We start from the raw sequence: 144,179 nt of genomic DNA, 5'->3' as shown, positions 1-144,179 counted from the left end.
CAATCATCGTTTATATTAAAAGACATGAGAAACAAAAACAGCGGAAGGAAAAACGGCTATGAAGGGTATAAACTCATTAAAGAGACAGACAACAAAATCACTATTAATAATATCTTGGGCCTCTTCCAATTCTCTCACTACTCTGTTAATATACAATACGTTTTAAAAATAATGTTGTAAAATTAATGAATATCTATTAATAGTTTATGCACAATTTCTTTTTACATGTACAATGTACAGTACTTTAATGTACAGTGTCCTTTTGCTATTTTAATAGTTTATTAAACAAACCATTAATTAATAATAAAATTTATTGATAGAGGTAATATATTAAAATTACTCTTATTAAGGAATTAATAATATGATTTGCAATATTTAAAATGAAAGAAATTAAAACAAATTCAAAAAGTAGAAATAAATATGTAAGGTTTATTTTAACTAACCTGTTTTTGCTTATGTTAAAATCTGCCCTCTACTCCTACAGCTTCGTCTTCTGCCAGAATATGTAAATGATAGGAGTTTTAAACAGAGTAATAAGAATTTAAGTTAAGAAGATGGACTAGTATTTGCAGCATCCTTAGAACAGACTTCTCTGCGTTACAGCCGAAGTGAGCGTATATTTCTGAACTGGTGAGTTCTTTACTTTGGTATCGCTTAATAAATAATTAGTCACGAAATTTTAACCAGCCAGGAGCTAAGATGGAATTTAATTTGTGTTTGCATATAATTCGATTTTACGTGTTGCTGTTTTCTTCGCGACCAGCAGAAATAAAGCAGTTTATTGGATATTATTGCTTGATTTTACATTACTATTGCGTTCATTTTAATCTTCTGATTCTGTAGCAGAAGCCGGGACGAAAATTTATTTGGCAGGCTTGAAGATTATATTAGTGTAAGTAAATCGAAATTTAATCTTATAAATAAAATTTACTACTTTTAATCTAATTATTAGAACAAATAAGTTGTGTTTTGAATTAGTATATTTTTTTCGGTTTGAAATTTTACTCCCATTAAAAAAAAATATAATTATTAATTTACATTTTTTCACGCTAAATGAAGCCTGGCTGGTTATATAAGTGTTTCGCTGTTAAATAATAGTTGTTTTAATACGACACCTAGAACTTGTATAAAAATGGGACTGCGTATTAAAAGCATCTAATGAATTTTAGAGGGAAATCAGCGTTCTCGTTTCTGCCCATGTGCCGCCGGGATATTAATACTCTGAAATAATCATAATGGTAACTTATTTTTTTTAAAAAAGAGTAAAACCAAAGGTACTTTTTACGAACTACTAATTTCAATATTTACAGTAAGTCGTGCATAAAAGGGCTGGAATCATAGACTTGCAGTTACATATACTACAACAATAATTAAAGTGAAATATAAATAATAATTCATTTTTATGAAATAGTAACAAAAAATCGCAAAAGATCATCACAAACAAGTCTCATTTCAAAAGACAGTTTGAAAACCCAAGAAAAACAATACAGTGGGCTCTCCTAACCTTAACTTTAATGCTTTATGTTTCCAACGAGTCTAGTATGTAGCAGTTTCTATAGCCGGGGGGAAAGTTCGTCCAGGTCGGCAGCTTAAACGAAGGTTTGCAGGTCAAAATAAATATTGATTGAAGGTAGGGGAAAGGCATGGTATGCTATGCGTCTTCTGATGGTGTTTCTGTCCGTCAAGATTATACGCTGTAATAAAAGCGATATACGTATATTCGGTTACTTTATTTTGCAAAAGCGAATGTTTTTCTACTTATGTAAATGTTTTAATGAATGTTTTTCTTGTCATTTATCTAATACCTTTAAATTTTAAAAAAGGAAGTTTAGATCATCTATAATAGCCACACATACATAAAAACATATGATTTAAAATTAAGTGTGGGGGAGGGAAGAGAAGATATTTGTCTGATGCTTCCACTCTTGTATTTTATTATCTTTCTTCTGACTAAGATTTTTCAGTTAAAAAATGAAATGTTTTACCATCATAAACGAGTACTTACATCCCTAATCCAAATTTTCCTGATTCCTTTCAATTAAATTCTGTTTTTCTTAATAATATTCCAAATATCCTAAGCCCCCCAAAATTAATTTTTTTTAAATGGGTAAACCTTCTTTATGTAAAAATCATTCAGTTTTAATAAAATACAATTTCCTTTTAAAGTTATGACGCCACGCCGTCAGTCATATACGTACGTAGATAAATAACGATCCAAACAAATTGGAGACAATACATATAAAAGTTAATGAAATTATGTTATTAAGTAATAGCATGGAATCAAATTTACATATCACGGAAAGTAAACTATCTTAAATCATTAAAATTACTGATTTCAATCATAATAACATGACGAGTGTTTTGAATAAAAGAGAAATATAAATCTACGTTTTCAACTTCAATTCTGTACAGCAGTGCAACGGGAAGAATGTATGATACAAAAATTACCGCGGTGCTAGAGATGTAACTTTCTATCATTTATAAAAATTTAAATTACATCCTATCTGCTTAAAAATGGCATAAAATGTATGCTAAGGTTTCAGTATTTTAATTAAAATGTGTATTTTTATTTTCGAATTTCTTGGAAAATTAGCATTCTTTTAGGTAGGTAAAAACAAATGATACATAGCCATACTTAAACACTTAACTCTTCCTTATTAACGTTTTTATTTATATACAAGTGCAGAATTTAATATCCATATCAGTGATTCTCTATATCTATTTATCTATATCCTATATATATATATATATAATCGAAATAGAAAATGAAAAGCTAACAAGTAATGTGACGTAAGACCTATTTGGTCTTAAAATTTTTTTGCGCAAAATGCTGCAAAATTATGAAATAATAGGAAGACATATTGTAGCGAGCTCGCTAAAAAGTTACCAGGAGCTGTAGCTCCATGAAATAGTTCAACGCAGTATTACTAAAATATTAACATAGGGTTCTCGCCTCGAATTAACTCCATGTTATGCTATAAAATGTCATGTAATTGCCATATGTTCCACGGAGGATGCGGCTATCGCCCAGAAGCCTGATACAAATATCTCATGTACCTAAGTCCTTTAAAAATCAATTCCTCTCACACGGTTCTTACTTGACGTTAATGACGCAGGTATTTACGTATGATTATCAACTAAAATGAGGATGCAAACTTCAAGACCCTCTGCTTTAATCAACGTGTCACTAGTTTCAAGTGTTGGCGTAAATACTTAAAATAAGAAGAATCATAAAAGAAATCCTGCTCTAAAATCTTCAGTGACACAGTGTGAAACTAAATTCAAAGCAATACTCAAGCCACCCAGTTCAAGAAATTAATCACGTAATTAAGCAAGTATCACAGCGAAGAAAACTATGAAATGATTTCAGTTTTAAAAATCTGCATTTAAAATTTTCGATTGAAAGTTATTTGAACCTAACTTCACTCTAAGGAGTGTCTTCGAGTATACATAGTCACAAACGTAAGAAGCCGTGTGCATCAGAAAAAATTTGAGCGGAAGCTTCTATTGAAACTAGAACTCTGCAGAGAGTTTCGGATGAGAATGAAGTTAAAATATCTCGTCACCGGCGGCTCACCAGGGGCCGAGTTGTAAACTGGCTGAGCACTGGTAGTTCGACCATGGTTCGTTTCCTCACAAAAGGGCTGGTTGCACCGACGTTTTTGTTTTTTTTTCCTGTGTATAACGTGGATACAAGCCAGTTTTCGTTAGAAAGTCCTCCAAGAAAGCTATCCCTTCCTTTAGGCAGATAGCCCTAGCGTGCTTTGCCATAACCAAATAAACTAAACCAACCCTCGTAACCGGCACACATTTATCCGACAATATCAAAATAATGGCAATTTTGAATGTCTGTATTCAAATCCGAAATTTAGGACTATGAGATTAAAATATATGCAATGAACTAATAATCTGATGATTTATGTGTGGAAAGTATTTGTGTTATTTATATTTATAACCGCCTAGTGTAACAAGTCTTATCCAACCAACGAATTATTCGGAATGTAAAGATGAAGTACCTATCCGGTTTTATGCGTCGATGCATGAGCTTGAAGGCAGTGGTTACGGCTTTCAGGAACATTTCATGTTTGAAAGACCCCATATTTACTTTGTCTTCTGCCTGAAAAGATGTAAAGATATTAATTTACGTAGCTGTTGGTGTAAATTGCAGCCTATGTTCATTTTCGTAGGTGGCGAGTCGAGTGACAAAGATTCTTTTGCTCTAAAACGCACTCAGCGCTCGTGTTCGGAATCTTGGATTTAGTAACATGCTAGAAAATAATTAGTGAAGAAGGGGTGTAGAGTTATAAAGATGTAGGCAATTAATGTTTCCATCATATTTGCTCAAGATGTCGACGAAATAACCAAACATGCACTGTGAAAGAAGGAAGATAATTAGGAGGAGGAGGGGGAAAGAAGATGACGACGACACTCAGAATAAGAGAGTTGAAGGAAGCTGACGAAGTATTGCAGACTTTCATAAGATTTTCTGAGCAAAGTTCATCTATATCAATACATGATGTTATGAGGTTTCACTGAATCACGGCGAATTAAAAAAATTCCGAAGACATTTTTATAAGCAGGCAGATATTAAAACTTATATATCATGACACTCAGAAATTCGTAACTTTCATGTGATTAATATACATGGTAATTTTAAAATGCTGCTTAATTTTATTTTTTGAAATATAAAAGTATCTGTGTGAATTTTATTTTAAATATCTGTACGATTTTTGATATTATTGATTTAAAATTGGTCGATAGATCGAAAAATACGATTAACGGACTTCACATGATGCAACTTCTACAGATGCCATTACGAAATATGAACAGGCAAGTTCAGTAAATATATATTCAATTATTCGGGAAAATCTCTTATCTGGAATGCAGGAGGTCCCATTGCTGTGGCTTAAGAGAGATTCAGCTGTGTTTTCGCTTAAACTTGAAGAAACAGTTTCTTGAAAGGAAAAACCGGCTTCGAATTCACTACGGAGTTCGATTGGGGTGGGGAAGACATCAGCATGTGAAGAGAGCCTTTGAACAGCATGACGAACTAAGTTGTACAGAAAAGAAGCAAATAAATGTTTACATTAGCAAATTTTCAAATACTTTAACGTTCAGTAATGGATACAAAAGGCATCAGATAAACAGAATAGATAACTATAATATTGCAAACGCTGACATTTCAAAATTTGAGTCAATAAATACCTGCAGGCAACACTAATTTTTTCAACTTACATTTAGATCCTGAAGTATGCGGTAACGAGAAATATTTTGAGATATATTATTATTTATTGCAATGCTGTCCTTTCGCAATATGAATACAATATGCTTCCATGCATTTTGCATTCGTATTGCTACAGGATTTTCAGTTAAGCTATAGTTTCAATGCTAGAGGTAAATTTTATCAAAAAATTCTGAAATTATTTGATGAAACTTTATGATTCTAATTTAATTTAACAGACCTCAGTAAAATGAAAATAAACTGAAACATCTGGTCTTCATGCATAAAGCAATAAAAAACGGATATTTTTTCAATGTCCTTATTTGTAGATTTCAGTTGAAAATATCATGATTTGCGCAATGTGGCTGACTCATCATTTCCTTTCTGCATTTGATGAAATCATCCACAAAAATAGAACAGACAAAAGCGTTGTCACGGAGATGAAAGGAAAAACATAATCTTATTTTTAATTTAATAAAAGATCTGTAATAACAATTATTTCAATAAAATTGTGATCTTAACATATCTGACTTCCTAATGTAAATTACAATCATAATTAAATAATAATAAAATTGTGCCGGCAAAACTTGTCGCATTAATTAAAGGCTGTAATAAAAGTAATGATAACAGTAATTATTATAAGTTGATAATAAAACCGAAACTAGATATAATAATAGCGAAGAATGTTTGAAATCATTTGCTCATTTTATCGATAGTTTTTTTCCAAAGTCTGAGGTGTTTTCGCGGTCTCTTCTGCTTCCGTATGTTTCAGTTATATAACAAATTAAACAATCAAATGCTTGATATTTAAGTAATCTTGTACTAAGAAGGAATCTGTGTGACGCATATGTTGACAATTTGACTCGTACTTTTTGTGTCTAAGATTATGTATATGCAAGATTTTTATGTTCTTTTCATAAGAAATTTCTTCTCAGATTTAACTAAATAAATATTACATAATCTGATAATATTTTATTTCTTTTCATCTGTTAGAGAATTAGAGAATTAGTGAAGGTTATATTAAACAATAAATAAGCAAAATTCTTCAAGTGTTACAGAATTTTCAGAAAATTAACAACAGGGTACAGCGAGTCGAAAAAAATGGGACAGTACTGTATATTCCGTTCTAGTTAGCCGATCGATAAGCGTTAAATTGTATATTTTCCAGTTTCGAAAGTGCAGCCTTAGCATATATATTAGATTTACATATAGCATTACCCTAACATAAAGTACTTTTAGTCAAAATCGAACTTTTTCTGAAATAGCATCCCGGTTTTTTCCCATAATTCGATTCTAGGTCTCAAAGAATGCACAAATATCAACTTTTGTAAAAATTCTGCGATCCATTTAGGAGATAAAGGCTTTTTACTTTAAATTTAATCTGGCACCAAAAATAATTCTCTTGGCTAGCTTATAATTTATGTTAACCCTGTTCTTTTATTTCCCTGTTCTTTTTTTTTTTTTTTTTTGTTTTTTGTTTTTATGTATATACATGTATAAGTATTTCTTTAAAGAATGAGCACGTACTAAAATCATTTAGAAAATTACTAGAAATTTTTAAGTTAAATATTTTAAAAACAGTTAAGATGCCGTAAAAATATTTAAAAGATTTTTTTTTATTTGATTCATTTGCAAAGAGAATTTGATACTTCCGATCATCTGCCTTAGCAATGATTTAGAATTTGCATCTAATATGTAATTAAAACACGTCTGAAATATATGCCTGAAATATGCTCAATATGCCTGAGAAGTAGATTTTCATTAGCTAAATAGCTCTCAAGATACTAAAATAGCTCTCACAGTTCCTGGAATATTTTTTAACTATATTTGAAATATTGGCGAATTCATAACTATTAATGTAGCCTTTTTGTATTATTTAAAATAATGTAAACTTTGTACAATGAAAGCGATCAACGAATATATGAAAATCTCACCGCAGTCAACCTACTAAGACATATGAAAGTGGCTGGTTTTTCCCAGAAAAATAATTAAAAGAAATTAGCTTGCAATCGGACAATTTCATGTGAACAACTCGAAAACGAATTAACTATTAAAAGTGATTTTAAATTTAAAACTCTAAAAATATAATTAAATCATTCAGACACTTCGGATCTCTTCTAAAGTAAAAATTATATAACTAAATTTTTACTGCTCCTGAGCGAAATTAATACGTAACTTTAAAATAATTCCAATTTTAAAAGCTCCCGCATTTGTTTCTGTATTTTTTTTTTCTCAGTGTAGAATAATATAAATAGAAGAACAGTAAAATATTACAAAAATATATATTACCGCCTAAACAAAATTAAAAGAGGCTTGCAGTATATATGTAGTCGCAGAGTTTTATCGCCACTTTTAGATTTCATTTCGAATGCAGACGCAAAACGTTTGCTGCAAAATTTTATTCAGGAGATAAATTAATAATTTAATTTTTTAAATGATTAACTTTTTTATACTGAGGAGCAAAGCACTTTTATAATTCTGGAGATCAGGACTGGCGCTAAAGTTTTCGGCGCTCATTATTTTCGGCACTTTTTTTTTTAATTCACAAATTATTTATTTATTTTTACTTTCTTTCCACGTGACGGATTTCGGAAGATATTCAAGAATTAAAATTATATTTAAAACAATTTAAAAATTTTTGCGGGAGTTTTACTAATTCTTCTACGTCTAATAAAGCACATACAGAGTCTTCATCTGGTAAACATGCAAGATTTAAGGGATAATTTATGAATGGTTATACGTATAAAATTTTCGATTATCGGTTTCGTTTTAAAATTTATCATTACCTACCACCGGCCGAGGAGTAAATTCGCTGGACACTGGTAGTTTGGACTCTATTCGATTCCAGACAAACAGGTTGGCTGCATGGGCGTTTTCGTGGCATTCCTCATGTGTAACATACATACGAGACATTTTCCCTTAAAAGCTCTCCATGAAGGCAGCCCTCCTCTCAGGCAAATAACCTTTGCTATAATCCAATGAATCAAACTAACCAAAATGAGTATTCACTGTCTTCAGTATCAACACATACAGTCAAAAATATCTTTAATAGAATCGATAAATTGCAGAATATTAAACTGTTAAGTCCTTTAACTGGGTAATGCCGTAAGTTTCATCTCCACTAATTTACATTATTAACTTTGTAAAATTTCATTTTGGCTGCCTAGTAAAATAAAGTAATAAATGCGGCAGTTTTGTTGAAATATTTTAGAAGAATTTCTCAAGGAGAATAATTAACACCTCTTTGAGATGTCAACAATTGAGTTGAATATCAATGATGATCAGGTTCTGTGACTGCGCAGAAGATCAAATCATTTGCAATTCAGAATATTCTTTAGACGAAGATACTTCATAAAATAAAGCTGGAAGAATAATCCTCATAGTTCTTTATTGTTTGGTTAGTTTTTTTATCATAATTCCTTCACATAATTCAAAAATTAATGAATATTTATCTTTTAATAATGGTATGGTGTGGGTAACGCGAATACGAGCACTATGTTTTACGTAACAGTTTTGGTTTGGTTTATTTGATTAAGGCAAAGCACGCAAGGGCTATCTACCTAAAGGGATGGATGCCTTCGTATAGGACTTTCTAAGGGAAACTGGCTCGTATGCGCGTTACAGATGGGAAAACAACAGAACATCCATGCAGCCAATCCGTTCGCGTGGAATCGAGCCCATATCGGAACTACTAATGCTCAGCGACTTTACCTCTCGGCCGCTGATAGGCCAGATTTACTTAATGATTTTTTTTATGTATTTAGGAAGATATCATGCGCGTTCTGCTGTCTTCATTAGTATCAATGAAAATACTTAGCACATTTTCCTTTTAAAATAAAATTATTAATTTTTTGTGTGTATAAGTGACAGCGTATTTGAAGTATTTTTAGTAATTAGTAATCTATGATGAAAAGCAAAACTTAAATATATTTTGTTTACGTTTTCCCCTTTCTTCACGTTCGTACGGGGTTCGTGTATTTGGAGTGAAAAACGACGACATTTGATGAAGTATCGAAACACACTTTATTAGCCAGTATTGTCAGGACAGCTCCAAAACACGTTTTACAGTAGTCGATGAACTACTATAAACACGCTGACACGATCAGCGACACAGCCTTCAGATTATCAGGCTATCACGGTGGAGACAGCTTCCTACAAAGCACCCGACTCTGTTTTCCGGAGTACAGCTACCGATTCTGCTTGGTAGTTCTCGGAACTCCACGTACTCTCGAGACTCTCCACGCTACAACTCGCGATGCGCTAGACGACGCACAGAGCACAGCTCCCGACTCTTTGGTTTAGTCGTTCCCGGAGATCAAAACGCTCTCTCGACGATGCACTAACCTCGATACACTAACAGACTCCTTCGATGCACTCGACGACCTACTCGGCACTCGCTGCCCGGCTGTCAACTCGATCGACTCCGCAAGGATTGACTCGCTAGACGAGACACCAACTCGATACTGACTAATTCGCACTCTAGATGAGGCACACACACAGACACTCGCCCTCTCGACGAGGCACTCTGACTGCGGACGAGCAGGGTTTATATAGCTTTCGGCTTGTGTTCGAGAACATTCTGGGCTAAACCGGTAAGAATTCGTTCCAGAAGGTTCTCCACTCGTCCATGGCATATCGCCGATTTTGTCGCCATATGTCGTCAAGTGTGGCAACCCTGTCTTCCCTTGCCATTTTATTGCAACCCTAAAACTGCTTTGCAGGGAAGCTATCTCACCGCGCCTGTACATTTCGTAACAATATTTAGATGAAAGCAGGGCAACGTAACAAACTTGCTCATTTAAAGCATATGTGGGTAAAATGCAGATGACGTCTTAACCGAAGAAAGTAACGGGGACAGTGGACGTTCAAATACTTTTTTTTAATTATTGTCATAGAATTATGAAATTTTGTATGCATGTATATTTTACTAAAATTATATCAAATATCTTTGAAAAATTTCTGGATCATTGCAATTTAATTTTTTTCCGAATTCCTTTTGAATTTTTTAAATTTTTCAAAATGCTCCATGCGACTTAATTTTTTTCTGTTTCTTGTTATTTTTGCTTTATTTTTATTAAAAATGCATTGCAAACACAACTTAGTATCAATTAGTGAATTGCATAAAATGTTAGTTTTTAATTAATATTTCTTTCACATATACCTGAATTTTGGACAAAATTTCCCCCTTTAATACACTGTAATTGGACTTTTATCCCCTTAAAGAATTCGCATTGAAAAATGCATACTAATTTTTGTTACATGTATAAATGGGAATCTAAATTACAAATTACAGTCATTTTGAACATAAAATAAAGCGCATGGAGCATTTTGAAGATGTAATAATCGCGAAAATTTCATTATGAGAAAAATACATTTTAAGAATATTTTTACGCTTACCTATAATATTTACTTCTTAACATGTCCTAATATATGATTTTATTTAATATAAAATATTTTAACATTATTTTACGTATGCATAAATAATGTTATTACTAATAAAATCGTAGGAGGGTAAGAAATACTTAATATTATTTTAAAAATTTTCTCGAACACTTTCAGTAAATTCATACAAATACTTTTTTTTAAACTAAGAATCACTTTAAAAACGTCCTGCACCATATATTTCCCCTTCCTCATTTACATTTTCATTATGTTTACCTACCTACCTTACATAGTTTTTTTGGTAATTCTTCTTTTCTTGCATCCAGTCGAACCCCTCTTTTTGCTTTGATGTATACGACGCTTATCTTGCCTCTGTCCAATAGATATTGAACATGAATTTATATCTTTATGTTCCATACCTAAAGTATTTAAACGCTCAAATTTGAAGTCATTAATTGCTGTGACAACAGCTATTTTGAGTCTGTTTTCAATAAAAATGTTTCCTTCGGGCAGTTCTTCCAAATGTCGCTATGTGAACTCTCGTTAGTGTTTTGTATTTTTTCAAATATGGATCATGCTGAAAGCTGATTACTGGCTAGTCATTGATACACTGGCAATATTTTGGATAAAACATTTACTGTTGATTTGTTTTTCATCATTGAATGAGATTTAGGATTCATATTTTTAGCAATGCTACACTTTCAAAAAAAATGATATGACATCTGTTGGACATTTATAATGTCTGAGTAACTCATCCGTGAAACAAACTTGCATAAATTGCAGTCTTCATAACTTTACACATTTATATCTTACTAACAGTAAAAATAGTGTAGCGGAAATTAAAATAATGTTTCTCAAATGTTTGTTTACCTTTTTATTGACATTTAAATGTCACAAAAAAGGTAAACAAGCGTATTCAAACACTTATAACTTCTTTAAAAATAATTTTACTTAAAAGCGCTTTTTTGTAGACGATAGAGTTAAAACCGAAGAATATTAGCATATGAAATTTTTATTTCCCAATTTTTGGTCGATTTTTGCTAAAATCATCGTCCACTGTCCCCTTAAAGCATATGGGAGTAAAATGCAGATGACGTCTTAACCGAAGAAAGTAACATTTCTACTTTCATATTTAATCAGTCATCATTTTCCCTTAAATAACATTCTTAAAATTTTGAATGCAGTTGCAACATCGCAAAAATTGTTACGCTGACTTTTTTCGATTAAATATTTAAAATATTATGCTCAAGTTTGATTTCAGTTTGTTAAATTTCATTGAATATAAAATACGGGAGGAAAAATAAATCCAACTGAAAGGATTTGGTTTGGTTTATTTGGGTACGACAAAACACTCGGGGCTACTTGCCTAAGGGAAGAGATGCCTTTGGGCGAGAAACTTTCTAAAAGAAACTGGCTCGTATACACGTTACGTTGCACATGAGGAAAAGCACGAAAATGCCCATGCAACCCGTTTGCTGGAATTCGAACCCCAGACCGAGCTATCAGAACTGAGCGAATTTACCACTCCGATAATGGGCTACCAAGTGCAAGGAACCTGAACTGAGCAAAGTGGAATAATACTCAGATTTGGCCGCTTATGCTTACACCATGCTTGAAATCATCAAACATTTTTAATATCTAAATTTATATATATCTCCAAAATTTTGGAATAAAAAATTGTAATTTTTAAGAATATGTCTAAAATATTTACTTTAAGACTGTTTGCAAATTTCTATGGGATGTAATTAAAATTTTTTTAATTAAAAAAATTGTGAAAAATCTGTTTTCTAACTACATAAGAAAGAATGTCTGCATTTTATTTGGAATGAAACTAAATTTCGGATTACGAAAGACTAAATCAAATAAGTTTCATTTAAGAAGTGATATCACTCAATATATAAAATATTCAATTAACACTGTAGAGCTAAATCTTTGAGTGCTACTATTAAAAAAAAAACTATTCGTGTATTTTTACAAAACTTGGCATTTTGCCATAATTTGAGGCGCAGAATCTAAACTAAGGAAAAAAAGCTGTATGTTGTTTCAGAAAAAAATCTGATTTTGAGTCGAAATACGTTTGTTAGAACAGTCCTATATAAAAATCTAATATGCATATATTAAATAGAGCTTTCGAAACTTGAAAAACACAAGTTAAATTTTGTCCATCGGCCAATTAAGCGAGGGATGTAGAACAGCCACCCCCTTTTTTTTTCTTGAACTCATACACACACATACTTCATAGGGTATTAATTTTCCATTGCGTTCTTTATCGACATCTAACAACTTTTATAACTGAAACTCAACTAAAGATACAAAATCTTTACAGTAAAATAAGAATCTAATATTGCACCTAAATTTTTCTCACCAATACATGACTTAATGCAGGCCTATTTAAAATTCGATATATAACTATCCTCACCAGACGGCAGCACTGTATAATAACAGGTTAGATGAATAAATTATATTGTTCATTTACAGAGCAGCGTGTAGCTTTCGAATTAATAGTTGTGTAAATCTGTATTCGAACACAAAAGCCGTGAATATTTCGCATGTCACTTCAGTAAAAATGTACTGTATGCAATGGACTGCAGTCTTAAAGTTATGTGTTTCCTCCCTCAACGTGAATAGGTACATCAATGGCCGAGTTAGTAAAGCCATTGAACGGTGGAAAGTTCTTTCTGGATTTTTCCCTTACGGCGACATGCTGTTTTAGATGTTTTTTTCCCATGCGTAAACTGAATGAAATCAGCCTATATGCGGTTAGGTCATAAATTTTCAATCCCTTTTTTTTACGGGGTATTTGAAAAGGAGAGATAATCTTGCTCGGGATCTCGAGAAAATGTGGGGGTTGCTTAAACATCTAACTTCTCTACATTCAGTTTTTATACAGAGGAAAATGCAAATTGATTTTTTCGAATGAATGCAATTTTGTGCAATGAAAATGTATTATTGAACGATAAACTGTAAGGCGAATAACATCTTTTTTTAAAGCCATAGAGTTTAAAGACAGATATTTGTTACATCAATGAATTTGTAGTAAATATTGAGTTTTCTTATTTGGAATGCTATGTTACATGTATGCGAAGTAGCTGAGTCTCTGAGAAAATAACCCGAATGTCTTTCAACCTTTTCATGTCTAAGTACTGTTTTTCAATTACATTGTGGTTGCTGCTTTTTGGTTAATTTTCTAATTTTTTTTTTTTTTTTTTTTTGAGACTTATGAATAAAATAACGAAAACTAGACTGCAGAAAATTCTTCAGAATGAAGTTAAATGATACTGAAAAATACACTATTGATGCACTTTTGGGTTTTATATGTAGTAGTTAATATGGAATCCTTAAATTATATATATCTATGTATTGGTGTATATATATAAAGGGAACAAAATATAAAATATCAAGGGAAAAATACCTTTATTATACAATGTTCATTACCATACGTATATTTACGTAATATCAATATAATTGGTTAGTTAGGTTTCGTACATATATAATTTGTTTTTATATTTTGTATTATATTCAGTACTGTATACGTATCTGAAGTTTAATTTTACTTGTTCTCCTTTTGGATTACGACTTTAAGTGAGAAAGAAGTGTTAGGGCCTTCGTAGGGATTAAACTATATACAAACAATTAAGATCCGACTTTTCCTTTCTTTTAATAATTCTATATATTTATGTACTATTTTATAAGTATACATAAAATATAGTAGTTTTTTAAGCTACATATTTTTATATCTATTCTTTGGTCTGGTTTGTTTGATAATAGCAAAGCATTCGACGGCTATTTGCCTAACGGTAAGGATGCTTCGTGGAGATCGAGAACTTTCTAAGCAAAACTGACTCGTATGCAAGTTACACATGGGGAAAACCACGAAAACGCCAATACAGCCAATTCACCGGGATTCGAACCCCGAATCGATCTACCAGGGTTCGACGACTTTACAGTTCAGCCGCTAGTGAGACAGACACACGTATACATTAAATCATATTTATATGTCGTTTATTAAAGTATAATTGAGTGCAATTTAATCATAAAGAGAAAATATTCTACGGAATTACTTCGCTTCGTAGACTTTTTGTTTTTAAGCTTCACCATATTTCTTAAAGAGAATCTCAATGCTAGTTCCCTTTCCAAGCCGTTTATGTACCTTATTTTTTATGCTTTGAATTATATTTAGAGAATTATTTTAAATGCAGTTTTCTTAGTGAAGAATTTAAGGATAAGAAGAGAATCAAGTCCTTTTCTAATTATTCTTGAATCATTTAAATTTTTTGAAAAAAAGGGCACATTAGTAGGGATCATTGAACTAAGGTGCTCGATAGAGGACAGATTAATTAGCTACTAAATTTTGATTTTCATTGAGTAAAAAATGAATTCATCTGCATTTTATAAGAAAACAAATATTCAAAAAATGTTTTTTGTATTCTCGCAGTCATAATATTTTTTTTTAAATATTCAGCTAATTCATATTCAAATATTCCAATCCATTATAATTAGTAATAAATAGATATAGTAAATAAATAATTAAAATAAATTAAATGGAATTTTAACTTTTCGTATCCTATATAATCTGTTTCCATTCTAGTACCATGTAGATCCTTGTATACATTACTGACTTACAGTAAAGAATACAGAACTCTGTAGAATAGTGAATGAGACCTAAAAACACTTTTTTTTTTTTTTTACAATATATCTTCCCTTATGATCCCTAACGCACTGCTTATTTTCCCCTTCGCAATTAGCGTCAAGGTCCCCCACTTGACCGCATTCGAGACGCCACCAACTGAATATGAGCCAGTCTCCCATAGAAAGCCCTCTACGAAAGCATGCCTTCCCTCAGGCTGATAGCTCTCGTGAGCTTTGCTGTGTTCAAATCATAGAGCTGTAATGGTCTATGGTTCAAATAACCTAACTTCTAACAGAGAGCGAAGTTAACAGAATAGGATTATTTGCTGTATTCCACGTATATAAGATGACGACGAGCAAGTTTTCCATGAAATATTCTCCGAGATTTTATCTTGCTTTAGCCAAGAATTAAAACAAACGAATTTTAGAGTTTAGAAACCGAGTTTCGGCTATGTGGCCATGACTAAACCCGTAAATTTCTGCACAAAATTCGTCATAATCTAAAGATTGTATATGAGGAGTAATTTTAAGAGGGATAACAAATAGCTAAATATTTTCCTGGGGACTCATGAATTAATGTTAATTATTGACCAAAAATCCGCTAAAATAACGTTTCATCTGGTTTACTTCAAAAATAAATTCCCAATAAATATTCATGAAGTTCTTCGATTCCATTTCTCCTGATTCATAAGCTTCAGAACATTTTTATTTTTTGTTGTTGTTGACTAAAAATTGCTTTGTTGATTCGGAATATGTTATGAGCGAGGCCGAAGTTATATTTTCATATTTGCTGATTAGATTACGCACATTATGGTATAAAAGCGTGTCTGCATGAACAAATTCAGATATACTTTCAGTTAGATCTTAACAAATCAAAAGTTTGCCCTGAATGGAGTTTTTTATTAAAGTATGTGTGTGTGTGATTATGGCAAAGCCTCGAGGGCTATCTGCCTAAGGGGAGGGATGCCTTCGTGGAGGACTTTCTAAGGGAAACTGGCTCGTATACACGTTACACATGGGAAAAACCACGAAGGCGCCCATGCAGCCAGCCCGTTCGCGGGATTCGAACCTCGGACCGAACTACCAGTGCTCAGCGACTTTACCGCTCGGCCGCTGGTGGGCCCCTATTAAAGTATGAATGATCAGTATTGAAAACTGTCCTAGTTCTTAATTTGTTAATTGTTAATTTTTGATATTGGAACTTGTTTTTATGCTGTTTTACTGTTATATTAATGTTACTGAAACTAACTGTTAGTTTCTCTGGGAAATATCTGCACATTCAAGAATATTTTAAAGACTTTATAATACATTAATTTTTAGATACCTGTACTTTTGAAATAAACTTTGTTATTTTCTGCTGTTATTCGAAATTTTCTAAAGATATACAGCCAGGTTCTCGTAACCTGAAATGGCGTTTTTTGAACCAAGAGCTTTATTACATTCCCATTTGTTCAAATCGAGTCATATACGTTATGACAGACTGTCATGCATTCATTTCTCTCGTGCTCTGGAACAGGTTGTTAAATTTCCGGCAAGTTTGAGTTTATTATCACTTGTTTTGTTTTTTCTATTTGCGTTTCCTCACGCATACAGTTAGCATAGATTTTTCTCATATGTAAAATCTTTTTATATTATTCCACTTTTGCGGCACTGTTAATTTAGATTTTCCTAGCACGTTCTTGAATCCGTTACTTTCTGTTTCGTCACTCGCAAATGTTTTGTCCTTTTCATACATCATATTACTAACAATCTCGTAATCTATTTCTTCATACTTTTATTCGAAATCCTGGGTCTTCTCTTCTGCTTTATTGTTAAAAAGATTCCAAAATAAATTGAGGCTTTATTAAAAAGTTAGGAAACAAGAGTTATTGACCGTCAATAATTTCTTTCAATGATGCAAAGTAGCATCGTAAAAGTATACAATACAAATAAGTATTTGATTTTTCAAATTAAATTTCAAATTCAGAGTAAAAAATAACTACTTTATAACAACAAAGCTTTAAATTCAAACGGAAGTTTTTACGAGATTATATGGGACAGGTAAGGAAACTTATTAAAACTTTCTTAATGTAGCCTTTTTTAAGAGTTTTCCACGATATAGACAGGTAAAATTCTATTTTCATCTTTTTGATTCTTCATGTCTTCCTATTATTATCCAGCAGCTGTCTTTTACCCATATAAGACACACCAACAGCCGAACCGTAAAATCGATGGACACGAATAGTTTGGACCTAGGCTCGATTCCAGGCGAGCAGGCTGACTGCATGGGTGTTTTCGCAGTTTTGCTCATGTGCAATGTTTGTACTAGCAAGTTTCACTAGAAATTCCTACACGAAGGTATCCCTTCCCTTAAGCAGTAGCCCTAGTGTGCTTTGCCATAACCAATCAAATCAAAACCAATGTATAATTTTATATACCTGTTACATGCTGTATTTTTTTCGTCTAAATATGAAATTATCGCTTAAGAAATGTAGAATTTTGATAACTTTAAATCTGTTGAGGTACAACACCTACCCTGTGCACCAACGACTTAAATTAAGTCGAACAAATGGAAAACCTTTAAAACATAGACACTAAACTACTCTTAGCAACGTGTATGCAGTTTCTTTTAATCAGAGTAATAAAGGTGTCTCACATGCAGAACAAAAATTAAATCTGAATTCTAAATCAAAAGTCTGTGCCTTATTAGAAGACTTAAATCAGATTTTCATATGGCTGTGATTTCCCAATGAGTTCTGCTTAGTTACGGAGCAATGTAATCTAATCAGTAACTTAGATGTGACATTGATTATGTGCCGCAAAGTTATAAGAAACGCAATATCATCCGTTCTCAAAATTGCCCAAAGTTACAGTAGAAACCTTTTTCCTATATGTAAAGATTGTCTTTAAAAATAAATTCCTTCTTGTTATTATCTTAAAGCAAATACTTCATACATGTTATATTCAAGTAATAACTTATAAATGTAACATTTGTGCACATTTTATAATTTAATAAAAGTATGTTAGGTGTAGCTAAAAGATTTAAATTCTGAACATATTTGTACTTTATTTGGCTTATTTAATCATGTATCTAAAAATTTAAGAACAAAAACTGGTTTCTTGAAATTCCTGATGGCAACAAGAGGATTTCTAAAATTCAGGATTCTTTTCCGTATGATGCAAAAATGTGGAACTCTTTCTTAAATCTCTATAAAAATACTCACGACGTTTAAGAAACCAATTTAAAATTAAACCTTTCTTCTGCTATTTCTTTTTACAAATTCAGCCATTGAATTGCAGCTCATTTTTAAGTTTAATGATTAGTAGATTTATAAATTAAATTTTTAAATTTTAAATTGATGAATATAAAGTCAAACTCAGAGTAAATTGTAATTATTTTTAAATTATCAAAATATGTTATTTAATTTCAATGGGACAACTCTCTTAAGACCTCCTCAAACCGATTCAAAGCGAGAAACAGCACTTTGGCAGTGAGAACATTTTACGTTAAAATTTATTAGGAGACCAACCAGTTTATAAATTTTTTCAGAATAATCCTGGTAAAATATATAAAATTTGCAATTTCAGTGTATGATGAAATTGCAAAAAACGTTTCCTTGTGTTTCAACTACTTTTTCAATTTTATCTCTCTGTCCAATAAAACGCATAAAGAAATATTCATAGAATTTCTTTTCTTTGCTCTCCTCTCTTTTGTGTATGTGTATTTCTTTTTTATTCCATAACAAGTTACGTCATAACAGTAAATTACCTATTCATAATATTTATGCAATATATTATGCCGTTTACGACATCTTTAGACTCTTCTTAAGAATAAATCTTGAGTGGGATGTTATCAACCTTGAACATTAAAAAGTGTGATACGAAGAGCAAAATTCAGTGGGCGAAGCAAGCGACTGAGTTTCCTTGAGAGTAGGAGTGTAATTTATAAATAGCTTTCAATTAAAGTTTGCATAGATTTCAGCGTTTAAAGAAAGTTAAAGAAATATTCTACATAATTTAACAATGAAGTGAAATAAAAAAAATATGTCTGTCAGAAATCGGAGTTTTATGATCTGCACGGCATAAGCCAGTATTAACTTATTTGAAATGTTGCCTATGAAATGCACTGAAACACATTTCTCTTTTCTTATATATGTACATGCACATATTGAAATGCGATTCTATAAACATAAACTTTTTTAATGTAATTTTAATCAAATGCCTTCTATGATAGAGTGAAAAATTTTAGTTTTTAACGGGATTTTGCGCTTTTTGCTGGTAATGGAATCAAAGGAATTTTCGTAGACTATATATTTGTATAACAGTTTTTCAAAGGGATGATTCTACAAATGCAAGAAGGCATGAAATGGCCTGTATACATAAGCTAAGGATCTAAATAAATTATATAAATCAATGAATAATTTGAAAATTTGCAAAATAAACTAGCTACCATTTACATTGTGCGCTAAAAAACTTTAGTATAGGCAATATTATAGGAGCGTTTAATCGCCTCACCTTGAATTCTAATTGTTGAAAAATTTATTAAGTTAAGATTATTTGAATAGTCCAAACTACACAAGAGCTATTTGCATAAGGGAAACGATACCTTCGTGGAGGTTTTTTTTAAAAGAGGTTGCCTTGTATTCACGTTACACATAGAATAAAACACACAACAAGCCATGCAGGCAGATTTCAGCCAGGATCAAATGAGGGATAACTCCTCATAGTCGGAGGTTTTAGCCACTAGCAGGGCACGTAATAAACTAGGAAAGCAAATTATAATTGAAACTTTCATTAGGAAATATGCCAACAGGTAAGAAAAATAAGGTTCTGATTGTCGGATAAGACACAAACTGCATGAAGATAACTAGAATAACTGAATGGCAATAAGAGGGCTTAACCCCTTGGCCTACTCGATATCTGCCAATTGCGCGAGCTATAGTAAAAAAGAAAATCGGTCGTGCCCCGTGCCATTCAACTGTTCAGCCGTGTACCCGAACTGGCGCAAAATGTATACTTTTCATGACATATATATTTCAGTGTAACAAAAGGAATTGTGAAATAATAAACAATGTTTAGGTACAAATAGTAATTTTAAGACGTCTAGGGTGTAATCATAATAAATTGATCAGTTGACAAAAATAATTGTATGATGGGTATAAGAGATTTTAATTCTTTATACGAAATTGTATTTGACACGTGTGAACGTAACGAAGCTTTGCGGGAAACTAAAGCAACAGATCATCAATTTCCGTCAGAAACAAACTGAAAAGAAAAAAAAAAAAAAAAAAAAAAAAAAATACTGACGTTACAATCAAAGGAAAAATATTCGATATAGAATAACTTCAATCGCTTGCTCTAATAATAATACGCGGCATTTTATGCACAAATTCCTCAACACGAGTCAGACTCGTGGCTTTTGTTTATGACACAAATTCTTTACCACGAGTGAGACTCGTGGCTTTGGTTTATGACACAAATTCTTTACCACGACTCGTGGTTATAGGCCAAAGGGTTAAGCCTAATCAAAAAGAATGAAATTCATAAATTGTGTTGCTTATTGCTTTTAAATTAATTATTTATCATAAGTTAGTCACTGTTCATTTGTAAAAAACGGTAGACGCAAATGACAATCTTCTCTTCCCTTCTCAATTCCTTGTTATAAAAATTTAAGGGAAAAAATTTAGTGTATTTTGTCATCTGGAAAGAAAGATTATTTCACGTATTTTGCTTTCGCAAGCAAAACTTTTAATGTCAAATCTATAAAGACTTCATATTCCGTTAAGTTGGATAGTATTCAGCCCCGATTGAAAGTCAACAAGCAGCTTCACTTGGGCTGTCGGAAAATAAAGCTCAGACCAGTCTTTCAAAGCTCCAAAATGCGCCTGAATATTTTTCTTTTAGCCTTGAGATCTTTGTAAGAGGGATGTAATCATTTTCCTTTTCCATTCACTGCAATCAACACTTATATTTCGTCTTAAAAGAAGATACTTTGACATTTGCATCAAAAACTGTGAAATGCTTCTTTGCTAGTAATGATTTATTTCGTTCTTTTTGCTGCAAATTTAAGCTAATATGAAGTTTTACACACCCGATCTTTATCACTTTAAATCAGAAGTTCGTAACGGGGTCGATAATGGACCCCATGAGGTCTATGAAATTTTAAAAGGAACGTGTGATGATGAAGGGGCCAATAGCCGAATATGCATCGGCAATCGATCGGCATAATCAAGATGACATTGATTACAAAAAATACATTAATAGAATTGATAGCCGTTTATTGATATAAAGGCTTATGAAATAAATAACTCTTATTTAAAATATATGGGTGCGTTAGGTTTTGGAATTTAAAAGTCGTCCAAGAGAAATATCCCAAAATTAAAATCGTTACCGGGCCAACATTATCGACTTTTCAGTTTAACTAAGACAATAAAGCTGTGCGTCAATAACAATTTTTTTTTTCCAATGGCAGATTGTGAACAATTACAAATGTAATCCAGTCCATTAATCTATACAAGGCCGGATGGGGTGGTCTCTTTATTATGGAGGCACCTAATAAGTGGGCCACCATCACCTTTCTTATGAAGGGACGAACAGTTACAGCCATACCTTCTGCTGGATTCGAACCCAGGCCCTTCGGCATCGCAGTCAGCTTCCCTGACCACTATACCGACTGGACGCCTCAATAACAATTTTAAGACAGGAGTTAACTTGCTACAAGAAAAGAAGAAACGGGTTGAATACTCCTGAACAAGGCGATTTAAGAATTAAATTAGGCAATTTTATGCCAAATATTTTTTTTAAATTTGCATCAATACATCAAGCGCAATCAATCATTAAAATCGAACGTCTGTGCAAATAAAATCTAATTTTGTTTCCGAAAACTTTATATGTGTAAAATTGATCATAACAGCCGTGCAAAGAATAATGAAACATATCTAATACGGCATATTTTAAGAGTTTTTCTTATATAATTTTAATCTTTAAAAGTTATGTGCTTTTTTTTGTATTATGATCATGTTGAATGCTGTATACGACAGAAAAAATTAAGGGGGTGCCTCAATGAATAAAAATACTATTTTAGAAGTGATTTATGCCATAAAAAGGTTAGGAATTCGCGTTTTGAACCATATTTAATGAAACTCTTGCTGGCCCATTAAAAGTGGAACTAGTTGAGCGTGCAGTTTCATCAAATCCTTCAATGTTGTTCTCGAGACCACCACCTTATTTCAGAATGCAGCAGGGACAACTCATTGTGGCTTAACATATTCGGCAAACATTAATTTATAGAGTCTTCTTTTAAGACTTCGGGGTTTAAAAACAGTACATAATTTTTATTATGTTTATTAATGGACACTTACTAGCTTCCCAACTATAACCCTCACAAAGAAATCAAACGTATAGAAAACTCGCGGAAGAACCAATAAGAATTTACAATCTCATCACTATGAACATTCAGCGTCAGCGTCAAAAGTGACTCCAAATCGCATAATCTGTATTATATGGTGCTAAGTTTCGAGCAGTTTCTCGAATATACAATTTCAAAGAAACACAGCATTCAAGCATCGTCTGCTAGAGCAGACACGAAATTAGACTTGACGAATTTCTGCGTTGAGAATATAATATCTAATTTTGCTTCCACTTTTTGTTTTTCATTTATTTTATTTTCCTGGAGCAACCGAGGAGCCCCCGAGAACAGAACCGTTCCTAGGTCATTGCCGCCCCCCTCCTCCAACTTAAAAAAAGTGCTCAATGATTAATACAATTGTTATTTCATTCTCACTAAGTACTTACATGTGACATAATGTATAGAAAGCACTTGCATATGACAAGTACTTACAATGAATTTAAAATAATTTAGGCGTGGTATCGCGAGTGTCCGGCCGCCCGCGTACTTTTATGCGCTGCACCCCACTAGGAACGGCCTTGCCTGAAAAGTGTACGCGGAGCTCTTTAGAACTCTAATTAAAGGCTCCATGGAGTGCAAATTGGGAACAGCTGTCCTAGAGTATTCAGGTGCACTATAAAATCAGTAATAGAGCTGGAAGAAGGTATTTGAGTCCCAGATAAAGAATATTTACTACTCCAGAGAAGGAAGGTTACTTATTAGATTATTTTATTGCCTAATAAATGATAAGTAAAAAAATAATGAGTGTAAAAATATACATTAATATGACACGTAATTAATTTGACATGTAACGAAACTATGCGTAACAAATTTTGAGTTTCATTACATGTAGCAATCCGAGAGCCCCTTCTCCACCTCATTACTCTCACTGTGGGGCATGGAGGTTCCACTCTATGAGGATAATTTTATTCTTGTCCTGATAAGGAAAACTGAAGGAGTAAATGGTAGATACGTTATACCTGTTAGTTTCACGAATGCCATTGCTCGCCTGATACAAGCAGGAAACCCATTTGTGGTGGAATTTACTCTAAAGAAATTTAATTTAAAAACAAAAATATTATATACAGTTAATTTGCATCAGCCAGTTCTTAAAAAATATATAACAAATTAAAAAGAACTTAAAAACCATCACGCTAGGTTGGCGGTCAGTGCTGCCATCTAGTGATAAGTCAGAAAGTAATTCCAGTACACAATAATAATTTTCATGTATCCCCGAACTTGTTCACGTCTTGCTCTTGTAAAGCTTAATGCAAGACATTGGTTCAAGGTTTCTAAATTCATTATGAGAGCCTATCAGAAAAAGGCATTATGAAAGCCTATCAGAAAAAGTAAATAAAAATAAATTACATAATAATAAATGAAGAAATAAAGGAGATAAAGTAAATTAGAGACAAATTAAACAAATTCAAATACCGAAGTTAACTTTATTTCAAGCTTCAGCCTAACTTCCAATTTCATTCATAAATGAAGTTCCGAAGGTTTCACTTAAATCCTGCAATGGTTTGCTACACTCTTACCGAAAACTTTTAGACTTCTATCGCAATTCCTATAGAGTTCTACAAGAATATCCATTTTGTCAGGGTCTATAAAAATTTTTAGTTGGGACAATTACACTATTTCCAATGCGGCCCAAGTGGTAAATTCGCTGAACACTGGTAGCTCGGTTTAGGGTGCGAATCCCGGCGAACGGTTTGGCTGCACGGGCGTTTTCATGGTTTTCTCCATGTATAACGTATATCCGAGCCAGTTTCCCTTCCCTTAGGCAGACAGCCCTCGTGTACTTTGCCATAATTAAATAAAACAAACTTGCAGAAACGAGACAGAAATTTAAGTGCTGTACTGGTACTCGACGTTTTGTAATGAACATAGTCATGACCATTAACATTTTTTCTAATGTACTTTAACCACAGCCGATAAGCATACACTTATGGGTACATGAAATGCACGGCGGTTACTAAAAAGCTAAAACATAAGTTACACATATTTGTTCAGTGCGTCTAATGAAAAAGGAGGTTGCATGCTGATTAAAAAAAACGTTAGAATAAAGATTTTAGAAATTTTGCTAAATTTTTGAAAACTTAATACTAGGTAAAATTTTTATTACAGGGCATTATCAAAACATATTGGCCAGCTTATAAGAGGTAAGAACGCAGCTTTGTCGACAATGAACGATTTGGATGACTTTCGGTAATGCATAGCAAACGTGTTGCGATATTTGATCGCAGCTTTACGCAAATACTTTTCTTTTCGCGCTTAGGAAAAGTACACTACCAGCGTTTTGGTAGGTGGGTAGAAGAATATCAAATATAAAACCGAACCTTTATAAAGGACCCACCCAGGGCCGGCGCAAGGACATTCACAACCAGTGCTACCGCACCGGGCGGCAAAATTTTGTGTTTCCAGAGTCTGCATAAGGCGGCAAAAAATCTAAAGCCGGCCCTGAACCCTCCAGCGGCCAAGCGGTAAGGTTGCTGAACACTGGCACTTCGACTCGTGCTAGTATCCCGGGAAGGCTGCATGAGAGTTCATGGATTTCCTCCATTTATAACAGGTACCAGCCAATTTCCCTAAAAATAGTCCACGAATATCCACTACTAACAGCCAGATAGGCCACGAGTTGATTTGGCTTAACGTAACCTTTCTACTAGACAAAACGTCTAGTTAGTAAAACGTTCATGTTTTTTTAATTTTATAACGTGTCCCTCTACTAAACTGCGATTCTACCAAACGTTATAAACACATTAATAACAAGCAAGAGCAAACCATGAATGTCGAAAGATTGAGACCTCTTGGACTAAATGGGCATGCTAAAAGTGAAATGACAAAAACACAGAAATAAGACGAACAGAAATGCGATTTAGAGCAGTTATCCTCAGCTTGACACAATAAATCTCTAGATAATCCATTGTAACATTTTCATACTCTTGAATGCCTTTGGTTATTTGACGGTAAAGAGACTCTTCGGAAGGTGAGCCTGCCCCAGCAAGTACGTTGAAGAGTATCACGTTGACACGGAGAGGCAACACTGAAAGAGGCCGAAAGACAAAGGGCTGACTTGCTACGAAGTTTGTGAGAGTAAAAGGATGAGCCTCTATCATTTTGTTCCTTTACCATGCTAATAAATTATATTTTAATAAGTGTTTATTGAAGAGAAAGGGGACAGCAATAACCTATGAAAATGCCAACAGCTCCCGGGAAGACTCTAGGAGCTGAAACAAATTGTGAAAAAAACCGGTAGGGAACTGACTGTATGTGGAGCTTCCTCCCCCTCCAGGCGTTGACTCAGAATTCCTGGGAAGTACTGGTTAGGATCTGTACCTAGGCAGTCTCAACCACGGGGGTGTATATAATTTGACTTCACAGGACTAGAACCCGAGTACTCGGGTTGTACTCAGGTTAGTTCAGGCTTGGCAGGGACCGTACTGGTACTGCCGTTTCTGCTCCTTCGGCTGTGGTGGAGCTAGATTGGAGATCGTTGACGAAGTCCCCGGGGGTTTGACCTCATTCAGTTCTCGCGACGGGGATTGACAGTGGTCAGAGCGCACTTTACGACGTACGTTTAGCCGATGGAGTGGTGCCCGGAGTCAAACTGACTAAGTTGAATTCATATTTACGATTTGTTCTGTCCAATGCTTTGTATGAAGACGGGCGGGAAGTGCGGGGGTAGCGCACGCGAGGACGAGGTCCCCTGGACCATAGATATCCAAACTCCGTATGTGTCCGCAAGTCGGACCTGGGCGGGGGATCTATGTCTGCTGCGTCTGTATATGGAGCTTAGCAATTGACAGTTTTACTGTCCTGAAAACAAAATTTATTGAACTTCGGACAGACATCAAAATAACGCCACGCTAGAAATATCCAAAATCTATGTGGTTGTTTCCTAAATCTCGGATATCACTTAGCGTATTAGACTAACCAACAAGAAAGCTTAAAACTGAACTCTGCTTCTAATTGTAATGCATTATATTCGTAAAAATGAATTACGCCAAAGGTGAAATGACGTTACACTCAGTTTGACACAAGTTTATGAAAAAGATGGGACAACCCCTAATGATATCTCATATACGTCTCGGTAGAATTAATTTATTTTCATAGATTTAAATCTTTAATATCGGAAACTTCTGGCAACTGTCCTATTATTCACTAGGTCTCGAATAATCGTAATTGGAGTTGTGCATTAGTTACAGAAAATATAAACCTACACCTGTTAAAGCATTCAAAATTTGAAACCATACGTGTACATAACAATAATTGCACTCTTAGAATAAAATAATTTTATTTGTCAAATATTACAAATTCATTAAATAAAACTACACAATATATTAATTTAACACTTATAAAATTACATTTTCCATAAACTCAAATATTTAATCACTTGGAACAAAGCCGTCATTCCTTTCATTATGTACAGAAAATTTAGGAAGTAATCCTAAAACTAAGACGTTTAGTTATTAAGGGCCTCGTCATTTCACTTCATACCTGAAACGATAAAATTTAAAGACCTTCAACCTCAATTAAAATGAAATTGCACAATAAGACGTAGAAGAAACAAGACCATTCGGTTCTGTAAATCTTAAGGTACCTTAACTTATGACTATCAAAGCACCATGCATAAGCTTGGAAGATATATTGCACTTAAAATTAAGCTAAGCTTGGTGTATAAAACCTGTGAGCGATGAATAAAGTTATAAAAGCAAAAATTTGTACATTCAGTAATGGGCTTTTAAAGAATTAGTTCAACTATATTACTGAACTCTGAAGTTACTTTTCGAGTTCATTAATTATTGAAGAAATTGCATAAAGAGTTCCTAGTTATGAGGTATTTAAGAATGTTAAGTCACTACATAAAAAGAGCTTGTCAAATATAACTCATTCAGAGATGACTTTGTCGTCTTCGCCCTGTCTCAGTTTCTTCTCTGTAATTGGCTAAACTTGTCTTAGAGCCATATATTTGCATTCCAAGATTTCTTCCTCCTGTTTCCTCGTCAGAACTCCCATCGTAGGCTTTATTACCAAAACTTTGATCAACGCTGCCATTTTGTTTCGAAAATATCTTGTCGACTCTTCTTAGGTCGCCATTTTTGGGTCTGGAATTACGATTGCGAGCATTAAACTCATTCTTAGCCCCCAGGGTCTCCATTTTGCTGTTGTTTCCCAAAACATTATTACGGCGGAGTTCTAGTGCTCGAAGAGTTTCACGGCTACGCCCCAAGCGATTCAGTCCATTTAAAACGGGCGTTGCTGAAAAGAAAAAATAGTAACATTAGCATTCATATTATAAATAAGTCGCACACTATTAAAGAAAGAGCTGCCTTGCTGTAATGATCTTATTAACGTTAAGCAGGGTTTCTTCCAAGCTGGAAGAAATCTAAGATTTTTTCAGCTGAATACAGCAAAGCGTACGAGGATTATCTGCCTAAAGAGACTGAAGCTTTTGTGAATTCATAATACACAAAGGAAAAATTTCAAATTGTTCGTATTTATAATATACAAAGGAAAAGATGACCACCCCCACGCTAAGAAACCGTCTGTTGGGATTCAAACTCGCGTCCAATTTCCAATTTTCCATTAGGAAAATGTACGAAGTTCAAGAAATGAAGTATAGTTAACGTTATTACGAGACTAAACAGCAATTTACAGAATTTATGATGCAATAATTTTAATTTGTATAAAGATTAGATAAATGCGATTAATATTTCGAGATAAATTTATTCCACGCGTAATGTCAGATTGCTTCAGATTATATAAAGAGGAATGGTGTTTTCGTGCCTAACACGAGTGGCATAATTTTAAGAAAATGTCTTTAGTCTTATTTATCAAAATTAGGAGGAATGTGCAGTATTACATTTACATGTTCTCGTATTTTAACCAAATTTTGACCGAATTTGGCGCACCATTAAATCTAGTCCCGATCTACTAGATAGGCGCTTCTTAAAAACACAGCTGCGAGCGTAAGGCGTACATATATATTGCCCAAATTTATGAAAGGTATTGAAAACGTTATGGCTCATCATTCTTCCCAACAATCAAATTTGAAGGCTTTTGCATCAATAGGAATTAAGAGTCAAATCTAGCCAAGATTCTAGTACTTTTAATACCCATCTGCTAGTGCTCCGTTACCCGTTCACTCAAACCTCCCCGTTACAGATGGATACTGTTTATTGGAAATGGCCTTTTGCCACATCCTTGTATCCTAGCGTTGAACTGTAAAACAGTTTCTTTCAGAATAAGTTTTTCATACTGAGAAAGTCGCCTTCACCAGGCTCGAAACCTTATTTTCTTTGGGATGCCCAGCATAAAATATCAGCGCGTTATAACTTTGAAATTTATACTTCGGTGAATATGGTTAAGGAATAATTTAAGAAATAAGTTGTCGGGATATACATTTTTAAATGTCATCAAAACAAAATTTAAAACTGAAATTTTTTTTTCTTAATAATTTTGCTTTGATTAAAATTAATTGTAGATTTTTCATTAATAATGATTTCAGACACTCGAGATAAGTACTACCTTTTTTATACTTACTAATCGCATGTTTCGTAAAGTAAGACGTAAATACGAGCCAGTTTCCTTAAAATTCCTGCAAAAAATATCCGTTAGCAGGCAGTCTTTGCATGCTTTACCATATTCAGTTAAGCCCTACCACAACTGACAGCTCAAGTAATTTTAGTTGCAAAACGTACCTTTTTATTTTATCGTTACCTCTTATATAGTTAATCATAATTTATAATATATTAATCATTTTTATATCAAGGATTTTAATGCCTTTTATACCATTTTATTATTTTTCAAGGGAGAACAAAACATAAAATTTCTGGTTTTTCATCTAATTGCACAGGATAATTAGAGTAAAATCTTCAACTTTCACATTTAAAATTTCAAAACTCAAAATGGTACATAATGCAAGAGGAAAATGGTCCGAGCTTTACAGATGTTGGATATAACTTCCCTTAGTTACGCTGATAATGCTATTCATTTAGATTATGACTCAAATTTTTTCTACATGAGAGAAGGGATCCTTTCGCGGATGACATTTTAAGGGAAAATGGCTCGTACTCACGTTCACACATGAGGTAACACCGCTCGGTGGATGTGCTCTATATAAATTTCAGAGCGTCTACCAGACACATTCTAATGGGTCAACGCCAATCTCTTAACTCGGTAAAAATATTTTTGAAGGTTCATTCTAGCATGTAGACTAGGAAGTACAAATAACTATCTTTCATAATCTCAAAGCAAGAAATCGATGTGTAATAACTGGAGATTTGTGTCAGTTTTTCAACACCAAACCAACTTCTGTTTAGAAGTCTCTTTTTACTTTATCTCAAAAAGATATCTAACGATAATTTAAGATCCTCGTTTACGTATTCAAAGTAAGAAGTGTAGAATGAAAAGCTAGCATGTCTGTTACATTAACTTTTAAAACAAACTTCGAAATCAGATGTTTAAATTAACTATTTTTTATTCGGCTCCAATGAAATAAAGTCATTAAATGTTTGTCTCTTTACAGTTTCAAGTGTTCTGAGCTTAAATCCAAAACCTCCGGCAAATTTACAACAGATTAAATTTAAACAGTCGATTTTAAGGCCACTTCCTATCTCAGACCTAATGACCGGATTCTTAACGGCATTGTGCTGTTTATGAACAGATTGGTTTTTTTCTTCCGTCCAAAAATATTTGAAGTTTCATCTCGCAAGATAAATTTTTTGGGATGAAGAGAATTCTTAGCTATCCCAGTGCTACTTTACGAATTAGAGCCAAATTTTGAAGAATCATTAGTCGATTTTCAGACAAACCAAATTACAATTTGTATTGCAAAAACATGCTCTAAATGGTAGCACAGAATATCTAGTAATTTTAATTTACATTGGACTGCATACTTTATGTCCAAATTCACTTGTGAAGAATATGAACTTTATTGCATTGTGAGCCACAAAAGATATACTTAAATTTAAAAATAACAAATAATGTATTGGTTTTGCTTTTTGATAGGAAACTCAATGACAAGCACAGAAGTTTGATTACTAGGGCAAGCATTTTAATAAAATTACGCATCTTATCGAGGGTCGTAAATTTGTTTTATGATGTAAACCACTAGGCATCAATTAGTTCACTAAATGCCAATGAATAATATTTTCGAATTCAGCTTTGCTGTCGCAATAATTCAGCTGCCTTTCCCCATAACGAATTAAACATGACTGTTTAGCTTCTGCAAAATCAATTGATGTTTAACTCTTAAAAGTTTCTACATAATGTATAAGTAACACTTACGTATATTTCCATGCTCAGCATCATGCACATTTATGTTCATAAACCTCTTTCTGAAAGCTACATCCAAAGTTCCAATCCTGTTTCTCTGATTTTTTCGCTTTTCCAAATTCTGAATGGTTTTTCTCCTAGCTAACCTGTCACCGTACAGTGATTCTTCACTTTTTTCATCGTCGTCTATGCCCCGCAGTCTCTGAAGTTGTTTAGCTATTTGCACAGCATTCTTATCTATGAAAGCATCATCACTTATGTCGTCAACTTTCTGGTTGCAACAAGAAATTTCAATTGATGCCATTATATGAGATAATGTTCCAAATCTATGAAACAGCATGGCAACAAATTGAATGACAAGAATTAAGGCAAAAAACACAGCAAAAACTAAACCAATGGGCTCTAATTCCAAATATTCTTTTTCGATTCGAACCTCGCTAGTTTCTGGTATATATGTGATGTTGGTTCTAACTCCTAAAGGCCAATCTAAATGGAGTTGATCTTTGTTGAGTTGAAGAAGGAAAACAATTAAGATGAAGAGAGCGTTGAACATGAAAAACGCAAAAACTACTTTGTTCCTTAATTCCTTTAATTCCGAAGCAACACGTGCTTGATGTTCTTTGTTCTGTTCTATTGGGTACAAATATTTATCAATCAAATCTTTCCAAAACTGGATTTCCGCTCCTGGAAGGTATTCTACTTCGCCTCTTTTTAAATCCTTATCTTCTATCCAATATGGATTTATGAGGTCGTCTCTTTCCTGTTTTGGCTCTGAAAAGAAATAATTTTTAACAAATTAATCAAATCAAAAAACTCGTTTTACTTTAAATAAAATATATGCGGATTGCCTTAAAAATCACAGGTTGAAATTAAACGTATATAAGCGAAAATTTAACACATTTTCCTTTCTGTAGTATTTTTAACACATGTTCCCATTAAAATAAAACTTACAACCAGCATTTATAAGTTTAAACGTCATACGAGTCATTGTTGTAGTGTTTACGTAAACTGTAGGGAACTCTGTTAAATTTGTAAAACAACAATTTAATAAATTTACATCCATTTTCCGATACAACTTTATTAAGCAAGTTTATAAATTTGAACTTCGTGAGTGCAAATGACCTCTTCAAGCTATACCAAAAATATTTGAAAAATAAAAATGTGTTCTTGTTAGCAAATTAATATGGATGCCTTCAGTGTGAGTGTGAGTGTGAGTGTGAGTGTGTGTATTTAATTATGGAAAAGCACACTAGGGCTATCTGCCTAAGGGGAGGGATGCCTTTCGTGGAGGACTTTCTAAGGGAAACTGGCTCGTATACACGTTACACATGGGGAAAACACCCATGCAGCCAGCCCGTTCGCAGGATTCGAACCTCGGACGGAACTACCAGTGTTCAGCGACTTTACCGCTCGGCCGCTGGTGGGCCCGGATGCCTTCAGACTTTCAGTTCTATGTGCACTGCAATTACGTGCAGGTTTGCTTTATGAAAAAGGTATCTGAATCTAAAACGTAGAAATTTCGTTTAACCTTCAACAGTTTGAGCTTTAACCGCATTTTAAAATTAAAATAATTGATAAATGTTCTACAGAAATACTACGAATTTTTAATAGAAATTGTAAACTCAATAATACTGCATTTTCATTTCCAGTTATGAAATAACTGTTCACTGTCAAATATTAATTTTGTTTAGTTATATAAAGTAGAATGATAAACTCATTTTCACTGATAAGTGGGCGTTTAAGGAAATTTCAAGAGTAAATTTTTACAATTTCAGAATCTTGTTACTTCCAAATTAAATACTAAAAAGCATATCTTATCTACGTGTCAATCCCTTCTATTTCAATACCCTTAATATTTCATTTAAACCTTTGACTTATTACTACTCCCAAGAGTATCTAAATTGATTACTTTCGCAAAAAGGAACACATGACCTTGGACCTCTGATTTCGTCCAATCCTGCATAATTATAGGGAAAGCTAAAGGTAACATACTGTAAATGCAAAGCGCAACAAGCAAGAAAATCTGGTTCGTACGGCAAAGCAATATGTACTCGAACTCATTAGATTGCTGAATATGACATTTGAGGGTTAATGCACGTAGTTTGTAGGTAAGTTTGGGGGTTCAAACATGAGGTACAGCTCTTATGTCTTTATTCTGCAAAGGTATTGTTCGTAAAAGTATTTTTAAAGAATATAATGAAAACTTATTACGTCAAAAATTAAAGGGTATACGTTCAATTATACTGTTTTATACAGAACAAAAAATATTTCTTACAATTTCAAAACATTGACTCACAAAAATTTATTTTCAAAGGGAAACGCAAAAACGTAATGTGAATCGAAATTTCAATAACATTTATTAGTATTTAAGTTTTTATTTCAGTTTATTTTGCATTGTTACAATATTTTAATTAACAAAGATGCTTAAAACTCAAACGGTATTACCGCATGTTAGTAATCAAATTCCTTTCGGAAAATTCGCAAAATGCCAAGGCCAACGTTTTTTGGAAAATTTAAGTTGTCTAAAAATTCATTGAAAAAATTCATCCTGTTAACATTCTTAAATATTAAGCTGTTTCACCAATCATAATGCGAATCAAGCATTTTTCAACAACTGCTCAGAAAAATGAAACATTCAGCTATATGTACTAAGGAATGAATCCTGGTGGAGTCTTCTGGTAATGTATTTCTGAATGAACAACAGAACAGTTACGGTTACGTAAATTTGTTTTTGGCAAATGGAAATTTTACTTCTCTTCAGAAATATGTTACAACGTATCTACATAGCAAGTACAGCGTAAAGAAATATAGATAATCGATTTCATTTTTTGCGTTATTTTAAGAATAGTATATCCACGAATAAATTTTGCGGAATGTCACGATACAATGAGAAGAGAAGTCCTGTCTAATGCATATGAGGTTCCGCATGTGAGCTATATAGCGTTAAAGACCTTCATCAATTTAAATGATTCAAGCAATTTATACAATTTTGTTTCAGAAAAGGCTCCAAGCTATTGCAAATGCAACACTTTCAAAACTTATATGAAGTATGAAAGCAATAGGTGAGCTCAAAGCAGTATATTCCTGTTGGTCCCATTAAGAGTTAATAATTGCAGTAACTTATATCATTTAACTAAGTGATGTTTTGCAAGATGCCTCAAGCTTGGAGTTTTTTCTTATTTGGGTAACAATTGTTCAGACCTTTCAGAGCACATTAAATTAGAGCAAATCTCACGGTGGCAATCGTACTTGGGAGGAGTATCTTCTAGAAGCCTTTCTTTACAAAACTGATTTTTATTTGCAAGACAAAGCGAAAATTAACGAAAATAAACCTGCATTGTACCAGCTCTGTCCCCGAGAATCACACCTTTGACCGCACGTATCAGCCTTTACGTCTCTTGGTCACAGGTAAGCTTCTCGAAAATTATAGAGTACAGGAAGTTTTGAAAAGTATTTAAAACTACATTAAGAGATAATTGTACGAAGATCTATTTAACATGGCTTTGTTATTCTCAAGAAAATGTACAATGAAATAAGAAAACAATTACCTAATCCCTCACTGAGAGGTACTTCAGATCCAGAGTCAAATTCTGCTTCATCATCGTCATTTTCATTAACCACAGATAATCCAGCTTCAGATGCAGCACGCACAGATCCTCTTCCTCCTACTGAAGATTTTCGACCACGGAAAGGAATTGCATGCGATAGTTCCAGCTGTCGCTCTAAATTTGCAATTTTCTTATTCATTTGCTCAAGCTGATCCCCTATCTTCATTAAATGCATTTTATCTTCATTGGATTTTGGGTAAGTGCAAAGCATGCAGGTAAATAGATTAGCTAAACTCAAAGTTATGCTACCTTCCTCATTATCTTTACCTCCCAAACCAAGGAATGATAACAAATCTGGGTTGCGTTTCTTTTTTAGCAATTCTTCTTGTTCTTTTCTTTCTTCCGCCAGTTCCTTTTTCGTTTTCTTAGTTTGCACTTCTCTTGTGCCCCAAGTTACCACATTGAGATTAACAAGGGAATAAATGATGAGCAATAGGTACATAGATGGAATACTTAGAAAATACAGCAAGCCAGGAAGAACACACCAGAATTCCTAAAAAATGAAATAAATTATTCATGAATTCAAAATTGCTTTTATTTAATAGAATTTTACTAATTAGATCAAATTCATTAACTTAGAATAACTATGGGAAATCTAGCTATCTAGAATTATCAGAACTCGGAAAAGGAAAAGCTTTTAAGTCAAACTAAGTGTGGACGCAATAGGACAAGGACTAGCCCATACATTTCACTCGATAGCAAATTTTATTCGAAAAATGCAAGAAATTGATGTAAGGTATATTTTTTAAACGAGTAGCATAAGCTGAACGAAGTAGCATTTTTCAATACGGTTTGCCTTGGAATGAGATATGAGAGTCAAGTTCGTCCTATTGCATCCCTGTACAATTTTTTAGAGCTGACTAGTTATTGCTGAAATGTTCATATTTGTTGCTAAACGATACTAAAAAGAATTCATTTCTTATTTCATTTTCTGTCAGTACTGGAACATAAAGAGAAATGAAGACATATCTCCTTTTTTCCTATCCTTTTTTACGAGACAAAAATTTTATTATCAAAGAAATAAAGTTTTGAAATCTATCGCAATGATATTTAACCCACTAATTCCAAGATAACTGATTAACATAAACTTGATTTTATAAATGTTTCATTCCACTTATTTTCAGATTCCAGATGAGCGCACTCAAAATTTCGATCTTCTAAGGCAATTGGTATAAAAGACTAGATTTAATACAAGCTAACTTCTGTTAAAAGAAATTAAGCTACATTCATAAAAATTGAAAACTGAAGTTATGAACATGATAAAGCCTTTCGGCTTAGAAAAACTGAAATTTGAACGTCAGTATTAAATAGAATAAATAGAACAAGTGTTCTAGCTATTTATCAAATTCGAAGTTTAATATGGTGAAGCCTCTTAGGCTATTCAGTTAGGAGGAGAGGAGATATGACAAGGTGAAACTTAAATGTTCTTTTATTACCGAGTAAGTAGTGATCAGCCGAATATTCCGAGTGAGTGTCGTCCACATCAGAATTATGAGTTAACTCTCATACCGAGTGCTGTTTGTGTAATTTATTTTTTCAGAGTTTTGACTGAATTTCCAAAATTCGGTCAAAACGCTGAAAGATTCTAAAATATTTTGCATCTTAATTCCGTATACTTTTATTTTTTTCTTTGACAAAGCATTACAATTAAAATTAAATAAGATTCACGGTATTAAGACAAAATATTTACCTTTATTGAAAGAACACGTGCACAGATGTACTAAACTGTATATAGGGTTCCATATTTAGCTCTTTTCCAGATGGAGAAATGCATAGCACGTCTCTATCATATCATAAGCAGATAATTCTTACAATACGAGGTGAAATTTGCAGCACGAATATTCAAGTATTCGTAAAGCTATTAAATACACAGTTCACCAAATTTTGCTACGAAATTTGCAAAACATGCTTGCGTAAAAGGTATACTTAAATGCATCATATCAAATCAGAAATTATTCAAAGAGTTTTAACACTACATAAAATTTGACCTATTACTACTTTAATTTTAGAAAGAGTCTTCAAAGAAGTTACGCTTATAAAAATACACGTAAGGAAAACTTGGAGAAGTTACGACTTGGGCTTTAATAATTTTGGGAGCCGATGTCTTAATAAACGAATTTTAAAGAAATATCTTAAGTAAATATGCAGTTAATACTTAGTTTTATCTGTGATGCCGAGTAATTCGACAACAGTTTTTTTCTTTATTGAAAATTTTAAACCCTTGTGCACCACATAGTATTACACAAGGCTTAGAGAGGTAAGTTAAAAAAAACAAATGCAACAACACAATACAAAATAAAATAAACTTACAAATTCACAGATGATACGTAAGAGATAAATTTACAGAAGAGAAAGCCATTTTATGTTGGACAAATACGTGAAGAGAGGGAGGAAATGTAATATTCACAGAGTTTCACATAGAAATGAGTTTATTTCGTCCTTCCTTAAGCTTTGAACAATAGAACACCAAATGTTCGACATTTTGCACTCCCCCGAAACTGCATGAACCCAAGTCTATACTAGATAATTGTGTGTGTGTGTGTGTGTGTGTGTGTGTGTGTGTGTGTGTGTGTGTGTGTGTGTGTGTATTTAATTATGGCAAAGCACACTAGGGCTATCTGCCTAAGAGGAGGGATGCCTTCGTGGAGGACTTTCTAAGGGAAACTGGCTCGTATACACGTTACACATGGGGAAAACCACGAAAACGCCCATGCAGCCAGCCCGTTCGCGGGATTCGAACCTCGGACCGAACTACCAGTGTTCAGCGACTTTACCGCTCGGCCGCTGGTGGGCACTAGATAATTAAATCTCTTCAGATATGAATTGAATTTAGCATGTCCAGTTAGAAATTGAGTAACTTCAAAATTGCAGAAAAAGTGTTTATTATTCAGTCTGTGAGGAATGGAAGGAAAATATAGTTTAGTCAAAGAGGCAGTAGTAGAATTCCTGTATAGTTCATTCCATTCGAGTATTGTATCATCCCTACTTTTGTTCTTGTAAAATGACTTGAGCCTGTATCAAATTTTAACTCAAATTGATACTTCGCATCAACTTTCATCCACAGTATAATACAAAGCTTTTAATAATTTGATTTATTGTAATTTCTGGTTCAAAACCTTACGAGGTTGTCTGCGCTAAACAAAGGGTGAAAACAATGATTACAAAGTTAAAGCTTTTACTAAAAAGTAATGAGTAAGATTTTAAACAAGTAACAGTTTTAATACCTGAGGATGAAGTAGCGCTGCTATGAAGAAACTTCCTGATAACGCAATTAGAAAAATAGATGAAGGAGAACCTACTCCATCTTCACTGAGTTGGATGGACGTACCAACAAGAACAGCCATCATAAGCAAAGCATACGCTGCGCTCATCACTTGAGCTACCATTATCTGAAAAGTAAAAAACCACTGTTGAGAACAAGATAACTTAAAAGACAGAAATTTATGCCTTGAATAAATTTAAGACACAGGGGCAATTAATTTAGTCTCTTTAATTTTGATAAACAACCGCAATATATGACAAATGTTAAATGATGGTTGCATCATTTATTAATAAACAGGAACAAGCTCCCTTGAAAATTCTTAATTATTTCACGTGTCCATCTACAAAATCAATAGAGTCAGTTTCATCCAATGCAGAATAATTAAATGCGAAAATTTTCTATACTTTCTAAAATCTAAGCAAAATTCAGATTTGCTCAAGAATACGTATTGAGAAGTAACACAGGGTCAGTAATTGTTTTCTCTCGATGGCTTCACTATTTCATATAAATATACTTTAACTTATGAAACCATCATTAATATTTTACTCACTGGGGTTTGTGTTCCGTGAGCTCCAATAAAAAGTAAAATTTTGTAAGACTCTTGTACCAACAGAAGTGGTGGTCAAAAACAATTTTTTCCCCTGAAATAACAGGTGGTGGTGTGGTGTTATTTAATTATGGCAAAGCACACGAGGGCTATCTGCCTAAGGGGAAGGATGCCTTCGTGGAGGACTTTCTAAGGGAAACTGGCTCGTATACACGTTACACATGGAGAAAACCACGAAAACACCCATGCAGCCAGCCCGTTCGCGGGATTCGAATCTCAGACCGAACTACCAGTGTTCAGCGACTTTACCGCTCGGCCGCTGGTGGGCCCTGTAATAACAGGATTGCTACTCTGAGGCATGGAACACATGGGGTTATGTGTCACTAAAAACAATAGGTACAAAGTTATTTGTTCAATCGAAGATGGCTAGCCGAGATTTCGTGGAGAATTTGAAGGAAACTAGCCTACATTTGCTTTACATTGTTTATTTATGGGGAAAAAAATCAAGAAAATCCCACGCAGCAAGCCCGTTTTCCCGAAAAAGCTGAAACAGACAACCCATATTTAACAATCTTATTCACTTCGGTGTGGACTTTAATTTTTTTTTAAGAAACATTTTAAATGAGGTTTGTAATTGAACATACTAAATAGCAGTCAACAGAATTATACAGGTATAAAAAATTGGGGACTCCACTCCATGCGGCTAGAAGTCTACACTAACCTAGCAGATAAGTGGAGTTTTTATGAAAACCGTCTAATACTAATAGTTCGTCCCAGGCTCCATTCCCAGTGACTAGGGTGGCTGCATGGAAATTTTAGTGTTTTTCCTTCACAAATAATTGGTATACCAGCTATTTTTCCTTAGGAAGTCCTCTAGGAAGGCACCTTTCCCTTAAATTAGATAGCCCTTAAGTGTTTTGTCATAATCAGTTAACCAACCAGGTATCCAGCCATTTTAGTACTACGTATGAATATGTAGCAATTGGGTACTGGAATATGTTCTACGTCAATGCGTAAAATTTTTTTATTTTAATAAAAATTTTAGAAAATGTTAAGAAATATTTTGGCACATTGTTTTATAGTATTTTAAAATATTCGCCTTACATCAACACTGTTTTTCGTTTGAATAAACAAGTTTCAATTCTTATGCATTCAGAAATTTCGTATACTATAAATACAAGTTTCAGCTGCTACTCGGTTTATGCCTCGAAAGCCTCTACTTCAGGTTTTACCATAATCTAATATCTTAAAAATACTGTCCGCTCATAAGCTGCGGTGTTAAGGATTTGCAACATTTACATTTGAAGCAGACAAAATTATTAGGTGTTAAATTAAGCAAATAAAGACAAGGATACAAATAAGTTTTCTCATGCCCTCCTCAAATAACAAAGTTCACGCAATGTGGAGGCTGGCATCAACATGCCGAGTTATGATCTTTATCCTTTCCTTTCTCCCCCGGTCCCAAGTTTAGTTCTAATTTCCGGCAAACAAATCTTAATAAACTAATCAGCATTTTACATTTCTATAAAACTTCATATTAATGATTGTAAAATTACGGAATTATAACACTGCAATCGTGTTCTTCGAAGTACTTCGTGTACGAACAACATTCCAAGATAATCCTTTTTTAAAATACAGAAAGAGCAGGCCGTTTCGGTGGTTTATTGAAATAAGTCCACTTGTTTGTTACAATTTCGAAGAGCTTTTGTTGAAACTTAAGGGATTTTCCTTTTATTGTTGACATGAGCACTTTTGGGCTTATATTAAGCCGTGGGGTATCAATTACGCATGCATTTTGCCTTTTATGTGAGGATTTAAAATTGAATGTACTCAGATGAGCAAAATGTTCAAAGTTCTTTGCTTCACTGTATATAACATTATGATCTAAAGTGATGTTACACAGCATCAGTGTTATGTCACAGCACATTTTTGTTGATCCTAATGAAATTCGTCTTAGACGTATGGCTCTGTATGATAATGTTTAAAATCAATTAAAAATTTTTATTTTGGATTCATTAGCAAATGTCTAATTCATTCTATCAACATATTGTTGCGCGACACTAATTAAATTGCTTAAAATCCCTTCTATCTAAGCCAATGCTTGGTCACTACATTATTAACTTCAAATCTATGTCAAAAGGAATTTGAAACAGTTTCTTCTTCGATAGACATTACTCACAAAAATTTATCAAGCAGTGTGCCCTGAAAGTTATTTCTGGTATTGCCACAGTTTAAAAACATTTTCCATGTCAATTAGGTTTACGAGTCAGATTTCAAGTTACGATGCATTAAATTTGCACCAAAGACGCTACTTGAAGATAACAATATTTAAAAATCAAGGATTATAGCACTTATGCAAAAGAAAACTCAAATCACATTTTAACGCACTTCCGCTAGTAAAGCTCTTAAGTGTTAAATACATGGAAGAGATTTCCAGCATTACTGAAGTTTCCTATTTTATAGAGTTAAAAAATGTGGGTAAAGAAGCTTACCTGGATGTCATTTTTAAATACGAAGCAAACAATCATGAATAGAAGTATAGGAATTATGTTGTATGTGAAGGAATTCCAGTTTGAAATCTTGAAGGCTGCAACCATTGCTCCCACCAGCATAAGAAATATCGTACCCGGACCAAGTACAGTTCCAGTCATGAGCATTCCCTGATAGATAATATAAGGAACAGAAATGTTATCATTGATAGCTACAGTAGCTTTATAATCAGATAATAAGTCCATGATATTCGCCATAGTTGAGGGAGCCCACCGTCGGCGCTGCGTGTAGAATTCTCCAAATCCTTCAGGGCAATGAGTGTAAGCATCTGATGCGGCACTGTATTCAACACGATAGCCACGCTGCAACAATAAAGTACAGAGCCAGCGATCTTCACCTTAAAATATAACATTTAAATTAGCATTTGGGCTATCCTTGGAAAATTACAAGTTTTCAAAAAGTTTTACACTTTAGGACTGTTAATTTTGAAGTAAATTGCAAATAAGAATGCTTCAGAAAATTTCAGTGCGACATTAGTTTATTACATAGAAAATTCCTGCAATAAATGGATAAAGACTGCTTTGTTGCTCTGTTCATATTCACAGTTATAAACCAAATGGGGGGGACTCTCATATTTATGTATAAAAATTGGAGGTACGTTTAATTAAATTCTCAATAAATCATTTAACTCCAATTCAGATATCAGGAAGCATAAAAATGGAAATAATTTAAAACTCCTACTTAATGTAAAAATAAAATTTATTCTCCCATCATTTTTAAATGTAAATTTTAGTTTCAGGCACAGTTACAAAGTTAAACGCAACAAAATATACTGATTTTTCGCTCAATATGAATTGCAGTCTACCAGATTTAGTATAGCATCTAGTAAAATTTCAATACAAGTTCATTGATTATTAAGTTATGGGAAAGCGCAGAAAGGCGACCTACCTTCGCTACATATGAGGAAAACTACGAAAACTACACTCAGCCAGCCCGTTCGCCGGGAGTTCAGTGATTTTACCACTCTGCCAGGTGGACCAGAGATAAAAATAAAATGCACTTGCTGGAAATAAGAATACCTAGTGATACACTAACTTGCATCTCCATAAAATCAGCCAGCGACTTCCGTGGAGAATTTTCCAAGGAAATTACTTTATACATTGATAAAAATACGAGACTTCCTGCAACTACCCTGTTTAAACTGGCTGGAAACTTTGCTCTCAGTTCCCAACACAATTTTTAGGTTTATGCTATAAATTTAATTCGGTTATTTGTTCGAATCAAATATTCAGGCCTGTGTTTAGATGTCGTCTAGAGTTCCTTCTAGACCTTCAAAATTCAGTAGTCTAATTTTTTGTCGGAATGTAGACTGTTTTATATTATGTCTAATAAATTTTAGAGCATAAGTTTCGTATTAAATTAGTTCCTTCTTAATATGCTCCTGTTCGCCTTCTAACCCTTGTAAATTATTGATAATGCGGGTGTTTGCTGGACTCATGAAACAACGAATACTGGCGATTATATAAAAAAAGGCATACAAATTAAAAGCTGAAGACGTACAAATTAAAAGCTGAAGACGTACAAATTAAAAGCTGAAGACGTACAAATTAAAAGCTGAAGACGTGTCTTTCTTACAAATATTTTCTAATTTTATGTTGCATGTGTTAGATTCTAAAACTTGTCTTACTGCATTTAAACTTTCTAATCAGATGGCATAAATAAAACCAATAAATTAAATTAAAACTGATAATCAGTATTCTTGAAATAGTTCAATTTCACTTAGTCCTTTTCCTTAATAGAAAGTTTCTTTTCTTAAATATTTCCCAAGCGTTTACAGGATCTCATATTTATTTTTAAGCAGATTTTTTTTAACTAAAATTTAAGTAATACATTTTCCACCTGCAGATAAAAAGGAGAATTCCATGTGTTTAGTTTATTAACCAAGGTAGTAAATCATTATCTTTAATACAATGATTAATTTTCAGAACTTAATAAATTCAGTCACTCGGTTTCCCAAAATGTCACAGATAAGTGTATTATATACGTGAAGTTGTATGTTGTAATCCGTATAGCTATCGAAATCTCTAAAAATTCGGCAACAAAATGAATTTGACAGAAAGCAAGTTAGACTGCTTAAATTTCACGAGTTCAAATTAAAGTATCTGGGAAAGCTTATTCGGGGATATACGAGCAAATCGATTGGTATGAAAATGCATCCGGTACAATATCAAGATGGAAACGTTCCGCCATATTTCGGCAAAGGAAACTAATTTCCGAACAAACCACACCCTGGATGTCGGTTTATAGAGATGAAATCTAATACGTCTGATAGATGGCGAAAGATAGAATATAATTATAATTATCTGTATATTTTTTAAACTTTTGCATGGTTTCCAGCATATACAATAAACATTTATTGCGTTACGTCTGTATTTCCGCTGGATAGCCTGTTACATATCTGCATAAAACAGAAGTTTAAAATGGGCGAAAGCATTCATTTTTAATTGTATGTAAGCATTTTCGGTCAGTAATTTCAGTTCTATTAAATGCTATAAGACCTTTTAAATTAAATTAAAAATAGTGTTTAACAATTAAAAGGAAAATTAAAATATTGGATTAAAATTAAAATACAGCATCTTCAAGCTAAAGATTTAATTTCAAAATTTCTTTGGCAGCTAAATTTAAAAAGTACAATTCATACCGTAATTCACTGCTCTGGAAAAAACTTGAAAATAAATTCTTCCATCTTAACGAAACATCTTAGTTAAAAATTAAAATTTCATGCGTTTTCATAAAAGTTTGAACAAGTAATTAAAGTTTTACCTTGATCGTACTGCACATAATGCCGAGCTTCATCTGATCGCGTTGTATACTTTCGCATGACGTTGTCATCCATTAAAGCTTTAGCTCTGAAGAGTGAAAAACAACCAGGACTGCAGAGAACACAACCTATCATATGTTCAGTAGCCTTTTGTAGCCAATGTCCTATGGCGTACTCAAATTTTTGATACCATACCATGGGACCTGAAATAAAAATTTTAAAGCACGTTCACGTTCAACATAAATTATAGCTATTTTCTTGTTGAATGCAAAAGGAAAATTTTACAATACTGCTTTAACTCTATTGGATACAGAATCTAGCAGAACTCTTCCTCGATAGTTATTATAGAACCTTCAAGCATTTAATTCGGACATTTAAAATTCTAGGTACTTTTTAATTATACTGATTGCATGCAAATTACCTTGGTACGAATTCGGCAGTTTTCAAGGTGTTACGATACTGGTATACGGATATACTGGAATTTCTTTCATAAAAACAGTTTCTCTAAAGTGAGTGGTATTGAAAATTTTCCAAATATTTTATTTAAGCATTTTATAAGATTTCTACTTTATATTTCAGATGTAAATTCCATTCCATAAAAATTCATTCCAATTTGTATTAGCAGTCTTTAAGTCCTACGGTAAGAAAGGCGGCATTCTGGCTATGGAGATTATAGTTCAACAAGATTAATAAATTTTATAAAGACTTGTGTATTTTGCTGAAGCTTATCAGAATAAAATATAAGGATTAACTGTTTTTACTCTATAAGGCGCCGAAAAGGATTATAAAGGTAATTAAAAATGGTTTACTTTTAACTAAAATAATCTTTAACACCACAAAACAAAATTGCTATGTAAAGCTTAGGAGTCCAATTCTTGAATCTAATGTGCCACTAACGTTAAAATCTCTTAAAAAAATTTAAAGCCTTTTTTGTTTAATTAAACACATTCAGTTAATTTAAAATTTTAAAGAACTAGCCGCAGACATTTTTCAAACAATGTTTATATAATAAATCTGGATTATAAATTCCTCGCAAGTAATTAAGAAAGCTAGATTATCTTATAATGCAAGTTTGTGCTTCTAGTGTATTGAAATGCAATTTAGATCAAAAGGTCTATTTAATAAATTATTAAAGTATATCTACAAATGGTAAACTCGTGGAGAATGAAATAAACTAACGGAAGCAGGAACCATCAAATTAGGCTGAAACTTTTACGTAATGACAGAAGTTAATGATATACAATTGATGTCCGATAGAGAACGGAAGAACAATTAAAGGGATTTCTGAAGCGCACTTTTGTCATCTTTAATAACATGTCGCATCCCCTCATCCTTCAATACATGCCGCAATTCGGTTTTGCTTGGAATCGAACATATACGTGTCCGAACATGTACTGTCTTCCGGTGAATAAGCCAACACTTATTTGACGAGTACTCCAAATCCTGGAAGCTCAGACAGAAAAGAAGTTAATTTCAACTGACCCCACACACTTTCGATACGGAACTAGTCTGGGAAGCGGGTATGCCATGGAATTACATGGACATACGCTGAAGTTCTGGGCGATCCGAAATGTATGCGACTGGAATAATCCTGCTATAATATTGCATCTCGAATCCCAACTAGGAATGGCATTACATGGGACGGTAGAATCTCAGCCGCACACCTCTGGACTTATGTTCCACGTAAGACTGCTAGAATGATTCGGCTTTCGCAGACTGGAGCTTCTAGCCATATGTCTACAGGAAAAGAAGTGTTCTAGTAGATAATATAGTTGATATTATGCCTTTGAGCAGGTGACCTCCGTACCCGTATACGAACATTTGTACCCAAAATGAAACGACACTTCGCTAACAGTAACATTCCAGGTTACTTTGGGATGGCCCTACTACAAAGAGAGCCGCAGATCTTCAGGTATTAGGTATTAAAGATAGTACACATTAAGGGCGTGAGATCGCAAATTCGTTTCCGTAAAATATCTATCTGAAAGTGGCTCTTTGGCGCAAAAGAATCGCATCTTGCCTAAACTGATAAACAGATGCCCATTCCTTCAGGCCTTTCTGTTGGTGGTCTTCCCGTTTCATCTGATCAGGTCCGTCGCATATGGGCGTCTCTACATGTCTACTGCTCCCAGTGCCGTGGGTGCAAACGATCGGTAAAAGATCGGCTATGCGGCACGACGACCACTTGCACGTTTTCAATCCAATGACGGGGACTCCCAATCCACGAATTGCATAAATCGACGTAATGTCTACCCTTCATTTCCGTTGCTCAGTTCTTATTTTGCTCTGCTGGAGTGGTTTGGTGTTTTAAGAGTCCGTAAAACATTTACTAAATGCCTGTCAGTACTTTCAGAGACTTTGCAAATTATTAGGTCATACTCAAACCGTACCAAGCTTTCAAGAATAGCATTGTAATTTCTTATCTGTAGTGAGTTTACTTTGAGCTCAAATTACGTTCTTCATAACTAATACTGCGGTTTCATTAGAAAAAAAGGCAATTAACTTACCTGACCCTACAGGATGAATACGACCACATGCTGCTCCAAGGTTTCTGTTTTTCTTCATTAAATCCACTAATAATTGTACGGCATGCGGCCGAAAATTAATATCTCCATCCAAAGCTAGAACAAATGTGTTTTCTGCCATAGTAGCTTTTCTGTTGACATCAATCGGCAATTCCATCAAGCGATGACCCAACAAATAATACATATACATCACCTGCAGAAATACATTTTTCAAGCAAGAATAGGAAAAGTGTGTTGAGACTAAAGAAATTATCAAATACAATAATATCAAAACTAACATTAGTAAATAGATTATTAGAATTTATTTCAATGAACAATTTACTGAATTTATGCATTTAAGAACTCCGCTAACTATTGATTTTTAAAATGAAATATTATCATTTACGTGTAAACTACTGGGAAGATACGCAGTAATATTTTATTTTTACATCATCTCTTCATGAAAGCTTTATCATGGAGCTACACTAAAAAAGTAAATTTTGAAAACTTAAGTTTCAAAGTTCAGTTTTAATCATCAAAAGTTATTCTTCCCTTAAAGATTTCAGACTCAGAATAGATACTAATTGGTGACTTTCGAAAAACAGTCCGTCAAAATATCCTAATAGTGAGTCAAAATTCCCATAGAAGCATCGCATGCAGGTGGATTCAATACTATTTTAATGCAAAAGAAAAAATATAGAGGCAAAAATTAAAGCTCACCTTATACCTTAAAATATCTTAGCCAGGAAGATATGTGAACGACTGGCTATTTATTACAAAACACTAGAGAATTAACCGCCCATGGTAAAGCTTAATATTAAACGATCTCTCACTTCCATAGCATCTTCACGAAAATATATTTTAATCGAATACTATGCTACATGTACATTAGTACTTCAACAAGGTCAAACATTTTACGATAGTAATCAAAAGCAAATGATCAATACTTACTGTTCCATGAAAAGATTTAAGAAATACACAAATCAGTACTTTTGTATTTAAGGCATTAGATACCTACCAGCTCACTTAAGAACACAACAGAATCGAGCTTTCGACTAACGGCATTTTATACACTTGTAATATCGCTAAATTTATGTCAAAGAACCTCATTGGTGTAAGTTGATTAAGGGATGACTTACTCTTTTTATATTAAAGAAAAGAAAACGAAAACACCCAATCAATCAGTAAGATCATTCGGCCTTTGGGAATTAAGTGCAGTTACCAGAATTCCGCGGCTTTACCATTCCAGTAGTTAGGTGTAACAGGTACCTAAGAAGGTGCTATATTTTAATCTGAACGGATCATCTGTGTTAAATCTTTGGTATTCCTTGTTTTAGGCAATAGAAACTTAGGCAAGTCCATTGCAGAGTTTATGTGGAGATAAATCCAAAACGGATGGTGCTTATGTGAATGGTCGAAGTTTTACTGAAAAATGGCCTGAAGTGAACTTATATGGAGCTTATAAAAAAATATTGAAAAGTACTGATAACTAGTTCCATTCATGAGCAGCTAAGAAGATTCTTTGGTTAATTTGAGTTCGTTTCAAAATACTGCCTGGACCATAATATGGAATTTAGCTGTGCCTCAAAGTTATACTGTAAAACATAAAAAATATTTTCTGTTCCCTTTTTGGCTGTTATGATCCAATTCATCATGCAGTTATGAAAGAAACCCTTTACAATTGCCGATTTTCATTTCCAATCTGAAGTAAAAGAAATTAACTCTTACCATTCAATTTTCAGAGAGGAATTAAATTTAAATTCACATACTTTAAATCTAAGAAAATAGGAAAGTCTTCATGAATTTTATGTTAAAAATTTTAATTGACATAAACTTGTTTCTTTCTGAATGTTGACTTCGAATTGCATTATTTGTGCGATCAACTACGAAATTTGAATTAAGACTTGGTGAATTTTACGAAGTTTATCTTACGAATGGTACAGTAGCTATTTAAGATAGCCTTTTATAAAATTGAATCCAACAATTTATCTGGTAATCATGACTGACCTTTGTATTAATACACTACAGTAAGAAACTTGTTTTGCTACCTCTATGGATATTATTTTGACTGTTTCTTTAGCTGCTAAATACAAATTGTACAACTCATAAAAGAAAAAAAAAAAACGAATACAATTTGAATAAAATCATACCTGACTCCATCTTTTCCTATGCCTAATTTTAGCTTTATCTTTCAGATGGGCGATCAGTTTGTTTTTGCCAGGCATTAACCATACCAGACGACCTCCGTATGGTGTAGGTATTTTCTTAGGTGGCTTTAGACGAATATTACATTGATGAACATTGCTAGCATAAAGTAAGTAGATGTAAAACAAATGTCTCATTAATTAAATATTGAATAAAGAATAAAATCGTTATATCATGCAAGACAAGAATTCTACTTACATGGAGAAATAAACAGTAAACTTCAAAGATTGCTAAATTCAACAAATTACAGACATTAGCAAATAAAGTACAGAACGAAAGACGCATTGGCGTTTATCAGAGAAATAGCCAAAACAACCATTATTTAAGAGCCTAAAAACTGAGAAAGTTACTTAAATACAGCTCATTGGTCGGGAGTTAATACAAATTGGATAAAATGCTTAGAAACCGAAATCATAAATTTGCCGTTGTCCAAGTTTTAAACAATTGCTTTAGAACGGAAGATTTCATAACAAGCACTGACAAAATATAAAGGGTAGCTCATGAAATGTAACAGTGAATCGCCTCACAAGACTTATAAACTAGACGTTAAAAAGTGTATTTTGCTGCTTTAGTCTATGGAAGATCTGCTATCTGGCAATGTTAGGAAAAATCTAGTAGCAGACTCATTTGCCACGAAACAGCTGGTTGCAAGATCTGCCAAGTGTTGCACAGAAGGTAAAAGTTCCAACGTCTTTTTAAGAAGCGAAGAGATGAGTGGCTAAACAAAGATGTTTTCGTGCACACAATGGCATAATATGAGGTTCTTGCAGATCAGATTTAATCAGCATCTGGATGATACTTGCTGCGTGTTGACGAATCGACGGGACCCATCTGGTGTCCCTCACATTTGAAAATGACAACAGGTCTCCGTTTACAAATTCAGTAGTTTATGCAGGACGAAGCCCACGCACACACTGCAGATATTGCTCTTGATTTCCTCTACGAGATGTGCGATACGATTATATACTGTCACTTCGACCTCCTGGATGTTACCAAGGTGGAAGAGGGTGACCCCCCCCAACCTAGCTCGGATTTTAGTCCACAAGATTTAGTTTTATGGGATTTTTTGGAAAAAAGGTATTTGAAAGGAAACCTGTAAATGTAATGCAACTCAAGGCATTTATGCAGTTTTGAGAACGTGCGCTGAAAAGGCTGTTACAAATGCAAAATCTTGGAAGAAAAACAAAGTTTTCCTTCCAAGAGGTTGTGCAACAAAATGTAACCTATTCTGCGCTAAATTTCCTTTTCATGCTCGAATAATTAACTTTGCATTCATTTTGTTGTTTGTGATAAATTTAATAAACAAAACAAAAAATGGTATAACATTTCGTGCGCCACCGTGTGTGGAGCTTCTCTTCTGCCGCGTAGTATTAAAAAATATACACGTATGCGGTAGCCAGGGCTTTAAACTTGTTATACTGAAGGTACAAGAAATTCTAGTGCTGAAGTGTTAAAGACACTTTCAATCTAAACCAATTTAAAATGGTAACTTAAAGGCAGAGTAGTAAAAATGCAACTGCGGATCTTATTTCCTTAATTCTTAATCCTAAGCATGTAACTCCAATTACAAAATTTCTCTTAATAATATAAAGAAACTTAAGAAATCCGGCACTGCGGGTAGAACAATTTTGGAAATTAAAAAAGTGAACATCTTATAGGAGCTCTTAGAGAAAAGTCCCAGTTATAAAAATGTTTATTATGCCCTTAAAATGTTAAGTGCCAAACGTTCCTTAAATATGTATGCAAAATTAAGAAATACGATACAAGCAATTAATTTCTTGGAACCAGGTATAAAGTTAAAAATTAGTACTTTCTTCTCGAATACGGTTTTCGTTAACCGCCATTTTTTCAGTAATTCCCTAGTGATGTTAAAGGAAAATTTAGGAAAAATTATAAAAATGTTGTATATAAACCTAAGGAAGTTTTTGCGGTACTTGTGCATTGATTCCACCAATGCACCACAAATAATGCCATCTTTTGGCGGTAGAATAATTTTTGATATCAGCACATAGATGAAAAACTGGTATTTTTCTGGCTCTCGCTTTCAAAATCTCAGATTGTTCTCAGAAACTTGTCTTTGTTTTCATATGAACTCGGCTAGGCAGCTGACTTTTGTCCAACTAATTCCCCGTTTTTATTACAATTCTGCATCGGCCTTTGACATATTCCTATCGTATATCTTCCGACATTGTATAAGAATTGTAGTACACTATTTTTTTTAGCGAAATACCACGCACCTGGAAATAACGGATTCTTCTGCTTCATTTTTCAGCATATCTAGTAAACGCAAAACACGAGACGAACAAACAATGTTCCAATGATTTTCTGCAAAAGTGTTAGATGCAGAGCAGATATATGCTTTTCTAGTTGTTTCCATATTGATGTTAAAATCAAAAAGCTATCTCCTTTCTCTGAGCAAAAATCATTAACAAAAACAATTTCTTCTAAATTTCTAGAAAGATCGCAGGAGGTAAGGCATAGAAATTCTGGAGATATACAAGTGGGCACTTGCTAATATACAAGCGCCCACTTGGAATAAAACAAAATGAACACTCCTTTAATTAGGCTTTCTCTGATTATGTAAACAAAAATTAAATTTTGCATTTTTAAAAACTGCATTCTACTTGTGTTGAAACTGTGCTCTCAAAACTTCTAACTTGTTTACCAGAAGTTGCAGTATTCAAAACTACTAGTTACGGAAATAAAGCTACACATAGTACTATTTTTAAAGAATATTCTGTGTAACATGACATGACAAGCACATATTTCAGTGTAAGCCCTTGGAAAAAATAGAATATACACCTGATTTTACTTAAATAATTGAAAACAATTCAGAGAAAATAAAACAGAAAAATATAAATTATAATGTACAATTAGTAAAAAAAACCAATAAACATAAGGTGATTCCGCTCAAAAGTGGTTTAAAGGTGCTTTCGACAACATAAGTAAAATAGTCCAACTGCTCAGTTCGAGTGAAGGCAGAATTGTTAAACTTCGAGAAGCTTCACATCCTAAAGACAAAAAATTGCGCACCAGAAACAGAATAGTCTGCCTCCAGTCTTGTAACAGGAGTCAGGAAACTTCATATAAACCAGTTATAAAATTAGACAAAATACTTAAGATTGACGCAATTTTAAAACTGTGGATTTGTAGAAGATTGACATGAATCTCTTCTGCAGGAGTGAAAATAAGGAGCTTTTATGCTTCGGGAGCATAAATTTTGTAAAATTTGTTCGTTGTTGAAGTGAAACCCACATTTAGTAAATCAGTCACCTAGGAAATTTCTTTTTATTTAAAATTTACAACAATCCGAGGGTACTTTTTCTCATAATTTTGCATTTAACGTTTGTGATTCTTGCATACTGTTTGTCATAACCACTTTAAATAGGTCATTAGTAATGATCAAATCCAAGAAACTTGTTGAAAATGCGCTTTATAAGAAAAATGAACTGGCTGGTGATTTTTTTGTAAATGGCGGGACACGAATATTCTTCAAATTTTATTTTCGTTTGTTTGATTATCGCAAAGCGCTCCGCGCTATCTGCCTTAGGGGAGAGATGCCTTCGGGGAGATCTTGCTAAGCGAAATTCACTCGTACCCACTTTTACACGTAGGAAAATCTATGAAAACTCCCATATACACAGCGAACCCATCAGCCAGGATTTGAACCTGGGTCGAAAACTACCAGTGTTCAACGACCTACCACTCGGCCGCAGATGAAGCAAGTCACGAAAGGGTCTTTATAATTGAATAAAAGTACTATATTTAAGTAACTAACTCTTAACCCACTGATGATCTTGGGCATAGTACATAGCAGTGATAAAGCGCTTAATAGACTAAGCAAAAAAGTCCGTTAGTGTAAGCTCCCGTAGTTACTTTCTTCATAATATATTTGCAACGAATTTCTAAATATTAGTGATATTGCGATAACTGAGATTATTAAGAGTTTAAAACCCATGCATTGTATTTTTCATTAATCATTCACAAAAAATGAAATCAGCATGTTTTATCAATGAAAAAAATAGGTTGCAAGTGAAGAAAATTACATTAAAGATTTAGACTTATTTCGGCAAGTTTATAGACAACTGAAACGCTAGATTTATATTTTTAACGAAACATACTTTCACTTGCTGCACTGGTAATGAGTGTTTAACTGTAGTAGTAAGGTAACTTAAAAAAATTATTTCCATTGATTCTTGTTAAATCTATCTGAAAGTTAAGCCATGACTCCAATTTAGAATGTATTGCGAAAATTCTCTTGGGTTTCCCTTAAAAATTTGTGAAAAATAAAAGCAGTTAGAAGCTGAAAGGAAAGTTTCTTAAACACATGGTGAAGTTTGCTTTTAGAATTTAGAGTTAAGAATAGTCGCTGAAAAATTTTATTAATCATAGCTTTGACTTGAAATCTCTATCCAGCAAATTATAAAAATCTCTCGAAAATAGGAACACCGATTACTTGAAGATACTACATTTCAGTTTTTCGCTTTGATTTACACGTTAAAAATTTAATGAGAAATTCAGTAAATCGAGTAAATCCCGATCTAATATTTTTGTTGGAAATATCTTCAATGAATTGGTTAGGTTTGGATTATGGCAAATTACGCAAGAGCTATCTGCCTACTGCATAACGGAAACTTTGTGGAAGACTTAACGGAAATTGTCCAACATAACAGGGAAGACCATGCAAACTCCTGTGCAGCCAGAGTCAAATTATCAGTGTTCAGTGATCTAACAAGTAAGTTGCTGGTGGGCTCTCTCCAATAAATTACGGCTAAGAAAAATCACTTTGAATTTTTTTTTTCTACCGCATTCGGAAAACTCCGCTACCTTAAAAAATGAACAAATTTATCGGTTACGCATTAACTATAAGCTGGGTCACCTCATTTCGTGCAAGTTTCTACTCTAAAGTTATTCTTTGCCAGTTTAATATGACTGCAGTTCCTTTCATTAATATTCTCTGCTAACTCGTATTATTTTATATCCATTTTTATGCTTTAAAAAATCACGTTCTCTTCAACTGCACAACTTATTCCTCTAAGCCGTCATCTTCGTGACATGTTTCATCTAATTACACAACATTATTCCCAAATGTCAGAAATAAATTGGATGTTTTCCGAACTTGCACCATTTACGAAATATCTTAGAATAGAAAGAGATTGTACGAGAGGAGAATGTTAAGGAGTGCAACTGGATGATTTTTATTTTCTATTTCTTATTTCTATTATGCGATTTCTACTTCAGGGACTAGTTCACGTACGTAGTAGACTCCCGATCAACCAGAGTAATACCGGGAATGATTGGTTACGAATGGTTAACTCAAAAATCATGATTAATACGACTGCAGTTAAAACCAATACAGGAAACAGGGTTAACAATTTACATCTATTTCCAAAGTGTTTATTTAAGAGAAATACTCATTTTGTTATGTAAATTATATCAGCATTCAAAACAACCACTTCAAAGCAGAAAAAATTTTTTTGTTTATGCGACTCTTGCATTACGATAGAAAGAAACAGAAGATAAAGATCTAACCTTAAATTTTGCTATTTAGCAATCTTAAGTGAATGATTTAATATTTCATATTATGTACAGTTAAATTACGTTCTCTGTGTATAAAAACAATTCCTAAATACTGTGACATCGGTGATCATTTCATCATCGGTGATAGGTGATCATCCGTGTAGAGCATTTTTTTAATCGTAGGAATTTTCTTATTCTGGTGGTTTTTAATAGAAATATGTCATTTCTTAGCAATAAATAAAAGTTAATTTTTTTGGACATAAGTTAATTTATTCGCAGCTCCGGGTAATCTGGAATCAACTGCTGAATGAAATCTATACTAATGTTGAAATTTCTAGTTACGTTCCTCTAAATGTTCTAATTGAATAATAAAACTGGCCAGAATGTTAAGTAATTTAAACATTTATTAATGTCCTGATTAAGTGATTTAAGCCTTTATTAATGTCTTGAACCTTATTAAATTAGTTCTGCTTCAAACGGTGCAAGAACCCAAAACATGAGGAATTACAAGATCAACTGTCACAAAACACGTAACATTTTCAGTTTTGGCGAAGACTTTCCTACACATTCCTAATTAATCCGAGTACGTACATATCAGTATAAATATAACTTTCTGAACGCGAATTTTCAATTTTAATAGGTAAAATTTTCAGTTATTTCAAATCCGGAAAAGTAAAATTTTGCTAAGAAATTTATGAAATTTACATTTCTACTTTCAAACAGCTAGCTCAAAGAACTTAATCTGAATATAAATTTTAAAGAGAAAGTTCGTATGCAGCCTAATTCGAATTCAAACTTATTTCTGTAACTTGTAAATGAACAGCCATGGCCTCAAATGACTCAATTATTTTTGTATCTTAAGCTTTTTGTATTCCATTATTCAGGATGTTTTGCCACTTGTCTGTGCATTTTAAGACTACCGATCGAAAGGATACTTCTTACCTTTGCTTCATTCTATTGCATATGTCACGAATGGTAATTTTATATTCAAAGCATGTTAGGAGACAGGTATTTGGACTCTTTCGTAAGTTGTTTGCTCATAAACAGATCGCATAGAGATATGGTGTCTGACCTTGTTATGAAACTTTGCGTCCATTGACATCGAAGGCATTAAATATAGCTTCTGGTCGCAGCGGAATACGTAGATGCATATCGGAAAGCCATGCTGTAAATGTCTCGTTTTGTAGATTACTCAAATGACATTTCACGTGCACTTATTCCTATTTTCTTGCTTGAATAAACACGTATTGCATACACGAAAATTTTCCTATTGTGAGGGCACGTTCAGCTCACTAAAGGACATCTTTTAAAGATAAAATGTCGAATTCTTAAGGACAGAAAAGACCCTATAAATCTATCACTGGAAATAATTTTAAATTTATAAAATCCCTTTTTCGTAGAAAACTCATTTTGAAAAACTCTAAATAAGCCTTCCGTTTCTGAAGATATTCTTCGGCTGACAGCAATATCATGCGAAAGTCAATACTAGTGGTTCCTGACAAAACCTTTTTTGATGACTTTAATATCGTGTAAAAGCATCACATATAAGTTTGAAAAATTTCAGAAACATTGAAAAGCAGATTCAAAATCAAACTCACATAATTATTGGTAATAAATTTGGATTATTTATATGAAATTTAGCATTTGATTGGGAAGCTTTTGCTATAACAGCTTTTAATCTGTCTAGCACTGAACAAACTAATTAAATTTTCAATTGTCTTTACGTATGGAGATTGAGGGATAGTATAATAGGAGGGCAATTATAAATCAACCACAGGTTAACGTTTATGGTTTTATGATCCGGATAGTTGCCCTGATTAAAAAAAAGTGTTCTCTACCCAATCTTTAAGCACCTTCTACAACTTCTTGCAGAATTTGCTTTATTCTATGAAAGATCTAAAAGTTACCCGGACCAGCGACTAACATTAATCCACCACAAAGAGTAGGTTTTAAATTTTTCTTTACACTCTTGATTTGGCTTTCTCCAAACATGTTTGCGCATTCGAACAAAAGATACTAAACTTGCATTCGTCAGTACATGAAACTGTCCTTCAAAGTGCAAAGTCTTTATGAAGTTTTGCAAAATTTTAGTCTTTTCAAACTACTGGCCATGCTCACGAAGGTTTTTCCCCCCCAGGAACACAAACTATTTTTTCTTAGAATAACTATTACTGTTCCTGTATTAACTCCTTTTCCAAAATACTTTACATCCAGAGGCAGTCTGAAAGCTATTTAGGTTTTTAGTTCCCTTTTTATACGAACACACTTCAGAATCTAAATTATCTTTACTTGATTTTGGTATGTCTTAAATCGTCTGACTACGTCGTGTACTGTCGAATGGCTCCGTTTTACCATTTTTGCAGTATCTCTTACCAACTTTTCATAATTAATAAGCTTATGAGAAGCTCAAGAGTTTTCCAAGATTATTTTCTTCCATTCTTAATCATCAAAACGAAAACTAGCAAGCAAGGAACAAATTAAACTAACACTTCAAAAGTGACTGTAGAAATTTAAAAAATTGAAATTTTTATATTTTAAATAAGAAATATCACAAAATCTGTCCTTTGTTTTATTTTGAGATGAGTTTTCAGTACAAGTTAAAAAAATTACTGATGGTTAAATTTATTTTTGCTTGCTTATAATAAATGCTAATAATCACCCACTTGCTTATAATAAATCAATACGTGTTAGAAAATTGATTTGTAAAAAGATATTTTAATTTTATTTCTCATGCTGTAAATTTCTTTATAAAATGTAAAAATTTTAGTTCCTGACTGTTAATTCGAGTTAATGTAAGTTACACAAAGATAAAATGGAGACCTAAGCAGCTGGACTGCTTAGGTCTCCATTATGTAAAATCTGTTGTTAATCTGCTGTTAATTATGTAAAATATGTGCTCTCTTCAGGATTCGAATCACGGATATTATACATGTTAGGTATAGATGCTAATCATTTACACAATGAGAGCATGAAAAAACTTCATACATGCTTTCCCACTTGAAAAGAGACTATGGTGGCGACCGGACATGAGGAATGCGATATTTCCTATTTAAATGTGCACGGTTTTAATTTTTGAGTGTTTCATATAAAGTACCTGAGCTATTATTCGTAACTTAGGTGGCAAAGCATCTGTAGAAAATTTAAATATTTTACTGCTCACCGAATAGGCGTAAAAAGGCCCAGTCCGAGTCGCAGCAATCGAAATTCAAAGATGTCTGCAATGACGTAAAAATTAAAGATTTGATCTTTTTCACCACCAAGAAAAAATGGATTTGTTAAGCAATGAATAAGGCTTGTTAAAATCTTGAAGTTAATGAAATACAATGAGCTTCGAATGGACAATGCTGCTTCAGTATAGGCAGTTCAATTTTTTACAAGGCACACAGAAATCCTTTAAAGCTTTAATAACCAGTTAGACCGGATATTAGATCCAATTTCGTTTTCTACACCTCATTTTGATAAAATCTTTCATGGCCTAGTTCCAGATTAAATCGATGGCACTGTGAAGAAGGTCACGAGATACCTTTCGGCTACGTCGAAAACTTAGCTATAATTGCGCAGCATAAAATAGAAACACTTCCCGGTTTTTACGCCTTACATTCAAAACAATATCCCTCCTCTTTCATACATAATGTTGAAGCAGATAGCCCTCGCGTGCTTTGCCATTATCAAACAAACCAACTTTCATACTATAGAATTCTTTTCACACCACGTTCTCATGGAAAAGTCCAGGATGAATAAGAATGAACAATTTAAAAAACAAACGACGGCACGTAACTTGCAAGATCATATTCAACAGCTAGCAAGTTTTAATAAGCACAGCATGAGATGGAGCTATGAGCAAAAAATACGTTAGTCATACCAGTACTATACAAATACAGAAATCGCGCTAAGTAATTCAGACAAATTGCAAACTCATGTTGCTCCAAGCCATTTGAATTTAATGATCTAAAAATTTAAGACCTCAGTGTCAGAGTTCTTGAAATTTTGCAAGAAACTGATCAATGCTAATTTAAGGGATACTTTTCTGACACAGAACTTTTCACTCGCATTAAAAATTCAACAGGGAGAAAACTTGGTTTTTGGCTGTTGAAATAATACTGCAGGAGTAAACAGAAATGTTAATAGTTACTCCCCACTCAATGTAGTCATTACTCTATTTTTAAAAATGTTTAAAAATATCTAAAACTAGTATTAAAATTCGAAACATGTTATTTTAATACATTTCAATAATGATTACAGAAATGAATTTCGATTGAACCTTTTGCATTATTTAAAAGCATCAACTTTCAATATAAGGCGAAAATCTCAAAACATAAACTGTGCTGAAATTTCAAACTAATTTTTATGTTATTTGATAACTCAGAATTTTCGATTTTGATTTAAGCTTTCAGATTTTTCGTAAATTCCCAGATAGTGCTTCGGCTGGTTAAGTTTTAATTTATAATGAAACAGTGTTTAAAACTAAGTTTACCAGCAGTGGCTCAAAATAGTACCTGCTCACCATGACTTCGAATTTCCAAAGAAAATCCAAATACAGAATACGGTAGTTCACCATAAAAATCAATACAAATTCTTAATTAACAAAGTTTCTTTACATAAAATCTTCAAAAATAAATTTCCTGACTTGCCTACGCAGGGTGAAAATAGAGCTAATCGTTTAACAGTTCCGATTGGCATGCTTATGTTGCAGTCTCTGGGGCATTGAAATTATTATATTTCCAATCGTCCGTAAAATTTCTCATTGATGATTTTGAACCATTCCCTCGATGAATACATATTTAACGTCGAAATTGGAAAAAATCCTTTTTCCCTAGTTACAAAAAGATTCTATACATTCTTCAGAGGGTTTTATATTTGGATATTGTTAGAGGTGTGAGAAGTATTCATATATGACGCAATACCACCACAGACTCATTGATATGTAACGTTTTTTTACGTTTGCTTAAAAAAAACTGGAATCGTTGCTTTCCAGTTTTAATCATTCCTTCGGCATCTCCTCATGGTTCACGTCAAACTTCATGATTGAACACTTATTATAAACGCGAATTTTCAGAATTTTACATTTCAATTCTTATTCAAACTTTGATATATATTAAATGAGGCATTTCATCATTTCGTGTCAATATTTAGAGTTTATTCGAGTAAACTCTCATTCGAAATATTCTATAGTTTATTTGAATATGCCAAAGCACTCAAGATCTGCTTTAAAAGTGAGGTGGACACTTAAGGGTTCAGTTTCGGTTCAGCTGATTAGGGCAAAGCACGCTAGGGCTATCTGAATAAGGAAAGAGTTGTTGAGTTATAGCAAAGCACAAGAGGGCTATCTGCCTAAGGGGAGGGATGCCTTCGTGGAGGACTTTCTAAGGGAAACTGGCTCGTATACACGCTACACGTGGGGAAAACGCCCATGCAGTCAACCCGTTCGCGGGATTCGAACCTCGGACCGAACTACCAGTGTTTAGCGACTTTACCGCTCGGCCGTTGATGGGCCGCCTAAGGAAAGAGATGCCTTCGTGCAGAACTCACTAAGGGAAACTGGATCGTATCCAGGTTACAAATGCAGAAAATCACGAAAACGCCCATACAGCCATCCCGTGTGCCCGGAATCAAACCCCTGATCAGAATTGCCAGTGTTAAAGCATTTACCGCTCGGCCGCTGGTGGACCTAGTATTTACATGAAGTCCGGTGGCGCAGAAGCCAGCGCGTTGCGCAGCAGCGCCAGAGGTCCGGGGTTCGATCCCCGGGCTGGGCAAGGTCGACTCAGCCTTTCATCCCTTCAGTGGGTCGATAAAATGAGTACCAAGTTCGCTTGGGGACTAAACACCGAGGATCTCGCGACAAACTGATTACTTGTCCAGGGCATATGCTCATGTACCCCGAGGCCGACGGTCAAGAAAGCAGATATAGCGGCACTGCAGGCCTTGGCACACTAGGGCTGTTACGCCACTAAGTTTAGTATTTACATCGCACGAGAAGAGCCAACTAAAATACCCATGCAGCCAGCGTGTTCTCCAAGATTAAGTTTTCATTTTTTTTTAAAAATCTTTGATATAACCCTGGCTGGAAAATAAAATATCGTTCATAACCAAATGAAAGCATCTTCATGCGATTTTAGAATTGGAATGTAAAGAGAAAGGTGGATTTGAAAGGCTTTCAAAAATCATTCACCCCTATTCAAATTTTGTGAAAGGGATTTATTTCGCGTTTCAGGATATAATTCAGTATATGCTCTTAATATTTAATCTGAACTATGTTTATCAAAATCAGAACGTTTAAAATAATGACTCCAGTGCCTGATAAAATTCAGAAAATGGCGAGTTTTAGCATCTTGCTGTGCACATTTTTCAATTCTTGTAATCTCTACAGTTTCGCGCATAACGATAAGCCGATTTTGAGGAAAGATCCTCAAAGCAGATTTATGCAAGAAAATGTAGAAAAGGAAAAAAAAGACTAGTAGATGACGCACTTTTAATGAATAGGACGCCGTCTGATATAGCCTAGCTAGAGATACGAGTCATATCGAGATTAGTGGAAATAATAGTAGTTGATATATTTCAGGTTCTTAACGTAAGAACGAAGACGCTAAACAAACATATCGTGATAACAGTTAATACATTTTCATCTAATTCTGTTTTGTGGTTGTAAAGCCAGCTTCTGACGATTGATGGGACTTCAAAAGTTATTCTCCTTCACGAACCTTTTCAAGGCATCAAACAAGGTGAAAATTCATTACGCTATGCTTAGAAATTTCATTCTCAGTTTTCTGTTTATTACACAGAAAACAAACTGCAGACACCTTGTTACCCAAGGACAATAAACGCGACATCTTATTCAGCTAGAGCACAGCATACGATACACTGGGGTAAAGAAGCCTCCGTAGAAGACTAAGAAACTGGTTCAGGTTATGGAAACCACGAAACATCCAGTCTCTCCAAAACCGTGTCCGAAACCGGGTCTAGTTACTAGAATAAATGCCACACCTCAAATTAAGTTCATTGAGAAATGTACACTTTACCACGGGTCATTGGAGGAAGCAGTACTTCGATACAGTTAAATGCCAACAGATGGCTGTGCGCGCAGAAAACCGTTAGTTTGTTGGTTAAGACAAAATAACGGCTTTTTAATTCGAAGGATATTTCTGTAGAGGATTTCAAAAGAGAAATTAGTTTGAAGTCATGAATGAAACACGAAGAATCCATACAGTCAGCCTTTATGTCGTTAATTTAATAACAGCCCAGAAACGGAGCATTCATGAACAAGATATCCTATAACTGGTGTCAGGATGAAAGATTTTTAGAGCAACTCTGTTCTTATATTGAAAAAATAGTCGAGACACGTGGTATTATGAGTATCAGGTTAGCATATTTAAAACGGTGTTTTACTCTATCGAAATTTTGCTAGCATTTACATCCTCAAATTTTTAAGAACTATTGCAGATAACTTGAATAAAAACATAAAATATATTATCAGTCATTCTTAAAAAGGAAAAATATTAATATTAATAAATAAACTTTTAACTTACCTTGCAGCAGTATCCATTACTTGAACTAATTGCTTGACAAATCTATTTACAACCATCTCTTCATCGTCGTCATCACACAACTCAAATGCATCATCGAAGAAAATGTGCACTTAAGAAAAGTAAAAGCGCATTTTTATAATTTACTCTCATGCGATTTAATACTTAGTTATAATAGTTCTTTTAGAAGTCATTTTATTTCAATAATTATGCTTTCAGAAACAAAGAAGTTTATTCGATTAAAAACGATGAAAATTAAAGCACTTTTTTCCTCAATATTTTCACTTCTATAATGTTTGGAGGTATCATTTTAATTCCTTTCGTCCGCAAAATTGCCAGATTTAAACTTCAGAGGTTGCATCCTAAACAGCGCAAAACTCTTATTTTACACTCGTATCTTAAACCAAAGGTTCCAATATTTTATATCATACGAAGGAATCCAATCTAGGACAAAGTCGTATGATTCTCCTACTTGGGGGGGGGGATAGATGCTGCGCTAACTTATGTAGTGTACAATAGCGGATTTCACGTGGTTTATTAGTTTCATAAGCAGGGAAACAATATCAAGTAAATTTAACGATAAGCCAAAAAAGGCAGTTTACTTAAAATCTGTGCGAATCTGAAGCTCTTGTTTAATGACAGTTTCGTAATGATTTGCTGCGCAAGAGATTTTTAGTATATTAAATAACGGCCTAGTAATTCAGTCTGCATTTTCACCAGGGGAATCAAAACCGTTTCAAAGGGTAATTATATTGTTCACTTGCTCAACACGGACTCGAATTAATTTTATGATATAACATAGATAATGATAACAGTAGTAGAGGTATGTTGTTCGTTACATGGATTTGTATGGCAGAAAACCCTTAACTGATACTGTTACGAATTTCGTACATATATAATTTGAGTGAAATTACATGTGAAAGTCTTATTTTTTATGTATAATGCAACATGAAAATATAGAGATGTTCCGCCGAAAAAATACGAATACAGGGGCAAGTCTAACATTGAGAAATCTTACTTTTAACAATCCTTAAACTTCGGGACAATTTGGCGACATTTTGGTCTGGTCCCTGCATCACTGTAATAGGTATTGCAGTTGAGTAATTGACTCCATATGCATCTGTAACCGTATCGCTCCCTTTCATAGTGTTAAAATATGGCAATTTAAAACTGCTGTGCGTCAGAATAGCAACACTGTTTGCTACACAACTTTCACATAAAGCAACCCGAGCCAGCATTCATTGTTTGTTTCACTTGCAGTTTAAAAACGAATGCCAACATTAAAACGTTTCAAAATATTAACAGGACTTACAACTAGTTAAAATTATAATACTTAACTATTTGTAACCAATTCGAAAAAATTCTCATTTCAGAAAAAATATCTTGATACAGCATAATTTCTATTAAGAGGCAAAAACATTTTTGACAGAAGTGAAGTATCGAACTGATTATATGCTTTACTTTCATAATTCTGAACTAAAATTTTTATCAATGCATAAAAATAATTCATATTCAGTACTATGAGAAAAAACTGTTATGGATTACATGCATTACAATTGCAACTTACCTTCAAATTCGTAATAATCGGGATCAACGATTCTCAAGTATTTTTGGGCATTCCTCCTAGCACACTGATCTTCATCCATCCTACAGATTTGCATTTCATTTGAAGTTAAATCTCACTAAAATGTTTACATTGCTAAAAAAATTTTAAATTAGTCCAAATTGGTTTCAAAAGAAAAAATACTACACTACCTCACAACTGATTTCAGCATTTGTAGCATTTCTTCTGTTGTTTCATGCCACATTGTAGCACATGCGTAAATTCGAGTAATATGGTCAGAACTTCTAACAGTAACATTCTTTCCAACCTGACCACTGGATGTTTCAGTTTGTATAGAAATTGTTTCGTAGTACTGTGATATGTCATTTTCATCATTACCTTCAAGATCTAAATCCTACAAAAAAAAAAAATATTCAGTTATAATTGAAGCGCATTCTCTTAAAACTAACACAAATTCTCCAATTTCTTATTTTTAGTATTTTTCTTAAAGAATATTTCAGTTTATAATTTTCTTTCTAAAAATGACATCATTCAAATAACTGCAGAAGTAAAAATCATTAAACAGAGAAATTATATTGCTGTGAGTAAGTTAATAAGCCTACTATTAACATTAAAACTTTTTCTGAACTTCATCAAATTATTATAAACTAAAATATGGGGAACTAATATTAGTTTATATTAGTCTTATACTCAGAATTGCATTCAGTTACATGCCACTTTGAGTCAAGAATAAAAGGATAAGTTAAGCTTTGGAACGTACTTCGCTTTTTATCTCGCCTTCATCATCTCTTCTACGATTAAGAGCAACAGACTGATCGATCAAGACACCACAATACATGGGGTTCACAAAGAGCCTGAAATTCAGACAAAATGCTTGTTAATATCAAAGTTGTCTTAAAGATTTGGCAAAGATTTTAGATTTACTCACTTTTCAGTACTTGCCAGACGTTCACATTTTGGCGTCCATATATGCACAGTGACCCACGTTTGTGAGAGAAGCCATAGTAGCCAAATCCAAGCATACTGGCTTGAAATGAAATCCTGAAAAAAATTACCCTGAGGACAAGTCCAAAAGAGGTATTTAGGAAGAATATCTTCAAAGAAACACATATCTTCCGTGCGTACTCCACAAGCTGCTATGAGCATCGATATGCAAACCGGTATCGTTAAACTTATTGGAAATGCGAAACTAAAGCCTTGAATGCAGATTTTGCATGCAAATTTTCCGAATACATAACACAGAAGGGATGCCATGATTTGAATGAGTGCTACATAAATAGGAGTCATCGCGGATGACATAATAGATACTTGTTCATCTAAAGGGCTTGCCGTTGGAACATCAAGCAAAATATTTAAAGCAAGAGTCCTTCTGATTGGTTGAATCAAAATTGGATGACTTCTAAAACTGGACGTAAAACCTCTGAAGATAAAAGATGCATTGTCCATAGTTAAGTGTAAAAATCCGAACATGGCACAAAAAATAACTAGTATCTTCCACATAGATAAAAATATATAGGCGAAGTACCTACTCTTCCTGAGATCTTCTTTCACGGAACTTAGTTTTTTTATAAAGGCAATTGGTGATTTTACGTCTAAGTAGTTTTCCCACCAACGAGTGGAGACCAAAAACATTGAAATTGGTATTAGCCAAGATCTAGAACCACCTTCCGTCATTGGCCAAATTACGAAACCAGTTCCTTGTAAAATCACCGATAAGATATCGAATACCACTTTGAGTGGCCTCTTGGATTCACCAGCATGCCTCGAGAGCAGTCCTAAAACAGCAGGGATGAAGCAAACACAGTTCGTTATCATAGCGCCTTTGATTACGTCAAGATCAGGTAGTACAACAAAAACCAAGAGTGACAGTCCTACAGCATACATGGTTTCGGCAATAAAGACCTGAAATTGATAAAAAAAGTCATTTAATCGTTTCACAAAACACAAAAATATGGAAAGTGAAATCATTTTCATTGCTGAATACGTACCACAATGAACGTTGTAAGTTTGGGTTTTCTGTACGATTTGAAAACGCATATTCGAGAACTTCTGAAAAGGGCAAATAGCTCAGGAACAATTAATGCTAAAAAAATTGACCATATCCATGGAATTCTTTCAAATTCTTCAAGAGATACTTCATAATCTCTATCACGATCCAAACCTAAAAATGGGCATTAAGAAATTTAGATTACCAAGAGAGTCGCGCACTAATAGAGGCAAAAATGTGCAGTTTGATAATATAAAGAATGAATGACGACTTCGAAACACATTTCAGTTTAAATGCATATTTATATTCATCTGAATGTTAAGAGTAGATTTTCAATGTTATATTTAAGATCGTATTGTATTTGTCAACTTGGAGAAAAGATGTTATGTAAAGGCATAGACAACTACTCAAAGCTCCATATGAATGTCCGTCCTAAAAGGAAGAATTTCAGAGATGTAAAGCTTGCACTTGCAGCACATAGCAAAGAAACCCACGAAATACCAGTTCTGCATTCCTCCCATTCATAATTATACTCTGATGGGCTCGTAGAAAGTAGTCGGTTATCTGATTACGACAAAGCAAATGAGGGCTATGCTTCAGAAAGTACTTTTACGGGAGCTGCGAAAAAAATGCAAAAAACCTCACGCAACCAGCTGTTGGCTAAGAATTCTATTCGAGACGAACTACTAGTGTTTAACATCTTATCCATTCGGCTAGTGGTAAAAAACTTAAGAGCCTGAGGTAAAATGAATATTTACTTAATGGCAGATTATCTAAATTGTTTTCGATATTAGAAAGACCAAGTATACCTTATTGAATACAGACAGACTTTGAAATGTATTCTTGAAAATTCTCTTTCGTAAGTAATGTTTAACAATATTTTCCGCAAAAGGTTGTTTGCAGATAAATTGTAGAATAAAAGAACACTTATGCTAAATAATGAGGAGACAAAAACTTTACCTAATCCTTTCTTGCATACGGATTGAGTTTTGTTCCCTCGTACATGAGATGTCATGAAAAGAAATGTTCCTTTTGAAATAACTGCTGCACCAAGCACTATACAGAAGGTTAACATATAAACAAATAATTTAAGTGCCTTCAACGTAACATCCACGGCCCTTGATATCAGTGTTTCATCACCTTCCTCTGGTGGCGTAACTACAAAAACATCCCAGCCTTTCACATCCTGTCCACTACGCCGACTGAAAAGAAAAAGAGTAACTATTAATTTCAAAATAAACTAAATATTTGTGTGAAAAAGTGGTAATCGATTGGTAAATGATTTGACAAAGACAAACTAGTCAAGAAAAATTAGCATCCTAGTAGTAGTAGCATCGACTGAAAATTACCTTTTATTGACTAAAAAGTAGACATTGTATTTTCATGAAATGTATATTTCAATGAAATGACATTGTATTGACTGAAAGTAGACGTATTTTCATGAAATGGTTATTTCAATGAAATGACATTGTATTGACTGAAAAGTGGGCATTGTATTTTCATGACATGTATATTCTCTTTGCAAAAATTCGAAGCACCAAGAACAACTTTTGCGATCGTGACGAAATTTGGTATGCAAAAACATCTTGATCGAATATGCAAATGTTCAAAGTTTCAAGGCAAAAGAACAGGAATTGCTATCATAGCGGGCATTTCTAGTGCACAATTCGCAAAGTATAAAACCAGTAACGGGGTAACGTGGGGGGGAAATTTATCCCTTTTTTGTTGCTGCCACTGTAATTCCGTAAAGAAGCAACTAAAGCTGCCATTACGACGATATCAAAGACCTTACAACTAAACGACTTCGAACGTGGTCGCATTGTAGGGTTGCGTGAAGCTGGGTGGTCATACCAAGCAATAGGCCGCCACCTGTAGCGTACAGACACTGCTGTGCAAAGATATTGGCAGTAATGGTTGCTACAAGGAAATTGCCTACAAAATGAAGGCTGTGGAAGGCCAAGGAGCACAAATGCGAGGCAAGATACGATGATTGTTCGCCAGGCCCGAATCGGCCCAACGGTATCAATGTAGACTATTCAACGCACTACAGCCACGTCTATACCTCCCGTGGTACCGTCCACCATCTCACGGCAATTGTCTCTGAGGCGGGGTTACGCTCACAGAGGCCTTTAAGACGTTTGCCTTCGACTCTACAACATCGGCCGAGTCGTCTGGAGTGGTGTCGCAGCCAATCATCATGGTTGCCATTAAACTGGCATCGTATAGTGTTCAGCGATGAATCGCGTTTCGCTCTTGAAGCAGATAACCACCGTGTTCATGTCTTGAAAGGATGGGGCCAGCAGTCCCAACCAGCCTTTGTTTTACAAAGGCATACAGCCATACTCCCTAGTGCTATGGTGTGGGGCGCTAATTCTTACGACAGCAGGTCATTTTTAGTCATTCTCCGTACATCTTTAATAGCTCAACGATATGTTAATACCATTCTGCAGCCGATTGCATTACCCTTCATGGCACGTCATCCTGGGGTCATTTTCCAAAAAGATAAGTCAGGTCACATATCACTGGACTGTCTCCGTGTGGCTGATACTCTTCCTTGGCCAGCTAGGTCACCAGACCTCTCACCAATCGAGCATGTCTGGGGCATGGTAGACCGCCAGATTCGGGCACCACAAAATATCGCAGATCTGGTGTGGTGGTGGTGTTTCTAATTACGGGAAAGCTCACTAGGGCTATCTGCTTAAGGGAAGGGAAGCTTTCGCGGAGGACTTTCTAAGGGAAACCGGCTCGCATACACGTTACACATGGGGAAAAGCACGAAAACACCCATGCAGTCAGCCCGTTCCCGGGATTCGGGATTCGAACCTCGGACCGAACTACCAGTGTTCAGCGATTTTACCGCTCGGCCGCTGGTGGGCTCGCAGATCTGGAGCGACAACTGATGAATGCCTGGCAGAATGTGTCGCGGGTTAAGGTGATTAGGAGCCTCCACCACTCATTGCCTCTACTAATTCAAGCACGCTTTGCCGCCAGGGGCGGTTCGACCAACTACATATTTGAACACTTAATAGGTGATTGTGAGCTGTGAACAGGTGCTATATGACCTTGATTTTTTAATCATTTTATTATCTATGTATGAGCTATACACATATTCAATTTCATCAAAAACAACTACTTCCTTCATAACGCTTCAATTTTTTTGAAAAAAAAAAAAAAAAAAGAGTGTATTTCAATGAAATGACATTGTATTGGGCGAAAAGTGGGCATCCTGTTTTCAGCCAATAGTTTAGCTGATTATCGTTAAAATAACTAAAGCCCAAAATCTAAAAATAGCTTTAACTTTATAAAGATCAACAAAGCTGGCTAATCTTTGGAATATGGTAACAGGTAGTTTGGCGACATTTTGGTAAGGCGAAAAAGGTTGCTAGCTAGGACTTTAGCAGTGTACATGGATAAAGTCAAGAGTGTGCGCAATACCATTTTTGTGCAATTCTGGGATTTTTTTTTTAAGTGAAAAGAGGTCGATGTGTACATGGATGATACCGTGTATGTGCAATTCTTAAAAACGCGGCAAGCAGTGGGCGATTCTGCACTTTCTCCCAATTTCGCACCTAATCTTCGTCATGATTGAGCACTTTTGTTCCATAAAAGTTCTAGCATAAGCGTAATTCGGCTAGCACATTGTTGGAAAAAAACGTTGAGTAAAAAAAAAAAAAACATGCTTTTACTTCGTGAAAACAAAATGACGTCGAAAACAGAACTAGCAGGTTGATGTAGCAGGGTTGGTCGCCAAATTCTCGCCAAAAAATCGCCAAGTTACCATAATCGAAAGATTAACCACAAAACAGTTTCTCTTCTAATAGTCATTCCATCTTGACTATATTACTTAAACATACTTATAAATGCTTAAGAAAGTGCATGGTTCATGGAGGACTTTAAGAGAAACTCGTTCGCATTAAAGTTGCACATAGGAAAAATCGGAAACGCTTAATCAAAAGAGCACTATTCAGCAGTCATGTCATTCGGCCACTGAGAAGCTTCCCTTAAACCTAAAACACGAAACGCTGCACTTAAAGAGGCAAGTGCCGCTTGCTAAACTTCTCTTGCAATATAAAACATTATGCATCTGATAAAAAAAAAGACTAAAGATTGTTACGTCAGTCATTTTTAATGGCATTAAGCAGGGCAGAACAGTTACGTTCACATAATAATCAGTAACATAATGGTTATAAATCGTCCCAGAAATTAGTTTTTTTGTCCTCAGTCTATGTACGAGAAATTTTGGTTAAAAACCTTTCTTCCAAAATAAATTATTTTTGAAATAACAGGTATATCCTTTATTCAGTTTCGAGAACGAAACTGAAATTATGAAATTACGAGAGTTGACTTCAGAAGCACGCATTACGTAAAATTTGAGGTTTACTTTGATAATTCCGTTCTAAATTTTTAAATAATTCTGTCTTAAGTCAAACTAATTTACGATTTTAACTAAAAATAAGGCTTCTACCAAATTCAGCTGCTTAGACTTTATTCCTTATATTTCTTTTTTAAATTAACAGCAACGTAGATGCAATAAATCTAATGATCATATAATACATTTAAACACCGCTTTTCAAAGCATATTTTCTGAAGTTCCAAATATTGTGTAAAAGGTCATGTAAACTCGCATTTTGAACGTATTTATGTGAAAATATCTATGGGATATATACTGGAAGAGATGCCCTTCTATAAAGAAATTTGATTCGTATTTATTCTAGGCAGGAAGGAGCATTTCACTGACAGCGCTAACCTAGGCAAAGCGTAAAGCACCAGGAATTTTAGCTTTAAGCATTCGAAATTTCTTGAAGCATTATAACAGTTCCAAAATAAGGATGTTGTATAGTAAATTTTTCTTTCCTATTCAGCGTTATGCCATCATATGTCTCTTTAGTTCAAGAATTACTTATTCAACATACCAAATAACAAAATTTCCCAAATAAAAATTTTATTATGTTGCATTTTTATCTCAGTACCACTGATTTAATAAAGTTGTTTAGAAACAAAACCGTAAGTTTGTATTTAAAAGTTCATGGTTATACGCACGAATCATCTAAGGTCATTGTTGCAACTTAAGAGAACGTATGAAGTCACGTTTCTCAGCAACCGATGTTTATTCGTTTTCAAGGCACGTATAACAACTTCCCACGTGCTAAGCCTCTGTGGGCGGCAGTTATAGACTTGGGCTGACAAACTTTGAGTCAGCCACCTTTTCCTTTAATCAGATGGTGTAAGTGAAAGCAGTGTTGATGGCGTTTGATTTTTAATGGATACAGTTTCATAATATTCGCAGGCGATAGATCATGTGTACTACATTGAGACAGAAACAACGCATGATCAAACTATTTCGTTCTTCCTGAAGTCAGAAATACTTTGATGTACTTTAATTAGGAGAATACGGAAAGCAATAGATACTTTATTATTTATTGCTTTCGTATTCTCATAATTAAAGTTACTTTCTTCGTAAGATTCCATACATTGCAATAATTATAAAGAGGAAGGGTGGTAAAAACGTTTGTGCTCACGTTACAGTAATTAAAGGAGTGATTTAGGCTCCTTGTAATGCGAGCTTCACATGTTTGATATGCATTAGACCTAAATTTATGTAACGAAAGTGTGATTTAACAGATACTATTTGACACTAATATAATTATATAATTAACAAAAGTAAATGATTAATCAAGAAAAATTTATTAACTGTTGAAATTTCGATAAATAACGACGTATTGCTAATTAGCAACAAATTGCTAGCGAAATCTCATGAATCTTTGTAATACATGCATCTTCATTTTGAATTTAACTCAAATACTGCTAACTGAATTAATTCTCAGCATTATTGAAATTTTCAATGCATATACATTACACATTGGAAATTCTAGTCGTATAATCTCGAACATCAGAACGCTCTGCATTTAGTACTTAATGTAATATTAATCATTGCACTGGGCGTGGATACTGATCTTTTTGCTTAACCATCAGTGGCACAGCGGACAAGATCACTAGATCTTAGTATTCGTAATGGATTTGGATATATGAGACTGTTTTCCTCGTAACATGAATACTAACAAATTTCTTTCAGAAAATCTTGCATGAAAGCATCTCTTCTGGGACATGGTTCAAGTAATTTCACCGCAACAAATAACCTACATAATAAATAACTTACTAAATCAATTGTATTTATACATTGTTTAATATTATGTCCCTCACCACCGGCCGAGCGGTAAAAGCCACTGAACATTGGTAGTTCAGTCGGTGCTCCGAGTCCTGGTGAACGTGCTGACTGCATGGGCGCTTTCATAGTTTACTCCATGTGTAATATGGATACGAACGAGTTTCCTTCCAAAAGACTTCCACGGGGCATCCCTCCCTTTCCGTGTAGTGCACGTAATAAATTTTAAAAAGTATATTATATCAATGTTAAGGCTTAGATAGCAAAAAATATGTAGTTGTCATTACCTCTAGATTTTAGTCACTGTTTGAAGAAACAAATTAAAAAATTTACCATTCCAAGTTGGATAACTATACAAACATTAAAATTCGAAACTTTGTTCAGGGAATCAAAATTACTTCAGATTTATATTTGTTTCACTGAATCTATTTTCGTATTGAACTGATAAACGTGAGCTTTGAGTGTTGAATGAAATTTTTAAAGTTTAACACATAAAAACATCTACTTTAGTATTACTAGAAGTAATTGAAATCATTTAAGGTGGAAGTTACTGAGAATTGGTTCTCAGATTATGTTTTTAAACTTAAGGACGTAAATTTAAGTCTACTGCGCCATTTACAAATTTTAGCAAGTTACATAATTGCATTTTCCCCAAAATTTGCTTAAGTTATTAAACAAAAATGAAAGTAGATCTGTCGTAATATTGTAGTGAGTAATGGTTACAACAAGGAAATGCTCAATATGCTTACATTTGAACTAGTTTGACTACTAGCACGTAAGCTGTTACAAATAAGTCATCAAAAACGCAATGCAATTTATGCAGAGTACTACAAGCAGACATAAAATTCACAATTTTAATCTGCAAAATGTCGTTTTGGTGGATGGCCGTTTAGAGTAAGATTTAGTTTTTGAAAACCCGGATAATATCTAAAAGAAAATTAAAATTTCTGCCCAAAAATTAATTTACTAAATTTTCATTACTGCTTAAAAATCTTTAGTGTTCACGTACATGCTGAAATGCTTCTAGCCAAGTTCTTATTTAATGGATCAAGTTAGTTATACCAAAGCACGTAACTACAGATCTAACCACGAGAAGGTTATCTTATTAGAATATGATAAAGAACGCGAAGGCCATCTGCCTGAGGGAAGAGATGTCTTTGTGAAGGACTTTCATAGAAGATCTGGCTCGTATACACGTTACACATGAAGAAAACCAACCAAACAGCCAGTCTTTTCGTCTGGGATCAAACGCGGTTCGAACTTCCAGTATTCGAAGGTTTTACTGTGACGCACCGATGAGTAGGAAAGCTTTAATGGAGGGCTGGGATAATTTTACGTGTCACGAAATACGAGATTAGCCAGTATTCATCAGGCACAGGAGAAAAACACGAAAAGCTAAAGCAGGCAAACTGTTTAAGATGCGTAAATAGGTTGAAATGGTTTTTTTTTTTTTTTTTTTTTTTACTTTAGACAGAGCATGCAAGGATATTTGCTCAAGTTCTATCCCAGTTCTGATTGAGAGCACCGTGGGGAGGGGGAGGATATCTCAAAGGTGAGGTAACCGAATTATCCTTTCAACTTCTCAAGAAGTTATCGAATTTTCATAACTTAAATATCTCCATTCCGCAGACATAATGGTCACAACTTTCAAACCCGCGCCCAGCAGTCTGAACCGTTACCTCTGCAGACCGTTCATCGTCGGGAATGGAATCCGGGAGAAATGACCAGGGTTTAGAGTTTTCAACCATATGGTGGACACTTATATAAGTGTATATAGGAGGAAAAGGAAGATTGCTAAGAAATAAGACATATTGGTGCAGATGGGGCAATGATTAAGGTCAATCCGTGCACATAGAACTAACAGAAAATTGAACAATTTAATTGCGACGGAAAGTAACTGAAAATTTTCTAATGAGTTCGAGACTGCGTTTATATAAAATCAGAAGACACTAAATATACATAACTAGATTGTTGCGGTAAGGTTCAAAAATCAGAACTTGAGTTTTCAATAATTTTCTCTATTCAGCTAATTCTAATGAAAAAAAAAAATTGCATGAAACTAACGGAAATCTGCTTTGAAGACTAAATAGTAGGAGTAGCTCACATGTTAAATTTCGAGTTAAATGAACGCCAAATGATTATAGTTTATTGAAATACAAATACAGAAATTTCTGAATTGTCTTTCTTACAAAGACGTAGAGAAATACGAGTGAAATTTTGAGATGCCTTTCTTCAAAAATGCGATCGACGTAAATACACGAGGACTATTCTGCCTAGCGGAATGAATGTCTATATGGTGGACTTTCTGAAGGTAATATACTCCATGTTACACAAGAAAAAGCTCAAACCGAACTATTACAGTCTTTATCCAACCCTGCCCGTATAATGGATCCTCAGAACTTAGTTCTGAAAATTAAGCACAGCAGTAAATTACTCCAATGAGAACATAATTTTGAATTAATGTATGATATTCCACAAAGAATGTTTAGTTAACAGGAACACCAGACATCCCATTAAATATTTAGAAAAACTGCCCATACTGATTAGCCTCAAGTCCATCGGCGACTGAATGATTTGATTTATTGGACCATGGGCAAAGCACTCGAGGGCTATCTGCCTAAAGGGAGGAATGTCTTCGTGGAGGCCTTTCTAATCGGCGACTGAAGGAATAATATCACTGAAGCTTGGTATTTCGGCGAAGATACCTTGAAAGGAATAGTTGCTAAGACTTTTCTTGATATACATGTTGGTTTTATTTAATTGCGGCAAAGCCCGCTAGGGCTATCTTCCTAAGGAAGAGATGCCTTCGGAGAGTTCTAAGGGAAACTGACCGAAACCACGAAAACGTCTATGCAGCCAAACCGTTAGCCTGGAATCGAACCCTGGTAGAATACAAGATTTGATTATGTAGATTACTGTAAATTACAGATTACTGTAAATGGCCTGCTTAAGAGGAATGCTTTCATGAAGAACTTTGGGAAAACTAGTTCATATTCATGTTACACATGGGAACACCCATGACTTGAACTTAGGTCGAATTGTCAATGCTCAGCGATTTTACCGCTTGGTTGATGGTGGCGTAACAAATAAAAGCTGCTATTCTTCTGTAAGTTATTTAAAATAAATCTATCCTAGAGAAAGCTCGAAAATGTTTTAGTTTTAAAAAACTTAATAAACATAGACGTAAAATACCGTACTTATATTAACAATGCTTAATCTAGGCTAAAGTTTGTCAGATGACAAATTTAAATGCTAAACCTCTCCAAGTGATCTTTATGGTTACGTAAGATTCGAATTTCGGGTTACTCAAATTCAGATGCACAGGTACTAATTTAACAAAGTATTAGACTAGTATTTCAAATCGCTGATAAGGATGTCCTCGCGAATGACTTAAGGGAAACGGAACTTTCATTTTAGAGTCGTACATATGGATTGTTTGAATACGCCAATGGCCTACGCAGAGGGCTTGTAAGGATCTTAAGTTTTACTAACGTTTATTTTATTTTAAATCTTTACTATCACTTCTTATTTTCTACTTCCGGCCAGAATTAAAAGCGTTAACTTATTTATGCAAAATTTGTCTGGCGAACGCCAAGTACTTAAGTTGTGGCTTTTTGCCAAGCGAGAGAGAGGAAGGAGTTAGTCGAAGCAGGCCGCTTGCCTTAGAAGTTTTACTCAGTTGCTGTTTGCCTTCCAGGCCAGAGGTTTAATCCTCGTGATAATTTTAAACGTATTGTAGTGTTAACAGTTATCTGTACTACATACGGCTTCCTGTTAATATCCGGCCAATCTTCCACGTTTATTATTCCAAAGTTAAGTTAGAGTTTAGTTAAATATTTTTATATTCTTACGTTCAGACCACAAGTAGTTGGTCTCTGTATTCCGAAGTACGGAAATTATTGTAAAGAGTGAAAAATAAAGGGTTTTGTATACCCTTCCTGTGTATGTCTACTTCCCACATTTATTGAACATAGCTTTAGTAAGCTCCCTGTTCCGAGTCAGGTCTGTGCATGTTCCCAAAGAAAGTAAGACGGAACATTGAACCTGATAGGCTTTCCATGCAAAAGTTGCAGGAGGAAATGTACATTTATGCAATCAACCCATTCCGCCTTGGAAAACTGAATCGGCTTTAGCCACTTGTTCATTCGAGATAAGTCAAAATGGCATGATATCCGAATATTAATTGCTAGAAAACTTAGTCTAGAAAGTTATGGAAATTAAACAAAGTTAAAAAGGACTTGCTGTACTTAGTCACTTAGTTTACCTTTCATACACAGTACTTTAAATCTAGCTTTAAATCAGTAGCAACTGATACTCAATCCTTTACCTTAAGATTTTAAGAAACCTCCAATTTGTAGAGAATGTCGTAATCAGTAATAAACTCGATCACGCTCATGATGAATTTTTGGTCCCAAAAGTTAAGCAAGCTTAATCCATTGCGAATACCATGATATTAACAGAACTATGCTCATTATTAATTAACTTACAATGTGACAGAAAAGTAAAGAAAGGTCTTGAGATCTTAAACAATTTTGTGAATGGTTTATCTAGTGAACCGAAATAATTTTGGCCCATGAATAAAGCATTACTATTAACTTCGTACGTTAAGAAATGCTTACTTCAAATGTCGACTTCTGGGAAATTTACAAAGAAATTACCGCTTATACACGAAGCCAAAATGGTGAGCGATATCATTACAATGAAAAAACTTGTAGATTAACGGCTTTAAGTTAGAAAATTAACAAATTAACCATGAATTGAGCGCAAAGTAGAAACCGGGTATTTGATCCTCAAAACTCATCCTAGATTTCACATGCTATTATAAAAGTGAATAAATTATTTCCTGCCTAAATTAAGAGAGGATTTTCGAGCAGGTGATCAAAGTATTCACATTTTAAGAAATGATCACGGAACACACTGATGCAGTTGCATGTAAAAATTGCAGATACTGTAATTCCGCTTTTAAAAGAAATTATTTTCTACCTAAATTACGAGAGCTTCTTCGAACAATTACTCGAAGTATTCATATTTTAAATAAGCGATCCCGAAAAACGGCTCCAGTTACAGATTTAATGTAATTTATGTTATTACTGGTTTTCATCGTTTAATTTTACCACTTGAAGGTTGTTGCCTTCAATCACATATCTTAAATGCTTGAAATTTGAGAGTGGTTTTCTAGGGACTTTTCGACTTCATAGCTTGCAAGATCATTGCCTGCAGAAATTAGTCTTCATAGAAAAATTAGTTTTATTGGGTTAAAGATCATAAATAATTCTATTCATTTATCTGAAATAAAATTAACAGAATTATTTTCATCGTTTATATTGAAAACAAATAATTTGAATGAAGAAAAGCATAGATTCAATGCATTAGGCATTGGTGTATTTAATTATGGCAAAGCACACGAGGGCTATCTGCCTAAGGGGAGGGATGCCTTCGTGGAGGAGACTTTCTAAGGGAAACTGGCTCGTATACACGTTACACATGGGGAAAACCACGAAAACACCCATGCAGCCAGCCCGTTCGCGGGATTCGAACCTTGAACCGAACTATCAGTGCTCAGCGACTTTACCGCTCGGCCGCTGGTGAGCCCTCAATGTATTAGAGTAATTCGTTTAAATATTGGTTGATTTCGCTTTATCGTAAGACCCATTCTTAATTTCTTCTTTTCATCCCGCCTCAGGCAAACGTCCTAGTACATTAGCTAATCAAATAAATATTTCTTCACTTACGCACTACACCAAGTACTAAATATTCAAACGGAGTATTTTATTCATGGCCTAAAAAATTTATTGCATGTAGTTAAGCCTTAGTGAAAGTAATTTTATATGTTAAATAAGCTAGGACCAGCATAACTTAGAAAGTGGCATACAGGATTTATAAATAATGTGCGCGTTTCCTAATGATTGTTTCTAAGTATCTGGACTACAGACTCTCTGAAATCAGATTTTATTTACTATTATTCAGCTACGTCGGTCTTATTCAAAGAGCTAATCTTCAACGGTTTACTTAGTTTCTTGCGAGGTTCTAACTTAAAGCCGTTAATCTACATGGGAATTCGCTCGAAAAGTGTAATCTCATTTCAAACGGTACTGAGCTGGTTGATTTGAGAAAAGCCCCAAAGGCTGTTTGCCGCATGATGGAAGCGTTTAGGGAGACTAAGCTCGCATTCCCGTTGAATTGAAAGAAAAATGCGCAGCCAGACTAGTTCGCCGGGAATAGAATTCGGGACGAATTACCACTGTTCAGCGGCTGACCAGTCAGTCATTGCTGGTTTCTGAGAACGATACTAACCAATTACTTTTGTACAATAATTACTTAGCCCACATTAACTTTTAGCTACGACCATTTCTCGGACATCACTGCTACAAGAGACCAAATAAGCCACACTAACGGCTCCCTCCTTAAGGCATAATTAATATATGTGCAATGTATAAAATGTTTCAGGTATAAATCAATCTACAAAAGCATCCAAATAAATTAAAAATCGAATGCAACGTAATCCTATTATAAAATAGAAACTAAACTAATATTTTTTAAATAAAAAATTAAAAGTCGAGCTATATATCGAAAAAGATTATAATTATATATCGAGGATTTAAAATGAAAGCGGAAACTGACAATATATAAGCTTATCATAAAATTATTCTAGAATTTTAACTTATGCTTAAACACCATCGAAAGAAAGCTTTAACGCTATGTTAAACTTGTCTAAAAATGGTAATGAGCAACAGCTGAGAAAAATGTGGCAATTATGTTAATATTGCAAAAATGTTCCGCAAATGCGACCTTCTGTGCTGTTACTTTGGTATGTTCTGATAAATAATAAGTAAAATCTGTTAGTGATAGAATACATTCATTTGGACTTTCAGAATTATCCAAGTTGTTATTTAGACAGCAATCATAAGAAGTAAATGATTGGATCAAAAGATTATAATTGTCGAGATTTCAGGTCGAAGAGTCAAGACTTTGGTCACGTATTAGGAAAGGAATTAAATGCAAAAGTTGCCCTACAACGGAAACGAGCGAGATACGGATAAATTGGTTGACCTAATCTAGGAAAGAATGAACCTTAATGAGATCAAACTCTCGTTTCGGTAAATCTTTTCACCTAAGCGCTGTGCTCATTTCTGTTCCCAGTTTGAACTTTAGAATTTAAGTAATCCGCAATTTTTGCAGTTTGGGAAAAATACAAGATTTTCGCGTCCCAATAGTGGATATCTTACGAATCTTAGTATACCTATTCAGTTACGCAACTTATACAGCGGAGGATTTTTTCCCCCAAAACAGTAAACTTTTGATAAATAAAGGGATTAGAGTTGAGTTAGCGTAATCTGCAGCGCATATAAATGCCGAAATACCTCCTTTAAATAAATTAATAATTACTTATTGTATCTGATAAAGGTTCAAGCTTTATAACCATTAGTCTAAACAGCTGTATAAGAAGTAAATCTTTCACCGAGATTTTAATCAAATTTTCGGGATATTCTGTGTCTGGTACCGTACTATAGTATACTGTAAATTAAATTTTCATCGGGTTAGTTCTCATCAAGCATCAAAACTGCTTCATAAATTCGTTGATGTTTTGCGTTTAAGAGAAATACAACGAGTCAAAACAATGGGGAACAACAAACGTTTTAGAAAGAGCAATTAAATATTTAATTTAAACGAAACAGATTTCTTATAAACCTGATCTTAGAGCTAATTTTAGAACTAGCCAAAAATGTTAAACGTCAAATTATATGTTTGTGTACAAACGAGAAGGTCGAAAAGGTGTTGGGGCATAAACATGTTTTTCAGAAAACTGAAAAGTACTTTAATAATGTGTTGGCCTCTTTTTTGTACAATTTCATTCAGTTTTCTAGGCATGGACTTGACAAAACTTTGAAAGATTTGCTTTCATTTTTTTTCCATTCCGTGATGAGTCCAAGTTTATTTCTGTTGGAAATTTTAATTTATTAATTCTGTCTTGCATATAATTCATAATGTGCTAAACACGATTAAAGTCTTAAGTCAGCGCAGATGTTTGATAACATATGGATAATCTAGTTATCCAATTTGCAGGTAAGATTATGGTTATGATCATTATCCTGATGAAAATAGTAACAATATGCACATTTCGGAGGTCTTTAAGGTTTTGTTTCAAAATGTTTAAATTTGTTTTTGCTATCAATAAAATTTTGATTTCTAACGTCGCACGCACTCGTACAGCCCAGACAAGTTATCTCCACGTTTTACTAAAGGAGTTAATATTCTATTTTTTAAGTTCAGTATAGAGTTTCGCCTTACATTTGCTTTTCATTATTCCCTTAAATTTACTTCATCTATAAATACCAATGTCTAAAAATAATTAAGGCCTTTTTAATACGTATCATAGGGAATTGTAATCATACCTTTCTCTTTGCTTTACTGAAAAATGGTTTACTTCTAGCTATTTGGTCATGAAATCAGTTTCCTTCAAAATATTCCTAAAACTTTCGTTAGGTTCTTAGTCAGTTTGAATGCATCGATATTAGTATTAAAGAAAAGCATTTTCAACAATCCACATTTCTTTGATCCAAGTGAAATGACTTGGACTCCTTGTTCGTAGCTCGCTTGTCTTCAATCAAATGTTTCAAGCATTTAGAAATTATGAACTACTCTTACATATATTGGGAGCCTTACATAAAATAACAGTATCGATATGTTTACATTTTACGGAAGATACAGTTTCATCTATTTGTTCCGGACCGCTTCTGTGTGATTTATACATTCTCTGTATACCACTCAACTACGAAAATTTGGAACATAAATAAGAGATTAATTTATGGAGCTACGGATTTAAGGTGCAAAAAGCTGTTACGATTAATTTTAAAAATGGTGAACATACTCTGACTTAGCCGCCCAGCCGGTATATTGTTTAGCGACCCTGTCTGCCTCAGCGCTGAGGCCGGGTTCCAGTTCCTTCATAGGAAACCAACGGAAGCCACCTATTAGGCGCTTCCATAATGAAATGGCCACCATTTCCGGCCCTTGTAGTGGCCCAAGGCTGATGGCTATTAAATAAAGCTCCCGGGAATTAAAAAAACTCGTGACTTAAGATCAGACATTTCCCCAAATGGCGGGCTTAACTTCATAAATCTGCCTCCGACGTCAGTTAAAGTTTACCTTGTTTAAGTATTTCATCAAATGTGTTAAATTTGCCACCTTTCCCCAAACTCAAATTACCGTCTAAATTATAGCATACTACAACAAAATTAAGTAAAAAATTATTGATCTCATGTTAAAATTAATAACTGAAACTAAACTTAAACGGAAATATTTCTACAGAAATGAAAAGAATCTACACATAGAAAAGAGGAAGAATTTGTCTTTAATGAATTTGCCCGAGTAACTTTCCAAAATGCGCATTGTTATAGGACTAGCATTTTGATCAAAGATGAATCCAAAGATATACTAAATGTATTCACACACTTTTATAAAAGTTTTATGTGCTGAGAACTTGAGCCTGAAGAGCAATATAAGAATAGTTTCAGTTACACGACAACTTGCGCAAAGCTGCTATATAAGAAGATGTATATGCACCAATTCGAAACTTCTAGCTAGAAAACATTTGAGTCATCAACTCTTACTTCGAAAAGTTTTCTAAATGTAAGAAATATCTTAATTCACTAATAACACATTAAAAACTTTGACAATACTACTAAAGAATAGCACATTTAATTTAAGGTGGCCAACAGCCAACGTTGGCGAGTGCATCTTTCTGAAGAAAATGATTTGGCGAGTTGTTTGCCGTTTAACAAAACTATCCAAATAAGACAGACTCCGAAAGGGTAAATAAATCATTTAGTTTATTCTTATTTTAATTATATCTAAAAACTGAGTGTACTCCATTTTTTCCCAAATATTTCTTATGTATTTAAAGTAAGATTTTAACAAATGCAAAAGTAGCACAAGAATTCAAAAGCGGTTCTAAATTCTACTTTTGTTTGACACAGATAATAAACTTAAAGAGCCCACTTTTCATTTCTCAAAGTGCACTGAACTATTGAATTGTCCAAATTTTTCAATTTAGTAGGTAGCTTTATATTAATTCCAAAAAACACCAGTAAGTAATGCAAGAGCAAAGTTTCATGTTTTTCCCTAATAAATAGCTTAATAAAATATTTTTAGTTTAAAGTACTATATGGAAAAGAAGCTTTACCAAATTTTAAAGAAAGTGTTAAAGGAAATAAATTATGAAAACTTACCTGCCGTAAGTGTTCTCATTCAGAGGCGTTTTCTCGTCATCATCATCTATCGTTTCCTCATCGGAAAGGTGCAGATCTGTTTTAAGCGGAACAGGAGCCATGTCAGCTTCCCAAGGAAGAAATGAAAAATTAACAGTTACGTGTTCAGATTGACTTTTTAAAAGAAACTCTTATTTCAAGACTTAAGAATAAATAATCGATAATATTTAAAGGCCATACTTTATATTTACGTAAAAATTACTTAAAATTCTGAGCCTTAAAAGCGTGATATAACAAAGCATGATGCAACGTGAGCTTTTAAATCCACAAAATGCTTTGTAACTAAAATTTCAGTTTTGTGCAGCTTCAGAAAATATTCCTCATTAAATTCCATTTGGTGCTATTTCATACATATATATACATAAATTTGAGCAAGTCGGAAAATCAGAAAAGTAGATAAATTTTGAAACACAGTCTACAGAGTAACATATACTATAATGCATTTAGAATAGCAGTATATACAGGAATTCTGTTCGACAAACACCTTATTATTTGCTAAGTAAAATATTAAAATTTTGAACTCTGTACAGAAATAAAAAATGTATAGTTTATAACTTACAAGATTTTTTTTTTTAAACTTTCAATTGACGTTTATACGCCCGACAATGGAGACAAATGCAAAAGGCAGCAAGGCTCCCCTGTATTTGCTTTTATAGTTAGTTTCTGCTGAATTACAACGTAGAATGATGCCAATTTAATCGCGAACTTCTATTTATATATTCTACTTTTTGCAGCATGTATGTGTATACGGTAAAAACTCAATCTTTACATAACTTGTATTAAACAGTTTAAAAATTTAGCCTTCAGATGCAATCTTTATAAACAAATAATGCGACAAATAGTTAAAAATAACAATCTTTGGGTTCAAATGAAATAAAATAACAGTAAAATCAGTTTGAAAAGTACTGTTTCTATTTAATATTGTTACTAAAATGAGGTACTGATTAATATTTTACCTTAATCATATATTAGTACTTTATGTATAATTGTTTACTATATAACATCAGCGGTTTTAACCACTTGGCCATTAATGGGCCTTTAAGAGAATCATTTTCTTTCTTTTCGGAGCTTCAGAAAATGTATCATATTTTTAATTTTATTTCATTTGAATAATTCATTGTTTCATATAGAGGGAAAACGATGTTTCTCGTTCCGTCTCAATGTTTATCAAATATTTAATAGCATTTGCGGTTTAAGTTTTAAGATAAAATCGTTATCTTCGTGATAAATAAAATGCAGTCGTTTTGATGGTGATTGATGTATTCTTTACAGTCCTGATTATTAACGTCTTGAATAACTCAATGACTACTTAAATCTTTTTCAGATTACTATTTTAGAAATCCTATTGAGCACTTTGTTAATCTACATATATAACATACTTAAGTGATAAATTTGATCCATAAATTTTAATCTTTAAATAACAGTGTAGAGACATTAGGTACTTCTGGAAGCAGGCAAGATGAAAAATTAGCAAACGCCTTCACCGGAAATCCAACCACGGACCTCTGGAATACCGGCTCAGCGTGCAGAACCACTACACAACGAAGGCACGCTAGGAAACCGGGAGAAATACCTTATACACTCCCCCTTTTAAAGGGCAACTGGGGTTTCTAGGGGATCCAGTCGCCAAATCCTGGGTGCGGAGCATCATCATGCAACACCCTTTTAATTCGGGCGCCACTGTAGAGACATTAGGTATTTTTGGAAGCAGGCAAGATGAAACATTAGCTAACGCCTTCGCCGGGAATCGAACCACGGACCTCTGGAATACCGGCCCAGCGTGCAGAACCACTGCACCACGAAGGCACACTAGGAAGGCGGGAGAAATACCTTATAACAGAACGAACACCGAAACTAAATTATCACTTATAATCTTAACTACAATAAAAATTATATGCACCTTTGTTTATCATTGGAAAGCTTCATTTTTGCCTACATTATATTAATATAAGACCTGTTTATGTGCTTTAACGCAGTCGTCTATGTTGAAATATTTATTAAGGATTTAATCATAAAATTAGCACATTTTTCAGCCTTTACGAGAATTAACACATACCAAATTATGACTGTTACAGTCTTGAATTCATGTGTACAAAAACTGTCATATTACATGTGAAGTAACTTATTTAAAATATTTGTAATCTCCTTAAATTTCAAAATCTTCAATAGTCCAATCCTCAAATTTGTAATCTTTCCTAGAAAGTTAATTTAGACTAGGTTTGGTTTGGTTTATTTGATTATATAAAAGCACTCTAAAGATATCTATCTGCCTAAGGGAAGGGATGCCTTCATAAAGAATTTTCGAAGAGAAACTGGCTCGTATCCGCATTACACATGGGGAAAACCCCGAAAACACCTATGCAGCCAACCTGTTCGCCTGGAATCAAAGCCAGGTCAAATTACCAGCGTTCATCGACTTACCAGCACTCGGCCGCTGGTGAGCATTTAAGACTAGGAAACATTCTAGTTATACTTTTTTTGTCTTAATGAAGCTGATCATGTACTATTCTGATGGCCATCCAATACAAGGCAGCTTACCTAAGTCTAAGGTGTTAATGTCTTTCATTAATTTTTCTTTTAATTGTTTTCTGAATTTCTGCAAAATTTTCAGAATGTTTGCACTTGGAAATCAAATAGACGGACGCTTTCTTTATAGCTGTATCCCCTAGCTGTTTATGAAAATAAGCCTTTCATTCATAAGTTTTCTCGTTTGATCGCTGAACTTTCTAGTTTCTGTAGCCATTTGACTTTACTAGTATGCAAACAATTTACTCTGCTTATTTCATAAAACTATAACATATAGTTTCTCTTATTTGTAATGAAGCCAAATAAACAGCAATCCTAAACTCAAACATTAATTAAAATGTATTTATTTTCTGATTTGAATATCACGTATCATGGTTCTTCCTTGGCTATTCAATTACTGTAACTCAGTACTTGAAAACTTTGTTAATTATGAATCTAAATAATTGATTAACACTGAAAATGATTGATTAAAGTTACTGTAATAAATGAAAAATTGTTTTAGACATTTTGATTCTCTAAACATTATTACAAATTTGAAAAACTAAGTGCTTACGTCTGAGAAAAACTAAGTGCTCTCAGACGTAAGAACTTAGGGAAACGTAAGTTTATGAGATTGCTTTTACATAGTTTGGTGATAAACAACCGATTAATGATAGACTGTAAGTAAGTGAAAAAAACAGAGAAAAATAAAACTAAACCGACAATTGCATCAGTTAAGAAAGATAATTAAGTGCAGCTTTCGGATTCTTTGGTATAGTTTTTAATTGACTTTTAAGTTAAATATATAAACTTTCCTGTCGTTACCCGTTTAACCTTCATCGTCGCTAACATAACTTTCGAGAACAATACGTCCTTTATGGGTCAGTATTGTCCTCTTTCTTTGAGGCAATCACTCGTTCAGATTTATCTTTTAGAATCTTTAGGCGATGACAATAACTTGGGTACCTTCACCTTAAAATCATCGATATCCGCAGGAAACCATTTTGTTTGACAACAGGCTGAGAGGATGTTCTGCAATCCTATGTCCATGATAAGTGTTCGCGGTTTTAGTTTAGTGCTTATTCTTTAATTTGACACCAGTCTGAAGTGGACGTGAGAAATATTCTTGCTTCTAAAACTTTGCTATTTCTGGTAAATTCTCGAGAAAAAACGTTATTATTGCAACCAGCTGTTTTCTGCAGTTAACTGACACCCTCAATCAAGTGAAATCAGCCAGTGTTCTCTATGCAAACGCTCTAGCATTAATAATTATACTTACACAGTAGGAGCGCACAGTGGATTTGAAAACAAAAAGTAAAATAGAGTCGCGCTGAATTATGAAACTGAGCGACGAAAAGGCCATTTTAAGGAGAATTGAAATTTTCAAGAAGAAAAATAATAATATACATGCTTAATTCTGCCTTTTGACAGAAATCTGAACTTGAATAAAAATTGTGATAAAAAGCTAGTTAAAGTGATAAAAGGCTAGTTAGCAAGAATACTCGAGCATCTGTTAACACGATCTGTCATCACTAAAAGCTTTTATCACAAAAAGCTCTCAAACGTAAAAACTTAGGGCAGCTATTCTGAAAAGGCTTCATATTCTCTGTGGTACACGAAAATGAGAGCTGAATTTTAAATTACTTAATTTAATATTAAACTGTATGTACTTAATTGCATTCTGTTAATTATAGGCTTTCCCGAGGCGCGGGGAAGTCATAGGTGCGCCTTGTCACCTGATATCGATAGTTTAAAAAGGTTAAACCATTAATCATAACTATGAAGTTCATGCAATAAAAAACAGTAATCTTATTGAAAGAAAAATATTTAATGACGTATTCTTCAAAAATACCACAAAAAAATCCAGAGATAAACTAATGGTGAATGTATTAAGCTTAACCCCGTCCTCGTTAGCTCGTCGTAAATTCATATTTATGGATCTAATTCTTTTACACCCTAGCATAAAAGCGAAAGTATTTTCATGTTCCTCCACCCCGAAGATTTCATAACGATTCCTGCACCTTTATGGAAGTCGGTGATTATTCACTTCGATAACGATCTTTCCATGGGCATCATGATAAAGACTGCACTCTTCATGGTATAAATTCACCTTCATAAGTGTGCTAGGCAACTTGCAAAAGGATGCCGGGACCATTATCGAGGTTGGCTAGAGTGATGAGTTCAGCCCCATCCTCCCCTATTTCGTGGTATTTAGAATCATATGATATAAAATAACGATTCTTATATGGGAGAAAGCGATTTACTTAGATCTTAAATAAGTAATCCTGTATATTGCACAGGAAAAAATGTGAGAACACAGACTCCTCTATGAAACGAAAATTGCAAAGTTATTGTTATTTTAAGTAATCAATTATTTATACTTTCAGTTTTACTATCACTTTTTCCTTTCCGTTTCCTCATCAAAATGCAAATCAGTTTGAGGGTATTTAAGTTGAGGCTTTTGGATTATAAGACAGAGCTTGCTTCTGCCTCTCGAGGCCACTTAACTGATTTTCGCTAGCTCTGACAAGATTGTTATTCTTCGGTTTTGCGTTATTGCAGCCGACATTTAAACTGTTATGCCGGTGAGAAAGTTTGAGCCATCTTCGATTTAAATCAATTGTGTAGACTTTTTTTTCTCATGCTCAGTTTAAATTTGAATTTTACTCTCACTTTAAGTTATATCACAAAAAGTAGTGGTTGATTTGTAAGTATGCGACAGGCATTTTATGCTCAAGTTCTGGTATAAAAAAAGTAGTTTTAAACCTTTTCAAGACTCTGTTGTTACTCCAGCCCAAGCAATAATTCGCACTAATTCTATTAGGAGTTTGATGCTAGTTTATGCTACCAAAGAAAACCAAACTCTGTAAAATTAAAAGAGGAACAAATAAAGAAACTGAGGGCTTCGATAATTCTGTGATCGTATAATTCTGCAGATCAAGAAATTCTTCATTCAGCTACTGAAATAAAGCAAAACGTTTCCACCATAATTAGATTTACAAAACAAACTATTTACATGTTTCTAATAATAGTATTATCACTAAACTGGAATATTTCCAAGAGTCAGTCAACTTCTCATGGGAACTATGCATAAATGAAAATTTTCCCTTTCCAAACTTGAAAGGAGTGTTATTACGAATTTCGTTTGTTAAAATAAAAGCACAGAAGAAGGAATGGCCAAAAACTCTAGAGCTTAGTAATAAGCACTTTTTTTATTAATTAAGAGAGCCAGTGTTCGATCATCATTGACGATATAGTATGTACTTCTCTATTAAATTATCACATTAAATTTATGGACATAATTACAAAAAGAAAAATATATGTAAATGTGCTTGAATTTTTTTACAAAATTGTTAAAAATAATTTGTACATAGTTATTAATACCAATTATTTGAAATTAAATTTACGTTTTTGCACATCTAAGGTTTACAGCATTAACAAACACACAGCATGTTACTCAGATTTAAAAGAAAAGTGTCCTCTTTTTGTTAGTTCACTCTGAGATAGTAACAGATTTTTTAGCATATCAGGAGTCTGGGATTCGAGAACTGAAACTTGAGACTGGATTGCCTGTCGCCCAGACGGTATAGTGGTTAGGAAAGCCTACTATGGTACTGAAGGACCAGGGTTCGAATCCCGGGTAAGAAATGGATGTTTGTAAATGTATAGTGTCGGTGCAGCATGGCGGCACTATAAATATGCAAGCCGAAAATCCTCTTGTGTGGATTGGTGGGAGACCCCCGGGTCTCCCTGAGGTGTTCTCCCTCAAAATTGGGGATGGAAAATAGAAATCTAACCTCTCTTCGGGGTAAAGTCTGGCAAACATTGCTCCATGTAATATGAATAAGACAACAACTGGATTGGCTCTGTTGCTCTATTAGCCTTATGCAGAGCCAAAAGAAGAAAATATTCGTATGTTCAACAAATTTTGCATGCAAAATCGAGTCCAGAATTTAATTAAGAAGATGTGAAATAGATCAAGTAATTATTTGTACTGATAACTGTTGATATATCTCCGTCTGTTATCCGCAAATTTATAAAGAAGTTACGTATGTCATTCTATCTATAGAAATTTTTATCTCTTTCTGTCTCACAACAGCATCCATGACTCGCAGTTTGCAGTTATTTACATTTTTTCATAAACTTAAGAGTTTCGAATCGCGTCCCAAAATACAAAAAATACAAAATATAGACATTAGAAGTCCCAAAATACAAAATATAGACATTAGAAAAACTAAAATAAACTTGTATTTGTTAGTGATTATAATAAACTCATCTACACGGGATGTCTGATAAGTATTATACTACTAAATATATCTTTGGCGCTTGGCTGAAAGAAATGAATCAAATAAGGTAGCTTCAGATTACGGCAATTTTGGTCAAGGGAAACCTTTCGGTAAAATCATAAAACATCTAAATTTCTGTCCTTGCCCTCTACGAAGAAAGTTTGAATGGGGTATTCCTTATTCCATTAAACATCATTTAAAAACGCACTGGTTCTTTAATTTGCCAAACTGATCCTAAAAAATTGTCAAAATTATGTCACTTAAACCCCTTCTTTCTTTAAATAAAAAAATAAAATAAAATAAAACATCAAAAAAAACTTTGAAAGCTTTCAGATTTTATATTACGCTCAAAGGGACGTTTTTTTCACAGGGGATTCGATTCAAAGCGGGGCTTGAAAAGTGATAAAGACATTCAAAGTCATTCGACGCAAAGTACCGTTACACAGTGTAACGTCTTTGCGTTGCTACGCTACCAACATAATACCAGTAAGTAATGTAAAGAAACCTCGCGTATAAAATATCCGCATTTGAAGATGCACGTGATGTTAATGTTAATGGAACGCTTCAAAATCGTTGAGTTTGTTGATCAAAATTCTTTAAAGTTTTGCAAAATATGAAATAGATAATAAAACAAATTCCAAATCTGGACTTCTAGATACCCATATTCGAATGGAGGACTACGTTATTCAGAATTTGTTGTCTGAATACCGTTGTTTTTCACAATGCGAGAAACATATATACATTCACACAGATTCTTCATTATTTAATTTCTTTAAGTATAATGCAAAGCTCTAATATTTAGAGGCAACAATTTGAATAGCGATCCAGGAAGGCTTTTATAGCGAACCAATGCAAAATGCCAAAACGAAATTAATAGCCTTTCTAACGCCCATTTGGGTTAAAAAGAGAATGGATAAAAAGGACGTTTTCAAGTTAAAGGTTAATGATTAATTGATTAAGGTACAGCACACGAGAGTGATCTGCGTAAGGGGAGCGATGCTTTTCTGGAAGGCTATTATGAAGTCTTTAAGAAGCCATATAAAATTTCATTTAATTTTTTTTATTTTGTTTATAAATTTAAATTCAAAAGCTTACTTGCATAGTTCCTATAACGCTATTTACATACAGGCCTCAAAATTCCAACTACTAATATCTAAGATTATTTTGATTGTATAAGGATGAAATTTTTACTTTATATTTTAGAATATTTATTTACTTATGATAACCTGAATAGGAAAAATATTTTTTTCATTGAAACATTTTATTATAGGCCTGTATAAAAACTCAAGTTTCTGTATTTGAGCTGTAACAGGTCATACCAAACGTCTCGTAATCTAGAAGTTTACCTTTTTTGGCTAACGTCTTATATTCTAATCATGGTCTACGACCAGTCATTCAAAAGATATTTACTCGCTTTTTTGACACAGTATACATTCACCTTCTCCTGGGGAAAATTTTAGAAGAAATTTCAAGAGATTTCAAAAGAAATGTAAAATAATCTAAAGATTTAAAAGAAATTTTAAAACCTCAAACAAATAAAAACTATTAATTACCATAATATAGTAGTTAGCCATCCTTGCAATTATTATAGCAGTCTGGTAAATCATTGTTTGATAAATGTGCAGATGTAAACCTGTACAATTTTAATACACAGTTAGGTCTATCACTTTGTTCCGCACAGGATTCCCTTTAGTAATATCCAATGAAATTTGTATATATTATTGAGTAATCTTCAGTTTAAATACTGTTCAACACACTTTTCATGCGATTGAGACGCTGTTCCGCTCCTAACGCGTCAATCGCGTTGTGAGCAATTGCTCTATAATAGCTTACTATCAGCTCTTTTTTTCAACTACTCCGTTATAATCATCTTTAAATTCAAATAAAAAATTAATGGTACAACATTATCTTTTTGGAACACATTCAAACATGTTAATTTATGGGGTTCTTTTATAACTGGGAGCTAAAGTCCTGCAGACACTACTAAACAAACATCGCCACGTCTTATACAACTCACAAAGTACTGAAGGAGTACTTATTGTTTGACTTCCAAATTAATACTGAAGGAGATTTAAATAACCTTTTTATTTAGATTTAAATTGTACATAAAGGCATGACATGTACTGCAGACGAAACTTCCACCACTTCTGGTGATTTAAATTAACGTATACACAAATAAATTCAAACGGATTTAATTTTAATCTATTTAATGTGTAGTTTTAGACTACAAGACATTAACTAGATTAAAATTAATCTATTTAATCTATTTAATGTGTAGTTTTAGACTACAAGACATTAACTAGATTAAAATTAAGCTGATTGATATTTTATTGATGCGTGCTTAAAACATCGGCTAGCGAGAATGCTAAAGCCGGAATATAGCTTTTAAGCAGAGCTGGTTAAAATTACTAATAGCAAGACGTGATTGGCAGGAGCTCTTATCTAAGAAATCAAAACCCTCAACTTAAACACACAATCTAATTTGCATTCTGGTGAGAAATACGGAAAAGAGAAGTTATAGTAAAGACTAAAATCACAATAACTGGTTAATTAACATAAGATACTTTATCAATTCATTCTCTTTAGGTATTAAGCTAGAAGTGTTGATGGCAGGAAAATACAATTTAATATAGGTTTAGCGCCTAAGGTATTAATTAACCATTACTTTTTCTTTTACTAAATCGCTAATTTATCCAATGTAAGAAACTATTCCACATCAGCAATTGCTAACATAAGTGCAACATATGTAGCATGTGCGCATAGGTAACCATACACAATAAAAAGGCCCTCGAGTTCTGTGTACTTGTTAGTAGCTATTATCTTACAGAACTTTTGAAAAGAAGCTGACTTGTACTCTATCTACATATAAGGAAACCCACGATAACTTCCATTAAAATCATCTTACTATCACTTAAAATTAATCCGAAACGAAATTATGAGGTATAATCTAAAATACTCGCCCTAACAAACTTAACACTTATAGGAAGATGGTGCAATGGCTGCAAATGACTACTGCATTTATCTAGCATGAAGTCGAGAAATTAAATTCATATTATATCTAGGAGCATCTTAAAATATAAAATGTTCGAGATTTTGCTAATGCGTAAGAAATCTGTTACTGCGGTGTTAAAAAGTTACTTCTTGTTCACAAAAGCAACACGAAAAATTGATTGATTATTTGCATGCTACTTCCCTATTGAAAAACTGTTCTTTATTTACTAAGCAACATATAAAATAAAACGATTCATTAATATGTGAAAGCTTGAAAAATTCGTTAAAATTATGTGAGTTAAATCACTGCTACCCATTAAAAAGAAAATGTGAAAGCGTCAGTTTCAGAGGCCTTAATAAAAATTCAACTGTGAAAGCTATTTACTTAAACGATTAGCAATTTCGTTCAATTTTAGAAAGATAATATTTTTATAGGGGAAGCTGAGGCTCCAGTAAGTTGTGTTAATTTGAGGTTTCTGACATCAGCGGTTAGTGAGAATGCAAGACACAGTCAGTGACACTGAATGAAATATCACAAAATGCCTAATTTCCTGATAGATGCAAAATTTGGTAAAACCAGTAAAATTTTTATCTTCTACCTCTTTTTCTGAGGCTGTATTATTTCAAGAAGTACACCAAGATTCAAATCTTAATGCTCATTTTAGAGAACTTTGGTAGTTCACTTATCATCTTTGTGACAATGGATTTACGACATACATTTCTGGCAGATTGCTATGATGGCACCTCCGCAGCACGGGAAATTTTTAGAGTTATTTATCACAGGAATTAATGATAGTAATGAAAGGAGGTGAAATATGAAATAGTAACTGTGGCTTAGATGCCTACTTGTTAAAAGGCTACGAAACCGAGTGACATTACAATGATGTTTAAAAGGACACATGCCTTTCTTTAGGCACGAAGACCTTGTGTCAACCTTGGGAAGTTGATCCTCCTCCGTTATCTAAGCAAATCAGCAACCTTCTTTTACCAAGACACTGTAACCAAGGTTTTAATTCACCCGGAATCCACCGCAACCTAGCTTCAGCCGTTCTCCACTTTTAAGCAGAGCTTAATTTCTAAAAGTAGAAGTGCCGGAGCGCTATGGAAGACCGTCAGGAAAGAGGAACAAGAGTAAATAAATGAATAAAATGACTATTAAAATCATTAATAATTTAAAAACTGAATAATTAATGATTATTAAATTGATTAATAATTATTTAATTGTTGTGATTAGTTCATTTATGTTAACAATTAACACTAATTAATAATTATTTAAGTGTTAATTATTATTTAATTCATAATTAATTCATTATTATTTATTAAAATAATTGAATCAATAAAGATTGAAGTAATTAAATGATTAAAATTAAATAAAATGCAAAGAGATAAATTATAATTTAATAAGCGATTTTTAATGTAATTTTATTGCTAAAAATAAAATTTTCGAGATCAAATTTTTGTTGAAAATGTTGTTCAGTTACATAAGAGAACTGCCGAAGCCTTCTAAGGCTCCGGTGCGCTCCAGCTAAAATTAGAATTTATCCCCAAAATTAAGAAGTATCGGAGCCGCGCTCCGGTGGGCTACAGCGCAATTTAAGCCCTGCTTTTAAGTGAAATCGGAATTCAAGCTGGAGCCCTAAATAAGGTATTTTAATAATACCTAAATAAGGTACTCCGGTATTTTAATTTCTTATTTAACTATTTGAAATTAATTTAACTTATTTCTTTTTATCTCTTTACACTTTATTTTAAATATTCCTTTTTAATTATTTTATTAGCCTAAAGGGCCCAGAATAATTAATAGCCCAGAAGGGCTTATTAATTTCGTTTTGGCATTTTGTGTCGAAAACTTTAAATGTCCGTTTCACTTTTCTAATTACTGCCACCAAATATTATCGCCATGTGTTATATTTAATGAAATTAAATAAGGAAGAATCTGCATAAATGTACGTATGTTTCTCGCATTGTGATAAAACAATGGTAGCTAGAGCTATCGAATTTTGAATAACGTAATCCTCCACCGAATATGGGCATCTGGAAGCCCTCATTTGGAATTTTTTTATTATTGATTTCATATTTTGTAAAACTTTAACAAATTTTTCATTAACAAACTCAACGATTTCAAAGCGAGCAACGGCAACACTGTACGAAAAAAAAAAAAAAAAATTATCTCCAGCGCTTGAGACTGTGTATTGGAAATTCTAAAGGATATGCTCATTTTAAGATTATTTTATGATACTACTGTTGAATTGAATTTTATGGTTTAAGTGCGAAATGATATTTAATAAATAAAGGTAACACACAAAACGTTTAAAAAACGCTCTTTTGGGCGTAATGTAAAATCTCAAAGCTTTCAGGATTTTTATTTATTTATTTATTTTTACTTACCTTTCGTGACGACATTCTACAGGGCTCCGGCACGTTTAATTTTAGAAATTGGGCCCTGACAGTAACCTTATTTCCTCTTTTCTCTAAATTTGGGAGAATAGGCATTTGAGCTGCCCAGACATCGTAAGCAAACGAAACTTATTTATAGTGTCTGCGCAGTTTAAGTGGATACTTTCTCAGTTTAGTCAAAAGAGAGATGTTGAGTTATACCCTCTATCCCGAACAAGAATATTAAGCACGGAAGTGAAAATTTAATTGTCGATTACATTAAACTCCCTATTACCCATGACTAGTCTATCCCTTCATCCCTCAGATGGGGTATCTGCAAGCTAGAAAATTCAGATTGCGGTCTAACGCCACGAAAAAGAATTTACAATTAGAAAAATATATTTAAAAACTTAAATCATACAAATGCTTGTGTTCTTCTCCTAAATAAAAAAAATATTCTAATTTATCCGTAAAACTAAATTTTTGCTGTGAAACTTCTTAAAAATGAACTCAAAAGAATTTTAGTTTAGAAGCTCCGGAAACTCTTCTTAATTTTTTTCCTAAACTTTAAATAGTATAAATATAAAAACATTAAAATATTAAAAAATATGTTACTATTTGAGCAGAATTTTGGGAAAAGAAATATTTAGAGAAACTTGCAATATCTCTATTGCTGTTCAATTATAATTTCATCACGGCCAATTGATTTCATTTTGTATGCCGACAGTAGCATAGGCAGAGAGAATTAAAACATTTCTGTCGTCTTGCAATAAGAGTGTTAAGAACCTATTTTATTTCTTACTCTTATAGTATAAAATTATACTTGTTGTAAAAGTCTTAGTGTCCAGATAAAGATGGTTATGTTAAATTACTTGAATACAGAAAAGCACAATAGAGCTATCTGCGTAAAGCAAGGAATGACTGTCTAAAGGGCTTCTGTTCACCTCATACACAGAAAAAACACGAAAACCAACCATATAGTTAGACTGTTTGACCTAGACTCGAAACCAGGTCCAACTACCAGTGTTCAGTGGTCTTAAACATTCGGCCACTCGTGTGGCTTCTAGGTAATATTTTTTAAATGATTAATTTTATTACATCAATGACCAACGCTCTTTTATATTATCGAAGATAAATGAAATATAATATGCGTTGTCGAAAGGCAACAATCATTTGTAACGGATAGGATTTTTTTTTTTTTTTTTTTTTTTTTTTTTTTTTTTGCTAATTTAGAGCAATAACATCTCTTTGAAATGCTTTGAATAGTTATAAATCAAATGCCAAAATATCCTTTTGTTCCTGTGTAGAGTCATTAAGCTCTTTTCAGAGCATGAGATGTGAAAATGGGCCATGTCCTCACCGGGATTCAATTCCGGACTCTCCGATTATCAGCCCGACGTGTTTTCTAATTACACCACGAAGACGAAAAAAACAAAGCCTTACATTCTCCCCTCTTTAAGGGTGACTATGGAGGGGAAAAGCCAATCTCCAAATCCTTCTGGTGACAAATTATCATCCACCACCCTTATAGTTCGGGCGCCACAATAGAATCATTTAGAATTTTTGAGACAATAAATGCGGAAAAAGTGCAATACTGTCATTGGGATTCGTACTCCGGACCTTTCGTTGCTATCCGGACGTGATTTCTAGTTGCATCACGAATGCACGGGTAAGGAGGGAGAAAAACTTACACTTCAGATGACAGTATCAAGGGAAGAGGTGTTTAATGCTGTTTCATAAAAGGCAAATTTTAACGCGATTTAAGACTTTAGTTATATTATTTACATACATTCTTCAATGAAATCTTTTTTACCCTATCATTCGAAGATCTTTTCCGTATACAGCGGCTATATGTTTTTAGTATTTGTTTGCAGCAGCGAGTAATCTAAGGATCTTATGTGCTGTGTGGGTTTCTGTGTTTTTACGTGAGTATGTGTTTAGAGCTTTTAATAAAAGTATGTTCACAAAACCAGCCACCTGAACCATGAAAGAGAGTTTTAGCAGTTACAAAGATGGTCACAGCTGCTTAACTAAAGAAAAGTCTTCATAAATTCATCATGAAATTATTATTAATGTTCAAACTGCACCTAAGTTGCAGAATAATTCAAAAAATAAAATCGTGAAATTTGCCCGAATCTTCCTCAGTGAAGCAAACGTAAAAAACTATAAAATAGATTCAAAAATCATTTTATAAAAATCCCAATGATTGCGAGATTCATTAAAAAAATAGTGATTTTAACGAAAAATACATTTCTACTGTAAGGATCTTAAGTTTTACTAACGTTTATTTTATTTTAAATCTTTACTATCACTTCTTATTTTCTACTTCCGGCCAGAATTATAAGCGTTAATGTATTTATGCAAAGTTTGTCTGGCGAACGCCAAGTATTTAAGTTGTGGCTTTTTGCCAAGCGAGAGAGAGGAAGCAGTTAGTCGAAGCAGGCCGCTTACCTTAGAAGTTTTACTCAGTTGCTGGTTGCCTTCCAGGCCAGAGGTTTTAATCCTCTTGATAATTTTTAAACGTATTGTAGTGTTAACAGTTATCTGTACTACATACGGCTTCCTGTTAATATCCGGCCAATCTTCCACGTTTATTATTTTAAAGTTAAATTAGAGTTTAGTTTTATTTTTTATATTTTTACGTTAGACCACAAGTAGCGGGTCTGTGTATTCCGAAGTACGGAAGTTGTTGTAAATAGAGAAAATAAAGGGTTTTGTATACCCTTCTTGTGTATCCTGTCTACTTTCCACAGTGATTGAACATAGCTTTAGTAAGCTCTCTGTTCCGAGTCAGGTCCTTGCATGTTCCCGAAGAAAGTAAGGAGGAACATTGAACCTGATAGTGGCGCCCAACGAAGAAGAATAACCATGGCCGAGTTTCAAGAAGAACCTGTGCTGCCTGCAGAAGCGGCTCAGAATCCAGAAATGCCAGCTGCCGCCCTGGAAGGATTTGGTTACATCGTCCAGACCATGCGCGCTTCGATGAAACCAGAAGCAACATTTAATGGAAACTCACCGGTAACCAGTTTTTTGGAAAAATTGGATGACCACTTCATGCTCTACTCCGTGCACGAATTTCAAAAAGTTACCTTAGCTACCAGCGCTTTGAGGGGCCAAGCGCTTAACTGGTTCAAGTGTATAGGCAGAAGTCTCTTGGGTCAAGCAGGAAGTCCCACCTATACTTACGAGAATTTCAAGACTGCCCTAGTAAAAGCTTTCCCTGTTGTAAGGGATCGTGCGAAATTAGAAACGGAACTTTTCAGCATATATCAACAAAGAGTCGAAAATCTCTCAAGCTTTATTTTAAGAAAAATTTACGTCTTCAAACTCTTGTATGGAAACCGTCCGGATCCTGAGATAATTCAAGTGATTTTGCCGAGGTTACTGCCCCAAGTGCAAGACTTTATTGAATTAAGAAATCCAACTACACTGGAAAAGTTATTTGAGCTAGCAATCCAGTTTGAAAGTAGAAGAACGGCGGACATTGAAAGAAGACGCCAATACCAACAGCGAAACCAATTTGGTGCTCCAAGACTACAGCAAACTCAAGCACACGGCTACGGAAGCAAAGCGAATCAGTGCGCAAGGAAACCCGAGCATTCAAAAACAGCCGGCGAACGTCGACAGTTCAATAGCAATCCAGGAAAAAAGTCTCAAGGCCAGTGGAAAAAAAGGAAAGCACGGAAATGAAAAATAAGTTAAACTAAAACGGATTTCTGCTGACGGGAGGGTGCGGAAATCCGAAGGCCACGAAAACCCCTCTTCCTTCAAGTTAAATACAGTAATGGTGAAAAATTTGACTCTTCCGAAGATTGAAGTGTTGGTGAATAATATCCCAGCCACCGCACTCCTGGATACAGGCGCGCAGTGTTCCTGTGTGGCAGAAGATTTTTTTAGGAAGTATTTTCGGAAATACCGCATATATAATTCGGATAATACGACAGTGTTAGCGGCGCAAGGAGAAAAATGTAAGTGTATAAGTAAAGTACCGCTGTATGTCCGTATCAAGGACGAACAAGTAAAGGTGATGTTTTTTATAGTAAAGAATCTGCAAGCACATATAATCTTAGGAATAGATTTTCTTTCAGAGGCACAAGCAACGCTGGATTTTAATGAAGCGTCCTTTAAGCTGACGATGAAACCAGTTCGTGCAGAAAAGGCTGAACCGCCGATGTTAAATCTTGACCACCTGCCTAATGATGAGCAAGGAAGAATCCGACAAGTGGTAAGTGAATTTGCTTCGTTATTTAGTGATATTCCAGGATTTACTCAGGTTACTAACCATAGTATTGACACCGGAGATTCAATGCCAGTTCGCCACAAAGCATACCGGTATGATAAGAATAAGGAAAAAATTATAGAATGGCATATCACTGATATGCTACGTAAAAAGATCATAACGCCCATCTCAAGTAGTTATGCTAGCCCGGTGGTTTTATGTAAGAAAAATAATGACTATCCTTTGACACATCCAAAAAGGTGGAGATTCGCAATTGATTACCGTAAATTAAACTCCATAACTAAATATCCGGTATATCCGTTACCTATAATTGAAGAAATTCTAAGGAACATAACATCCACCAAATATATTACGACTTTAGACTTAACGACTGGTTATTTTCAAATAGGGGTTAGGCCTGAGGACGTGCCTAAGACTGCTTTTATAACCAAGTCTGGCACTTATGCATTTTTGCGTATGCCGTTTGGCCTTTCAGGGGCGCCGGCAACATTTCAGCGATGCATGGACATTGTGTTAAGACCTGTTCTTGGAAAGTCCACATTTATCTATTTAGACGATATCATTATTACTAGTGATAATCTCGACCAACATGTACAGGATTTAAGACAGGTGTTTTCTTTATTAAATGAGGCCGGTCTAAAAGTTAATGTCGAAAAGTGCAAATTTGCAGCCCCTGAATAAAAATATTTAGGTTACAAGATATCTCAGAAAGGAATAGAGACAGACGAATCAAAAATAATCGCTGTACAAAAGTATCCGACTCCAAACACGGCGAAGAAGGTCTCTTCTTTTCTAGGACTTTGTTCATATTACAGGTCCTTTATAAAAAATTTTGCAGCTATTGCTGAACCATTGCTAAAATTAAAAAGGAAAAAGGCAAGATTCTTGTGGACGGCCGAAGCCAATAGTGCTTTCGAAAAATTAAAACAAGCATTAACGCAAGCCCCTGTGTTGAAATTTCCTGAAAAGGATGAGAATTTAGAAATTTCAACGGATGCTTCGGATTATTCGGTAGGAGCGGTACTTTCGCAAAATCAGCAGCCCGTGGCATTTTTTAGCCGAACTTTAAATCAAACACAAAGAAACTATTCCGCGACCGAGAGAGAGGCACTTGCAGTTCTGTTAGCAGTGCAAAAGTTCCGAGTCTATTTTGGAAAGGCGCCAATAACAGTGTACTCTGATCATGCGGCGGTAACTAGATTGTACTCAGGGAAAAACTTATCCCCAAGGTTAATAAGATGGGCACTCAAGCTACAAGAATATAATCTGGTAATCAAGCATACCCCCGGAAAGGAAAATATCGTAGCAGATGCCCTATCCAGAATTAAAATAGATGAAGAAGGTAATACCGTAAAGGTGGCAATGCTCACAGCATGTACAATAAATTCCCGAGAAACTGTAATAACCGAAATGGGTAAGGATCCTGAGTTTGGAAGCATTTATGAGTATTTAAAGGATCCTGAAAATTTTAGCCATCAAGATATTGTGGCGATAAGAAATAGGGCGGCCCATTACGAACTAATAGATGGTCTATTATTCTATACAAAAACTACGAATTCCAACAACGAATTTCGACCTGTTATCCCAACTAGTCTTAGATTAAATATCCTGCAGGAGTTACACGACAGCCCATTAGCTTCTCATGCTGGTATTCGAAAAACTATCCAACGCGTACGCGAGGCAGTCTATTTTCCTGAATTGCAAAAGTTTACAAGGGCGTATGTCCAGTCCTGTTCAACATGTCAAGTAGTTAATTATATTAATTTCCGCCCAGCCGGGTTTCTAAATAGTATTAAATCCGAATTTCCAAATGAAATAATTGGCATCGATTTATTGGGCCCTTTCCCAAAAAGTCAGTTAAATAAAAGTCGGTATCTCCTTGTTATGGTTGATCATTTTAATAAGTGGACCGAAATTGTTCCCTTAAAACGAGCCTCCGCGAAATAAGTTACTGATTCTATTTTAAATAAATATATTTTAAAATACGGGGCGCCCCTAAAAGTTATATCGGATAATGGTCCTCAATTTGTAAGTAATATATTTGAAAACATGTGCCAAAAACTGGGCATACGTCATTTAAAAATGGTCCCGTATCGGCCGCAATCAAATATAGCGGAACGGGTCAAAAGAAATATTGTGAAAATTATCCGTAGTTATGTTAAAAATTTTCATAAAAGCTGGGATAACTATGTCAATGAATTAGCTTTCGCCCTTAGGACCGCAAAACATGATACAACGGGCAAAACTCCTGCTGAGTTATTTTTAGGCAGAAAGATTATAAAGCCGTTAGATAAATTATTTTATGTTCAACAAAGAGCCCCAGAATTTAAAATGGGTGATATAGAAAAATTAATTAAAGAAGCAAAAAAGAACACTGAAGTAGCACAGAGAAAACAAAAACTATATTATGACTTGAAACGACGGGGAGTAACTTATAAAGTAGGGGATGAAGTTTTAAAAATTAAGCATTCACTTTCTTCAGCACCAGAAGATAAAACTGCCAAATTTTTTCCACGATTTGAAGGACCATATGTCATAGAAAAAATAACTCACGCTGTAGTAGTGTTAAAAGCTAGAAATGGTGAAACCTGCTCCGCAAACATTGATCAAATCAAACCCTACTATGATCGTAATAAAATGAAAATTTTCAAAGATCTTTTGCAGGACCCGGCACGGCAGACACCGCAGGCACAAGCTCCAGAGGTGGAAAAACGACAAGTACAAGGGCAAGCCATTAAGAGGCAGGAGAAAGTGAAAAGAAAGTTTCCCCGCGGAAAAATTGAAGGTAGCAAGAAAAAGAAGCCGTTCCACCGTCCAGAAAAGAGAGCTCACGATCACCCCCAGAATGAAGAAGGGAGAAGGACGACGTATGCAAAGAGAACCAGGAGAAATGACGGCATCTATAACCCGGCTCTAAAACGGAAGATCTACTCATCCGACAGGACTCTCCGCAGCAAATGTCGCCGAACTGCGGAAGGGCCACTAGCGACGGAGGAAAAGTTACAAGGAAAATTTGAACGGCCAGCAACGAGGTCCAAGCAGGAACACGAAAGAAGTTTCCCGGTTCCGCCAAGACCAGCTGCCATCAAACGACCAAGACCACGGGCAGAAGCGAAAAAGAAGGTATTCAAGGGTGACCGAATTGGAGAAAAAAGAAAGCATCTAGAGGAAGGCACTGAAGGGCGAGCCCGTGCAAGAAGGAGGATAAATCAAACAACAATCTGCACTACCTTTCAAGACTGGGCCCAGAAAAGAATGTCCGAATATCACAAAGATAAGTAAAATTTTATGTTACTTTGCAAACTTAAGTTAATCTTTCATTCTTACTGCAAGTGGCAGATTTCAAGAAGTTTTACCTCATGCGAGGTCTACCATTATCGCCAAAACGGCGAGAAATGAGTTGTTACCGATTTTGGTATTATGTTTTTCAATTACTCGCGCGTAAAACTAAAGTTGATGTATAATAGCGTTGTGTAAAGACTTAAATATTGTAAAAAGTTATTGTATAAATTTTATTTAAAACATTCTGGCAAGAAAGAAGTTTTAGTCTGAAAGACTTTTTCAAATGTAGTATTTTAATGTAGAAAGAATTGGCACTTGCTTTGAAAAGAATACAAGTTAACAATGTACTACTAATGTATGTTTTCAAATGTGTAAAATTAACGGCATGTTAATATGTTCTTATATACAATGTGAACTGTTATTTTAAATGCTAAGAAATACCGTGATATGGTAAAAGTGAAACTAATGTTAAAATTTTTTTTATTCGTGTGACTGTAAAAAGATTAAATCATGGTGAATATGTGTTAAAGGTTGAATGATGTAGTTAGGCTCTCTGACGCTACACTTCAGAGTTAGCCACTTTCAGAATAGTACCTCAGGGTTTAGAGTTGAAATTAGGGTGTGTTACGAGGTCTTGGTATGTTGAATTTTAACACGTTAGTGTTTTGATTGTAGGAGAAAGTGTTGAACACATAGACATAAACACATTCGTGTTTGATGTTCTTTTACAACACATGTTAGAGAGTACAGGGAGAGATAACTAAAATAGTTATGAATGAAATAAGAATGTTAAGAGAAATATAATTATACATGTTACTTGCCATTTCATTGTGTAACATTTCATTAAACTAGTTTTCCTTCCAGATCTCTGGAAGGAACCAGATTTGAATAAAAGCTCCTGTTTAGATGCAGTACAGATGAAAAAAAATTGTGTGTCCTGGGAGCTGCTATTGTAAAAACAAATTTCTTTCTTTTAAATTTCTAGTTTCTAGCGAAAAATATTTGTAAAAGATTGGCCTCGCGTTAGATTCTAGAGCTAAAAGTTTTCAACAAGGTCGTTTTAGACCTCAGTTTCAAACTAATTAACTCTGGCGGGAAGTATGTAAGGATCTTAAGTTTTACTAACGTTTATATTATTTTAAATCTTTCCTATCACTTCTTATTTTCTACTTCTGGCCAGAATTATAAGCGTTAATGTATTTATGCAAATTTTGTCTGGCGAACGCCAAGTATTTAAGTTGTGGCTTTTTGCCAAGCGAGAGAGAGGAAGCAGTTAGTCGAAGCAGGCCGCTTACCTTAGAAGTTTTACTCAGTTGCTGGTTGCCTTCCAGGCCAGAGGTTTTAATCCTCTTGATAATTTTTAAACGTATTCTAGTGTTCACAGTTCTCTGTACTACATACGGCTTCCTGTTAATATAAGGCCAATCTTCGACGTTTATTATTTTAAAGTTAAATTAGAGTTTAGTTTTATTTTTTATATTTTTACGTTAGACCACAAGTAGCGGGTCTGTGTATTCCGAAGTACGGAAGTTGTTGTAAATAGAGAAAAATAAAGGGTTTTGTATACCCTTCTTGTGTATCCTGTCTACTTCCCACAGTGATTGAACATAGCTTTAGTAAGCTCTCTGTTCCGAGTCAGGTCCTTGCATGTTCCCGAAGAAAGTAAGACGGAACATTGAACCTGATACTACCTCTGATGAAAATGTGCACGGAAAAAGCATTGTTTTCTTATGATGATTTCGTTAGATGTTCATTTAAAATTTTTTAGACTGGCATACACTTTCTAAGAAGCATTGTAATATTTAACAGCTCTGACTGAAAAGCAAACATTTAGTTGCAGAATGATTCATTAAAAAATTACTTAAAACCAAGAATTGTCACTCGCTCAAAATTTGCATACAGACGAGGCAAGTATATATCGAAAATACTTTAAAATAGATCAAACTGTTAGCAACTAACAATGCCAGGGGGAGGGACCTCTCATTTTTCAAACGTAATTATATTTATGGTTCAGTCAGAATACTTCGGATGAGTTCCAAAACACATCACGGTTCATGTCGGCAATAAAATAGAAAGTAAGGAGACGCGCCGTATAGACGCAACTGGAGCATTCAAACTGAAGGTTTTTGCGATGACAGAAATCTCAGAAACGTAAAGAATTTTAAAAACAAAATTCCTTTTTGTCACAATGTCTAATCACACTCTTAAAGAGATATTGACCTGCTTACTCTGTGGTTCAATGCAGAATATTGTACCACAAATAAGTGAATAATTTTTAAAGCTATCTTTCAAGAAAAGCAGCCATTTTACTTTGCGCACAATGCCTACACAGAGCTTGTTTTTAAATTCCTTACACCGTATGTGACGCTAATGATCTAGTGTATAAATTCGAAAGGTCATATGAGCAATGAACGTATAAAAAAGGTTTCAGAGTTTGGCACTTCAAGAAAAAAAAAAATATTGAGTTTTTTAATTTTAATACAGTGACTGGTTTGGTTTGGTTTGGTTTGATTATTCGATCACGGGAAAGCACTCGGGAGCTATCTGCCTAAGAGGACTTTCTAAGGGAAACTGGCTCGTATACACATTACACATTTTTGATAGAGTGACTCTTAATAAATATTTAATGTTAATTCATGGCTAAAGAGGGATTTTTGTTAAAGCAAATAAAAATACATCTGATGATGAAGAAGTAAGAGTATTTGGTATTGTTGAAATCATTTCAGGCATTTATGGATTTGAAAAATGGGATGAATACAAAATAGAAGATTAACTAAAGATAAAGGAGAATAGTGAAGGCTATGATTTCATTAGACGAAAGGCATTCTTCGTGCTTTGACTGAAGGGGAACCAGTAGACGAATAGAAAGGAAAAGGGAAAATTAAGGTGAAACATAAAGAATGTGCCAAAGCGAGGCACTGAAGTATATGGGAGAAGCAAACGGCCATTCCCATGTAGTTAGAAGGCATCACCAATGTCTTCGAGGTATATTAAGAAACAGACAACGTCATATTATGTAACAAGCCACATAACATTGAAATGATGTAACTACCATCATACTGGATTCTAGTATAAGTGTGATGCTGAAATAAAAGAAAAGTAAATGTATTGTGAATTTCATTTTTCTATGACTTTTGCCTTCTTGAGAGAACATTCGCTTTGACTTGCGGGTAAATGACATCATGTTCGCATCTTTAATATTTTAGCTTCTCAAAATATTTTGGGATATTAAAAATATAAATATATTAACATCTCAAAAGGTAAATGCTTTGAGACGTATAAAATAACTTAGTTGTTAAATTTAAGCCGTTAACCAAAAAACTAAGTTAAGTTATTCATTTAGACTGATAAAGCTTTTCTTTAATAGATAACTAAATTCACTCCTCACGCAATATATAAAGTCATGTTTTTTTTTTTTTTTTTTTTTTTTTTTTTTTTTAATGCGCAGTGCTCTCGCCAGTATTCAAAACCTGGATCTCTCGAATACTCTCGAGTATGCTTCCAATTACACCCCGAAGACATACGGAAAGGAAAGAGAAAATACTCCATATATTCTCCTTTTAAAGGGCGACTGGGGATGAGGGGACCCATTCGCCAGATCCTGGTAGTGATGAATTACTATTCACCACCAGTTCGGGCGGCAGGTGTAGGGTCATTAGTTTTTTTCTAAACCTGAACTTTTCGAATACGCGTCGAATATTCTTCCAATTACACTACGAAGGCATGCCGAAAGGAAAAAGAAAATACCTTATAAACTGACTGTTTATCGAACATCTTTAATATATGTATAGTTAAAGAATTTATTATTACTAGAGCTCAATGTACTTTAAAAAAGAAAATCGGATTATTTTTTCTTTCTAGTTTAAGTAATTTATATTACCTGTTTATTGTAGAATCAATATAAAGACTAGAATTTGTTGAAAAGAGAGAAAACCTTCAATCTTAAGAATACACCAGTTATATAGCAGTTAACACAATTGTGCCTTACCTTGAAGTTAATGTAATGCATGAACTTGGATGCATTTATATAAACGATTCATTGGTTCTTTCATCAAAATTATTAAATAAGTTGTACAAACTCTCCTGAATCATGAGAGCTGGAATTAATATCATAAGTTAAAATGGTCCCATTTTATTGAATACCAATTCAATCATATTCACCTTAAGATCTCGTTACCTGATTGGCTTCTTTAAACAGTAGGGTTCTGCTGTATCTAAAAGCCTGAGTTAACGTACTACAAACCCTAGTACACTGGAAGCGAGTTATCACTTAATCAGAGACAAATGACAAAAATGTAAGGAAGATTTAAATCATTTTTTTATTTTTAAGTTATAAATGATAGGCACAGCTTGTGCAGCAGAGAACCTCCGCTACTTGCGAACATTTAAATTAACATGAGATGAAATATAGGTAGCGCAGTCTGCGACTACAGCATAAAAAGCTGGCCCAAGAGAGTTAACGGCGTGTATTTCCCACGTGGGCTAGCAGGATGCTAAAGCCGAAATAAAATTTGGCAGAGCTTGGGTACTAAATAACAGCAAGACGAGGCTGCTGAAAGCTCTAACTGTGACCATTCAAACCCTCCGCTTAAATGCACAAACAACTAATTTGCATTCTGGTGAGAATTATAGAAAGGAGAAGTTATTATAAAGATTTAACTTAGCGTTTCTGTAACTGTGAGTCTCTACTCCACATAGGGCCGCAAAGCAAAATGTTGGGGTCGCAGAACCTAAATTCAGATACATGAATTTAAACAAACATTAGTCAAAATCCCTTCATTATCTTTAATATATTATTCAGCGCATACAGCGCAATTATAAAACTGTAATACTGGTCAAGTTCAAATGTAAATTATATTTTCATATTGAAAAATACCATTAAGCACATCATAATAGAGACTGCATTACCATTTTAACATAATAAGTTATTTCAGAATCAAAGTGTGCCGCAAACGAACAGTACTTAATGTCCTGCACTACGCAGACGTGCCGAGAATAAAGTCGGTGCTGCAGCGACTAGAGTAGTGATGTTTTTTCCAGTATACAGGTAGTTCAGTTGTTATCTTTCATCACAACAAGTGTATTCAATGCAAGAACAATAAAGTATTGTATTTTGCTATTTTATGAAACTAAGATTAGTATTTATTTGAATGATTATTACGAAAGAGGTTCTTTTATATGTATTTTAGGATAAAAATATTTTTCGACCGTAGATAAATGGACGAACGTGAATAACAAAGGTAATGACGTTGATGGCAATGCTAGAAAGTCTTTTCAAGCAGGATCAAAGTAATCAGAAAGAAGCATTTAAAACGGGAAAAAGAAAATATAATGAAACGTTTCTCCAATTTGGCATTACTTTCAACTGTGACGGTAATAAACACCCTCTTTCTTTAATGTGCAGAAACATGTTGGTTATGCGGAGTATGAAACCATCAAAATTAAAAATGCATCTTGAAATCAAGCATCTTTTTTATTTTAATAAATCAAAAGAGCATTTCAAATGACTGCTTAATTTTTCAAATAAAGAAAAATAATATTTTGAGAAATTTATGACTGTTAGCAAAAACTATTTATTCCAGTCATACGAAGTTTCATATCTGACTGCTAAAAATAAAAATTCATACACCATTGTAGAGGATCTTGTATTACTCTTCTGCTATTAAAATGGTAGAAATACTACACAAAAATAAATAGGGGGATGAAACTCGGAAAATTCCTTTTCAAATGACACTGTCGCCAGTTTCAGAAATTAGCAACAAACTATTCGGGCAAATTATTACTAGAAAGCCCAAAGTTTACAATTCAGTTTGACAAAACAAATGACATTTAAAAAATATCAATTGTAAGTATATGTCACATACATTTATAAAAAACTTCTATGAAGAATTTTTATTTTGTCATCCTTTGGAAGAACATATGAGAAGAAGAAATATATATAATAAAGTTGACAAATTTCTTAAAACTGAAGGTTTAGAATGAAAAAATTGCATTCGAGTATGCACATGAGGTACAAAAGTGATGACAAGCTAAAGTACTGGTTTTAAATCATTTTGTTAATGCTGCTGGTAATGATCACGTAACTTTTGCCCACTTCCTGATGTATCAAAAAGCCCATGCTAAAAATTTTTTTTTCTTGTAAAGAATTGAGCAATGTGCCTGAGGATGCTCTCAATTTTTAATAAAAGCCGTGCCTTTAACAGCCGTTTATTTACAATTTCTGCAAAGCTACTTCGAATAAAAAAAATTACCAATTCACGTAAAAGTAAGATGGACGCCAGGAGAGCGAAGTTTAAAATTATTGCTGTTAAAAGACAAAATTATTATATTTTTAACCGAACAAAAAACTTATCTTGCTGTTCTTATTCAAAATAATTTAGGCTATCAAAGCTGTGATATTTGTCAAATATTTTTAAGAAACTAAACGACCTCAATTTGTCTATTCAAGGAAAATTGGCAGCATATTTACTTCGAGTGATAAAACTGAAGGTTTTATTATGAAGATCAGCATTTGAAAGAACAGGCTGGAAAAGATTCCTTCAAAGTGTTTTCGACTATCGACAATTTTATAGTTGAAAAAAAATTATATTGCAAAAATTAATAGAAATCATTTAAGAAGCCTAGAAACACGATTTTGCAAAAATTTTATATACAATTTTGATTTTAAAAAGTTTTCTTGTGTTCAGAAAGCATTTTTGATTGACGTTAATGAGTTTAATCACCTGCCGTACAAAGTCCAAGAGGAATTTGTGGATGTATTAAGTGACTCAAACATAAAACTTGAGTTTTTCCAAAAGTCCTTGATTGAACTCTGGATCGGTGCTAGAACTGAATTTCCCACAAATTCTGAAATGCACTTCAGCACCCCATACTTATGTGAAATGTTGTTTTCAGTGTTAATTCTTATTAAACATAAATACCATTCACCCCTGAAAAGTCAAATATTGGAGCGAGATTTGATTTGCTATGCAGCTATAAACACGCACATCTGTCTCATTAAAACGTAATTCTTCCATTAATTTTTATACACGTGAAACTCCTAAAGCTATTACATATATATAATGTTTATCAAAGAAAAAAATTATTTATTGAAAAATATTTATTTTTTAATCTTTTATGTTTAATATCTGGGTCGAAAAAATCCGATAATAAAAAGGGATCATGAATGTAAAAAGTTTAAGAAGCACTGCTTTAAATCATAATAATTGGTTAATTAACCGTAAAATACCTTGTAAAATGATTCTCTGCAGATACTTTGTAGAGACATTACTCGTAGGTTAATTGGAAAAGCCGGAGAGATGAAAAATTAGCAACTGCCTTCATCGGGAATCGAACCACATACCTCTGGATTACCGGGCAGTGTGCAGAACCACTACAACACAAAGACACACTAGAAAAGTGGGATAAATACCTTATATACTCCCCTTTTTAAAGGGCGACTGGGGTTTTTAGGGGAGCCAATCGCCAAATCCTGGGTGTGGAGAATCCTCATCCAACACCTTTTAGTTCGGGCACCACTGTAGAGACGTTAGGTTTTTTTTGAAAGCAAGACAGATGAAAAATTAGCAACCGCCTTCGCCGGAAATCAAACTACAGACCTCTGGAATACCGACTCAGCGTGCGGAACCATTACACCACGAAAACACGCTAGAAAAGCGGGAGAAATACCTTATAACCTTTTGGAAGCGAGGAGGTGTCTTTCGAAAAGCATCTAACCTCATGTCAATATTATGCTTTTTTTTATAGTTTAATTTAACCTAAATGACAGAATATTACTATTTTTCAATAGTCAATTTTTCTTGGTGCTTTTTCGTCTGTATATAATTTTTTTACCATAAGCACATTCTCGCCCACACTTCAGAAATTTTCTGTCTCGCTGCTCCTCAAAAATTTCTTTCTATAATTCCTACATACAAAAAAACTAAAAAAAAAAAAAAATAAAATAAACAAGTAAAACCTGGATTTTATTAACTTTTTTATTCCCTGCACATCCTGAGATAAAATATGCGATTCTTGTCATTTTAATCCTTGATTTTCACTCTCTTTCACAATGGTTCATTTCAGTTACAAATTTCTAATAAATTCCAGTTCGCTTTTCGTCTCTGATTTTTCAGATCATCCTACTCGAAAAGAAAATTTTCTTTAACCCTTTCCAGCAGGCTACCTTTAAAAGTCGGAGTTTTGATTTTAGAAAAAAAAAGGTAGGCAGTCTAATTAGGCCTAGAGGAGTACACAAGTAAAATTTTGTGAAGATAGCATTTATCGTTTTAATACTGTGGGTGTGCCCAAAGTGGGCACACTGATTGGAATAGAGCTTCGAAAAGAGTGCTGAAACGAGCATTGTTGTCGATGAACTGACCGATGAGATGCGGAGAAACAAAGAATACAGACTCTCAGTTGTCCTAGATTAACGGTGAGCCAGCATACAGCCAAAAAGAAAAAAAAAAAAAAAATAACATAGAAATTTCTTTTCAAACAATTCCTTTTATACCCTAAAAAAATATGGAAGATTTCTTTGAAAAATGAGGGTCTTAAAAAACCAAACATGGCTAAAATAGATGGACTGGTTTGTGTTGAGCTGCCATCTACTATAAATAAAGAAGGTTCAGAGTAACCTATAAATCCTTTTTCATTCAATTTTTCTGTGCATACAGAAGGAAATTTTTAGGTGTGTCGAGACTGGACACATTGTGCCGCAAAGGGTTAATTAGATGAGTAGGAATAGTATTTTGCAGTCTTTTTGCACACATATGTAGGCATAATGGAGCAATTCTTCGGGGGAAAAGGGGGGTGTTTTTCTTCCCGTTTCCTCTTTACTTCCCTCCTTCCAAACTGTTGTTTTTCATTTGGCATGTTCTCAATAAAATTATTCGGTAACGATATTTCCTGTTATATAATTCATAAATAGTTCAAGTACAGGACTTGAAAGACTGAATTAATGCTAACTGGGCTGAAGGCTATATTATTGAATTTTGAATTGCAATAATTATTATTTAAGTAAGAGAATTTAAAAAAATGCATCTAATTAGGTTGATACCTCTATGGCTTTCAGAAATGTAGCTTATGATAACTGCACAAGTCTAATCAAATCAAGCATTGTTAGAAAATATGTAAATTTCAAAGTGATATATATGCTGATTTATTTTTTTTAAGCTTGTTTCCAACATGCCTTTTTCTTTTTAGCCCCTAAATTGGAAATTTCTTAGTAGCAATATTTAGCTAAACAAAACATTTTTAAAAGGTTTAGGTTTATTTAATATGCCAAAGCACACTAGGGCTATCTGCCTAAGGGGAGGGATGCCTTCGTGGAGGACTTTTCTAAGGGAACTGGCTCGTATATACGTTACACATGGGGAAAACCACGAAAACGCCCCTGCAGCCAGCCCGTTTGCGGGATTCGAACCTCATACCGAACTACCAGTGTTCAGTGACTTTACCGCTCGGCCGCTGGTGGGCCAAACATTTTTTAAAAATTGGATAACATTTTTTTCAGTTCAATATTTTAAAAATGATAATAAACAGGAAAATTCTCTTTGTTTCATTATTCGTTATATCGAACGATAAATATTTGTTACCAAAACTGGATAACTTGAAATATTAGCAGCAGTTTGACAAGTTAACTATTTCTTAATAAATTATTAATGAACTAATTTAAACCAAATTATAACTATAAAAAAGAATTTGTTAATTAAAATACTTTTAAAAATGATATAACGTTAAAAAATATTTTTTATTAGAAAGAAAGCAAAGTATTTTAACATACGTAGTTTTAGAATTTTAAAAGAAGCCTATTATATTTTTCTTACATTTTAAAGATTAATATGCATCAAAATCCTCACCTTTTAGCAAAGCGATATTTTTCATACTTGTCTCAGAATAAAAATATTTAAAGCAGTTTTAAAGTTAATTTCTACCTCTTTACCAACATTGTTTTTGGAATTCAAGGCAAAGGAGACATTCAGATTGGTATATTTTTATTACCTTTAACACTTATTTTAGGGTGGATTATTTAAAGATATTGTTTCAGCCAATTCAGATATTTGTTTCCGGTCTTAAAGGCAGTTATTAATGAATGCAATTGTAAACATAAATATTATCTTATTTATGTTTTGCTAAAGACGCATCCAGCAGTATCAGTTAATCGAAGCAAAACATTAAGCGAGTCTCAAGGATGCTAAGTGTTATCCGGGGATGATTAACGACTTCAGCTGTTTAGCTCGGTTGATGAAGCACCCATCTGCAGATCAGGCCTTATACTCGATCCTTAGGTGCAGCCTAGATTTTAGAATATAGTTCCTTTCTACAGATTCATTTCTATTTTCTTTTTTTCTAGACTAAAAGATGGATCTCTTAATTGAGTCTTTGTATAATTATAATGCATCTCTATATATCAGATGAATATGCAGGCTTTCTTTCTTAACATCAGTGGCCTTTCTTTTGCTCCTTTAATGGTGACTGGCATATGATAATCTTGTTACGATTTAATTAATATAATATTCTGTACGCAATCTGCAGTCGAATATAAAAGTGATATTCCTAAATCAAAAGTTTTTTTGTCGACATATGAAATGAATAATGTTGTGATAAAAATATTAGCACGCGTGTGGATTCTAATCAGTAGTTATGCAGCAACAACTCAGCTTAAGTTCTGAGGACCACAGTTCAGTATTCGGGGCAGGGGAGAAATTTTATATGAACGTCAGCTAAAGAACTTAATTCTGGGCTTTTTAAAAGTTATAGAAGCTCTTAACTGTTTACCGTTTATTTATTACAGCATTCATAATAGAAATAAAGGAACACGATCTGGAGTGCAGTGTAAAGAAGTGTTAAACTTAAATCGTACGATTCTTCTCTGGTTAGCGGAGGCGGTTACGACCTTGATGAAACTGGCCTCGAATTTTAGGTAAGGCTTGGATGCTTGTAAACTTCATGTACATGAGAAAAGGACGCGGCGATTTCAAGTAGGTCCGAAAGTCCATTCGAGTGTTTTTGGGCAGGGAAAAAGGGTATGAGACCCTCGCATATTAAAGTGTGCTCTAGATCAAAATATGTATAACTGAACTAAGCCCCACTATTACCACATGTGTCCTCATATGTATTCACATCCCCCTATAAATTTTTCTAAATTTATTCAAAATAGATAAGACATAAGTAAAATATAATAGCATTTAGTATTTCTAATTTATGAAGAAGAAAGTAGTGAAATGGTGTGGAGGAATGCACACGCCATGCCCAGAAAGTTAATTAATTAAAACTGACATTTCTTAAAATTACCCTTAAAAGAAATTTTATCTCTGTTAAGTAGAATAAAAATTGTGCTAGAAATTAGTTATTATATTTACTAATTGCGTACGAAAGGATAAAAAGAAGAACTAAGAAAAAGTAGACATCTGATGTAAAATATCATCAGGGATAATTCTATATAAAATTTAAAGACAATTACATAATAATGAAATTCATATAAAATTTTGCTCTGAAGAAAGTTCTTCGAATTTTTTCTTTATGTCTAGAAAAGGTTTTGAATTATAATGTTGATATAATTTGAACAAACATATTTTTGAAAGCCCTTTTTTATTGGAATAATGTTTCTCGTTCATATTTTTCTGTGTTTTGCAATTTTCAAGTTTAAAAACTAACTCGATCTGAGTTTTACCTGTGTTTTTTGTCACTGTACAAAGCTGAGTTGGCTGGTAATGTCTTCCATTACTGAGATATGAATACATAGATAACACGAGAAATACTTCCTTATTTTTCTTATTGTTTTAATAAAAGTATCGTCTTTAATATCTATCTTTTTTAAAACCTTCAATTGCAAGGTCGGCAAACGCAAGGTTGCAGCCACACCCTCGAAGAAGATTGTTTACTTTCTTGCCCACCATTACCATTCGAAAAGAAATTAAATTTCGCTACATCTCAGCTACAGAAAGCATTTAATTCCTGTACAAAATTAGATAAAATTTACGTTTGATATCTTAATATCAAGTCCTAGCATTAATTTATAGAAGAGCTGCTAATTTTTAGAAAGAAGAAACATTTTTATTTACATTAATGATCGAGGAAATTAAAATTTTCAAGAGAGAATCAGTATAATTTTTATAGAGACGAAAAAAAAAAAAAAAAAAAAAAAAAAAAAAAAAAAAAAAAAAAACATTATATTGGTTTTAGTGCCAGAAAAGTTTAAAAATAAAAATTTTGCTTAAAAAAAGATCAACTTTTGAATTAATTAGTATCGCAAAACCTGTTTAAATATATTACTGATTCTCAGTTAGTTCATAAAAACTGTATTTAGGAACAAAAAGTATACATCATTTGATAAGAAAATATACTTTCTGGTATGTGACAAGTTAATAGGTTTTGATTTGAACTTCCACTCGTCGATTTCAAATTGATGCACATTCCTTCCATAACCAGCCATTTCACGATACTATATATTACTTGAATGTCATAGGATGTAGATTTATCACATGTTTCCTATTGTGGTCGACCAGCTGACCTGCATTATGTGGCTTTAGTCCCATATTAAAATGCTTCACGTACAGAGAGGGTATCGTGAGAGATGCCCTTCTTTTACTACCAGTGTTTATCGGAAGCCATGCGTAACAGTCTTTGGAAGACAGAAGAAAACCGGTTTAAAAGCCAGATTTACTTAGGAACCGTTACCTTCTTCGCGAATAAAAAGGATAACTAAAACAAAAATAGTAAACTTCAGAAGGGGGAATGAATGCCACATATTCTCGTTTTGTTCTGGGTCAGGAGTACCTTGACAACGTTATGAATGAAAAGAAGTACTTGAAGAATGAATGCATCTTGCGTTCTGTTGTAAAGAAATCATTAATATTTGCTCATATTTTCAGTTTCATACAGCCGAGGGGTTTTGTATACTAAAAGCAATATTTGAGTTTAGAAATAAGAATAGAATCATTTCTGCTTTGGAAATGCCATGCATAATGTAATGGAGTCACATTTGATGAATGGACTACAGAAATGTTTTCGTAAAAGGGAAGACAATATATTCCATGAATTAGAATTTTGACTATAAAGGAGGTTTTAATTTAATTAAGTAATTGGTATTAAGTCCAAAATGTTCCTACTGATCCAGTATTGTACATTAAGGAATAAGCGATTAATGATAAGAATTAATGTTTATTATTATTATTATTATTATTATTATTATTATTATTATTTTGAGGGAAAATGTTTGAGATGCTATATAGCACACTCTACCTTAGCTTAAAAAGCTTAAAAGATTGCAGTTATTATCTTTAGCCATTATAGTTTAGAATATCCACTACTAAATCAGAGGGTCCTACCAGTAGATAATACTTTGTGTAAATATTTTAGTTTAGTTATTTATTTTCAGATTAGATTGCTATATCATAATTAGATTAGATTAGATTGATTGCTATATCATGTTTTGCTATTCTGTATCCTTTTAATTTCTAGTATTTTAGTAGTAGCTCGGTCATATTAATTTCTATTTCTTTTATTCTTTGTCTTAGAAGACGCACTTCCTACTATATTCACAATACATACATTATCAATCTTTATCATGCAAGTGGCAGCTTAAGATTAGGGAAATTCATCACAAAAAATCCTAATAAGGGTAATTTAAAATTTAATTTGTATCTTTTCAGATGATGTCTCCAAAACGTGCATGCAAATTAACCAACCGAAAAGACTGTGAGATTCTAAATACAAAGATCTCCTTATAAACAAGAGCTCTGAAAATTTCTACCTGTTCAGAATAATGTTTTTATCTCCTAATTATTACCTTATTAGAACCGCACTGTGTTTGGATTAGGCTGCAAATCATATAAAAACAATCTTCGGCAAAAGACTTTGTAGAAAGACCCGAGAAACCCGAGAGTTTCTCGGCAAAAGACCCGAGAAACGGAGAAGTTCTCATAAACTAAGAAAATTATTTAATATCAGGTAATGCAAAGTCGGGCGATAGAAAGTAATTTCTGGGTATACATTCGCGTCTATAAAGACCTACTGAACGCGAACTTTAAGGCTACCAGATCAACGGCTTTGGTGGCGCAGGGTAAGCTTCGAAGTCTTCAGACTCAGATTTCTGGATTCCTAGTCAAAATCAGTTTTTACACATTTTCCTCAGAGTCATGATTGACTGAAATTTTATAGTCAAATGTCAAACAAGAAAGAAAGTTGCAAATGTTTCATTTACGGTTGTTTTTATGTAGCATTTTTGTTTACAAAAGCTTATTTCTCATACCTCACTGATGCAGGATCTAAGTAAGCACCTTAAAAGTTATTTTCTCCTGGAAATAGCAACTCTTTCTAAGTTTATAAATCAGGTACAGTCTAGCAGCTTAATATTGGATATACACTAGTTATAGTACTTAAATGTAATGTTGAACAGCTTACTTTATCCCATGCAATTTTTATTGCAAATAGAATTATAACGATAATCAAAATAAAAATACTACATAAATCTAAAATTATATACTTTTACATCATCTGTACAGTAGAATGATTCAAACGTATTTAACAAGTTGCATTGCTCTATAGTTATTATACTTTGTACTTTTATGCAATTAAAATAATAATTCCTATGAAGTTTAGGAAAAAATATATTAATAAGTATAAATTATACTTATAGAAAATCAGCGCATCTTTTCAAATAATAGTTTAGACTTAATTTCATTATTGTGCTTTTTACCTACTGCTTATAGTCGCTATTCTGAATTAGTTAAATAAATACTCGTATCTACCTGAATTATCTGAATTTACATATATTTTCAACAAACTGCATCCAAAATAATAAAAATGTAAATCAGTACATAAATCTTTCAATACTTTCTCTGTTTTAGCGGAATGGAATAAGACTACCGCGTATTGCATTTCCATTTTCCGATTATAAGTGAAAATGCAGCTGTCTTTTTTTAAAATAATAAATAAAATAAAATGCTTACTGCGGCCCACCAGCGGCCGAGTGGTAAAGTCGCTGAACACTGATAATTTCGATCTGGGTTCGATTCTAAGCGAACTCGCTCGCTGCATGGGAGTTTTCATGATTATCCCCATGTGTAAAGTGTAAACGAGCCATTTCCTTTAGAAGGTCCTCCACGAAGGCATCCCTCCTCATAGGCAGGTAGCTCTATTTTACTTCGCCATAATCAACTAAACTGAAAACTGGAATCGGGTACCAGCCAAAGCTCGTGCATAGGAGCGAGTTTCCCTAAGAAGTCTTCGATGAAGGCATTGCTCCCTTGATAGCCCTCGTGTGCTTTGCAGTAATTTAACAAACCAAACCAAAATGTTTACTGCTCTTTGAAAAGATCTGACCTTCACCTTCGTATGCATTATTATTATTATTATTATTTTATGATCTATTAAGTGGAAGAGTTCTTGATGTTGCTCCACAAACAATAATAAATAATGCAACTGTAACTCAAAATTCATAACTACAGCAACAATGTAGGAAAAGGATATGTCAAAAAAAAAGTAAAATAAACTCCTAGTTAAGACCAAATACGAAAATTTTAAATTAAATCTGTAAGTACTGTCGGAATTTTTTATGTTAATATATGCTAAATTTTCGTCACATGGAACCTTGTTTCTAAATCTAAGAGTAGCATAAAGTGTAATTAGGAGTGTCAGTGGCATTTGAAAATTTTACTTCTTGAGAATATTTAAGTAACTGGAATTTTGTGCGCACATATACAATAATATTACTTTATTAAGATATCAATACTATGCATTACTTTTTATCACGTGTTTATAAGGGCAATAATTTTTGGGTACTTACGTATTAACGCAACCAGGCCAAAATTCGCATAAATTGCCAAATTTGGCGACCCTACTTAAGGCAACCCTACGTGTTATACGTAGTTTTGTAAAAAGAGCATGTGAAGATTCACAAAATTTTCCTGCATTTTCGTGCAAATTTTTATAATTTATGAGAAAATAGCAGTGTACATGGATAAAGTCAAGAGTGTGCTCAATGCCATTTTTGTGCAATTCTGGGATGTTTTTTTAAGTAAAAATAAGTCGACGTGTACATGGTTACGGCGAATACGGTTTTCAATCAGTGCTAAAAGCAATAGTCAAAAGATTTCCGCCGAAAAAATAATTCTGCAACTTATTCAAATTCGAAACCGGAAGGGTTTAATTGCTATTTTATATTTTAAAACAAAATAATATAAAAAACTGTATTAAAAATTATCTGTAATTAATAAATGTACATTTTCTTTCTATTCATACTTTTTTACTCAAACTTACAAATCGCGCCAACCTGGTTGCGATAATACGTAAGTACCAATTTTTGCTATTCACTTACAAATCAATGTTATTCAGTAATTTTCCTCTTTATAATTTACTTTTTAAAAGCTCCTTCTTCTTTCATTTTTTAATAAAAAAACACAAAATTTATGAATTATAGACACTTTGCAATCTTTTGTAGTATTTCTTCACTGCCGACGTGAAGTCTTTGAAGAGCTCACAGAAATAGAATGTGGTAAGAATGAGGAAGATTTGCATTTGAAAAAGTCATAAATGAAAGTATTAGAGAAGCGCGGATACAGGATGAAAGAGTATTCAGCACAATATAAATTATATGTCAGCTGCTGAAAGAAACGCTCGAAATCTCAGATTTTCATAGTACTTTCTTTCTTTCCACCGACAGCGAGGCAGCCGGTCCACTGGGTAGTTAGCATATCGGCCAGGTAGCCCCGCTGACGGAAATAACTTGAACAAAAGACACACTTATAAATACATATTGTGCTCAAGACGACTGCTGGGGGCAGTGCAAACAAATGCTGGACGAAGACGATAGCGCATGATGCAAGAAGGGTGCATTGCGGGCGTGAAGAACAATTCCAGTTACATATTTACAGAGTAATGGATAGGTGGTTACAAATACTAAAAGTAATAAGAAGTAAAATACTAGAAAGTAAAACAATGCATAAAATAAAAAAAAGGAAAACAGTGGAAACAATACATAAAATAAGGCAAAATACATAGTTCAAGGTTCATAATTCAAGGTTTACAGTTCAAGAAGATAAATATATACAGGGAATAAGAAAAGCCGAATAAGCTAACTTAAGATAAAATTAGTTCGCTACAGGTACAGAGCATACAGGGGCTGTGCTGGTGACGAGGATGGTGGCTGAGAATTACTCCAGCCTGTCTGAGATTATGCGTGCAATGTTTATGCAATCGCATATGCGTTTCAATGCATTGCGATTTTTGGAAGTAGCTTCGGCCCATGCATGGATGTGGTTTGCTACTGGTTGCCTAAGATGATATTTAGCGGTCTCTCTGCAAGCGAACAGATAGTGGTCCGGATCTCCTACCATCCCGCATGAGCAATGCTCGTTTTCGCGTCGTCTGAAGCGATGCAGGTAAGTCATGAAGGGACCATGTCCTGTTAGATACTGAGTGAAGTGAGACGAGCCAGATTTTAGAAGCCGGCAGACTTTTGGAAAAAATCTGTAAACTCTTCTGCCGGTGGTTTCTGTCTCCCACAGATGTTGCCAACGTTTGAGTAATTCTCTCTCGAGCTCAGGTTTTAAGAACGAACCCGGGAGAGGCACGTTAAGTGTGCGAACGTGGGGGTCAGTTGCTGCTCTTTTGGCTATTGCATCTGCAATTTCATTACCCAGTATTCCAGTGTGGGCAGGTACCCACTGGAGTTCAGGCCTATAGTATTTAGGTGTTCTTAGTAAGAGTTTTTGTATGGCCCTGACGAGTGGATTTTTACTACATTTGCCTTGGATTGCCTGGAGGCTAGAGGCTGAGTCTGAATATATACTGGAATAGATATTTTCCAGTGCGTAGACAAGTGCAGCTTTTAATGCAATCAGTTCAGCCTGAAAAACTGAGTTGTGGTGCTTAAGCTTTCTTTCCCAGGTCTTTAAGATCTGGTTCCCAAGTAGAACACAGTATCCGCTACCGGTGCCACATTCTCCTTTGGAACCATCGGTGTAGATTGCAGTGGCCTTGAACCACGTTGGTGACCTGCAGTTAATCGAGATATTGAATTCGGCCGGGTGGCAAGGTGGCTCGGGAATGCTTTGCTCATAGTCAGTATAAACATAAGTCCTATCCCATAAACTTATTGTCTCTTTGAGTCGGAGCACTCGCACTATTGCACTTTCGAGCTGAGCTAAGAGATGCAGAGGCGGTAGTCCTGAAATCACGTTTAGAGCATTAGTGGGCGAGGTTTTATATCCTCGGGTAATGCTCAGGAGGAATGGTCTTTGTGCTGAGCGTAGCAGATTCTCCATTTTAGTAGTGATCGTTATGCCCCACATGGAGGCTCCATGTAGTGCAATACGTTCAGCAACTACAGAGTACCACGTCTTAAGCATCCTCGAAGAAACTCCCCATGTTGGGCTGCTGTTCTGAGCATGGAATGAAATATCCTGTGAAGTCGTGCCTTGACCTCCTTTAAATGTGGCATCCAAGTCAATGTGTCGTCAATTATAACTCCAAGGTACCTCAAGTTTCTGACTATTTTAATATTTTTCCCATGAAGGTTGATGCACGGGGTTCTTCGATGGCGCTTACCTGGACAGATAAGCATACCTTGGGTTTTTGAGTTGGCAATAGTTAACTTATGGTCATTGGCCCATTTGGCCATCTTGTCCATTGCTTGTTGTGCCCTAGTCTCATATGCGTTGCGGCTGTGCCCTTTGGTTACCAGCAAAAAGTCATCGGCATAAGCCAGTATTTCCGTGTGAGGATCTGTGTTAAAGAGGGTCAGCGCTGTGTCCGCTACAAGATTCCAGAGCAGTGGACCCAGACAGGATCCTTGAGGACAGCCTCTATTGATGGAACGTGAGTGTACTCCTGCGTCCGTAGTGGCTTGTAAGCGGCGATCACTTAGGTAGCTGTAAATAAGGTCAAAGAGAATCTTAGGGCTACCCATGTCCTGTAATCTCTTCAGTACATCGGGCCACCACAACGAGTCGAAAGCGCCCTGTATATCCACAGAGATAATGAGACTATGTTGGTTATTTATTCTGTTATTTGCTATTAATTTTCGTAGGTGCTGCAGCGCGTGATCCACCGATCTGCCAGGAATGAAGCCGTATTGTTTGTCATTTATGCTTTGTCCAGACAGGATATAGTGTTTAAGTCTTTGAAGGACGACTCTTTCTAGTACTTTACCCAAGGCAGGAAGAAGGCAAATAGGCCGGTAAGACGTTGGTACATTAGGGTCTTTTTTCGCTTTGAGGAAGAGCACCACCTCACCAAGTTTCGTGCCGGCTGGGAAATATCTGCCGGCTGGGAAATATTTTCATAGTACTGACGATTTCATATCATGGTTCCTATTTAAGAAAAAATAAGGACGTAAAAAATACTAAGAAAATTCTCCTTTACAATTCGCGTTACGCCACGTGGAAAAGGGAGAATAATGACTCCAAATCAGTTCTACCCACATATCTTCGAAGATTTTAAAAAGAAAAGTGCACTCTGCAGGAAATTACTGCTGTGGGAGTGGACAACAAAGAGATGTAAAAGAAAGAAAAAGCGTAGCTGAACATATGAACAATTTTTTTAAGTACTGAATGGTCAGATATAATGACAGCCCTAGCAAAATTTGACCCTGCAGATTTCTTCCAAAATGCAATAAATGCGAATATCTATCACAGAATGTTTAGTTACTGTTTGAGTTTTATGTCAGTGTTTACTATTTTATTTCACACTTCTCTTTATTCGTGTAAGTACTAATATTATTTCATGCAACTAAGGAATAACCACATTTATTAGTTAGTCCTAATGAAATAGTATTAGGCACTGCATTATTCCCAGAAGTTACTTCTTTTTGATGTCCGTCTTAACATGGCAAATTATTCGATAAATATATTCAATAAAGTCGTCTTATTTGTTGCATTACAGCAAAGACACTTAAATCGTTTTATGAAATGTGGCAAATAAATTTATTTACAGATTATAAAAAAATTTTAGGAGGTTGATCTCAATATTTTGTCTTTGTGCCTTTCTTTCACAGAATCTCTTGCATCAGACAACTTCAGGGTATTAATTTACGTTCACTACGAAACTAGTCAGATATTACAGATTTCTATACGTACCAGAGTAAATAAGTTTCATGAAAGAATGCCATTTAAAACTAATGACGATTCTTCAATATGCTTCAGAGCTGGAAAAATATCATAAAGTCTTGATTTGGGATTCAAACCAAATATTTTAAAGCAGTTTTTCATTTCTTTTTCCATTTGTAACTGCACTGATACTAAAGTAAAATTACTTCTATATTTTTTATTTGAAATGGTATTTAAACAATAAATAATGCAGTATAAAGTCAGCACAAAACTTAAGAAGAAAATACTTAACTAGAGAAACCTAAGTTTGAAGAAACTTTCATTTGAATTTCTTAACTCCCTTATTTTATTCAAAATCTTATGGAATAAATTTTTCTCAAAGAGTACTTTATTTCGTGATTAACTTAATTTCGTTTTTTGGAAGTGGCAGATTCAGGATTTTTAAAAGGAGTAAGTTTCGAACTTCCAGAAGAAAGATTCAAGATATAGTTATTTCCCAGGGTAAAATATCTTATAGCACAAACTATTCCTGAATTAGAGCATTTTTGAGAAAAAAAAAAAAAAAAAAGAAGAAGAAAATTGTACATTATAATTGCTGATTTGTTTATCCTGCTCTTAAAATGCCAAATTTATCATTAAATAGATGTTGCTGTTTTGGACAGAACTCGCGTTTGAAATTATTTCTTCGTTTGCACACTTACTGTTATTTTGCATCAACAAGTTACTTACTCAGTTTTTAGTATCACTTCTCTTTTCCGTTTCTCACCACAACTGTAAATCAATTAGAGAGTATTTAAGTATAGAGTTTTGGATTGGAAGACAGAATGTGTTTCTGTCTCTTCCAGGGACACGTTACTAAGTTTCGCCTGCTCTGGTAAGATGGTTATAGGATTATTCGGATTTGCGTTATAGCTATAGCTGTCGTAATTTAAATTATTACACCGTTGACTGTTTAGTTTCATCGCCACAGATGGTAGTTGATCTTGTCAAGCCCGAGAAGTGCCGTTTATGCTCAAATCCTGATTTAATAAAAAAAAAAAAAAAAGTTTGTTTTAAACATTTTCAAGACTTTGTAGATCTTTTCAGACACATCGATAATTCGCTTAACGTCTCTTAGGAGTTTGGAACTAGTTTATACTCCCATTTAAATAACATTTAGAAGAAATCGAAATTTAAATAACAGAGTAGTGATAACAATATGAATTTGTAAAACGAGTTATAAATATCTTTGTAAAAAAGACTTCATCTTGAAGGTACAAACTGAAATAACATTGAATCTCTGTGGCTTACACAAGTATCGAATAAAAGTTCTGAAATTAATTTAAACATAAGACTTAACATGTGTGTCCTTAGCACTCTACACTTCAGAATCATCTAAAATGGTTTTCTTCATTAACTTTTCTTACTTTCTTATAATTCCAAACGAAACGTTTTCTAAAGTGGTTTTCTTCATTAACTTTTCTTACTCTCTTATACTTCCAAACGAAAAGTTCTCTGTAATGTCCATTTGTGTCGTCTGTCAATAAATTGAAAGGTAAGGGAGTAATAAGCACTGAATCAGTCGAACAGCTCGCTTTTATGTTAATCAATAAGGGGAGTAATAAGCATTAATCAATAAGTGAGCTTTTAAGTTACTGAATCTAACAGCTCGCTTTTAAGTTAATCAGTAAGAGGAGAAATAGGCACTGAATCTGTCTATCAGCTTGCTTTTAAGTTAATCAATGAGTGATTCATGTATTTCCTAATTGCTATACTTGTATCTTAAATTAAACAACATTTTAATGCGTAAACCCCTATTGAAGAAAGAATCATTTTACAACTACGAAACAGATATCGGGTTTTTTTTTTTTTTTTTTTTTTTTTTTCCTTGTTCCACACAGCTCTCAATATTCATCTACGAAAATACTTCCTAGTTATCCGCTCCGTATTTATTAGCTGCGTATTTTGCTTACAGACATCTTAGAATTGAAATCTATAATTTTCATCCAACTCTGAAAAAGAACTAGCTACTAATCAAATTAAAAACAAATGCTTCTTCTCATTTCTGTTATCATTAGTAAGAAAAGTTAAATTCTAACAGTTAGTTATTTTTAACTTTTCTTACTAATGAAAATACTTATATTTATTATTTGTAACTTATATTTATTATTTGTGAGAATAAAACTTATATTTATTATTTGTAAGATTCTCATTAGTGTATTTCTCAGTTACTGTAGAAAGTGACGAAGCTTAAGAACTAGTTAGCGAATAATCGCTTAAGTTCGTGTAACAAGAAACAACAAGATGGAAGGGCAACTAACCCTTTATTATTCCAATAAGATTTAACAAAACTCCGTCTTGGAGTGTACAATCAAAGCCGACACTTGGGCTTGAACTTAAGAGACTAAAATTAAACTAAAACTAAGATTAACTGAAGAAATATAGCGGAAGCTATCAAGATTCTAATCGAGTTGGTCCCTTAACTCTATTTGACTACGAAGCTTATCAAGGGCCTGAGTACGGCCGAGCGTAATAACAGCTTTGAGAGAGAGAGTACCCAAAAGGCAAACGCGCGCAAATCAGAAACTCTGATTCTCTCTAACTCTGCAAGTAGACTTCGCGGTTTAAATACCGATCCTCCTCATTAAGTATTCAGAATGATTCTAAAACTACGTTCTGGCCGGAAGTAGTAAGTTGAAGTTAAGAATCTGACAGGAAAGGAACTTAAAATTTAACTGTTAATAAAATTAACATAATCCTTACAAAATGATAATTGTATCCTACACTAAAATTATTTTATGAATTTTGATTTGAATGTTGAATTGATTTTTATTTAAAAAGAGTATATTAGGCATACATGCGCATGACATGAAAAACTAAATGTTACACAACTCCCGCCACATACTGTAGAACACTACTTATATAATTAACGCTGCAGCATTTTATATAATTAGTGTTATACAGACTTATGAAACGCTATAGCGAGTTTTCTTCGGCTCCCATCAGAATATAAATTAGATTTAATGTGTATAAGAACAAAGTTTGTGAAGCAAGGACAGAGCTTTTGGGTAGCGACTCTTGGCCGTAGCCGAACTATCATCTCCCATTTTCTAGTTTTACCTGAAATGGCTTTAGCCCTTTGCTAGCCATGTTTGCTATGTTAATTAGAAGGCCTGAGCCAAAACTTATAATAGAAATTCCCTGTATCAATTTATACTTTAGTTGCTTAAGTTTAGCTTAACTTTTATGCTCTGTTAATCCCGTAAGAAGATGTGACTTGTTCTGTAACACGAGCTGTCTAGGCTGTTAAGTTGAAGTTATAATAAAAAGGTTTTATTTTAGATCTTTTTTCTGAGTTCGGTGTTAAAACACTGGAAGATTAATACGGGGTGATAAGAGAGATATTGGCTACAAAGTCAGATTTTGCACTAAAGTAGTTAGATTCTGTACAAAGCTAAAACAGAGTTTGAAATGCGCGTTATTTTTATCAAATCAATTTATTTATGTAAAATAACAGTTTCAAGTTAACGAAGTGTATAGTTGCATGAAAACAAAGAAATTTAATAATAAAATTTTAATTTCATTTTATAGAAAATGTACTCGTGCCAAAAATATTTCGTCATTAATTTTCGGAGGCAGAGATACTAGATCATTGACATTTTAAAGCAGAAATGTTACACGATTGACATTTTAAGGCAGAAATATTAGAATGTTAATTTTTTAAATCAAAATTACTAGACTATAAGATTTTCAGGACAGAAATTATCAGACCGTTAGAATTCACGTAAGAATCCGCTTTACCGCTGAAAGTCATTTTAACTTTCGGTAATACTAAATACAGCAACCAGTACTTAATATCCATTTAAGCAAAGAGCTTCATTTTAGTCTCATTGTCTCATATTAGTCAAATATTTCAGAGTTTCTCTCTAGGCTAAGATTTGATGTTTGGATGCCATTCAGTATCGTGCATATTATAATGAAGGTTAACCACTAGTTAATAGACAAGAGGCATTGTCAGCCCGAAACAAACAGGTTCGTTAAAAAACATTTTCTCAAAAGTCGACTGATGATGACAAACAGCTTCAAGTCGTAAACCAGCAGGCTGAAGTAATCTTTACAACACGTTTCCTTTAGTGTTACCAAATCGTGATACTACGTTATCTCTCCAAGTGATACGTTTTTTAGTGATACGTGTTCTAGTTGAAAAATCACGTATCTCCCCAAGTGATACGTGATTTTTCATCTAAAAACAAGAGTGTTCATCATTATTTCCATTTTGATTTTTGATTCAATCAAAATGTTAAAAAAATTCGATTTGCAGAATGTATAATTAACTCCATATAAGTATCTATTTGTTACTCCTAATTGATGGAATTCGATTACACTTGTAAAGCGCTTTTATATCTCTATCCTATTTGTTAGCTTATTCCTTTTTTTTTTTTTTTAACTTTTATTTTGCCAGAGCTTTATTACGTTCTTATGACGTATTGCATAGCAATGTACCTAAAGTTAACTGGGAGGCTTTTCTTAAATGTAATTTTTTATTTAAAATACATAAGACATTTTCATGCATTTTACGATTTTTGATAATTCTATTTCAGAATGCATATTGGTCTATAAAAGAGATGAACAACAAAACCTTAATGTCTGTATAAAAGTTCTCAAATCTCGTACTTTTAATCAGATTTTGATGATCACATGCGCAAAATATACGGTAATATCTCTTTTAATTTGCACAGTAACTAAAAAGATTTTAACTATTAAAATTTTAAAATTAAACAATGGTAACTTCATATTATTGACTTTAAAATATTGTGGACAAATATTTTTGTTATAACTTCTGTAAAGTATTTTCTCCCTCCTTACCACGTGCCTTCGCTGTGTAAAAAGAAAGCAGGTCTAGCTAGCAGTCGGAAGTTCGAGACCCGGCGAGGACACTGCTCCCGTTTTCCTGTTTCCTGACTCCAAAAATAATAAGCCTCTGCAGTGACTCCGGAATTAAAACAAATACATAAATAAATAAATAAATAAAAGGTGGTGGACGGTAATTCCTCACCACGAGGATTTGACGATTGGATTCCTTCCTGTCCAGTTGCACTTTAAGTTAGGAGAATGTGGAGTATTTTCTCCCTTCTTACTACGTGCCTTCGTGATGTAATCGGAAAGCAAGTCCGGCTAGTATTTGAAAGTTCCTGAGTTCGGGTCTCGGGTAGAGCATTGCCTATTTTTCACGTCAAAACAACTTTATATATATATATATATATATATAATAAGAAGTAACTCGCATTTTAAGATCTGTTCTCAGGGAAATTATGGAGTTTTCTAATATAAATGTGATAGTGTTATAAAATAATGCTTAATGCATGGCATTGTTTAGAGGTCAAGATAAAAGGACTTTTTCAAAGATTAACTTGCATTGTATTGAGTAAGCATTTATATAGTAATAATGAAGATAAATGAAAGAATTTAACCATCATTGGTTTGTAACAGAATCTATTTATTGTGGGTATAATTTTATCGCAAACTGGACATAGTAATCATTTGAAGAAATCTTTCTTTCGCTATTAAAAGGAAGCCTGCTGATATAATAATTATACACAAGAAAAGATGCGCAAAATCATGGAAATTGCCAGAAGGATAAATAAATAAATAATATTATCAACGAGAAGTACACTGTGTAGTATTATATTATTGTATCTAAGAAGCTTGTGTCAAAGTCCTGCAGACCCTAATAGGCTGATAGCGATATATCACTCAGTCTGAAATAAATCAGAAAGTCTTAAAAAAAATTTAAAAAAAAAAAAAGGGTTAAAATAACATTTTTTATTTAAGTCTTAAATGAACACAAAGGCACAGCTTATGCGATAGATGATCTTCCGTTACATGCGGATATTTAAATTAAATGAGGTAACGTTAAATACAAATGTAGGTAACGTAGTCTATGACTATAATACAGAATAATCTACTTAAACTGCCTCAGCTAGTTTAAAGACGCATATTTTAAACGACGGCTAGCAAGATGCCACAGCCGTAATATGATTTAGGCATAACTGGATATGGCAAGTAGAGCAAGACGCTACGGCCAGAAGCTTTAATTTAAACATTCAGAATCCTCAGCTTAAATGCGTAAAACTAATTTGTCCAAAACAATTAATTTGCATTCTGGCGAGGGCTAAAGAAAGAAGTTATAGTGAAGGCTTAAATCATAATAACTGGTTAATTAACATAAAATACCTTACACCTGAAACCCACCACGCGAATCTTTCAGTTTCTGGAATCCTCTAAACGAAGCTTTGATACTATCCCTAAATAAACCTGCAGGACATGTCTATTGAAATTTGTTTTTCAAATAATCGCAATTGCATTTTTTTTTCAAAAATTCTTTGCTAATTGTTTTCCGACATTGAGAAACAGATCATTATACAGAATTTTTTCATGTATTTCATAGCTGAAGGAAATCTTATAAAAATAGTGGTCAAAAATATTTTTAACAATTTTAAGATGAATATGCTTAAAATAGAATGTTACAAAGCTTTGTATTAATAAAAAACTATCTTCTGAATTTTAAGAGGTCTGTTTTGAGCTAATGTATTTAAAATTTAAATACTGTTCTTTTATCTAACTGCAAAGCTCCAAAAAGAAAAAAGGTAGAACGCGAAAAAGAAAATAATATTGAAGATTAAATTTACAGCAATAGTGCAAAATGTCCTGATCCTACAAAAATAATGTTTGTATCAAACAGAATAATATATATGTATTATGCATACCAATGACAGTAATTGAATGTTTTGGCCTTTTACAGTTTTTAATTGATTTTTACTTTATACACACATATATAATGCCAATACAGAATAAGAATTACAATTTAGGTTAAAATAACACTCCGAACAGATATTAATTTTGAAGTCAAACAACAAAAATCAGCGTTATATTTGCAAATTCTCACAGTACTATATATACCTCGCACACACACTTTGGCAGTTGAGGATGATGGTTCGGTAAAACCATCGAAATTAGTCCTGTCAAAATTTGCAAATATAACGCTGATTTTTGTTGTTTGACTTCTAAATTAATAAGAATTACGAGTTGAATACTACGTAAATCACGGTCGACAAAGTCGTAATAGGAAAATGAAGAAAGTGAACTAATTCAATTAAAAATTTATATTATAAAAACCAAAAATAAAATAAAAAGAATTTTGAAATATTGTAAAAGAAAAGGTGACAGATGGAAGAAATTGCCTTACAATCACTTAATGTCTGTGAAAAAGCAAATTAAACTGAGATGCAAAAATATAAATGCAAATAAAAATTATAGCAGTATGACAGAACAAGTATCGAAAAATGAAAGATTGAAAAGATTAGCTAAATAATGCTGACTCTTGTCTTAAATAATCCTTCTTTGCTTTTGTTTTTGTTATTACATATATACATTATTTTGACCGGAAAAATAACAGTTCGTATTATTTACAGGTCAACGTCTTAATTTAAAGCCTAAAAAATCTGGTTTCACCCCACACTTACATATATATATATAAATTATGTTATAAGACTAAAATCAGTTCCTATTTAATTTAAATTTTTAATCTAACCTATTTAGACTGAAGAACGAATTATTGGCCTATCTTTCCTTTCGATTCCAGAACGATAATGTAATTTCAAAAATATAAAAATAACTAAAATATTTATTTCCGTTTCAGCGTGAAGTTACAAAAAATAAAGCAGTTGAAAGAACTAACTTCCTCTTCTTGCGGGTTGAAGAGGCAACAATGATCCAAATTATTTACAAGTCAACGTTTTCATTGCACAGTTCCTAACGCAATATTAATCAAACTTACCAGTTCGTAGTTTTACCACTCTTAACAAATATATTTGAGTAGAGGCTTACGTCTTTCACATCATGAAAAATAAGGTGATAGTGTAATTTAGAAATCTTTAAGAGATAGCAGTTCTCTCTTAGAGGAATTTAATAAAAAAAAAATGACAAAAGTTCAGAGTAATTTTTAACTGAATACAGAGATTTTGATCTTCGTTTGCATAAAATGGAACTATTCTCTTTCAAAGTGAAATAAGAATTACTAGTATGCTGCTGCATTCAACTATACTTTGTTTTTAAAGAAAAGTTTTATTGTTGGAGGCTGTCCAAGTTTTTATTCATCGAATGAGCTGAATTTTTTTCCGAATTAAAAAAGGACTCAAAGTTCAGAAATAATAATGCTAAACCACTGCTTTTAAATTTTCTTGACGCAGAGTCGAATTCATTTCAGACAAGTAAGATAAACACAGATATTTGAATTTTTGCAGCCTGTTTAAGGTAATTTGCATAAAAGATAGAAATTGTACTGAATGCAATTTAAAGGATAAACATCAAATAAGGGTATGAGAGAAAAACTTTTTTACAGAAATGAAATGTTTAGTTGTATACATTTCAAATTTAGAGAAATTTTGATAAGATTAGCTGAGAAACATAATAACATATTTACATAATGAAGAGATTCTTTCCTATAATTAAGTAGAATATATCTTATACGCATAGGAAGGAGATGCTTCTTATATTACATATTTTTAGCAGCTATTTTCTTGTTATTCTTAAGCTGAAAAGTTTGCTTGCAAATAATCATTAAAAAATTATAAAAATCAGATTCCAATTTGTGGCAAGGTCTCAAACTGTTGAAAAATGCCTAAACAACACTTCTGAAATAAAGCATAGAGAAAACATGTCACAATAAAAAAAAACGTTAATAAAATATCCTTACCTGAGAGCTACTTCATTTACAAATATATCCTGTAAAAATATCCATTAAATTGTTCAAAATTCTGAAAAAAATTTTGTTCTCGGCAAGAAAGAATCATTTCTTTTAGAACATTCGACATCAACGTACGTAAGATCATCCGTTTACATATCACAATCGAGTGACAGGTTTCTGGACGAAAACAGAAATAGCCCATAGATGACGGAAAGACAACGAGGATGTGCTAAGACCGCCGCTCGTATCCTAGAATTGACAGTTACCCTTCGGCCGCCAGTAACCCGAAGAGTTGGCGGCCCAGTTTCTTACCTTGACAGCCCTTGGGCGGAGCGGTATCTTGGATGAGCGTTCAAGCCTGACGTCACAGTGGTTACACGTCACAAAATGAAAACTTAAGAGCGCTTCTTTCATTTTTTGCGCCAAAAAGAATCATTAATCGTCATTTAGTTAAGGTTAGCAAAATTTGCCTAATTACTACTGTATAAAAATGTAGGCAGACAGCTTACTTTCTCTACACATAAATTTAATCAAAGATAATTTCAAGGTATTTTTTTAATGAAAATGATATTTTGCTACATCTTCGAACTACCAGTGCTCCGGATGAAATTCCTATTTTTTAAATTCTATGCATATACTAATTGGGAATCAATTATCTTTTGAAGGTTAATAAATTAGAAAAGAAGTATGCGCATATGCAAATAACTGGAGCTGTGCCAATAATTCGCACATATATTCTAAACGCTACACTATATGCAGCTGTCTGTCTAGTCTATTTCTTTACATCAGTGAAAGTTCCACTAATGGCTAAGTGATTAAGACCGCTGAACACTGGGAGTTCGATCTTAGCCGAACGGGCTGGCTGCATGGTTGGTTTTCGTAGTTTCTACATGAACGCGAATACAAGCCAGTTTCCCTTACAAAGTCTTCCACGAATGCATCCATCACCCTCGCCAGATACACCTCGTGTGCTTTTCCATGTTCAGTTAACATTTACATTACTGGTTGGCAAACTGAGGCACGCACACACTTAAGCTATGCAAGCAACTTTCGTGGGGGGGGGGGGCAACCGAAAACACGAGAAAGGCTCAACCGTAAAATAAAAATTCTTATTTCGTTTAAAAAGAAAAGGTGATTTTTTGATAAAAGTTCTCTCAGATTGCTAGCCATGTCTTAAAAGTTTATGATGCCTTTCTTAAAAACCTTTATTTGTTCTTCATCCATAATCTACCTAAAAAGTAAGTTCTGTAACTGGCTAAATTTGGGGATGAGCCTTTTAAACAAATTAAAATTGAAATTTTCAACTGGATAGCGAGAACAAAAAAGCAATAAATTCGTGAAAGAAATTAAATATATATATGTGTGTGTATATATATATATATATATATATTGAGGATTCATAATCTCCCAACTACAGAATTCCGATTAAAATTTTAATTAGAGAAACGTCAGTTTGGGTTTACTTTTTGTACTTCGTTTCCTAACTTGATATTGTGCATTACTAAAGAAATTGTATAACACTTATTAAAGACAATTTATAGTAAAATATTACATTTTTTAAATTTTTTTCATTAGCAGTTCATAACAATTAATAATAAAGGAAAATGTTACAGTATTAAAAATGCCTGATATTTTAATTATACATTATGCTTTCACAATGGATTTAAAAACTGCTTCAGACGATTCCAAATATTTACAAATCCCTTTGAAAACCTCAAAGAAAAAAATTTATCTTGGGCGTGCATTAGATTGTAGAATTCCTCACTTTGTAAATGCTAACTTACAGTTGAACGTGAAGAATCTTAAGAACTGATAAGCGAATAATCGCTTGAGTTCGTGTGACAAGAAACAACAAGATGGAAGGGTAAATAACTCTTTTTATTATTCAAATACGATTTAACAGAACTCCGTCTTGGAGTTGTACAATAAAAGCTGAAACTTGGACTTGAATTTAAGAGGCTAAAAATTAAACTAAAACTAATCTAAAGAGATATAGCCGAAGCTATCAAGATTCTAACCGAGTTGTCCCCTTAACGCTAATTGACTGCGGAGCTATCAAGGACCTAAAGTAAGGCCAAGCGTAATAATAGCTTACGAGGGAGTAGCCTAAAAAGGCAGAATACGCGGTAACCCTCTCTCTAAGACCGAAGTACTTCGCGGTTAAATACCTCTCTTCTTCATTATGTATTCAGACTTGATTCTAAAACTACGCTCTGGCCGGAAGTAGTAAGTTGAAGTTAAGAAATGACAAGAAAGGAACTTTAACTTAAAATTTAACTGTTAATCCTTACATAGCTTCCGACCAGACTTTAAATAGTCACAAGTTAAAAGTCTCTAAACGACGTTTAATAAGTTTACTTTATTCATTCTTTTACAGTATCAAATTTAGGTTCAAATACAGCAAGTTAGCAGATGTTTTCTGATTTATTTTTTAAACTTGTATTTTTTAGTAATTTTTGTAAAATTTTTGAAAAGCGTTTTGAATTACGACCTATAAAATATTTACAACTGCTTTAAAGTAAATATACTTCTAGGCGTGCTTGCAAAAAAAAATTAGTTTTTTTATTCTGAATTTTCCAAGATAAACGTGAATTTATTTATCGGCGGGTTTTGAAATTTGGCATATTTGTTATAAGCGAAAATAATGTCAAATGTCTTTTACGCCCTTTGTTAAAATTATTTGGAAAAAATGAACTTCACGCACAATAAAAGGAAAACGAAAATACGTTACCATAAATTAAGAATTTCGCCTAGTGAATTATTCTTGGTGCAAACTGAAAAATGTAAATTTTTAAGTTTCTCGGCAAATTTCTTACCAAATATATACAATTTCATATTTAGGCAGAATATAATATGTAAAATCAAAATATGGGGGAAAAGCTTTATGTCGTTTTAGAAAAAATCCGATTTTACGATCCGATTTGAAATACATATGTTAGAAGAATGCTATAAAAAATCTAATACATTCAGGCTTTCGAAACATGAAAAACGCAAATTAAGTTTCGTCAATTCGCCCACTAAAACAGGAGGTCTATTACTACCCCCCTTTTGTGTGTGTGTTTAATGTGCAGAGTGTACCACTGTATTAATTTTATGCAGTTATTAAATATTAGAGTGAAATTGATGAATATACCCCCCCCGAAAAAAAATAGAAAAAAAGAAGTAGTCCGTTTTCAAAATATAAAAAATGAAGCCACAAAATGCAAAAACGTGCTATTCATTGAAAATAATATTCGACACTTAAGTTTATCAAGAGACTAAAACCTGGAATCGACTACAATTAGTTTTAACAGTAATCATGGAAAAGCATTAATGATAGGATTTAAAACACGATTCTAAGATCAGACCTCCCGAAAAATTCGGACGACTGCGGCCGCCAGCTCCGGTGTCTCAAGTCCATACAGAATTTCCTTGCAGTATCAAACAGTGGTATTATTTCGAGTTTTAGTATATTTGCGGCGAAAGCCGAACACTCAAATATAGTCTTGGGGTGAGCTGGATTTCGTGGCAGTTTTTACGGTTAATGTACGATCTTGATTTGTCCTGACGAATTTTTATGCCCTTATAGTGATTTATTCTTAATCTAGGTATAATGGATGTTATGTTTCTAGGGCAGCCGAAGTCTACTACAGATAGCTTCTGAAAAGTATGAAAAAATTTACTTGGTAAATATAATTCATCTCTTGAAAAAAATTTTTAAATTAAGAACTATTCGGAGAAAATTCGGAGTAGAGAAAGAAGAGTTAAAAGACTCGGCTTAATTGACAGCATTATTGTGGCTATCGTCTACTTGATGAAAAATTTAGAATAGTTTCTAACGAAACTGGAACCTCTTCAGTGAAAAAATATGATACCTTCAAAAGTTATAGATGCACACAAATTTAAAGAGACATTTTTAAAAAACGAAAAATGAAAAGTTGGTTTAAAGAACATTTATTCATTTAACATTGATTTTTCACTTTTTACTGCCCCTTTCACACCAGTAATAGTCTCACAGAAAGTAAAATATCAGGATTTACCAAAGCTTTATACAGGCAAAGAACATTATCTTTATATAAATATTTTTAAATAATACTAAAAATTTAAAATAGATAACAAATTTCTAGAAAAAGGAAAATACTATTGATTTTCAATTGTAATGCATATACAAAGTGGAAATGATAAAGTTCTTTGGTGACAACGCGTATCTCTTCAAAGATAAAAATAAATAAATAAATAAATAAATAAATAAAATAAAATAATTTTTTTTAAATGGAAACTGTAGGGTTCCGCTGTCATTGGAAGCTAAACTCTAAAAGCCCTACTAGACTGATAGCGAGTTATCGCTACGTCTTAAACATGTCACAAAGTACTAAAGAAGGTCAAAATAACCTTTTTATTTTTCTTTTTTTATAGTTAAACAGAACAGTTACAATTTCTGCTACAGACGAAACTTTCACCACTTGTGGGTATTTAAGTTAACATAACAGACAATTAATTTTAAATGTAGGTAATGTAGTCTAAGACATAAAATAGACTAAATTAAGCTCGCTCAGAATTTTAACGGCGAATATTCTCAAACATCGGTTAGTGAGACGCAAAAATCGGAGTATAAATTTAGACAGAGCTGGCGAGAGAAACTAACAGAGAAACGTAATTACCAGTGTGTGTGTGTGTGTGATTATGGCAAAGCCTCGAGGGCTATCTGCCTAAAGGGAAGGATGCCTTCGTGGAGGAATTTCTAAGGGAAACTGGCTCGTATACACGTTACACATGTGGAAAGCCACGAAAACGCCCATGCAGCCAGCCCGTTCGCGGGATTCGAACCTCAGACCGAACTACCAGTGTTCAGCGACTTTACCGCTCGGCCACTGGTGGGCCCACTGTGATTTCCAGAAGCTCTCGTCTAAACGTTAAAATTCTCAACTTAAATATACGAAACTTAATTTGCATTCTAGTGAGGAATACGAAGAAGGAGGTTATATTAAAAACTTAAATCATTGCAACTAGTTAATTAACATAAAATACCTTACAATTGCTTAAAGTTTATTAAATTATTTCTTAAATTTTCACTTTGTAAAGTTTAGTAACCTTCTTTTCAATCATAAACTGTAACTAAACTTTAGCTAGACTCACAGTGAATTATCGCTAAGCTTAAAGTAAAATTGTAAACTTGAGAAGGGTGTAAAAGACTCTTTACTGTGAAACTAAGACGAATAGAAGGCACACGTGGAGCTTTCAAATCAGCCAACCAATTGTGGCGAGATAATTTAACGTACAGTAAGTTCAAAAGTAAAATTTAAATTCAAATGACCTGTTAGCCGAAAGCTACACAAGTCAACTAACCCGAAATTGGCTTAAAACTAAACCGGCGTAAATATCAACCACTGGGGCAATTATAATGAAAGCAGAAGATTACAAATCTTTCTCTTATCTAGCAACCTAGTCACGTTGCCACGAGAGTCAGAACATGCTCTGTCTTCCAATTTAAAACCCTCATTTGAAATACGTGCGAACTAATTTGCATTCTGGTGGGAAATGACGAGAAAATCGAGATTCAAAACATAAAGTAACTGGTTAATTAACAAAAAAAGAACTTTATAACTGAATACATTTTATCACTCCTTAAGGAATATCTTTGTTTTCCAACACCGGAAATGCTACAAAAGCGTTTTCTTAAGCTTTTGTTAAGAAAGTTACGGAAATCATATCAAATCTGTTCCCTCTTCTTATTATTATGAGTCCTTCTTGACAGCTCAATATTACCAGCTACAGAAATATAAAAAATTTACATTCTGCAGTAAATGTGATTTTTAAGTTTGAGGCAATTATGCTTTAAGTTTTTCTAACGGTTAGTTTTAAGTTAATTTCTGTGCTATATTTGTTACCTCTTTACTCACTCAAACAAGGCATTTACACAAATTGAATGGAAGCGGCATGGCTTAAATGTAAGATGTAAATTTTCACTGTGAGCCTGTTGTAACTTGCTCCGAGGTTCTCCTTTCATTAGCGTAAATCTCTTGCAGAAACTTGTAAGAGCTACAGCATGACATGGCGGAAAAGTTTGGAACAGTCTTGAAAACAGTCTTGGAACAGCCTTGGCTACAGTTTGAGAACAGTTTCTGAGATCCGAAATTGTTCCAAGACTTTCCATTCGGACCCTAGGTGTTTGTAGACTTCAGTTAGGATATTTACGTAATCATGTCGAAACCTTAGAATAATGAGGATATTGTTGTAATCATGTCGTAACCAGCAAGCACCTTGCTTTTTTAAAGTTTGACTAGAAGTACTCGAATTTAGTCTATTATTATTTAGGTAGCTCCACAAGTCGTGGTTAATAAAGTGTCTGTTATGGTTTTATATTTGAAGTTGCTACTTACAGAAGTACTTACAGCGACTATAACTCTCCAAGCTTGGAGTTAACTTCTGTGGATAACCGTTACTTTTCATACCGTAGAAGTTATAAGATTTTCATAAAAAAATATAAAAATAGGTCTTCTACCTCCAGAAATTATCAATGGAACAATGGCAATCAGAGAAAACTTTTTAATGTTTGTTTGCAAGTTTCATGACTCTTGCAGTTCGTTATTTACAATAAATAAATAAATAAATAAATAAAAATATTTCAACAAATGAAAGGGAAAAAGAATGTGATATTCTTTTCAGGAGGCGAATGGTCAAAAGGGCGACAATGAAGGAAATATGCATATCTCGGTGTAAGTTTGGATTGAAGCAAACTTTAGGTTCAGGTGTGATGAGAAACCGTTTTTCAAGATGTTCAGATATGCTTTGTAATTCTTCCATTGTTGACTGATTTCTTAAAGATTTATTTTTGTCCTAACTTATTATTTATTATTACTGGCAGCACCAATATTACATGGAATGGCAACAGTTATTATTTGTTTAAATGATATTCTCACAACTTAGCATTTAGCCCTCTGTTTCAGTTGATTAAAGCTTTATATGAGCTTCTGGAAAGAAATGATTTACTACATTTACAATAATTTAATCAATTATACCTAATTTATGCTTTAATTTTTCCCCCAAATGGGAACCCTTTTGAAATTAGAAATATTTCATGTTGAACCCGCATCTGTTGGAGCAAAATTTGAATAGAAATACTGGAAAAAAGAACTTTTTCAAATTTCCTCACAGAAGTGAAAGAGACAAATGCTACAACTCTTATGTAATTTTGTATCTGCAAGTGTTAATCAACAAATTAATGACTCTGAATCGTATGATAATGCAATTACTGTTTCAGATTCATTGTACATTACTAAAAGAAATTAAATATTTTTCCGGCGTTGTTTAACATCTAGATTACAACAAACGGGTGAGTCTGCTGTAAATGAATATTCACAAATATTAAAGTAACTGAGCAAGGATTGGGAATTTAAGTCTGTTACTGCTGAAGAATATAAAAATGGGTGTACTAGAGATGCACTGATCCAAGGTTTTTAAAGAATCCACGCATTCAAGAACGGATATTAGAAAATGCCACTATTTCACATTCCTGAGCTGAATGGTAAGTAGTAAGCGCGGGTAACCGTGCGGTCAAAGGATGCCGCCATGACGTAATAGAACAATGGGTGACTCAACGGGGGCGTGGCCTCTGCCATCTTGGATTTCCCCCGGAAGTGACGACACCGGTGCCATATTGGATCACGTGACAGCCGGAAGTGACGTAGATGGAAGGAATGACGTAGACGGAATGACATCCTCAAAGTTTCGTTTTGATTTTGTGGCAACGATTTTATGTTTCAAAGTTTTTATGTTTTGTGGCATTGAATATATATTTTTAGGTTTTTGTGGCAACGAACTCTTGAACCACGTGTTTGGAATGACATCTCTTTTAATTTATTATTTTTAATTATTTGACACGTGATTAATATTAGTTTGATATTTGATTAATATTAATACTATTTTGTATGTCATTAATTTTACTTATTTACTCTTTTTAATAAGTATCTTAATTATTTAGTACGTCATTATTTATTTAATTACTTTTGATTGATTCCATTATATTTTAATCTGTTTTTAATGAATTTTAAAAGCAACTCCACGAGCGGGATTCGAACCGCCACCTTTAGTATGGCAGACGATTGCCCAAACCACTATGCCAGCGAGACCTTTCAAACAATGTCAGATTATCGCGTTGAGTAGAAAAACAACCATGACGTCACGAAGCTGGGGGAAGCAGGCAGACGTCATCTCTTTCACGTTGCAGCCTGTCGAAACCGCTTCACGTTTTCTGCATCCGCCGTGGCGAACGTATACAATCTTAACAACCAATCAGCATTCCGCTAACAATATCTATCTTATTTCAGCCAATCAGCGTTTCTCTTTCATTGTATATCGCCTATAAATTCACTCGCTTTCACGATTTCATCATTTCTACTCTGATTCTTGCTGAGTGAACGTCATTTTGACTCTGCCATTTTCCTGCGCCATTTCGTTTTCTTCTACACGATGTCTACTAAACGAACTTATTCTGTATCTAATGTAAGTATGTTTCGCTTGTACCTAATTTCTAGATTACTATTTTAAACACGAATTTCATTTTTTTTTTTAATGTTTCATTTATTTAAATTTTTAATTGCTAGGTCCTGTTTGAAGATCCTGACTTTCCTTTTCGGGACTCAGATGACGATGTAAGTTTTTTACACGTATTTTAACGCACTTTTTATTTAACGTACTTTATTACTATTTGAATGTATTTTAAACGTATTTTATTTAATTTGATAGTTAATCGATGAAGTGGATCAGATTTTTCTGGAAAATCCTATGGATCTACCCTTGTATTATCCGGATTTGAGGTAAACTTTCGTTTCGTTATGATTCGATTAGAATATTTTTTCTAGTACTAGAAATGAATGTATTTATTTTTTATTTATTTACTTATTTTTAGACTTCTCCTTCATCAGCTTGTGGACCTGTATCCATAGCCGGTTCCGATGAACGTTCGGTATATATTTTTCTTTTTTACATGATTTATTGAAATAATGTATTTTTGAAAATGTTTGATTCTTAATGAAAACTTATTTTTATGTTTCAGATCGATGAGGCAATTGTTCTTACGGAAAAGTCTCGTCGTCGCAATCATAAATATCAAGCCGAGGAGATTACCTTCCACGCTTGTGTGAACATCGAAAGACTGCCTCAAGGCGTGCAAGGCATCCCGATGGTCCGAATTCCTGACACCGTCCGGGAATTGTTCGAACAGCTCATTCACCGGACAACAGCCGATTTGGGTCCCTCGGATCTTATACGGTTTTGCATCCAGGCAGAAAGGTTGGATAAACCCATCAGCACATCTCTCATGACAGTTTCAAACCTGACGGTTGAAAAAATTTTGGCTGCTGTGATGAAAGTGTTGCAGTCCAAAGACAAGATTGAACTAGACACAGGGTTCTCCGTGGATGTCATCACCATCAGACGACCTGTGGGTGCCGGAGGAAATCGGAGAGTCATCAATATCTCCATAGACAGATTGAGAAAACAGTCTATTTTGTCTATTCCGTACGATGACGAAGGACTGTGTTGTGCTAAAGCGATTGTTTATGCCTTAGCACATTTGAACAAGGATTCGAGCGCCATCAATGCCTTGAGAGATCGGCGTAATCCAACACTGATGAACTGTGCAAGGGATCTTCATTTAGATGCAAATGTGCCCCTAGGCTCTTGCACATTTACTGAAATCGCCATATTTGAAGATCACCTGGATGTCCAAATTGTAGTCTTTTCTTCGGAAAATTTGAACCGGGTAAGTCATTATTTTTGTCTCAATTAAAATATTTCTGTTTTCAAAATTTGTTTTTTATGTTTATAAACGAGATTTTACATTTTTAGGGCTTTTTTAAAATCGTAACTTGATTTTTCTATTTTGTTGTTCCATACTATATTTATGATAAAAATTTATTTGGGTACATGAGTAATTTTTAAAAAGTAGTGTTAACATTAAACAGTTTTTAACGGACTGAAAAATTAAGTGACTAATATTATGGTTTATGATTATTTTGTTTTCATGTTAAAAAATATATCTTGAGAAAATACACAGTGAATGTTTAAATTAACTTTATGCCTATATGCAGTTCGTTTCCATATTTAAAAAAAATGTAATTTCTAAAAACCGAACGCATGGTGAATTTTTATTTTTAGAGAACTTTAGCATTTTAGAATACTTTAAATTCGGTTCTGCATTAAAAAATATAATGTTCAAAACTGAATGTATTCTTTTTCTAAATTGTTCGATTCTGGAATTTATTTTTAGAGAAAAGTTTTTCATTTAGAAGTTTAAAATATAACGTGAATCTTTATTTTTAAAATTACTTTAGATTTTTAGATTAACTTTATGTTTATGCATGTTCGCATAGAATGCACACTATTTATTTAGATGTTAAAAATATGACTTGTAAAAACGCATGGTGAAATTTTTAGATTAATTTTATGTAATTCGTTTCGATATTATAAATACACAGGGAATTTTTAGATCGCTTTACGTATGTAATTAAATTTAAAAACTGATTTCTAAAGGGTTTTATTTTGGAATTTAACAGAAAAATTTTTTGTCTATGTTTTAGGTGGTCTATAAAGGGAAAGAGAGAGCACAACGGATCAATTTGTGGCTTCACGATGTGCATTATGACGTCATCAAATCCCTGAAAGGATTTTTCGGTAGCGACCATTACTGCACGTCCTGTGAAAAGGCCTATGAACATCCGGAAAACCACCGATGTGCCAACGCCTGCCCCATATGTTTGAGGACCGACTGTATTCCAGGCGTGCCCCAACGATGTCAGGATTGCGACCGTCTCTGCCGCTCCGATGCCTGCTTTGAAGCACACAAAGCCCTGACTGGAAAACAAGAGTTTTCACTCTGCGACAGGGTAAGTGTTTTTTGAAAATGTATCTTAATGAACAAAGTTAATTATCATGTAATTTTCTCGAAATGGTTATGTTTAAAAAAATTATTGTCGTTACAGGTATACCAGTGCAGAGAATGCTGCCAAGTGATTCGGAGACGCGATTGCCCTAAGGACCTGCATAGGTGTGGCACCACGAAATGCCCTTCTTGCAACCAGTTTGTCGTGGCTGCTGAGCACCGTTGCTATTTGCGACGTGTTGCCCCGAAGAAGTCCGAGGATAAGCTCATCTTTTTTGACTTTGAAACGGACCAGTCTTCGGGGGAGCATCTTGTGAATTTCGCGGTGGCTCAGTATGCCGAAGGCACAGAGAGAGTGTTTTCGGGCTATGCGGCTTGCCAAAACTTCTGCGCTTGGCTGTTTACCACACAGCACAAGGGCTTCACCGCCGTGGCTCATAACATGAAAGGGTAAGATAAAAATACCATAGTTTGCATGCTTTAGTTTTCATGGCTGTTTTTTTTTCAATATTATTCATAATTTTTTTTTACTTACAGGTTCGACGGTCAGTTCGTGATGGCCTGGCTCCTGGAGCAAGGCACAGCGCCGGAGGTGATCCCTAACGGGTCTATGATCATGAGTGTAAGACACCCTAGTCTGAACATTCGAGTCATAGACTCGTTAAATTTTCTACCGATGGCGTTGGCCAAATTGCCAGGATGCTTCGGTCTCAGCGAGCTGAAAAAGGGATACTTTCCCCATCTTTTCAACTCACGAGAAAACCAAAATTATGTCGGACCGCTGCCTGAGCCCCGGTACTACAGCCCGGATACCATGAGCACTTCAGCACGACAAGCATTTCTGTCCTGGCATGAAGCACACAAGGGGGGCGTGTTTAACTTTCAAGATGAGATGCTGGCCTATTGCAGGTATATTTTTTTCTTCTTGTTTTATTTTTATTTTATTTTATTTTTATATTTCGTATTTTTAACATTTTTTCTTTTAATAGATCGGACGTGGACATTCTTCGCCGTTGCTGCCTGGAGTTTCGAGCCCAGTTTTTGGATGTGGCGAATGTGGATCCATTCCAGTAAGTCATTTTCTCATTTTCTTATATAATAATAATCATATTTACAGTTCATTAAATCGTTCTTATTTTTGTCTTTTCAGATACGTGACCATCGCATCAGCCTGTATGGCAACGTATCGGAGTGGCCACATTCAACCCGACACGATTGCCATGGTGCCTACACACGGCTACATCAACTCAACGAATTACAGCCCTGATTCGATCCGATGGTTGGACTTTGTTGCTGCTTCGGAAGGCCTACAGATTCAACATGCGTTGAACGGTTCCGGAGAGCACAGAGTCGCCGGAATCTCGGTAGACGGATTCTGCCAAGAAACACAAACCGTCTATCAGTTTCAGGTAAGAAAATATAACCATTCCTTTTCTATGTGATTCTTTTTAGTGATTTATATGTTAAAGACTATTAATATATATTTGTATTATTTTAGGGCTGTTTCTTTCACGGATGTAGTTCGTGTTACGATGGTGATATCATACATCCACTGAAAGGGGTTTCCATGGCAACGTTAAGAGAAAAGACAGAAGAGACGACAAGAAAGCTTCGCACCCAGGGTTTCCACGTCATCGAAATGTGGGAGCATGAATTTCAAAGAGAGAAGGAGGAAAATCCAGATCTCCAAGCTTTCCTGGATCAACACCATCTGAGGGATCGACTCAATCCTCGCGAGTCGTTTTTTGGAGGAAGGACCAATGCCCTCAAATTGTTCCACGAGGGAGACGCAAAATATGTGGATTTTACCTCACTCTATCCCTGGGTTCGTACTTTTTATTATTTCAAAAATGTTTACTTAAACTTTTCTAAATTTTCTGTATATTTTTATGATGTGTTTTTTCTGACTTTTTTTGTTTTTATTCACAGGTGAACAAGTATTGCGTCTACCCTGTGGGACATCCAACAATCATCACGGAAAGCTTTAGAGATGTGGAAGATTATTTTGGAATTATCCAATGCCGAGTGATTCCTCCACGGAATCTGTATCTTCCGGTACTGCCCTATCGGTGCCGGAAGAAGCTGATGTTCCTCCTGTGTCGGACTTGCGCCCTTCTTCAACTGCAGACTTCGTGTACCCACACAGACGACAAGCGAGCTCTTGTCGGAACGTGGGTAACGGAGGAAGTCAAACTGGCGAAAAAGAAAGGCTACCGCATCACACATGTAAGTACTCAAAGATTATTTTAATCTTTATTTAGTTTCAGAGGTTACTTTTAAAATTTTTTTATAACTGACATTTATTTTTTATTTTCTAGATTTACGAAGTGTACCATTTCCAGGCATCGTCTACTTCTCTGTTCAGATCATACAATGATCTGTTTCTGAAGATCAAGCAGGAAAGTAGCGGATGGCCTTCGGAGTGTGTGACGGAAGAAGCCAGACTGAAGTACATTCGCCAGTATGAAGAAAGAGAGGGCGTCAAGTTGGAGGCCGAAAAAATATCGAAAAACCCTGGGCGTCGACAAGTCGCCAAGTTGGCCCTGAACAGTTTCTGGGGCAGGTAAGATGATTTCTTTTGTACTTAATTTTTATAAATATTTTTAATTCGTTGTGATTTATGATAGCTTTTTTTCACTCAGATGGTGTATGAACGTGAACAAAGCCCAACTGACCTATGTCCACACGGTGCCAGACTTCAATAAGATGTTGGCGGATTCTACTAAAAAAGTAAGTTTCCTTACCGGTTTTATTCATCTGTAAACTCAAAGAGTTTCAAACTGTTAACTTATGACTATTTTGAACTGTTATCTCATGACTCTTCTACTTTTTAGATCAAAGATGTCTTTCTTCCCACGCCTGAGGTGGCTGCCATTTCCTGGGAATCTGCGAAGGAGTTTGTGCCGCAGGATGCCTCTACCAACATTTTCCTAGCGACCTTCACAACAGCTTGGGCTCGTCTCAAGCTGTATAGTGAAATGGAGAAGTTGGGTAGAGATGTCCTGTACCACGACACAGACTCCATCATCTATGCCTCGAATGGCCGCAATGATCCCCCCTTGGGCAACTTCCTGGGTGAATTTACGGATGAACTGGAGGGTGATGTCATCAAAACCTTTGTCTCTGGTAAGGACCTTTAAAAAAATTTCTTTATTTAACATGTACCAAAAATATTGAAAGTTTTTCTATTATCTCTTTTTTTCTCATGATGTTTTATTTTTTCAGGAGGACCGAAAAACTACGCATACCAGACGGCCACTGGGAAAACCTGCTGCAAAGTCCGAGGATTTTCCTTGAACTTCCGGAATTCCCAGTTGCTGAATTTTGAAGCCATTAAAAGTCTGGTCTGCAGCCTCGACCGAAGTGAGATCATCTCTCTCCACAACCCCTGGAAAATCACCCGAGAAGCGAAGAGAAGAAAGGTGGTGAATAAACCGGAAACAAAACTGTACAGAATTGTGTTGAATAAACGGGTAATTCAAAAAGACTTGAGCACATTGCCGTATGGTCATTAGTATATTGAAGAAGAACTTTTTATGTTTA

At 34.0% G+C, this 144,179-nt stretch overlaps 3 protein-coding genes across 6 annotated transcripts in view; 2 read left to right on the top strand and 1 right to left on the bottom strand.

The window, feature by feature from the left end:
• Positions 1 to 26,878: 26,878 nt before the first annotated feature.
• Positions 26,879 to 130,034, bottom strand: LOC118188797 (chitin synthase chs-2-like). 4 transcript variants are annotated; one of them, XM_035359306.2, is made up of 17 exons: positions 129,785 to 130,034; positions 81,302 to 81,407; positions 65,870 to 66,111; positions 64,911 to 65,083; positions 63,851 to 64,824; positions 63,683 to 63,776; positions 63,114 to 63,316; positions 62,926 to 63,005; positions 61,362 to 61,470; positions 48,261 to 48,414; positions 46,114 to 46,324; positions 43,609 to 43,809; positions 40,788 to 41,182; positions 37,711 to 37,875; positions 34,427 to 34,979; positions 30,891 to 31,649; positions 26,879 to 27,860 (listed from the first exon to the last, which is right to left on the bottom strand). In XM_035359306.2, the coding sequence occupies exons 2-17, from the start codon at positions 81,400 to 81,402 to the stop codon at positions 27,493 to 27,495; spliced, it is 4,782 nt and encodes a 1,593-aa protein (XP_035215197.1). In that variant the 5' UTR covers positions 81,403 to 81,407; positions 129,785 to 130,034; the 3' UTR covers positions 26,879 to 27,492. The 4 variants fall into 4 exon arrangements, with proteins under 4 accessions (XP_035215197.1, XP_035215199.1, XP_035215198.1 ...); XM_035359308.2 differs by having other exon boundaries at positions 81,302 to 81,377; XM_035359307.2 differs by lacking the exon at positions 129,785 to 130,034 and adding an exon at positions 81,900 to 81,949.
• An 8,687-nt stretch (positions 130,035 to 138,721) lies between these two features.
• On the top strand, positions 138,722 to 141,186 carry LOC146993240 (uncharacterized). Its single transcript, XM_085807595.1, has 3 exons — positions 138,722 to 139,517; positions 140,335 to 140,640; positions 140,737 to 141,186. Exons 1-3 carry the CDS (start codon positions 138,801 to 138,803, stop codon positions 141,088 to 141,090), a joined length of 1,377 nt encoding a protein of 458 aa, XP_085663721.1. The 5' UTR covers positions 138,722 to 138,800; the 3' UTR covers positions 141,091 to 141,186.
• Positions 141,187 to 141,188: 2 nt separating this feature from the next.
• Positions 141,189 to 144,179, top strand: part of LOC118188796 (uncharacterized) — a 3,107-nt gene continuing 116 nt past the window's right edge. The window contains exons 1-9 of the mRNA XM_085807593.1: positions 141,189 to 141,545; positions 141,626 to 141,706; positions 141,787 to 142,045; positions 142,135 to 142,461; positions 142,566 to 142,862; positions 142,955 to 143,199; positions 143,279 to 143,366; positions 143,471 to 143,762; positions 143,862 to 144,179. The exon at positions 143,862 to 144,179 is cut by the window's right edge and continues 116 nt beyond it. Of these exons, the coding sequence (XP_085663719.1) occupies positions 141,193 to 141,545; positions 141,626 to 141,706; positions 141,787 to 142,045; positions 142,135 to 142,461; positions 142,566 to 142,862; positions 142,955 to 143,199; positions 143,279 to 143,366; positions 143,471 to 143,762; positions 143,862 to 144,151 (2,232 nt within the window). The 5' untranslated portion in view covers positions 141,189 to 141,192 and the 3' untranslated portion in view covers positions 144,152 to 144,179. The remainder of the gene's footprint in view (positions 141,546 to 141,625; positions 141,707 to 141,786; positions 142,046 to 142,134; positions 142,462 to 142,565; positions 142,863 to 142,954; positions 143,200 to 143,278; positions 143,367 to 143,470; positions 143,763 to 143,861) is intronic.

Source organism: Stegodyphus dumicola, chromosome X1 (genome assembly GCF_044657685.1).
Source record: "Stegodyphus dumicola isolate Sdum_Otavi_A_Nest chromosome X1, ASM4465768v1".
In the NCBI taxonomy this organism is placed as follows: Eukaryota; Metazoa; Arthropoda; class Arachnida; order Araneae; family Eresidae; genus Stegodyphus; species Stegodyphus dumicola.
This window is presented reverse-complemented; position numbering and strand designations above follow the sequence as displayed.

What these genes read in the sequence shown, in the direction of transcription:
- LOC118188797 (XM_035359306.2), bottom strand. Translation starts at nt 81,402, where the DNA reads ATGGCTCCTGTTCCGCTTAAAACAGATCTGCACCTTTCCGATGAGGAA. An exon ending in ACCTCTCAGTGAGGGATTAG is followed by an intron (nt 31,650 to 34,426) that starts GTAATTGTTTTC and finishes ATTTCTTTTCAG; the next exon opens with AGCCAAAACAGGAAAGAGAC. An exon ending in TGCTGAGCATGGAAATATAC is followed by an intron (nt 27,861 to 30,890) that starts GTAAGTGTTACT and finishes TTTTCTTTTCAG; the next exon opens with CAACGCCCGTTTTAAATGGA.
- LOC146993240 (XM_085807595.1), top strand. Translation starts at nt 138,801, where the DNA reads ATGTTTCAGATCGATGAGGCAATTGTTCTTACGGAAAAGTCTCGTCGT. An exon ending in CTTCGGAAAATTTGAACCGG is followed by an intron (nt 139,518 to 140,334) that starts GTAAGTCATTAT and finishes TCTATGTTTTAG; the next exon opens with GTGGTCTATAAAGGGAAAGA. An exon ending in AGTTTTCACTCTGCGACAGG is followed by an intron (nt 140,641 to 140,736) that starts GTAAGTGTTTTT and finishes TTGTCGTTACAG; the next exon opens with GTATACCAGTGCAGAGAATG.